The sequence below is a fragment of the Micromys minutus genome (genome assembly GCF_963924665.1).
Source record: "Micromys minutus genome assembly, chromosome: 26".
Classification (NCBI taxonomy): domain Eukaryota; kingdom Metazoa; phylum Chordata; class Mammalia; order Rodentia; family Muridae; genus Micromys; species Micromys minutus.
The window spans coordinates 8,613,206-8,757,384 of record NC_137961.1 but is presented as its reverse complement, the minus strand read 5'-3'; the positions used below and the strand labels follow the sequence as shown (position 1 = coordinate 8,757,384).

At 39.9% G+C, this 144,179-nt stretch overlaps 3 protein-coding genes across 4 annotated transcripts in view; 1 reads left to right on the top strand and 2 right to left on the bottom strand.

Annotated features, from left to right (window-relative positions):
- Positions 1-19,515, bottom strand: part of RGS20 (regulator of G protein signaling 20) — a gene marked incomplete at both ends in the record, with an annotated part of 85,992 nt that extends 66,477 nt beyond the window's left edge. The window contains one exon of the mRNA XM_080938588.1: positions 19,348-19,515. Coding sequence (XP_080794714.1) covers positions 19,348-19,515 — 168 coding nt within the window. The remainder of the gene's footprint in view (positions 1-19,347) is intronic.
- A 6,730-nt stretch (positions 19,516-26,245) lies between these two features.
- Positions 26,246-91,225, top strand: ATP6V1H (ATPase H+ transporting V1 subunit H). Of its 2 annotated transcripts, XM_080938680.1 has the most exons (14): positions 26,246-26,365; positions 27,562-27,706; positions 31,729-31,831; positions 35,920-36,009; positions 39,357-39,470; positions 41,812-41,916; positions 44,669-44,722; positions 55,504-55,601; positions 60,300-60,492; positions 68,944-69,122; positions 71,708-71,833; positions 74,715-74,816; positions 79,221-79,334; positions 90,891-91,225. In XM_080938680.1, the coding sequence occupies exons 2-14, from the start codon at positions 27,594-27,596 to the stop codon at positions 90,949-90,951; spliced, it is 1,452 nt and encodes a 483-aa protein (XP_080794806.1). In that variant the 5' UTR covers positions 26,246-26,365; positions 27,562-27,593; the 3' UTR covers positions 90,952-91,225. The 2 variants fall into 2 exon arrangements, with proteins under 2 accessions (XP_080794806.1, XP_080794807.1); XM_080938681.1 differs by lacking the exon at positions 44,669-44,722.
- A 25,981-nt stretch (positions 91,226-117,206) lies between these two features.
- LOC308437659 (high mobility group protein B1-like) lies at positions 117,207-117,842 on the bottom strand (the record flags this gene model as incomplete). The annotated part of the gene is made up of 1 exon (XM_080938769.1): positions 117,207-117,842. Exon 1 carries the CDS (start codon positions 117,813-117,815, stop codon positions 117,207-117,209), a length of 609 nt encoding a protein of 202 aa, XP_080794895.1. The 5' UTR covers positions 117,816-117,842.
- Between the last annotated feature and the right edge of the window lie 26,337 nt (positions 117,843-144,179).

Genomic DNA, 144,179 nt, shown 5'->3' with positions numbered 1-144,179 from the left:
AAATACTATTTTGTGGTGGCTTAGCTATATTGCATTTTAAAAATGTCTTGCTATTAAAAAAAACATCAACATCATTTTTTTTCTAGGACCCAGGGATCCGGAAGACAGCAACTGAGAAGTAGAAAAGCGGATTTTGCCTGCAGGGATATAAACTGGGCCGATGGGGCGGTGATATCTGAAGGGGAACATGGCTAATAGAACCACAGAGTGTTATTAATTCAAGTACCACCCAGCTATTAATAATATGCTTCTATTTTCACTCACTAAAAGCATTTTCATTCTGGAAGCATCATGATTTGAAGCAATATTTTTAGAGCTCATCATTAGTTCTGACTAATTGTTTAATGACCTTTAACATGTGCTATGCCTAAGACCTGTGTGGAGATGTTGGAGAGACACCGTGCTATGGAAGTAGTGGTGGCAAGGAAGGAGGAGGGACGGAAGTTGGGAGAAGCAACACTCAAAGCTCCTCTTTCCCCATTCTGTCAGAGGTGGCGACCCATCTGTGCCATGAGTTACCAAGTAAAGGGTTCAGGAGTGAAAATGGGTCTTTGCTTGAATATTCACCATATCTGCTATGGCTTCAATGTGTTCTGTGGCAGGATCTTTAGAAAGTGATTTGATCGTGTAGGTTCTGCTATCTTTAGATTGGCTGAGTTACAAGACTGAGTTCTCTCTAGCTTACTTGTTCTGTCTTGTCATGTGATGCATCCAGTTAGGATGCATCAGGGAGGTTCTTATTAGATGCCATGCAAGTGTTGGAACTTCACTTCTGGAGTTTTCAGCTGCCAAAAAAAAAAAAAAAAAGGGGGGGGGGCTATTCATTATTTTGTTATGGAAATCAAAATAGAGCAAGACAAGATCCAAAAGTAAACTCTGGATTTTCCTTTGCAGTTTTTATCAGATCAGTAAATGTCAAGCTGCTTATTAATTTTTTTTGAAGCGGAGTTGAAGTTTATTTAAAGAAGCATTTTTTAACAGACTTAAAACACTTGTGATGAGATCGAGAGGCATTTTACTTCTCGAAGAGTAAGGCAGCCCTGAGAGCGTTGGTGTGCGTTTCCCAAGGAAGAGTCTCTACAACCTGATGATTTTGTTCAACTTTCAGTTCCTCCCTCTGCATCCTAGATGCTGGAAAGTGAGCAAAAGACACAAGACTGCGCCCCTGCCTGCCCCCTGGCTGCTGCTTTTAAAACTCACTGTCTAATAACGCCTTAATATAATAATCTAATAATAATAATAATCTAATAACTCTAATAACTCACAGATCGCCAGCTGTATTAACAGCTGATTTTACCCTTCCCAATTTATATCTGGAAACCTGAACTGAGCACCTCCGGCTATGACCTTGTTTGGAAGCAGACTTGTTGCAAATGTTATTAGTCAAAGTGAGGTCATGCCAGAGCAAGATGGCCTTTCTGCCCAGTGGTTTCTTTACGGGGAAATGTGAACCTACCTTTGCACATGGGAAGAATGTCATGTAGACAAGAAGACAGAGACCAGGATGTTGTGTCTATAGCTGAAGCAAAGCCAGAGATTCTTAGCAAAGCATGAGAGCTCAGAAGAAGAGGCCTAGGACAGGTTCTCCCTCTATAGGAATTTGGCCTCCAGATTGCAACACAGACACCCTGAATGAGTTTGTAGCCTGCGTGTCCTGTCCTGCAGATTTCAGAATTAGCACAGCAGAGTCAGTTCTTGAATTTTGCAAGCTGTTGTCTTGTTTCCCAAACTTTAGACTCTCAACTTCCTGAAGTTAAAATAAAAATTTCCAGCACACACACACACACACACACACACACACACACACACACACACAAAACCCTCACATATATTCAGACATAAATGTTTAGGTATTTGTAAAAGAAGTTAGTATGAACCTTGCCTTATGTTTATTGCCAATCTTGATAATTCTGAAAGCAGTGCTTGACCCTTGAAAAGGGGACCAATAAATAGCAGTCAAATTAGCTACAAATGAAGAAAAGTTATTCACAGAGAGGACACCAGATTGTTACATACACTACCATATAGACAAGTCTTGAACATTTTGTGCTAAGTGACAGAAGCCAGATACAGAAAGACAAACAAATATTGTAAGCATCCATTTGAATGAGGTACCGAGAACAGAGAGGGACAGAAAGTACAACAGAAGTTCCCAGGGGCTGGAGAGAAGGGAGAATGAAGCTAGTGCTGGATGGTCATGAAATTAGTTTCTGTTTGGAAAGAAAAAAAGATCTAGAAGTAGATAATGGTAATATGTGCAAAACATGATAAATGAACCCAATGCTGCTGAATCACACAGCTAAATGGTTAACATGGTGAATTGTGTGTTGTTTCTATTTCATTGCAACGAACAAAATCACCCCTAAACTAGAAGGGGCTGGAGATAAAACTCAATGGCAGAGGACTTGCTAGGATGTGCAAAGCCCTGGTACATTCCTAGACTTGAAAATACAAAGAAGCATGGCAGGAGAAGTCTTGGTCTGGCCAAGGCTTGATGCTGCAGTGTAGGGGAATGTCAGGGTGGGGAGGTGGAAGGGGGTGGGTGGTGAACACCCACATAGAAGCAGCAGGAGGGGTGATGGGATAGGGGATATGGAGCGGAATCTGGGAAAGGGAATAACATTTGAAGGGTAAATAAAATATATCCAATAAAATCAGGGAAAAAAAAAAAAAGAAAATTCAAAGAAGCAAGGGAACAAACACACTCCTGCAGGTATCAGCTTCCTGTCCACTGGGGACAAAGAGAGGGCACAGCAAGATGGCGGCTCCTTCTCTCACCGAGTTTTCACTGGGATTCTCTCAGCTTTGTGTATGTTGTCGCCGTTTAGAGTGTTTGTAAGATACACACTGCCTATCATATGCTCCCTCCTAGTATTTACTGAAAGGTAAATTATGTCGCAAAGAAGCAGAAGAAGCAGGGACGGGGTGAGAAGGGCGGAGGGTGTTTCATGCAACTACATTTACTTTTGAAGTGTCAAGGTGGGATGGTTTGAAGAAGAGTGGCCCCCATAGGTTCATATGTTTGAGTGCTTAGGGAGTGGCACTATTTGAAAGGATTAGGAGATGTGGCCTTGTTGGAGGAAGTGTGTTGGGGTGGGATTTGAGGTTTCAAAAGCTTAAGCCAAGTGTGCCCACTCTTAGGCCTGTGATCCAAATGTAGAGCCCTCATCTCCTTCTCCACGTGTCTCTGCCTGTGCATCCCACCATCCTGAGAGCGAGCTAAACCTCGGAAGTGTAAATGCCTTTCTTTATAATAGTTGCCACTGTCATAGCGTCTCTTCACAGCAATAGAACACTAAGACAGGAGTGGGGATATGGCTGTGACAGGCTTGACCATACTGTGTGTTGACAGGATGTGGACTTTAGGACTCTGATTGGAAAAGCAGTTGAATGAATTAAGAAGGGCTTACTTAATGGGGGTATACAGTAGGAGCATGGAACACAGTGGTGTTGAAAGCAATGTAAAATATGACAGTACAGTCCAAGAGGTTTTAGAGGAGAATATTTGTAAGTGGCCTAGAGACTGTTTATTTGATATTTTGTTGAAGAATGTCGCTACTTTCTGCCTTGGTCTAAGAATTCTGACTGAGGCTAAATTAAGGAGTTGTGGATAATTGGCACTAAGGAGAAGAGATGCCCAGACTGCCTTAGCATCAACTCTGTTACGTGGTTATTAGTAATCACTCTTATACAGATCTATAATGAAAAGGAACAGTCGGAGTAAGGAAAAATACAAAAATGTACAGTCTGAAGATAAAGTGGGACAGCAGAAAGTATAAAGGGGCTAAGCCCAGAGCTCAAGGAGATAAAAAGCTTAAAGAGGGTCCTGATGCTAAGTGGGATAAAGGGACTCAGGGCAGGAGCCCACCCAGCCAAGCTTCACTCAAATAAAGAAAAGGGACTAAAGCAAAGCTTGAGCAGTCTAGGACACCTTTGAAAACCGAGAGCCAGTACAGATGTAACTGAGTGAGGGAGGCTTAACGCTGGCCTACGTGAGAGATGGTGACCTAGGCAGGCAAGGGCAGTAAAAATGTGCAAAAAGGAAATTTGCTACAACTTTTCAAGGTGGACTTAGTATAACTTGGGGCAAATGAAATGAGCAGTTTGCTCAGTGGGAATTGAAGCTGATTTCTAGAGTTTCCGCCCTGAAATCAAGAAATTGAGAATGACAGGTTTTAAAGATGCCTATGAGTCACTCAAAAGGAAATGTCAAGAGGTTTTCCCCAGGAGAGATTTGAGCTCAGAGTAGAACTCTGGGAGTAAGGAAGGAGGTATAAATGTGTCATCAGCACAAAATATTATTGAAAGCCATACACCTTGGTATGCATTAGAAAGAGGCTCCAGTCCTGAAGAGCTAGGCAGTAAGCAGAACTCCATGGCCTCTGCTTCAGTTCCTGTCTCTGGACTGCCTGAGGTAATGCTTTATTGTCCCATATCTTAGTCCATCTTGTGTTTGCTCAGGTACTTTTTAGGCCCTAACCCCATGATCAGTTATATTCATCTTGGCAATATATTTGAGAATTTCCATGGTTCAGATATATAACAAAAAGATATCTGAATATATAGTCCCACCACAAAAACATTGAATTAAAAAACAAAACAGTTACTTTTTGGCGGTTCCTTTATAAACACTTTACCCATGAGCTTTGCAGCTGAGAATTTTTTTGGGACAAGAGCCTGCTCTCAGTGTCTGATTAAATAAGATTCCTATTTGGTTTTATATGCACAGTAACCTGTAACTTTCTCACCTAGACTATCACATTCTAGGTTTGTGCTCTGATTATTTTCCTCATTGGTTGAATGTGATCTGAGATTTTTAAACTGACATGAACCCTTTCCTCTCCACACAGCAACTGAAAGCCTCTCTAAGACAGAGAGAGAGAGAGAGAGAGAGAGAGAGAGAGAGAGAGAGAGAGAGAGAGAGAGAGAGAGAGAGAGAGAGGGAGAGACCTTGGCTTCTTCTTCTGCACTACAAGGCACTTAATGAGCATGACTTCTGGGACTTCCAACCAGCTCACTTTGAGGTTTAACATAACACTCATTTTCTGTCCAGAGCTCTCTCTTTGAATATGCACTCATTATCCTCGCTTTAGAGAAGTAGAAACAGAATTCCCAGAGCCAACCTGCCTCTTCAGGCATGTGCTTCAGAGCATCTCTGCTGGCACCTCTGCCGGCCTAGGCCTCTCTTCTTGTTCCTGCTTCTGGCCAAACAGCATTGCCCATCCACTCTCATCCTTTCCATTCCTTGACTCTTCTTTCTTTCTAGGATGGAGTGACATAAGTTCATATGGCACCAGAGAGCTGTGGTGACTTGGAGATGGACCCATTTTTCTTTTACTGCTCCTGGCATCAATGTGAGAAGAGGCTTTTGTTCCAGGGAGGGCATGTTTTCCCAATGTAGGGGAATGACAAGGCAATGGGGTGGAGAGGGGCATCAGAAGGGAGTGCACCTTTGTGAAGGCAAATGGAGGGGGAGGGGGGATGGGAGCAGGGCGGGGTAAAGGGATAACATCTCAAATGTAAATACAAAGTATCTAATAAAAAAAAAATTTAAAAAAAGCTCCAGAACTCCCTTTTCAGTTTCTAAGTTTCATTTGTTGTCACTTCTGGGAAATGATCATCTGTTCCCTCTCCTGGACCTTTCTCAATCTGCCCCTCTTCCTCTTTTTCTGGGCTAGCTTCTTTGTTCTTCAAGGCACAGCTTAGGTTATTTCCTTGAGGCCAGTGCTCCTCAGCTGGTTAGCTGTCTGCTGGGCTTTCTCGTATCACAGCATTTACTGTGTCTAATCTCTGTAAGCTCTGACGGTGCCAGGGTTTTTGACTTATTAAATCTCTTGTCCTAAAGACATAGGTAACAGCAGCATGAACTATGTATGCATAGAATGTTCATGAACTGATTGAACTTAGAAATATGAAATGGCATTGACTGCTGGTCAGAACAATGAGCTGATATGTTTACATTTTGCTAAAAAAATGTTTGACGCTTCCAGTGTTTGTGTAGATGAACTGAGTAATCACCACATTATTCAGACAAGTCCTGATGCCAAAGGTAGCTCCTCTGTGTTCCCATGATCCTAGGCTGGATCTCCCCGCTAAGTTCTGTGGATCCAGAAAACCAACAAACAAGATGGCAAGGACAAGGGAAGACACTGTGTGCGAAGTGGGCAATTTGCAGCAAGGGCTCAGAAAGGTTGTCTGGGCTTTGTAGCTTTTCCAGCAGTTTCTAATGAAGCGAGCTTTGTGAATGAAGCCTTACTTGGCCATGCAGAGGCTCGCCATTCTCCTGCCTGCTAGAAAAATGTGTAAGCCGTCCTTGATTTCTTTGAGTTGGATGTGACTGAATTAGACCGCTTTGCTTAGCGTTTTGAAAGGGTTGTTTTTCCTGGTGAAGTTGGAGACTACACTGTTTCGAAGTGACACATCTTACAAGCCACTCAGGATTCATAACTTACATTAATTTCTTCTGGGGCACATGAGTGTCTGGAAAAAAAAGATTTTCAACAATTTTTATTTGAAGAAGTGAAAAAACAACACAACAGTGTCTTGTGATAGTGATTAACCCGGGAAAGGATTTTTTTTTAAACTTACTAACATATTGATCAATAAATATTGATTTGGGTTCCTACTATGTGTCTAGAGCCACGGTAGCAATGTCAGCAGCCTCTGGATAGAAACTGCCTATAAACCACACACATCGGCTTCCAGGGGGTCCTAGGAATTCACGGGAACCTGGACACATAGATGTAGATTCTTTACAAACATTAAAATATCCCATTTGAAGAGTCTCTGTCTTTAAAGTATACTACGTTATTTTCTCTCCAATGCTGGCGATTTAATCCAGGGCCATGGCACAATAAACAAACAAGCAACCGAGCCACACCCCTACTCCAACATTTTGACATACTTACATTTGATTCTTTTTCAAAACAACATCTTAAAATCTACATGTGGGAGCTCTTGTTGCCTTAACATTATAGGTGACAAAACCAAGAGTCAGGGAATTGAACCCAAGCTAGACCTGAATGAAAAAAAAATCCAGTTTGCACTTTCAAACACATTATTCCCCATGTAGCTAGCCCTACTTCTTTCTTTGCTACAGTTTGCATCAAGAGGATGCTTATGATACAACTTTTTAGGTGCTTAATAAAAAGGTGTCCTCAAGTAATCAAGCTTTACTGACTTTGGAGTTTGGGGTTTTAGTAGCTGGGAATCACACAATACCTGAACTTCCACCAGGTGTCGCCATTTGCTACGCCCCGCCTCTGACTTTTGTAAAGGGCTGGCGTGACGCTCAGAGCTCACAGCTCAGAGCTGTGTTCCAAAACGCAGCAACTGAGGTTGGATCTGGGTTCGGGGAGAAGGAATTTGAAAATGAGGCGTGGTCTCTGCCCCACTCCCAATTTCCTAACACCCCAAAGCATCCACTTTTAAAATTCCCTTATGTGCAAATATGCGACAGCTAGTTTCTGACAGATGAGCCAGGCAGAGTTGTAACTTGGCTTCTGGCGGAGACGGCTTTGAAAATGAGGACCTTGCAAAATAGGGAGGGGCCACAGGATCACCAAGCTTTGCCTTTGGAAAGAAAAGGTGGCAGATATTATCAATAACGTGCGAAGGCTATGGCGTTCTATAGAAATAGTTACGTAAAATATGACCAGCGAAATAAGACATTGGTTGAAAGAAAGGATCAAGTATTTGACACCAACCTCATAGTTTTTCTGAAAGGTGCAGCTGAGATTTGAGGACAATGGAGTAGGGTTCTGAGGAAGGGTGGCAAATAGCTCCAGGTTGTTCTCCATGTATCTATGTACCTGAGTGCTTGTATACCCTGCTGGATCTACCTGTCATAAGAGAACAACACAGCGTACACAAAAGCCCCATCACCCATCTTATAAGGTAAGGAATACCCTCCTGACCAGCTTTTCTCTCCTGGGAATCTGAGCTGAGAATATGGAGATAAAGAAGTTGGAGCTTTTTTGGTACCTTTTGAGCACCGTCCACATACTCATGAATTCGGGACTGGAGCCATCAGCTTTTTCGTGGCCTTGTTCATAATTTTTATCTCTTAGTCATATGAACATTGCTTTTCGATATAAGGTCTCATTCTGTAGTCCTCACTGGCCTAAAACTTGTTATATAGACCAAAGTTGCCATAAAAGCCTAGCAATCAACTTGCCTAAGCCTCCCAGGAGGCAGGATTGAAGGTGTGCCCCACCTTGCCGTGCCGTTCATATGCATTTAAAATAGGTAACTAAAATATATCCATATTGTACATGTATGATTTAAGTGTATTTGCAGTTTTATTTTGAATAAGTATCCTTAGCCAGATCTGTCACTTGAAAATGAATCCTAAAAATCTTTATTGTTGTAAATTCAAAAATCATATAAGCAAAATATACTTTTATGGAAAAACGTGGTTTGCTATGTAAGCAATGCCGAACTAAAACAATGATACTGCCTATGATTTGAGTTCCATTATGTATATAATTTGACAGCATATTTGCTTCACATTTAAAATTGCTCTTCTAGTTGTTTCAACAAGGCTGCTATACATCACCTCATATACCTGGCATCTCAGAACTTGGGAGACCGAGGGAGGAAGATCAGAAGTTCAAGGCTATTATTAGTGACATGGAGAATTCAAGGCCAACCTGGGCTACAAGACCCTGACTCATTACTCCCCCGAAGTAAACTATACTGTGAAAATTTTAAAAATAAACTCCAGAGTGAATTAAGTTTGATCTGGATTATGCTTATTCACAGACTGAAAGAAAGGGGGTTTCTCTGTGGCCCGTGTCAAATTTGCTCATTAAGTTCCCAGTAAAAATTTATCTGTATCACACAGTGCAGTTTTCTAAGGTTTTTATAATGATTTTGTTGTAAAATCGAGTCTAAAGGCTTCTAGACAAGCGTTCTACCACTGAATTATGTTTTCAGGCTTCTTCGTTTGCGTTCATAGTTATCCAGTGCTGTCTGGTACAGTGGGGAAGGCATGAGGAAGTTGCCCCTACCAGGGCATGAAGCTGCTTGATTTTATATCTGAGTGGGTCAGGATGCAGAAAAGAGAGGGTGCTGGCACTCAGCTGGCCTTTTCTTTTCTTTCTCTTTCTAGTGTATGTGTGTGTGTGTGTGTGTGAGTGTGTGTGTGTGTGTGTATGTGTGTGTGTGTGTGTGTGTGTGTGTGTGTGCTTGGCAACTCAGCCCACAGGATATTATCATACACAAGTCTAGTCAAACTGATAGTGGAGATTAACCATCACAGTGACCCAATTAGAATCTCAAATGGGAATTACAGATATTCTGATTGTGGTTTCCTTGGAGGCTGTGGTGCATGTTTATGTGTATTTTACCAGTCGCTTGGGCTTCTCTGCATTTCCAGGCCCTTCTCCCATTAGACTGGCTACTGGCCTAGTTCTGACCTTGGAGTACATGTTAGTAAAGCCATGAGATTATTCGCCTCCATCTGATAACTTAGGCCTTGGTTGTCATAGTAGCACAATACAGCCTCCCAGGCTGTCTGTGTGTGGCTACACCCTTCCTACACTGCATTTCCTGACCTACTCAGATATAGAAGCAGCCACCACAGAGTACTCTAGACTAGATAATTTAAAAAGAAAAGACATTTATTTGGCTCATGATATCAGGGGCTAGCAAGTTCAAGGACATGGCTCTGGCACCTCCTGTGCTGTGTGTGCTGTGTGTGCTGTGCTGTGCTGTGTGTGCTGTGCTGTGCTGTGTGTGCTGTGCTGTGTGTGCTGTGCTGTGTGTGCTGTGTGTGCTCTGCTGTATGTGCTGTGCTGTGTGTGCTGTGTGTGCTCTGCTGTATGTGCTGTGCTGTGTGTGCTGTGCTGTGCTGTGTGTGCTGTGTGTGCTGTGTGTGCTGTGTGAGCTGTGTGTGCTGTGTGTGCTGTGTGTGCTGTGTGTGCTGTGTGAGCTGTGTGTGCTGTGTGTGCTGTGTGTGCTGTGTGTGCTGTGTGTGCTGTGTGAGCTGTGTGTGCTGTGTGTGCTGTGTGTGCTGTGTGTGCTGTGTGTGCTGTGTGTGCTGTGTGTGCTGTGTGAGCTGTGTGTGCTGTGTGTGCTGTGTGTGCTGTGTGAGCTGTGTGTGCTGTGTGTGCTGTGTGAGCTGTGTGTGCTGTGTGTGCTGTGTGTGCTGTGCTGTATGTGCTGTGCTGTGTGTGCTGTGTGTGCTGTGTGAGCTGTATTATATGCTGCAAAAGGTGGAGAGATGAGAGCAGGGCACACTGACAGGACCGAGGGGAGCCAAAGGCACTATTGTGTCAAACTTCTGTTGTGATAATTATCAACTCACTCCTGTTACAGTTACTTCATGATGGCTATATCCTCACGACCAACCATTTCTTGTTAAGGTCCTTGTCCTAACACTGTCACCCTGGGGATCAAACATGGAGTTTGGGGAACACACCCAAACCATAGCAGCTAGCTAACTTAAAGATTTAACATCTGGGTTGTTTGTCAGTAACGGTGAAATCTCTATTTGATTCATGACAAAACCCCTTGGTAAATGTTAGGAGGCATTGTGGGGTTGTCGTTTTCTCACCGTTTCGTTTACTGCTGCAAAGGCATTGGCCGGTGGTATATTACATACCTCAGCAATGTAAAGACTTGTTTACATGGTTGTGCAGATAGAGTAAGATATATGAGGAATTTTTTTTTTATGACAAACTGAAGTATTATTTGACTTTTCAAAAAATTTTGTCTCATCCTTAGAACTCTGTTTTCTATTTTTATTTAAAATTGAAATGTAGCAATTTTGCGTAATTATGAGGTGATATGGTATGATGCTTTGATACATAAATGCGTGCTAAATAATTAAATCACCAAGCTTACTACCATGCTTCATCTTACCTACTCACGGTCTTTGAACCTTTAAAACTCTTCAGTATCTTTGAAACAAACAATTTATGATTATTAACTGTAGTCACCGATTATGCAACAAGACAAAACCCGCTCCCCTTGTCTAACTAAAGCACAGAGCCTTGGGTCAGCACTTTTTCTCTCCCCAGAGTTATTTGTTCTTCTTGGTTTGTCTTGGGCTCTTCGAGCTAGAAGCTGAATAACTTAACGCCATTCTTTTTTTCCTCAAGCTTTTGTTTTTGCTTCTTATGCGAGGAAAACCAGGTGAACACAGTTTCAGACTGCTCAAGGCCCTGAGTCTGCGGCCCGCTGAACACATTCTTTGCTTCAGCTGGAAAGTTCTGGACTACTTGAAGAGGCCACATCTGGCAGACAGAATCTGACAAAACTCAAAACGAGTCCTTTGCAAATGGGTTCAAGAATGTCAGAAGAGTTAAATTAATTCCTCTGAAGTTATTTTCAGAAGACTTTTAGAAAGAAAAAGCAGAACTTTGTGCTTAGTTTACTCACCCTTTCTCAAGGAGTAGTAGAATGTAGTATTAATCCACTAAGAACACGTTAACTACCGGTGAGTTCCTCAGTACCACAGGGACACTTGCTTTTTTGCTAAGATATTTTTCCTGTCTTCTTTCTTCATTTTTTTTTCCTTACAGAAAGCACTATGCTTTTAGTAGTTGCCTTTAAAGTGTTTGAAATTTATTTTTTTCCACTTACTGCTTAAACATCTCAAAATAAGTGTTTTCTCAACCAGCTCTGAGAAAACTCACACATTGCTCTGAGTGGGAAGCGCAGTCCTGGAAAGGCTTCAGCACTAGAATGAGGTGAAAATTTATGTTAATGAAACAGCTCTTCTGTCTCACCTCTGACATTACTGGGAAGGAATGCATCCACAATGGACATCTATATTCAGATTCTGAAGTCTCACTAGACTCCTACCTTGGAAGACTACTGACCTAGGGGGTGTCTGCCCCACCCCCACCCCATTTATATACTTTGTTATGAAGGGAAACAAAGACACTAATGAAGAAAACAATATGAGGGGGGGAACTATAAAGAAGTGTGTCTGTACACTGGAGGGGTGTTCATTTAGTAGTAAGGTAGTGCCATGTTAGAATATTTGTGATGAATTTGTGGAGAAAGGCTCATTACGAGTGCTGTGTCCAATATGTAGCTTGGTATTCATGCAGGTCCTCCAAGAACAGGAGCATGGGACTGTCCCCAAATCTGTTGCCTGCCTGCCTGCCTTTGGATCCCATTCCCCTAACTGAGTTCTCTGGGCTCACTAGAAGAGGATTTGCCCCCTCCTGAAGTGAGGAGAGTGGGGTGGGGAGTGATGGGAGGAGGGGAGGGAGTTAGTGATACCTAGAGGGGGATCTCTCTTCTCAAAAAAGAAGGGGAGGGAAGAATGGGGGGCGTATCTGCCTGAAGGGGTATTGGGAGGCAGGGGTCTGATATTGGTATGTAAAATGAATCAACAAACAAACAAATAAATTTAATGATAATTAAAAATACGCAAGAAACAAAGAATGTTGTGTTTAAAAATATAAGATCACACTTTTCTTCTGTTGAGACAGGGTTTTGAATTTGCTGTGTAGTGTTAATCCCCTCAGGTAAGAATAAGACTACTGGCTCAATTTTGAGCCAAATTTGAAGCAAGCTTTAATTAGATACTGGCAGGATGATAAATTCTGGCTGGGTGTATTCTGGGTTCCCAGAAAATGGCCACAGGTCACATTTTGCAGAAGCTTAAAAGGAAACCCCATAAGGCCATGCAGTTACATCAGGTCCAATCAGAGCAAACATATATCTTGACATACTTCCTGCCTGCATATCCCCTGCCTACATTCAATCAAGGGCACGCATACATGACAAACTTGTATAGGAGAATGAAAACATGGCTTGTTATTTTTCATAAAACAATAGCCTTCAGCATTTCAGGAAGTATCTGTCTTTGAGCAAGGGGTTTACAAGTTAGAGATATTTTTGCTTCATGTATTTCTTAGGCACAGTAATCAAAACTTGAAATATGACCTTGACTCTCACAGTAGCCAAGGCTGGTCTTGAACTCCTGCCTCCAGCTCTGCCAAGTGCTGGCGTTCAAAGCTACTCTGGTCTACCCAATGACTTTCAGGCCAGCTTTGGCCACACAGTAAGACCTTCTTTAAAGAGGAAGAGGAGGAGGAGGAGGAATAAGAGGAGGAAGAGAAGGAAAAAAAGAAAGAGAAAAAGGAGGAGGAGGAGGAAGATGAGGATGAGGATGAGAAAAAAAGAAAAGCAATAAGAAAGAAAGGGAGAAAGGATGGAAGGGATGGAGGGAGGAAGGGAAGAAGAAAAAAAGAACAAAGAAAGAAAAGAGAAGGACCCTGGAAATTCTGAAGGAAATCTCTTTAATATTCTGAAAGAAGGGCCTATGGTATGTCTCAGCAGCTAAGATCACTGGCTGTTCTTTCGGGGTCTCAAATTCAATTCCAGCCATCACATGAGGGCTCACAACCATCAGTAAGACAGTCTGATGCCCTCTTCTGGCCTACAGATGTCAGAAACACCTGAAATTTCCCCTCCAACCTGTTCAGCTGACTGAAAGTCCTGCAGTAATCTGGAGGGTTTCAGGTTTCATGCGCTGTCATTTATGCTGGAGTGGACTTTTGCTGCAGCTGCTGTGTTGAGTTATTCCTGCTTCTGTATACAACCCTTTATCAATAATTCTGTAAGTAGCCTCAATAAACTCAATGGCCCATCAGACTGAACTTTGGTGAGATCATGACTTTGTTCTGTTTCTTATCTGCAGTAAATAGATATTGGTCTTGCATTTCTCCAGGAATGGTGTCACATAAGAGGTATATAGCATTTTTTCTTTTGTATGTGTTGAATGTGTTTGTGCTGTGTATGGATATATGTGATGAATGCCCATGAGTGAGGCGGTACCTTTGATGTGGAGGCCAGAGGAAGATATCAATTACTTTCTCCTTCATTCTTTTGAGACAGGGTCTGTTAATGAACAGGAAGCTCATCTGTTTCAGCTAGACCGTCTGACCAGTGAGTTTTCAGAATCTACCCTTCTCTGCCATCTAATGATGAGCTCACCGGCACATGGAATCATGTTCTGCTTTTATGTATATGCTAGGTATTCAAATGCAAGCCTTCATTCTTGCACAACAAACACGTTTACTCACTGGCCCATCTTCCCAGCCATAGTCTATTTTCTAAGTTGCTTTTGGCAACTATCAGTTTAGCACAGAGGTTGTCAGAAAACCCAGACTCGTCACCACTCAGGTGATTTCCAACATCCCACATGTACCCAGCAGTATTTCCAAACTTGTTTTTTTGACATCTAAACCTGGTCTGACAGCTTCATTCTACTGACTTAATGAAGGATCACTTGGGCAAGGATCCAAATGAAAGGAACGGGAAGTGCCGTGATAATAAATGCGAGCAATTAGCATGTCAGTAACACCAATCTAACCTGCCTGTGCAATATTTTCACATTTATTCTGCAACCAGTATAAATCCACAGGAAATTGCTAAGAGGAAAAAATAGTGCATTGTGGACATTGAGTTTAGCCTTGTGAAGACTGCATAACCATTAGCTCAGTATCAAAACCAGGAGATCATCACTGGTACAATTCATATGGGTTACTTCGATTTCTCATGTATTACACGAACTTGTGTGTTTGTGAATGTTTGCATGTAGCTACTTGAGATTTTCATCACATGCCTAGATTTGTGGGCCAGCCACTACAGTTGAGATGTGACACTCCTCTTTCTAGCTATACCTACAACTTTCTCCATTTCTAATGGTGGGCAACCACTAATCCATTCTCCATCCCCATGATTTTATTTCAAGAATGGCATGTAAGTAGAATCATACAGTATAATCTTTGGGGATTAGTTTTTTTTGTCACCATTCATTGCCTTGAGGTCTATAAGAGTTGCACATCAACACTTGCTTCCTGCCATTACTTGCCACTGATGGCCTCATGTGCTCACTCCCACTGCAGCCCCACAGAAACACTTCTGCTACCAACCATCCTTTGATCTACTGTCCTGGGTACTGGCTTCTCATCTCATGCAGTCCTATGCCAAAAACATAAAGTTTGCTTCAGACGCTTGAGCCTTAATTCTTCAAGGAGTAGACCTTTCAGCCTATGTTGTAGCTATCATTCAAAGAAAAGGATAATGATTATTGAGTAGAGTTGGGGAAGCCCCACAGTAACAAAAGACGGGGTCACTGTTTCAAGTTAAAGAATTTAAGAACAAACATACAAATGTAGAAGCTAAACTTGTTCAAGATGTTGCCAAGAACACAACTGAATTGGGGATGGTGGTACCATTGCTACTGTTCTGTTATGGTCTATTGCCAAGGAAGACTTTGAGAGGACCAGCAAGTGTTCTAAGCCAATGGAAATCTGGAGAGATGTGATATTGACTCTTGATGCTGCAAATGTGAAACTTTTAAAAAAAAAGTTCTAAACCTGTGACAATTCCTGAAGAAATCATTCAGGTTGCTATGATTTCGGCAAATGGAGACGAAGACATTGCAAACATCATTTGTGTTGCAAAGGGAACGGTTGGAAGAACAAGCACGAAGGATGGAAAAATTCCTGGATGATGAATTAGAGATTATTGAAGGAATGGAATGTGATGGAGGGTGTATTTCCTGATATTTCATTAATACATGAAAAGGTAAAGATGTGAATTCCAACATGCCTGTGGTCTGTTCAAAGAAAAGAAAACCTCTAGAGTCCAGTCTATGCAGAAGTCTACTTGATTCAAGGTGTGGTAGTTGAAAATGTTGGCCCAGGGAGTGGCACTCTTTAGAGGGGTGTCCTTGTTGAAGTAGGTGTGGCCTTGCTGGAGCAAGTATGTCATTGTGGGCATGGCCTTTATGACCCTGGAAGTCAGTCTTCTCCTAGCAGCCTTCAGATGAAGAGGCAGAACTCTTGGCTCCTCCTGCACCATGCCTGCCTGGATGCTGCCAACTGGATACTGACATGCCTCCACCGTGATGATAATGGACTGAACCTCTGAACCTGGAAGCCAGCCCCAATTAAATGTTGTCCTTATAAGAGTTGACTTGGTCATGGTGTCTGTTCACAGCAGTAAAACCCTAACCAAGGCATGCAAGTTTTAATAGATTCAAGGTAGTGGTTTGTGAAATGTTCCCCCAAGGGCTCATGTGTTTGAACACTTGGTCCCCACATGATAAACTTGCTTTGGAAGGTTGCTGAACATTTAAGAGATGAAGGCTTACTAGAAGCAGTGTGGTAATTATGGGTGGGCCTTGAAGGTCTGTAGCTTGTCATCATATCTCGTTTCTGTTCTGCCAAGATGTGAGGATGTCAAAAGTACAGGCTGCACAGACCTGCCACTTTGGAGTTGCCTGCCACAATGTTTGCCTTCCCCTCCAAGGTAGACTGTATCCCCTCCAAGGTAGACTGTATCCCCTCCAAGGTAGACTGTATCCCCTCCAAGGTAGACTGTATCCCCTCCAAAGTAGACTATCCCCTCCAAGGTAGACTGTATCCCCTCCAAGGTAGACTGTATCCCCTCCAAGGTAGACTGTATCCCCTCCAAGGTAGACTGTATCCCCTCCAAGGTAGACTGTATTCCCTTCAAGGTAGACTATCCCCTCCAAGGTAGACTGTATCCCCTCCAAGGTAGACTGTATCCCCTCAAGCTAAGAGACAAAAAAAATCTGTATTAATTGCTTTTGTCATCTTATCATCACAATAATGAAAATTACTAATTCAGGAGGTTTGCAGATTCTTCATGCCATTTTAAAGTTCATCTTTCACACTCTTTTGCAGGGGATTTTGTGGAGCAAGCTTTAAAAGTTCCGATAAGGTACAGCTTACTGACTTTCTTTTTATAAACTGTTTTTGAGGCCTGTGCATTCTCTGCTAAATGCTGTATTTTCTCATATTTTTCTTCTATGTGTATTATATTTTTCTATATAGTTGCTTGTGGTCCATTTTGATCAGTTTTTCTGAGGTGTGGGGCTGAGCTTGAAGAATTTTGAAGGGTTTTGTTGCTGATCCCTTGGCACCGAGCCACATTTTAGCCTATGTTCTCTTTTTCTATTTGTACAAGTTCTTCTTGCCTTTCTACCAATTTTTAGATTACATTTGAATACTTCTTTCTCCTTTCTTTTCTTTCTTTCCTTTCTTCCTTTCCTCCCTCCGTTTCTCCTCCCCCCTTTTCTTTTTGTTTTCTTTCTTAAAACTTTTACAGTCATTTTACCCTGATTGATAGTGCAGTGGATTAAAATAAAATAGCCCTAAAGGTCCATAGGGAGTGACACTATTAGGAGATGTGGCCTTGTTGGAGTGGGTGTGGCCTTGTTGGAGAAAGCAAGTCACTGTGGGGGTGGGCTTTAAGGTCTCATATATACTCAAGTTATACCCAGTATGGCTCACCTTTAATAGCACACACACATGTAAAAAATATATATCTGTATTATACAGTTATATGAAGTCATACATATATCCAACTACCTATATCTGTATTATATGGTTGTAAAAAGTTTTACACATATCCAGCTGCACACACAGTTGGTTTTCTTTATCTAAGGGTTCCATGTCCTCTGGACCTGCATACTTGGATCCAAGCAAGCATACACTGAGAATTATATACGTATGTATTCTATAAATAATATATATTAAATCACATCTATACTGGACATGTACATATTTTTTGTTGTCTAAATAATTAAGAATGATAACTATTTGAGTAATATTTTATTATTTTAACTATAAATTATATAAATTTAATATATTAGAATGCTTTAATAAGTATATTAAATTATTTTATCATAAATAATCTGATAGGATTTTAGATGTTCAGAGGATGTGCATACATTGTGCTACTACTACAGCATTTATATAATGAACTTTGAGCACCTGATGGTTTTCATTTCAGGTGAGTTCTATAACTAAGCTCCTTGAATACACAAGGAAACACACACACACACACACACACACACTTTTGTTGTTGTCTATTTTAAAAGAATATTGCCCAATTTTTAGCATGTAGAAATCTCTTTTGAATATTATTTACTTTTAGATACTTGCTAATAAAGATTTCCTAGTTAGTGGGTTATTAAATAAATACAGGAAAAGGAAGACACCCAACTGGAGCTGGGTGCGGATCTGGGAGGAGTTAAGGGAAGGAGTTGATAATTTAAATATTAAAAATAAACAAGGTTCTCCTAGCCATGATATCTTTCATTTCAGTTTTAATTCAGTGGCTTAATGCTTAGCTGGTTGTGTGGTATACATTTTCAACTACAGTACTCAAGAGACTAAGGCAGGAGGATTTTTGATTTTGAGGCCAGTTTTAGCTACACAGTGAAGCTCTCTGAGGAGTTCAAGAATGAGCATCTAGTCAGATAAAGCCCTGTACTCAGTTGATGACAGTGATCACCAACTAAGATGGAGAGGCAGAAGTCCATGATCTACTCACATCCATCAGAAAACTAAAATGACTTCTATAGAAGACTCACAATACATTTATTTTCATTTCTTCTCACCTGTCTTCTGCTTGTACCAATTAGTTGAAATAACATGGAAGGACAGGTATAGAGAATTAAATGCAGAGTCTACCATGTGATGATCATTATCAGGATATAAGCCATGGCAGAGGACCAACTGTAGTTTCCAGTGCAACTAGCTTTCTTGGACAGGTTTTCTGTGGTCTGGCTTTGCATCATTTATTTCTGAGCCAATTATTTCTTTAACACGGACACAAGCCCATTCCTCTGAATACCGGTAACCTTTTAAGAGATGCTTCTATTAATAGTTAAGAGGATTTGCTGTCTCACACCGTACATTCTGTCAACATACAACACAGAACAGGAGAAATGACTAATGACAGGAACTCACTTTAGGAAGCCACACATTTCAAAACAGCACCTCTTAGGTCTAGAGAAGTTTATAATTATTTCGTAGCAATATTTTTAGAAAGAAGCCTGTATTTTTTCTTTCACAACTATCTAGCATATAATATTTATATTCAAGAAAAACATTCAAGAACCAGTAGCAACAGCTAAAGAAACTAAGTATGTAGGTCTTCTGCTTTTTTTTTTTTTTTTTTTTTTAAAGAAGTATTACCTAAAAACAATCAGCCAAAACTATGGGAATTGAGCTCTATCAGTGATTGAGTGACTGTTTAGCATGCCTAAGGCCAAGACCCAGTCTCAGCACAAAAGCATAACAAATAAACAAACACCCACAAATCACTAAAAACAAAAACACAAACAAACAAACAAACAAAAAACAACGATGAAAGAGAGCTGTTTAGGATGGAGAAAACCAGGTAGTTTTCAAATTTTAAGGTTTTCTGTAAATCATTCCAAATATATTCTCGATAAATCATCAATAGTCCACTGTGATAAAACCGGCTACTGGCTTTATAGTCTTCATGGATTAACCCTTACCCTGCCAAGGACAGTGGGTATCGTGAAGGTCATCTTACCTGGACACCAGTCACAGCCTGAAAGTCCTCTTTACTTTCTGGGTCTTGATGAATACTGGGGTTATAATCTTTCTCTGCTCTGAACAGGGGCAGCAATTGTGCCTGTGCAGCCTGCCTGGAAAGATGCTCCTCCAGGTATCCTTGGTTTTCTTGGGAAAGGCTGGGCATGTTTTCCTAACAGATGCTCTACATTAATCTTGTCATCTGGTTTTACCAACACCGGTGTATCCTCTCTGTTCTTTGTCTGGCTAATGCTGGCCCAAGTCTGAGTCTTCTGGGGACCTTCCTGCAATGTTACTCTAAGCAAAGCAAAAGGCTGATCCCTTCTGTGGATCAGTAGTGGCTTATCCACCTAGCTTAGCTGTCTGTTCCTGCTCACCGAGTGTGTATGCCAAGACTGCCCTCTGTAGGTGAGTACAGGAAGTTTCTTCTTTATAAGCCACTTGGCAATAGTATTCACCGTGTCTCAACAAGCTGTACACATGACAAATGAATGTGTTGTGCAAACCATCCAACGAGACCTTTGAGTCAGCCCACCATCTGTTCACCGTACCCTTCTGATTTTGCTCTATGCCTTTGTGCCTTTATGGAAGCAAAGCCACCCAGAGCTCCATGAAAGCAATGCTGCTGCTGTTCTGTGGTGTCTCAGCCACTATTCTGCGGTTTGTCGGTATAGGGAGGGAACTTCTGGGTGGCTGTGTCCACAGAGAGGGAAGCACTAAAGGTTTAGACTAGGAAGCAACTAGAGTGGCTGACTGTGGATAGTCCTGGAGAACAGCAGGCAGCAAACTGATTGTACCTGCCTGAGTTCAAAGAACTTGGCTGAATAGTAATTAGTCCTTAACTCCTGGCCATGTTACAGTATCAGCCACTTGTAGGATGAGTCTTCCCATTTAAATTAACCCAATTTAGAATGTCTCTCTCAGACATGCCAAGGGGTTCATCTATGTGATTCTAAATGGTGCCAGACTGAGAATGTTACCATTGTACAACTGGTCTTGTACTTTTCTTGACTAAAAAATCTGAGCCACACAGTCCTTTCTTCACAAAACTGCATGTTCTTCATGTCTCTCTGCTCTTCTCATTTTCAGAGGCTGAGGACTTAAAGACTCACAGTGAACAGTAACTCAGGTTTTGCTCATGCAGACAGTGTTATATATATATATATATATATATATATATATATATATATATATATATATATACATGCTTTTATGTGATAGTCATATAACAGGCAAGGCTTGAATTCAAACTGAGTTATGAAAGAAACTTCATGTGGGTGGCACAGGGGAACATTTGGAAATATAAGAACATCTCTTTCAATCTCAGCCTATTTCATATTCAACCCACAGGCCATAACTGCTAAGTTATTATTGGAAGTTGTAGGAAGAAAGGATTTCCATATTTGGTTTTTCAGGTGTTTGCTTCAAGTCTCCATCCTCTCCTCAGACAGTTTTGACATTTCATGATTGAAGGGACCCTTGTACTGTGGGGTGCTCCCCTCTGGACCCTGGGTTAGGCCCAGACCACACACAAACACCAATCTGCAAGCACAAAACAAATGCATAGAGATCCATTATAAAGCAAGACAAAGAGTGGATGCATCTGAATCACATAGAAATAGCAGCAAATAACTTTACAGGTTTTGATTTTGAAGGAGAGGTCTGTGTTAGATGGAGCTAGGACATGTTGGTAAGTTCTGATAGGTTAGTCAAAAGAGTAAATTTTGATTCCTGGAACTTGATGTTTTGATAGTTGGGTCTTGGTGATCAGTCTTATTACCGAGTTAATGGTCAAATAAGGAAATGGGCATTTTGAACTAGCTTTAGGAACGTGAGCTAATGGTTTAAAGTAGAAGGCAAACCTGTCATTGCTGTGGTTGCCATACTCTGGCCTGCTGGAGCTCTTTAATGATTTGCATTAGGATGCTCACATTTTTTGCCACCGGAATCTATTCTTTGTTGTAACAGTACTAAATGGGACTCCTGACAGTTGTAACAGCCAGAGTATTAAAATCTCTGTAGACGAGATCGGTTCTCTAGTTAAGCATAGGGTACGGAAGGCACAGGACAAAGGCAAGAGGCCAATCAAGGACTGCAGGGAATTGTTCTGAGAACAAAGATCCTGAATGTATTTCGATGAAAACCTAATTTGTCAGTTGTCTCTTGGACTGGAAATAAAGCAAGGATTTTTATCTGGCTTCCTTCTTCCTTTCGTCCCTCCCTCCCTCCCTCTCTCTTTCTTGTTTGGGCAAGGTCCCAAAGCCAGGGTGGCCTTGAGTTTACAAGAGTCTTGCCTTTATGTAAACAAAGCTAACTTGGGACTCTGGCCCCTCCTGTTTCCTCATCTGGAGCACCAAGATTACAGGTATGTGCACCTTTTATTTTCTCGACTCCTTAAATCATTAGAATTAACTGTTTTGTTTTTAGTTCATTACTAACACCCAATTACTTTCTGCCTTTCCTACGACCAAACATTCTCCTTAGATTTATTTTCCAAAGAATACTCAGGTTTCTACTTCTGGTCAAGACAGAGTGGTAGTGGTCCAATCCTCTCTCGCCACTCTAGAAGCAAGTAAAAAGCTGGCTTTTTTTCCCCCTTTCTTTTGTGCTTACCTCTAAAATGAAAACGGAACCCAGCTGTTGAGTATCAGCACCAAAGTCATGAAAGACGATACATGGAGGTCCATTTGTATCCTGGCTCCAGACTGGGAGAAAAGTTTTAGACTTGCATTCAGGGGAAGGACTTAAAGCGGAAGGAAAGAGGCGAGCAAGGACTGTTGGTGGACGTCAGGCGCTCAGAAGGCTGCTTGCTGGAAAAGAAGCCATACTCAGAGTGGAAACCCCAAGACCTTCATATAGGTTCCAGTTCATCGATATCAGCGTACTGGTGTGAAGACAGGAGCTGAAGTCAGGTATGGATCCACCCAGAAATGGAGGAAATTGTCTTTAGAACCCAGAAAGCACTGGGGATAGCTCACGGCAGTTCTCCAAGGCCTTATACTTTATAACTCGCTGGCCACTCAAAACTCAGAAGAGTCTTGCCTCATTTTGGGGGAAATTAAACATACACTACACACTGCCCTGGTCTTTCCTAACAAAACTTATGTAAGACACAAAAGATCATACTCTTGGTAACAGAAGTATGTCCTGGAACAAAACTCAGCATTATTTACAGAGATAACAACAGTCATATTCACCAGACGTGCCACGAAGCAGGATGATGTCATAGTCAGAAGTGAGCCATTCAGTGGAGGCACAAACTGCAGTAAAAGCCTGCCGGCTCAACTTGGCCACTTTATTTTCTGAACTATATATAAAATGTCTATTTGCAAGCCTGATTCTACAACTAAACTGCCACCTCTTTAGAAATCTCTTTCTATCCGTATCATTTTACAGAACTAGTCTCCCTTTCTCTTGAGCTCCTCCAAACCCAAGCAGGCTCCTTAACTCTCTTTGGGAGGTGGGGAGGGGGGAGCGAGCTCTCAAAGGTGCAATTGCTTATAAAAGAAGTCTCTAACTCCTTCCCTATACCCTTGGCAGGCTGAACCATGCCACTGTCATGTGGTCATCTGTTGGGGGACTCCATCTTTACGTTGGGACAGCTGACTGTGCCTCAGGTCATACAGCAAAGAACCCAAGACCTCACCCAAGCTACTTGCCTTAAAGTAAGTAGAAAATTTCCACTTCTTAGCATTCTTTCCTATGGAGGCTGTTAGAGGTACCCCCAGACTGCATCTCTTCAGGACACACCTAAAAACCGTATTTAATAAACACAAAACCTATGTAAGCCTTTATGTTTTGCTAACAATTAGGTTCTCTATGTACAACAATATCAAATATCCTGTAACAAATATGACTCAAATTAAAATTCTGGAGATGGAAAAAGTCAGTTGCTGAGCATGCGAGCCAAGCAGTGAATTTGAAGACATGACCAAAGAAACTATCCAAGGCAAAGTATAGAAGTCAAAGGCAATGGAAAGATCAACAGAGCATCAGTGAACTACGGGATCCCTATGCACATCCAGTCAGTCTCTGTGAAGAGGCAGATGGAGTACAGAGAGTATGTGATGAAGGGACCAGTGAGATGGCCCAGCAGACAAAGTTACTTGCAGCCAGTCCTGCAAATGAATTTGATCCCTGGGAACCCATGTGATGGAAGGAGAGAACCGGCTTCCACAAATTGTTTTACCATCACATATGCGCCATGACACACAGGAATAAGTGAAGAAATTAAAAACAGAGTTTAAAAACCTTGAAAAAATAAGGCCCAAATATTTCTATTTTAGACAATCTCAACCAATCTGAAATTTAAGAAACATCAAACGATGATAAGGCATATCCTAAAGCTAATCAAACTGGTGGCAAAGAGGAATCTTCAAAGCTCCCAGAGAAAAGAAGAAAACTAGTAAGAAATGAACTCGCTAGGGGAACCGAGTGGACTGCATACGGGAACAGTGCCAGTGGGAAGACAGCAGGGAACTTAAACAAGAGCAACACAACTTACAGAAAAATCGTCAGTGAGAACTTGTTTCTGTCTGAAAACAATATTAAAAGACAGAGGCAAAATAATAGGGACCATATTACTATCATGAGTGAAAAAGGCAATCTCAGTATCAGATTAATAATAGGTGTCTTAGTTAGGGTTTTATTGCTGTGAACAGACACCATGACCAAGGCAACTCTTATAAGGACAACATTTAATTGGGGCTGGCTTACAGGTTCAGAGTTTGAGTCCATTGTCATCAAGGTGGGAACATGGTGGCATCCAGGCAGGTACGGTACAGGAGGAGCTGAGAGTTCTCCATCTTTACCTGAAGGCTGCTAGCAGAATACTAGCTCCCGAGAAGCTAGGATGAAGGCATTAAAGCTCACACCCACAAAGCTATACCTACTCCAATGAGGCCACCCCTCCCAACAGTGCGCCTTGGCCAAACATATACAAACCATCACAATAGGTAAATATTATGGATCTCTTTGTACTAATAAATTATGTAATTAGATGAAATGGATAAATTCCTCTAAAGATGCAAACTATCGAAGTTTAGTTAAGGGGAAATAAATTACTTTATATCTCTATAAAAATGAAAAACATAAAATATATTCTCATAAAGCAAACTCCTAATATCTTTATCATTGAATCTTAACTTTACTTTTTGACTGTCAGAAGGAACACATGGGGCTGGGGAGATACCCAAGTAAAGAGGCGGTTGTGGTGACACATACATGTAATTCTAGCACTGGGGAAGCAGAGATAGAAGTGCCCTTGAGGCTTTAGCATTATCTGGGAGTCTCAGGTCATAGTGAAAAGAAAAATGTCCAAAGGGAATTTTCTGAGAAATGATGTCCAAGGCTGACCTCTGGCCTCCACATGTACATATATCCATATATACATATGCACATGCTGGTATGTAAGCACACACATACACATATACACACAGCATGTATGATAGTGAATAGTTACCTATACAGGTAACTACTTTTTGATTGGATTTGAGGCTCAACCCTTGGGAGAGAATTTATATGTGACTGGCCAAAAGCCAATGGCTTTGTTAGTCATATAATTTTGCTAAATGGACATGTCAAACTGTCTTCTAAATATTTATGTTTATAAACATAGATTAGGGCTACTCTCAACCTCAGCCAGAGAAGCTCTTGTGGAAGTGTGTTAAAATATATTTATGAAATCCCGGTGTGTTTGCTATCACCTCAATGGTTTATGTTCCCAAATGAGAAGAGACATACACTCAGCCTTTATATTTTAATATTTCTTAAACAGCTAATTGACATGCCATCATTACTCAGCTCTTGTTTAAGCAGCCATATTGCTGAAAGTTTCTGTCTTGCTTCCCTGTCATATCTAGAAATCACAATCTTGTAGCAAACTTTCTGGTCCTCTGACTCTTAAGATCTTTGTGCTGAGATGTTCCTTGAGGGTTTTTTGTTTGTTTGCTTTTGTATCAGCTGGAGGTAGGCTGCCCATGCTGGGCCCGCTGTTCTCTCTACTGAGACAAGTTGTGGCTTTCTGTAAAGATCTCCATATTCTGCAAAAAGAAGTTTCTTGATGAGTAAGAACTGCTTATCTGTGCGTATGAAGGATAAGTATAACACAGTTAAGAATGATACTCGTTTAGGAAAATGACAGAAGTAGGCCCTTCTGTAAGGACCATGAGCTCACTAGCCACAGAACCCACTGAGTTTAATTAGTGTTGCTTGCATGTACGTGTGTGTGTGTGTGTGTGTGTGTGTGTGTATGTGTGTGTGTGTGTGTATGTGTGTGTGTTTATGGATTATAGGCAATTTACCAGTGACTCTACCCATGAAAATAATCACATCACATCCCTAGCTGCCATTAGCTGCCAATAGCTTCTCAGTTAGGGGAGGGGGTTTGGTAGGGGGAGGCTTATGTGTTCATCCCCAAACTATTATATAGATTTTGGTGTAATTTGAAGACAAAGGGCAGCTCAGGGTTTAAGATAGGCTGTGAGATAAACACATAAGCCGAGAGAAAATGAAGGTAGGTAAACAACGAATAACATTCTTCTGAAACATATATTACTGGTTAAGCCTGCAACTGTGGGTCTATGACTCATTTCTCAATCAGATTTTATGCTTAAAGTCTGAGTATAAATTCCTGGTTCGCTGAGATGTTTAATTCAAACAAACCCAAACCACTCAAAAGTCATAAGTCAAACTTCTCCAAAGACTGAAGTCAGGAGATTTGGCTTCTTTGGTAGCGGAAGCCTGCAGGAAGGCGAGCTCATCCAGCTTTAAGTACCCAAAGAGCTGCCCTGGGTATGGCTGCCTAGGGCGCGGCCCCAGTAGTTTTGGGCGCTCTCGGCTTCCGTCCTCCGCGGCGGTCACGTGCCGCTGCTCACGTGCCAGCCGCTGCTGTCACTTTGCAGCTGTTCCGGCTTCCTTAGCGAGAGCCTCTTAACGTCTCCCGCGGCCACCGAGGCTTCGGAGATCAGCCGGCGCCTGCTCGCCTGGTGTGGCCCTCACTCCCCGAGGCTATCCAGGTGAGGCCGCCTGGGGCCCTTCCCTGGCTCGGGAGAGCCGGCTGGGCTGGTTTCCCTGCAGGGTCCGCGGAGCCGCGGGGCCTTCCCCGCCGAGGGAAGCGGAGAGCGCGCGGGGGTGGGCAGGCTTGGGCCGGGGCCTCGGTAGAGCGGCGGGGCCTCGGTAGAGCGGCGGGGCCTCGGTAGAGCGGCGGGGCCTAGGTAGAGCGGCGGGCGGCCGCGCTGTGCCCGCGGGTTCCAGCCTTTCCCGACCGAGCCGGTTCCTCCCGGGACCCGCCGTCTGCGGTGACCTTGCTTGTTTAGACAGCAAGTCCCCCACGGAGAGAAATCAAGTTCCACACTGACTAAGCACCTTGGGAAAGCGGAATAGAATCTAGGTATGGTTTCCCTCCCCTCCTCCTTTTGCTCGTGGGCAAGAACGTAAGTTTGGGGAAGGGAAAGTTAGGATTTTTGCATCGTAGTAAAATAAGGTGTAACCTATCTATTAAGTTGAAGACTGGATTTTTTTTTTTTTTTTTTTTTTTTTTTTTTTTTTGGTAGCTCATTATTGTACATTTGTCTTGTCAGAATAGACCTCCCATTGTTGGCTGGGCCTAAGTTGCTTCAGGAATTTCTTTCAATACCGATTTGAAAATGTTTCGTCAGTTTCTCTTTGAAAAGAAGGCACTGGTTTTGAAAATCTACCACGGCACTTGGTATATTTTATTTGGAATCAGTAATTTTGAAGGAATTAATATAAATGTTTTCACAAATTGAAGCTTAATAGATGCCAAAGAAATACCATAATTGGCCCTTTCCTGTATTTTAGTTTTTTGTAGAAGAGATTTGAACATGATTGAGTAGATTTAAAGTAGTGGACTGTTTTTCTTTTTTTAAAGCATACTCAAAGCACTGGATATGACTGCATTAAAGGTGGTCAGAGAGTTCTGCTTAATATTTTGTTTAGTCCTAATTTTGCTGTCAGACTCTTAAATGGTCATTTTAGAAGCTTCAATGTCTGTTGAGGCTAATAATTAAAAACTTTAAAGCCAATAGAAAGCCCCTTTAAGGGTTGGTAGACAGAATTTGAAGTACATTAATTCTGTTCAGGCCTAGGATATTTAATATTCAAGCTAAGTGAAATTATGGTTGTATTAATACTAGTAGTTCCAAAATTAAAATGCCTGCTATTCTGTTTTTATCTTGACCCTGAATTGAAGGTCTGTGAAACATTCAGAATCATAAAGTTTAGATGACCAAGATGGACATTCGAGGTGCTGTGGATGCTGCTGTCCCGACTAACATCATTGCGGCCAAGGCTGCTGAAGTCCGTGCCAACAAAGTGAACTGGCAGTCCTACCTTCAGTGCGTACTGGTTTGTTGTGAGTCATGAACATCATGTGCTTTTGCATCAGGCTTTTTCATGGTCATGCTCCTATGAGAGAAATACTGGAAAAATACTAATAAATTAGTTCTAACGTTTTCTCTTTAGAGCTAGCTGTCTAGCTGGTATGGTAGGAGCATCCTGGGGAAATAGAACAGTCCATGGTAGTTATTTTACTATGTGTGTATGGCTGCTTTTGCCTGCATTGTACGTATGTGTGCCACATTCAGGCTAGAGACCTCAGACCTTAGGACTGGAGTTACAGGTAGTTGTAATACACCAGGTGTGTGCTACATGCCGTGCCTTTGCAAGTCAGAACAGCCTGTGCAAGAGCTGGCTCTCTGGTACTGGGGATCAGACTGAGGTTGCCAGGCTTGAGTGGCAGGTGTGTTCCCTCCCCTCCTCCCTTTCATCAGCCCTCATTCTTCATGTTTCATCATTTTATTTCATATGGGTTTATTTTGGCATATTTATAATTGAATTACTGAGGTTCAGATCTGAATATGTATGCACGTTGAAAAATCAATTAACAAATCTGTTGCTTATATTTTGTCTTGCTTACACAAAGGTTACATAGAATAGCATTTCAAAGAGAACTCATAGTTTCAAAACAGACCTTTACTTCATTGTTAGCTATGGCGGTAGGAAGATAGGCTTCTGAGTGTGTTAGAAAGGGTAGCTGATTCCACCATCAGAAGTTGCCTGGTGCAGTGATCCTTCAGTTGAGTTTTCAAGGACAACCACTATTTGACCATATGGCAAAAATGAGGATCTGTCCAAGTACAGCAGAGACTGTCACAAAGGGAAGATTGTGCTGGAAGTTTGAAGGCAGGCAGTGGTGAGGGCTGAAACTCACAGCAAGGCAAGCGATGGTTGTGATATCCTGGGTACCCTTGGGAAGAGTTGGGCTGTTGCTGTCACTTGGTGCTTTTCAAGATGATTCTTAAGTTACGAAACCCACAATGTATTTAAAGTCTAAGAAGGTCAACTTGTATACAACACATGAAAGTGACAGTCAGTTAGTTACAGGTGGTAGTTCATGTTATAGAGTGGCCTTTTCAAAACAGTCTGTCCTCATAGGGGAGCATTGAGGAGCCCTGCTGTAGAGTGTTTGTGCAGTGAGTGGGAATGTGGGGTGCCTGTACCACTATAAGAACATGCCCAGTCTCTTGAAAGCCTCCTCTAAGGCCGTTTAGCCTGGAGATGACCCAGTTCACTTCTTAATGGACTGTTTGTATTCAGTATAAGAGGTAGATTTGTGGGAACTAGCTAAGTCATAAGGAGAAGTTGTGGTAGAGTTAAGGTTGTCAGAATACTCAGAACTGGACAGACTTGAGAAAGGTAGTGCTCTGCCTGATGTGCATGGGTGAAAGATATCTTGGATGACATCCACATTTCTGTTTTAAGGACCTGGTATATTGTGGGCTAGCCACTAAAGGAGTGGCAAAGAAAGACGTTCACACAATTTTCCCCATTGGTCAATGTGTAATTATTTAAATCCTCTGAACTCCTTTAGTCTAGAAAGCATTTAGGTTAGAGGACAAGAAGTTCATGCTTGTGGAGCCTGACTGTTTGTGATGTAAACAGAAGTGTGTTGACCATGAGGCACTAGCAGGGCTTGCTTTGGAGTGGATTTCAGTTGTGTATTTTTCCAGTCCCAAGGTTTTGGTGTTCCATACACCTTACCTTCCTTTTTCATAGTTTTGACCTTTATTTTGTTGTCTGAGTTAATGACTCCTTTTATAAGCCCCTTCTGCTCTGCATGTTTATGTGCAAATGTTCCTCAAATATAGCCAAATGCTTGTTCTTGAGCCTTCTGATATGGGGACACTAGTGGGTATGAAATGCCCTGAAAGAGTAACATGCTGGATATGACAAATACAATCAGTGGATCTTATACCGCAACATCTATGGAAGATATAAAACCTATAGTGAGTTATCTTGTGCCCCAGTACAATGTGCTTTTGCTCTCATGAATTAATATGCTATGAAAATACAGTGTACAAAAATGTATTTTGGGCTGGAGAAACGGCTGAGTGGTTAAGAGCACGGATGGCTCTTCCAGAGGTCCTAAATTCATTTCCCAGAAAACACATGGTGGCTCACAGTCATCTGTAATGGGATCTGATGCCCTCTTTTGGTGTGTCTGAAGACAGCAACAATGTACTTACATAAACCAAATAAATCTTAAAATAAGTATTTGTATTTGATTATAAAAATACAAGTGGGGTTGGGTTTGTGTTGGTCAAAACAGGAATCCAGCCCAAGCATATGTTGAGGATACAAGAATCACAGTACACTAACAGATCCTTACAAATTAAATAGTAAACTATAGTAAATAATATACATAGAAAGCAAAAGGAGACCTGTGACAAGGAAGGAGAAGTAGCTGTAGGAGCATTGTGGAAGTCTTCACAGAGCACACGAAGAGCAGAAGGAATGGGGACTGCAGTGCAGGGAGCCCTGGCTACAGAGCTCAGGCTTGAATGTGCAGTGATTGAGGGCTTCAAGAGGCTTAACTGTGGTTCGGTTTCTTTTAGGGGATGTGTGTGTCTTGATGTGAGTCACATGGAGACTTGCAGGGTTGTTCTGCTGTCGTGTTTTATCCAAGGAGGGCCTGGATTTAGACCTTAGTTTTTGGGGGTGGTTTTCGTGACATACCAGAGTCCTTGATGAATAGAGCAGCTTAGAAGGGTTAAGCCATATGGAATTGGAGATGACAGTTTCAGTGGTAATGCTGTTGAATCTGTTTTTACTTGAAGAGATAGCTGGAGATGACTTGGTGGAGAGAGGAAGATTGGATTCTCCTGACTTGAATCTCTAAGAAAGGAGTTCAGAGAGAAAGCAGTTTTAAGAGTTAACAGTTGGGTACAGACTGAAGAACAAAGAGCCAATGGTGAAGAAACTCCACTGGGAGGAAACTGGGATATAGGATGATTTTGGAGAAGACACAGATCAGAATGGAGAGATTATTTCTCCTTTCATTTTTTCTTTCTTCCTTTTTGTTTTTTTTTTTTAAAGACAGGGTCTCACTATGTAGCTCTGGTTATCCTGAAATGTGTTATATAGACCAGGCTGGCTCTGAATCTGCCTCCCAGTGCTGGGTTTAAAGGCATTAGCCACTGTGCCTGGCTCAGGAGAGGTTATTTTTCCAAGAGAAGGACGATGACTGTATTCTCAACTGGAAGAGAAAAAGATTGTCAGGAAATGGCTGTAGAACTTGACTGCAAAGTGGCTTTGGTATAATGAGTTTGAAGGCCAAGTAAATATGTTGGGCTTTTGAATAAAAGAGGTGACATTTTATTGAATCCTTGCAGTGGACCATGTGCTGCATTAGTTGTGTCTTGTTTATGTAGTTCTGGCCTTTAAACAAGCCCTTTAAAAGTCATGTGGTTCTTGTTTTTCTGCTTAGGTAAATTAGACTACACGGAGGTCGTTCAGTCACTAAGTGGTAGAGGTAACCTTTAGGATGATTATGAGGCTCTTAGCACTTGTTCCTTATAACTATCAAAGGACAAATTTCAACAAATTAAAAGATGTTTACTAGTTTCCTTTGTGTTTCTACAGTCAGGGAATACTCCTTAAAATGGAGTGTTTTCTGACTGGCAGAACACAGGAGGCTAGTTTAATGAGCTTGGTGAACATAAAGATTAGAAAGTTCATTCCTCGAATCTAAATTACTGTCCTAAGGTGGGGATGGAGAGCCAGAATAGTAGAGTTGGTTATGGATAGGTTAGTTGGGTATTGTGGTTAGGATTTAAGCACAGGATGCTCCTCACTGTGCCCATCGACAGTACATGGTTTGGAAAATTTGTCTGATACCTTTTCTGGTTATGTTAGACTCTTTAGTTCTGTGGGGGCCAATACAGGAACCTAGTACAAGAAAGTGGCTTCTTGTAATTTTCTAGAACACACCAAGGAGGAAGGAAAAGTATTTCAAATTTCTGTCTCTCTCACAGTGGCTGCTCAGGACTTATTGAACAGAATAATTCATTTTTTCTAGGGGGCAGATGATTTCTGCTGAAGATTGTGAATTTATTCAAAGGTTTGAAATGAAAAGAAGTTCTGAGGAGAAGCAAGAGATGCTTCAAACTGAAGGCAGCCAGGTGATTCTTATTTTATTTTATAACAAGCACTTACTTCCCTATCATTAAAAAGTCTGGAAAGCCTGAGATGTAGCTCAAGTGTAGAGTATCTAGTGAGCATGTACAAGAAAGACCATAGAGTTAATTTCCAGTCTCAAACTGTAACGTGAAAATTAAAATGCTAGAAAACCTTAGATACTATGCAGTTATTATATATAATATATAGTATATATAATGTATGTGTGTATGTTATTAACATTAGTACTAACTACTTTCGCCATGGTAGGGATAAAATCCATTCGTTTTCTGCTTGCTTAGCAAGTGCCTTCCCGTGAGCGATATTCCAGCCTTTATACTTGGGACAGGAGATTCTGTTAAATTGTGCTTAGCTGGCCTCCATTTTGTGCTCCTACAGAACACCTGCAGCTGCAGTCCTATCCATTACAGCAGTCTCTGCAGCACAGTTGTGGGTCTCTTCTTTTCTTTACTGTTTGCAGCACTGAGGATTACGTATGCCCATGCGAGTTTTCTACAGCCACAATATATTCTAGGCTCTTTTTAAACTTAAAAGAAAGATTATTTTATTTTATGTGTATGAGTGTTAGGCCTGCCTGTAAGTACAGCGCAGTGCATGTGTGCCTGGCTCTCATGGAGCCCAGATGAGGATGTTGGATCCCCTGGAGTACAAACAGTTAAGCTGCTATGTGAGCCTCAGGAGTGGAGCCTGGGTCCTCAAGTGCCACAGATGCGCTTTACTTCTGAGCCATCTCTCCAGTCCTGTTTTTCTTCTTCTTTTTTTCTTAAAAATTTTCTTTTTGGAGATAAGACTCTAAGTTGCTGAGGCTAACCGTGAACTCACTCTGTGGTCCAGGATCCTCTTGAATCTACAGTCCTCCGGCTTAGTCTCTGTGTGGCTGGTTATTTGCTTGTGCAACTAAGCACAGAGGAGTACCTTCTGAGTTTGTGGGATGAAGGTCACTCTTTTGAAGTATATGCAGTTTTCAAGCTTGTTAGTTAAATTGTTTTTCACATTACATTATCAGGAATACTTGAAATGCCTCATATAAGTAAGTACTTTGATTATGTAAATGGGACTTACATTTTTTTCTCATTAAGTATAACTGTTCTGAACTTTTTTGAGTCCCCTGTATTTTAATCTAAAACATTTAGGTACTACCCCCTCTTTCTCCCTCTCTTTCATTCTCTCTTCCTATTCTCTCTCTCTTTCTCTCTCTCACACACACACTTAAATTTTCGTGCACACTCAGCTCTTGCTCTGCCTTTGAGCTGCACTCATGGTCCCTCATTCCATCTCTGTAAAGACACAGCCACTGATATTTGCCATATTTATATCAAAGATGGGTTTCTAGTCATTGTTTCTTTTTAATTGTCTTAGACCTTTTCATGTATGATAATTTAAGATATTTACATAGTTCATAGCTTTTGTAATGAATATTGCTAAATAACTATAAGAAAAAAAGCATTATTCAACTGGATAGTTTTTGTTTTCTAGAGACCTCACTTCACTTCAGTATCAAGACATTTTTTCCAGCTTACACTCTTACTAATGGAAATAATGGCTTTTAAAAGTAGTTCTGAGCTGGGCACAGTGACACCTGTCTGTAATGCCAGCACTCAGGAGGCAGTTAGGCAGATCTGAGTCTGAGGCCAGCCTGATGTACACAGTGAGGTCCAGGACAGCCAGAGCTACACAGTGATACTCTGTCTTGAAACAAACAAAAACCTGGAATTATCTATTAAGTGGGTGAATCATAAAATGCTTGAAACCAATACTTTACATACTTTGGTAATTTCTGTTTGTTTTTTTTTCCTGTTACAAGGAGTTTTAACGTGAACAATCTTAATAATTTCCTGATATTAAGTTCCATAAATGTGATTGTTGCTCACATAATTTAAACACGTGTAAGGCTTTTGATAGACATTATAAAGATTCCCTTTTGATTGACGACCATTTTTCATGTCTGCCAGCACTGTGTGGATCACTGTATCACTGTAAGAGTTGGAAAGGCCTTACTATGTGAAGAGCCTCATTAAAGGAGTAAACTAGTTTTTTTTGGATCCAGTATCTGGTGTGGTAGCCATTTTATGTTACTGCCATAAAATTAGCACTTGCTGTTAACCAAACAAAGTGGCAGTATTAAAAATTATATTGAGGATTATATGTGGAATTTATTTTTTGCTAAGAGATTATTTAATGTTTGACTATATAAGTATTTTTACTTTTAACTTTGACAATATCATGAAGGTTATTTTAGAAATGCTATTGTATGCTTAGACTTTTCTAAACCTACTTTTACTTAGGGTTCTAGAACATTTCAACTTCTCTTCTAGCCCACCGACCAGAGGTAGGGGGAAATGAAGGTTTATAGGAAAAGGGGTTGTGGACCTGTTTAGAAGTAGTTCTCTTAGGGCAATTCCACTCTTGATTGTCAGGATACCAGCAGTCTGTCCAGTAGCAAACCCCAATCACATATCAGTAGTGGCAGTTTTATGCAGCCGAAACCACAAGGTTCCACCAAATTGAGACTGTGGAAGTAACAAGAATCAGTTGGAGCACCATGAGAATTTCTTTGGTGCATCTCTCTCTGTGTAATGAAAACCAGTGAAGACCAGCAAAGTGTCGAATAACTATCGAAGACCAGTGAAGTGTTGCAAGGTGTAGCAGGGTAAGAACGTCCTCTCACTGTCTGTGGGGTTATATTTACGTTCTTTCTAAGCATCCGATCCAGCAAAATATGATAGGCTCTCCCACGTGTCTGTTTCAGCAAAATACTTTCTCAGAGACAGCTTCCAGAAAAAACATCATGAGATCTCTCACAAGACAGCTTCCAGGAAAAACATCACATGACACAATTGAGTTTCCAAAGAAACCAGAAATTTCCACTTCATACTATGTAATTTAAAAATTCTGTTCCATATGGCATATGGACTGTCTGCCCATGAAATGAATATATATATATATATTCCAGACACTATGTATGTATGTGTATGTGAATATGTATGTGAATATATATGTATGTATGTGTGTGTATGTATGTATATCTCAGAAACACCACACACACACACACACACACACACACACACACACACACACACACACACACACACACACACATGAGATAAGGTATCATTTCCTTGTTGTTTCCCACATGGAAGATTTACTGAATGAGTGGTTACTGAATAGGCTCTTGCCAATCTATATTGCCTTAGAGTGGGCAAAGATTTTCAAACTGTGACTCCAAACTTGTTACTGAATCTTGTTACTTATGCAAAACCATAGTTTTTGGAATGATGTAATAGACTTATGTGAAGCAGTTTTAATTGTGCTTATTTGACTTACGTGCTGAATTTAGGTCCTGCTACCCAGATAAGATGCTGTTCTACTGTCCAGCACATTTTCTGATGCCCAGTCCAAGTACAGTTCAGACTATTATAAAGGTCTTGGTTATAATATTGGTTAGATATAATGTTTTTGGTTCCAATTTTTATTGAGATCCATATGGTTGATGTGCTGAAGGTTTTAGTAGATCAAGGCTTTCTGATTGTAGTCTCTAGCACTCTTGAGTGTTCTGCTTCCAAGTTAGCCTCACAGATAGTGAATAAATATATTTTAGAATCATGTTTAGTCTTTAATGTTATGCTGTTATGCTGTCCTCAGTAATCAAGAGTGATAATGGCTAGGTGGGTGTATTTAAAAACAGCATCTATTTTAGAGCTTATTACTATAAGCACTCAAAAGTCTGGCACAAGTCATGGTGAAGTCCTCAGGTCTCATTGTAATGTGTGTAAAAAGTACACATTTTTTATAATTGGCTATCTAATAGCATTTCCTTCTTGTTCTATGAAACAGAAATAATATTTTATAGAAGTGCCATTAAAATTGTAAAAAAAAAAAAAGAAAGAAAATAATGTGTGCTCGTGTCGTGGTGCTTTTAATCCCAGTACTTGGGAGGCAAAGGCAAGGGACTCTCTGAGCTTGTGGCTGTCCTAAATAGTGAGGACTAGGACAGCCAGGGCTACAAAGTGAGACTCTGTTTCAAAATTTAAAAAAGAAAGGAATAATGACACATTAATTGGATGTTTTGCAGTGTGCTAAAACGTTTATAAATCTGATGACACACATCTCCAAAGAACAGACAGTGCAGTACATCCTGACCATGGTTGATGATATGCTGCAGGTAAGCTTATTCCTAACGCCCTTGGCGACTTTGCTTTTTATACTTTATAGTAACAGCAGCTCAGAAAGGCTTCATTTTCAGGTACAGTGAGGCAGAGTAACTGTACAAGTGTTCTCTCATTCTCGTTTGTAGTACAGTTTTCAGAAGTCGCATTGCTGGGTAAAGGATGACTGCATTTGTATCTGTGCTAAGAGGTATCAGTGTTCTAGTGAGAATAGTGTTTCTCTGCAGCCTTGCTGACAGAGCACATTATCAGGTGTTTTCATTTTTCTTTATTCGGAATGATACATGAAGTTGAATATTTTTTGATATCTTTAAGGGAACTTTTAAAATTCTATCTTTGAATTATTAACTTTATTTTATATTTCTGTCTGGTTTAGGTCCTATTATTTTATTTTATTTTATTTTATTTTACTTTATGTAATGTATATGGGTGTTTTGCTTACATGACTGCAGAGACCAGAACAGGGTGTTTCAATCAATGGAACTGAAATTGTCCTGTGGATTATTAGCAACCATCTCTCTAGCCCCAAGTGGTTTGCTTGTTCTGTAAATTTGCAGAGTTCGTTATGAACCCATGAGAAGTGCACCTGTGTATGTAGTGCAGCTTTTCCTGTGTGTATTTTAATTTTGTCTGTGCTTATGTTGTTTTTTTTTTGCATGGTGAAAATTATTTTGTAGTCTAATTTTATTGTTATTTTTTGGCTTTTTGAGGCAGGGTTGTTTTGTATCTGTTCTGAGATTTCACGTGTAGTCTTTTATTGCTGGCAGTCAAATTCTAGATGGTTTTGCCTGAATCTGCTGAATTCTGGGAGGAAAAGTGTATGCCATCTTAGCCAGCCTAACATTAGTCTGTCTGTCTCTGTCTTTCTCTTTACTCCTCCTTTCCCACTCCTTTCTCCTTCACTTCTCCATCTCTTCCTCCTTTCTAACTCTCCTCTCCTTCATACGGGGAATTGAACCCAGGGCCCTTAAACATCCTAGACAAGCATCCTATCATGCACTGTCTTCTCACAAGAGACCCTTTACATAACTTTTTGTTTTGAGGTAGAGTCTTATAAAGTTGGTTGGATTGACTTTGAAGTCACCCTGTATTCAGTCAGGCCTTGAAATTGTCACCCTTCAACCTTAGCTTCCCAAGTAGCTACTGAATTTCATGTCTGAGTCACCAGGCCTGGCCTCCTAGCACTTCCTACACGAAGTTGTAAAGCTCATGCTGGTGTTCTTCTAGTACTTCAGGCTTACCTTTCACACTGAGACAGTTGGTTTACTTAGAGTTGGTTCTTGTGGATGCTGTAAGGAATCTGTGTAGTTTTCTGCTTATAAAATGCCTGCACTTGGTACAGCATTATTTGTTGTCAGTCTTTATCGCTGTGGTCAGCATTTGTCCTTACATTTTCCATATACATAGGTGTATTTTTAGGTCTTCTATACAGTTCTCTGGGAATTTCTGTGTGTTCATGTGTAGTACCACCAGTTTTAATTACAGAATAGCTTCCAGGTACTTTTTAAAAATAATTTTTGTCTTTCTTCAGATTTTTTTTTTTTTTGCTGTTGTTCTGTGTGATACTGGTGCATTGCTTGTCTTGATCTGTGGATCTTGTTGGAGATCTCACTGAGGTGCCTTGAATGTATAAATTAGGAAGAACTAGTGCGCTTATCATACTTACTATTTTTTTTTGATAGAAAAATAAAATGTAAGGGATAAAACAAGGGATGTTCTCAGTACAAAGACGTTTGCATATTTAAATTTATTTCTAAACATTTTATCTTCTTTATTGTTGTTATAAACTTTATTTCTGTTCTATCATCCGTTTGTTTATATTTTATTCATTTATTTTATATTTTTGAATGTTAGTGATTTATTTTATTTGAATTAATTTTCTGGTTAAAGTTTTCTTTAGTTTATAAAGGTATACTCTGTCTGTTTAAAATTTTCAGATTGTTTTGGTTAATGTATCCAGTACAATATTAAATAGAAGTTGAGCTAGTAAGAACCCTGCTTTGATTATGATTTTGGTGGAAGTTCTCCATATTTTTTTGGAAGTACAGGTTGCCTCTTAGACTTGCTGTGGTCCATGAGTTGTCCACAAACCATACACACTGATCTCAGACAGGGATGGTTAATTGAACACACCCTGTAATGATCGATCAGAGACATAGTTCAGAATTATCTGAGGCTGTGACACTGAGCATCTTTCTCTCTCAGCTTATAAAGGAAAACCCACAAAAACAACAATGAGCTCATTCGCAGGTTCAGGAAGTGCTGCCTGGTTGTTGGTCTGACCGAAGCCATTTTAGACAAAACAGTTCATATTGACCTTTAATTTGATGGGTCCTACGTAAAGTTTTGTGGAACTTAAGTGACAAAGCTCATATAGAACATAAGGGGATATGTGGTCAGCATGACCTTGCTCTGAGTCCAGTTATTTTTCTGTGTCAGTGACTGGCAGGCGTATTAATTATAGCAACAATATGGAGTAGCCGGCAGGTATGGAACAAAATGGGGGGCAAACCTCAACAATATATGTAATTATCATTCATATGTGTATACGCACACATACAAGTAAATAAAATATTTTATTTTGCTTGCATGTGTGTCTGTGTACTATGTGGTGCCTGTGCCAGTGGAGGCCAGAAGAGAGTATCTCTGGGATGGGTTATGAACTTCCAAGCTAATGCTGGAAATTGAACCCCTGTCCTATGGCACAGTCATACCCATCATATGGCACATGTTAGTCACACTCACCTTATGGCACAGGCTCTTACCCACTGAGCTTGTATGTGTGTATATATGTGTGTGTGTGTGTATATATATATATATATATATATATATATATATATATATATATATATATATATATATATATATATATATATGTGCAGTGTACTTTCTTGATGTTATTTTGATGGTTGCTTTTACATTTTTTTATTATTTATTTATTTAGGATAGTTTTAATAGTCAACATGATACATTCTGTAATCACCTGGGAAGATAGTGTCAATGAGAGATTATTGAGGTCGTTTTGCCTATGGACATGTTTGTGGGGGATTACTTTGGTTATGTAAATTGAGCTGGGAAGACCTGCCCACTGAGGATTGTATCATACCTAGGTATGGAATCCTAAAGAAAGTGAGTTGAATTGTAGCACACATACTTTAATTTATTTTCTTGGCTCTTGATTTTGGATATGTGACTAGTTTTTTTGAAGTTTTTGCCACTGTTATCTAATAATTGCAGAGACAAATTATATATGTACAGTAGAATAAAACCACACATATTAATGAAATATACAGTAAGCAGGTGAGAAGCAGTGTATAATCATTCTGTTCTTGGTTTTCTTTAGGAAAATCACCAGCGAGTCAGCATTTTCTTTGACTATGCAAAACGAAGCAAAAGCACTGCCTGGCCATACTTTCTGCCAATGTTGAATCGCCAGGACCCCTTTACTGTTCATATGGTAAATTCTGAATTGATCACATTCTTTTCCTTTGTTTATTTTATTCTTTTCCTTTTACTGTGACAAAATAACTGAGAAGAAGCAGCAGCAGAGAGAAGAGGTTTATTTCATCTTAGAGTTCTAAGGAATTGGAACCCAGCATAGTGGTCAAGGTAAGTGGTTCTGGGGTAGTAGGAAGAGGAGGCAGGGCCAGGTTGTAAAACTTGAAGTCCTACCCTCAGTGACCTACTTCCTCCAGCGAGACTTCCATTCCTAAAGGGTTTAGAACTTCCCAAAACAGTACATCTAGCTGGACCAGGTGCTCAACACAGGAGCCTGTGGAGGACATTTCATATTCAAACCATACAGATACCATATAAGAAGGGAGTTTATTGTTCTGAACTGGCAAATAGAAACAAACCTGGGTTGGTTGTTACTTGATAACTTACCTGTTCCCAGAGAGCAACTACTTTCTTAATGGTACTGAATAAAAATTGGTCTGATTCAGTTATAAAGTTTAATAGATGAATGCATTAATTATGTCATTGTAATGGTAGTTTACATGTGCAAACAGCTCAAGGTTGCCTATAGCAAGAAAAATCACATTTTACTATGTAGAAATTAATTCAGTTGTAGAGGTTTGTTTGCATTATCTGGTGTGGTTTAAAATAAATGTCCTCATAGCGTTATAATTGATGTAGATGTAGTCAAAGCATCGTTATTAAAAGTGAAGACTTGGCTAGTCCGACTTGTTGGTGCTGTGTTGCTGGAGCCTGTACATGTGTGGCAGGTGCTCTCCACTGACCCCAGATAACCCAGGCTGGCCTCCAATTACCTAGATACCTAAGTGATCTTGAACAACTAACCCTCCTGCCCCATCCCCCCAGACCCCAAGTCTGCTTCTATACCCATTTTATCATGCTAGACCCAGGGCTTCCTGAATGCTAGGCAAATACTCTTCCAACTGAACTATATTTTGTGGGTCCCTAAGTTTAAATTGCTCTTGGTTAAGTTTTCAAATGGAGGGTCAGTCAGTCTGTTGTTGGATTCTTTGTTGTAATTGCCCCCTGCTTATGCTGGAGTATAAATGCCAGGTGTCATTCCTAGTCATTTTCTTTGGCGTGTACATATGCTGCTAATATATGTTCAGCCTGTGGGTTCTGAATAAGAATCCTTTTAAATCACTTGACTCCTACTTTATTTATTGCATGACCCATGTGCCCTAGTGCAAAGGAAGGTCAGAGGATAACTTCTTGCAGTTGTTTTTCTCTTGCCACATGAGTCCTGGAATTGAATTCAGATTTTAAGACTTGTAAGTAAGCACCATTGCCTTCTGACATGTCTTGACAGCCTTTAGCTATGTTTTGAGTAATTTATGTTAGAATTATGATTAATTCCCAATCTTATTATTTCTTTTTCTTTTTATGATAGTTTCTCACTATGTAGCTCATTCTGATCTTAAACACTTGATTCTCCAGTGCAGAAAATCTGGGATTATAGGCACATCTAACTACTATGGCTCTAAGTCTTACTTTGAAATGCAAAATAGTCTAGGAAATGCTATGTAATTTCTTTTTTTATTTTTTTAATTAATTTATTTTATAAAATATTATTATAGTTCACAAAATTTGTTACATAATAATATATGATGAATACACAATTTTTTTTCACTTTTTCTTTTTTTTCTAAGAAGAACTGAAACTTCCCACATTTTGGTCTTCCTTCTTTTTGAGCTTCATAAGGTCTGTGAGTTGTTTCTTGGATATTCAGAGCTTTCTGGGGTTAGTATCCAATTATCAGTGGTCGCATATCATGTGTGTTCTTTTATACTGGGTTACCTCACTCAGGATGAAATTCTCTAGTTCCATCTATTTGCCTAGGAAATTTCATAAGGTCATTGTTTCTAGTAGCTGATTAGTTCTCCATTGTGTAAATATACCACAATTTCTGTATCCATTCATCTACTGAAGGACATCTGGGTTCTTTCCAGCTTCTGGCTATTATAAATAAGGCTGCTATGAACATGGTGGAGCATGTGTCCTTCGTATATGTTGGAACATCTTTGGGGTATATGCCCAGAAGTGGAATAACTGGGTCTTCAGGTGCTATGTAATTTCTTAAAGCAAAGATAATTTTTGTTCATTTTAAAGGAATTATTTGAAAACATAGTTTAAGTGTGTTGTTTTAAAATAGTTTTAAGAAACGAATCATATCCCTCCCATCCTTCCTATCCCCCAACCCCCAGGAATTGAGTGTTATGAAAACCACTTAGCAAAGTGATTTACAAGAGCTGTCTCTTAAGTATAAGATGTGAGGTATAGGATGTGATTGGCATTCAGATGTATTTCTTACTCATTTTCAGGCAGCAAGAATTATTGCCAAGTTAGCAGCTTGGGGGAAGGAACTGATGGAAGGCAGTGACTTAAATTACTATTTCAACTGGATAAAGACTCAGCTGAGTTCACAGGTAACAGAAATTGTCTTTGTATCCGAAAGAAATGTGGTATTAGAATCTGTTTTCATATGTTATTTATGGTAAATATGCTAAATTACAAAAGGTGCATTATTAAAGTAATTCCACTTTGAATTTGTTAAGTAAGTCCATCTACTTACAGTTGGCATGCTTAACTGTTCTTTCACTGGCTACAACTCAAACCTTCTGTCTTCTCCACCACTTGTGGTTTTCTCTCCTTGCTTTTGAGCAGTCAGGGATTTATGTTCCTTCTAGGCAGCTACCAGGATTACACAGTTTACAGAACTGTCAGGACCAACAGGAGGCACTTTATAGTGAGTGCTCACAGAGTTTCCATGTAGGAAAACAAATGGTTCATCAGGAGACCGCATGTGAACAAACTCTGGGGTCAGAGACTTTTAGGTGGAGCATCTGCCTTGGCCTAGGAATTTAAACCACCAACATTAATGGGGAATCTTGGTTTGGGGGAGAGAAATTGTAGAGAGGTTTTTTTATGCCCTATTGATTTTGCTTAGCTAGAGTATCTAGTTTAAGTGGTTACACAATAAACTGGTTTTGTGTGCTGCCAGGGGAGTTTTCAACTGCAGGTAACACATTATAGACCATTAGTCAAACTGCTTGTCCTTGTCCTTACCTTGGTCAAGAGTTTGTACCAGGTTCTAGGTGCCCTTTGGAAAGTCTGGGGCTACCCAATCCAACTGTTGTACAATCCTGTCTTGCACAGTGGCTCATTCCCACAGTATCATATGAAACTGGTGTTAAACACTTAGGTACAATTGGGACATCCTGCTTACTGATCATCTGGGTACCTTCAGGTTTCTCTAGCTCCATCTCCAAGGAGAAGAGAGTTGCTGATGTAATATCTGGGAAAGTGTCAGTTATCTTTGTGTATCTTTAGAATTCGACAAAAACAGGATATTTATGATGGCTCTTTGAGTGTTTCTTTTAGGGTTCCAGTGACAATTAGATGGTCAGTAGGACTGATGTTCATAAAAAGAAAGAAGTAAAGGTTGGCTCGGGAAAGAGTATTCTGGAGAACAAAAGCCAGAACTTGTTGTAAGGGTGGGTAATGTGGAGGAGCTAGACCAGGGAAAATAAGATTGACAGTGACTGTATTGTCAACGCTAGGCTAAAAATAAATGTTACTTGGTAGGTTTTAACTTAAGGCATAAGAGACACCTGATGTGCTGCTTAGAAGATATTTTTTCTTACTGCCTTAGAGAAATGAATTTGTAGTTAGCGATGTTTTGAATGAAATTCCTTACGACATATCAAGCTGTAGGTTTTACTGAGTTTGTAAGATACTTAAAATATATTTAAAACATGAAAATGAGTGTATGAAAATGGAAATTTAAATTTATAAATGTAGATCACTTGGAACCAATGCTGCATTTGGTAGACAGAAAACACTTCCTCTCTCCCTTTAAAAAAACATTTAAAAATTAAGTGACCTTAATAATGTAATATTTATTAAATGAATCTCATTCTGCTTTAATGCTTTCTTGTAAAGATGCAGATGTGCCTGACTTTACAAAGTGAGACATAGAGTGAAAGAACTGCATATTACTGGATACTCCATGGGCAGCTTACCTTTGACATATTTCAGAGGAGGGCCATTATATTGTGCCTCGGAGATGAATTGACACCCTTGAAATGATTAATGCCCATTTGATGCTTACACAGTTGTAAATGTTTCCTGCAGCTTGGGGAGGTCTCCCATCACTGGTGGATGAAATATTTCAGAGGCTAGAACAGTTTTCCTCAGAGTTGTGCTTCTTAGTATTGAGTGGATGTTCTTTAAGATCTTTCTGTATCTTTCCAGTGCTCTGTCTCTGCTATCATCATCTCTTGGCTTTCTGATGTGGCTTGATGCCTATCCTCTGCAAGTCCTTCTGCTATAGGGCACCTACTGAAGGTCCCAAGCTCAGCCTGGCTTTGCTTCTCAGAGTCTGGGCACTGCTTCTGCTTGGTTCTGATCACACTGGCTTTCTTGCTACTGGCAGAAAATTCTTCTATAGCCTTTTATCAGGATTGCATTATAAATGTATTGTTTAAAGAAAGGTAGGATTATTTGAAATTTTATTTGCTAACTTACTCAAATGTTTTTAATAGTATGTGAAAAGTCTTTTTCCTCACCAAAAGTATTTTCTCTTTCATAAAAGGTTCATAATTTCATGATTCTAGTGAAAACAAACTTTGAAATGTCCAAGTCAGTTGCTAGGTTGCAGTTTTTCTTTTTACAATGGCAATTTTTTTTTTGTCTTATACTTAATAGGTATGGATAAGAAAATAGCTCCCCAAAATTCATTATTAGTTTGCTTTTGATTTGTTACATGCCATTCTGTTTGGTAATTTGCTTGTAACATTTGTGTTGTGAATATTGAGATTACTTCATAGCATTGCTTTATCTTCCTATTTATTATTAAGCACCTATTTAAAAAAGTTTTGTCAAAAATGTTGAGAGTGGTAGGGTAGGCAGTCATCTGACTTAAAGCCCCATTCATTTAGTAAATACGAAGCAGACATTTTGCAAGCTTCACCTTTGAAAGTTATCTTGTGTTTAGTAGACTACTGTTTGGCTTGTAGTTGATTATCTGGTGGTGGATAACTTTTATATCATCTTTATGTTTTTTATAAAGTAGGATTAGGGAAACTGATAAAATTCATTCAATTCATTTTGTAAGCTGATAGGTTAGGATAAAATAAAAAAACAAAACTAAGTAATAAGTTATTTATTTTGTAATAGAAACTTCGTGGTAGCGGTGTTGCTGTTGAAACAGGAACAATCTCTTCAAGTGATGTAAGTATGTTCCTTCCAATTGACTGGTTTCTTAACACCTTGAAAATAAATTGTTTTGACTCTCAGGCATTTAAAAACAGGAAGACTTTTACTAGTTTCCCAAATGTAAATCCTTGGATCTGATGTGTCACTTACCACAGTGAAGTTAATTCTGCTGCCTTTTTGTCTGGGAAACACAAATCCTGCCCTTCGCTGTCTTTGCAGGACGTCCTACTTTAGGTGTGCAGATCAGCGCAGGAGTTAGAATGCGGTAGAATTCAGCACACTGCACAAGAGTCTGGTCATGCCGTTTGTGTCACAGCTCAGTAGTTTGGGGACTGCCTGCTGTCTTTCTAACCAGGGTGGAAACCATGCGACAGTTGACTCATGACATAGATCCACTGTTGTGCTCAAGCCTTTGTAGACTGTGGCACAGCATGTGCCTCCTCACCCCTTCTTCAACTGGCCTCTTCCACTTTGAAGTGGTTAAAGGTTAATACTGATCATGGACCACAGATTCTTGGCTAACATCATCTTTCTTATTTGAGAGTGGCTTAACTTTGCTGTATTTGAGTACAAAAATTGACAGATATAGTTGGAGCCAGGGGACAAAAACTTGGGCACAAAGGAGAGAAACAGGAGGTAGATGCAGCTCCATGTGATGGAATACCTATAGGATGGTAGGAGGCCGACAAAGGAAGACGTAAACGAAGCTCTGTCTAAACCATGCAGCAGCTGTATTGATTACTGTAAGTTATGTCATCTGAATGGGATATACCTGCATGTTTGTCTGTGGAAACAGCCTCAGGATCTACACTGAAGGCTAGTAGACAAGCTTCCCTTTGGGTCAGGGGTGGGAAGATGTGATGAATATTGTGTGAAACCAGAAAAGGGCCTTTGAAGTAGAATCAGAACAAGGTACAGAGTTAGATGAACCCACTAGGTCCAGAGTGAGGAGAGAAAGCAGTGAACAGTGAGAAGGTTCAGTTGGTTTCTGTTTGCTCGTTTTGTTCACGACAGTGCTTCTCTGTGTAGTCCTGGCTGACCTGGAACTCACTTTGTAGACCAGGCTGGTCCTGAACTCAGAGAGCCACCTGCCTCTCTGCCTTGAGTGCTGGGACTAGAGGTGAGTGCCACCACCTCCTGAAGTTTTAGTTGTTAACTTAAATATGTAAATTGGCATCTTTATTTCTTTGTAATAAAAATGTTATTTCATTTAACTGTGTGTATGGCAGTTTTGTCTGCTCGTATGTCTATATACCCTATCCACAAAGTGGAGGCTAGAAAAGTCTGGGACTGGACTTACAGACCCTTGTTAGCTGCCACATTGATGTTGGGAATTGTACGCCAATATTCTGGAAGAGTAGCCAATATTCTTAACTCCTGAGTCATTTACCACCCTCCACTGGAATTTTTATTTCTTGTGAGTTCCTATTAGTATGAAATTCAGAAAAGTCGATTATATTGTATTTTAGGATAATTTGTTTTATAAGCTTATTTTAGGGTTTATAATACATTAACCCTATATAAGGAGAGGTAAGCTGAGTTGTGTGACATTCTCAGTTTTCACTTTTTTGTTCATTGTATAAGGTAGAATTGGTTGAGCTGGTATTGGCTTAGTGTAAATGGTTTATGTAGTAGATACACACACACACACACACACAGACACACACACACACACAGACACACACAGACACACACAGACACACACACCCTAAATAGTAATTGTAAGATTTCATACCTTGTCCTTAATTTCCCTCAGTCCTGGGCAGACTCTCTTAATTTCTCTTGAATTCTTTTCTTTTTCAGCTAGGTACTGATTTCAAAAGCAGACCTTAAGTTGAGGATATCGCCAGCCTCTTTTTGGGTCATATTTTAAAGGGCAAATCTTAGCTAGTACTTATTGAATGAGCCCTTACTGTGTAACTACCATGTTACTAATTTTATATTTACATTGTCTTATATTTATATTTTTTTTAGTGTAGGTTATAATGTTAATTACATCTTATGCAAAAACAATGAGGCTGAGCAAGAAAACACATAATATTGCTGAACGTAACATAGCTAATGAGTGTCAGAAACACTAATGCCGTAAGTACATTGCTTATTGAGAAAATTGTTTCTAGAGACATCTGAACTGGAATTGACTATTTAGGCATTGCTCCAGTTCATTGCATACTAAGAATTTTGTTATTTCTGTATTATACCTTTGGATAGCTTTTTTTTTTTTTTTTTTTTAATATACAACCAGAAATTTAATTGATTATAATACAATGACTGGTCAACAAGTTAACACACAGTGACAACTGAGGACTAAAACATCAACAGTCATATTTTTATTAACAGATTTAAATGATGAAGATAACTCTGAAATTACCAAAATTCACATGAAATAAGTTCATTTGTATAAAAGACTAGTTTGGATAGCTTTTAAACCGTTAGTGTGAAGTTTGGTAAGCTGCATTATTCAGTGTTGCCACTTGAGGGCAGTGTAAGGCAGCAGTTGACACTGCAAAGTGATCCATGATCTTATTTTCAGAGGCTTCATCAGTAAGTGAAGGGTTGACTGTTAGAGACATTTTCACTTAGTAATAATTAAGTGAAGTTCACTTAAAATGTGTTGGTATTGTTTTCATGTAGTTACTGGAAGCATCTGATTATGTTTCTTTGCCTTGTCTGTTAAGTTCTTTACTGGCTTTAATGTGAATTACAGACCATGCCTTCTGAGGAGCAGTATTACCTTGGAAATGGACTTCTGGGCTGAGGCCCTGACCAAGCTGTGCTGTGGTCTCTCCAAGTGATGTGATCTCTTTTTCAGGAAGACTGATGACTGGAAATTTCTGTTCACTTCCTTATTATTTTCCTTCTTCCATGTCTTCTTTTCCCTGTTACCTGAGCGCAGGAGGAGATGGCATCTCACATCAGTGTTCGATGTGTCCTGGTCTCTGCTGTCCCCATTAGTTCCAGGATGTTGTTCCATGGCTAGAGTGGCTGGGTTTTCTTTCTTGCTTGTTCTGACTTGCTCCTGAGTGTTCTGAGTGGTTCTGTCTGACAGAGCTTCTTGTGATGGAATCTTCTGTGTATCTGGCGTGTCCGTGGAGGTGGCCCCTCACCACATGTGACTAGTGTGATTGAGGAGACTTCCTGAACTGTATTTCCTGTACTCTGAAACTCCTGCATCTGCAACCCAGGGTTTTATATTCATGGAACTGTGCATCCATCACTACAATCTAAATTTATGGTATTTTCAGCAGTCTACAAACTTAAGAACTACCTTGTATATATGAACTTGATTCTTACTCTTCTTCTAACCCCAGCAGCCACTAATCAAATTTCTGGATCTAGATGCACCTCTTGGGGGTTGTAATGTAAATAAAACTCCGTGCCTTGGTTTTTGTGGGGCCGACTCTCATCATCTAGTATAGTGTGCTTAAGCTTCATTCATAGTAGAGCACGTAGCGTTTTAGAATACGAAACAGAAAAGCCTAGCAAGTCTAGTTTCCTTGTTTGTCAGCCACATTTCTTCAGTGATTTATTTCTATGGCATCTCTGATGTCCTTACTAGTGGGGAATGAGTTTGCTGCTTGGCTTTGTTTTTATTGAATGCTGTGGTCCATTAGTGCTACCTCTGCTGTTCACACTGCACAGGCCTGCTCTTAAGTTGTAGGCTGCCCTGGCTGGAACCCAGAGCAACTTATGGGCAGTAATTATTAAGAGGTGACTGTAGTCTAAACACATTAAATAGAAAATTCAGAAATAAATAATTTATAAGTTTTAAATAACTTCTATTTTATTGTGTTGTTATAGTTGCTCTTTCATTTGTGTTAATTGCTTACTATGCCTGAATGATAAATTAAGTTATCATAGGCATCTGTGAATAGGAGGAAGTAAAACCCATATCCATAGGATTCAGTGCTTTGTAGTCTCGGGATCTGTCAGGGGTCTGGGAAAATGGTGGAATGGGGACTACTATACTTGCCTTACTGTGTAGGCTTAATGGGCATTGTTCTTACCCAGGGCATTGTTAATGGCTTTTTATTCTTTCAAATTCTTATCACAAAGTTAACACTTTTAAGCATTGGAATCATTGAAGTGTGTGTGTGTGTGTGTGTGTGTGTGTGTGTGCGTGTGTGTGTGTGTGTGCGCGTGCGCACATGTGCGCTAAAGTACAGATAAAATACTTAACTTTTTTTTCTGATCAGGATTTTGGAAGGGTTGCCTGGGGTTATATTGTGGCATTTAAGAGAAAATGAAACCAGGTGTTTGAGTAGTACAAGACTTTTTAAAAATGTGTCTTTGAAAGTATAACACCAATAACATTAATAAGGTAACCTACTACTGTGTGCTTTTGGGATTGTATGTAAAATATTGATTTATAAAGCAAATCATGCTTTCTTACTGGTAGCAACATACTTTTTCCTTGTAATAGTTGGAGGCATTAAAATAGTTCGAGGTGAAAAATAGTAAAGCACTGTATTTTGTTTTTGTTTTTTCACACAAAGTTTTTCAGTGTAGCCCTTTTCTGATTTTTGAGACAAAGTTTTTCAGTGGAGCCTTGGCTGTCCTGGAACTCACTTTGTAGACTGGACTACCCTCGGACTCAGATATCTGTCTGCTTCTGCCTCCTAAGTGCTGGGATTAAGTTCAGGCATGTACCACTACCTACACCTGGCTGGAAGTCTGACATTGAGACACTGGCTAAGGAATTTTATTTTATTAACCCTATTTTAAGAAGTTCTTGGCTGTATGCATTTTCGTCTGTGGATATCTACTGACAATAATAGTGTATCTTAAAATAAGTGTTTTATAGAAGCCGATTATAGTGGATAGATTTTTAGCTTTTAATTTTGATCTAGAGGCACTATTTTCCTTTATTGATAATAAAACAATTGAAGAAGTGATTTTCTTAAGATACCAAAATGAAGTTTCTCATTCCTGTTCTAGTATTTACACCCCTGCCCCATCTTGGTGTTGGGGATAGAACTAGAGTCTCCTTTTTGCTAAGCAATTGTAACTACATTGCCACCATTCCTCCCTTGAGATGAGTTTATACATATTGGTTTTTCCTACTAGGGCTTTTTGACTGTCCCTCCTTCACAGGTGATTAATTACTGTGACATCTGTTAGTGTAGATTTGGTCTGGACTGATCTTGAGCTGTATGTAAAGGAATCTGAAATCACTAGCTCAGCATTGATTTATGTTGTATTTATCAATTTGCCCTATATATGCTGTGTAGTGATTGATCATCTTAGTGTCTGTTATTGACAGTTATTGGGTTACTTTAAGGTTTTGATTATTATGACTAATTTGGCTGTGAACAGTCTGTGCATGTTTTTTGATAGATATATGTATTATATCTATTGTACCTATGTAACATTTATTTTTTAAACCTTATTTATCGATAGTCTTTAAACACTTTAAACTCCCTTGTAGCTCACCACCCACCAGAGGTAGCGGGGAAGAAAGGATAGGAAGGAAGTGGACTTGTTTAGAAAGGTTTTTTGGAGGAAGTTCCTGCTGTGTTGTCTGGAAATTGGCAGTTCAGTTCATAGGTCAGCGGGCAGTGGCAGCTTGATCCAGTCTCAGAACCCTCACGGATACAGAGCAGTCCAGTTCAGTAAAGCTGGGTTAGCAACAACAGTGACCTGACCTAACAGAGACAGCCAGGCCTCAGCTTCGGCTTGAGTCAGCAGGAGAGAGCAGACAGGAGAAATTCTCTGTGCTTCTCTCAGGGAAGGAAGACTCACAACCATTCCATGGACTCCTATTTATACCCCCCAGACATCGTGTCTTCCATGTGCCTTGCCTTACCATGTGTTTTGCCACAGAATATGCATCCAATTGGCCTGAGACTGCAGAAGTGGTAAGAGACTGCACCACCAGAAGTGTTTTGGTGCATTTCTCTCTATGGAGTCCTAACAAATGCAGTTCAACTATGCAGTGTAAGGAGGGCCAATACATACCAGTTGTTAGCAGAGAATCCTTCCTCACATGTCCTTTCACCTGCTCGCTTTAGCAGAACATCCTCTCTCCTGTGTCTGCTTCAGCTAAATGTTCCTTCATGAGCTGGCCTTAGCCTTTCACACCTGTGTTCACTTTAATGAAATGTTCCTTCATGTGCTAGCTCCAGGAAAACACCATCTGACCAACTTTCCAAAGAACCCTTAAGTTTCCACTTTGTACCTATGTCCAAAGTAGAATTTTAAGTAATGGGGTTATATAAATTTACCATGAATAGATAGATGTTGCCAGTTAGTTTTCTAAGCCACTTTATGACCCTTCAACAAGGTACAGGAACTCTGTTTGTTCTAGTTTCTTTCTGACAACTACTGGGTCTTGGTTGTTGTTGCTGTTTAGCTTATTATATTTTGTTTTGTGACAGGTTTTGTGCTGGGATAGCAAACATACATGATAACATCTGACTTTTGTGTAATTTTTAAGTGAATGTCTTTGAGAGAAGCTAAGTAAATACATCAGGGATTAATTGCTAGAGTATTTTCACTCTTGTTCAGATGCCTCTCACTTGTCAGGCCGGGGGTGGGGGAGGTTTGGAGCAATAAACTTACTGAACCAGGAGAAGAGAGTCACGCTTGCAGAAGGAAAACTTTTACACAAGCAAATGTGAACACACATAAATTCATAGACACATTCATGCTTATATATTCATACATCTCCATGCAAACCAGTTGGGCCCAGATACATACTTATCTCATGTATATGGAGCAAAAGACCAAGTGCCAGTTGGAAAGAACTCATTCTGGATGAAAAATGAGAGCTCCTATCTTTATTGCATAGGGAGAGAAAAAGCTTCTCCCCTTTTATTGCTAATGAATTAATCCCAAGTCTGAAAAAAGAAAGCTTTGTTCTCTTTAGTAAGACTAAGCCTGCCTTAATGTTAAGAAAAGACCTGTTCTGTCCCATCATAAGAGAAGCCTGTTTGTTCCTTCTGTCTCTCTCTAGCTTTTTTTCTCTATCCTTCCACATTCTGCATATTTCTCTCTTAATTTTTAAGTTGCCTTATAATTCTGTAATTTCACTTTGCATTTTCCTTCTAATCTTGCTCTCTCCTGCTAATGTAACAGTGCCCTTGCTCCCAATGCCTTACTCCTATGCCTTTACTCCAATACTGTGTTCCCAATGCTATACCCGCCAAAGAAATTTTTCCTAGTCTTTTATACCTTTTCTAGGAGAATAGGTCACATTGTTTATTCCAGGCATCCCTTTAAAAAAAAAATTCAAGTTCAGACATAAATTAAAATTATAAATTGAATATAAAGTATACAAAAGAGAATGTTTATATGCATATCCATTAAGAGTAATAATTATCTGGCTAAATATTCTTTATCTGTTACTAGCTCAATAAGCTTATGGAGAGTTAAAAACCATAATGTTTGTGATTATGTTATTAGTGAAGTTTCATATAGATAGACCCAGTCAATATTTTATCTTCTGTCTTTGCACTTATTGTATCCTTACATCCTTAGTTTCCTTTTTATGACCTTTTGTTAATGGTTTTATAAGCTCTTGGAATGTGTTAAGTTGTAGATGCCTGCTTGCTATCTCAGAAGCAATTAACTAATGACACTAAAGACAGGCAGAGTTCTTACTGCATTTTTCATATTAGAACAGACTTAATAGCAGTCTATTATAAAAGAGCTTAATAATTACCAGTACAATAATTCTTATAGGATCGTCATTAAAAATTAAATCATTAGTTTGTCTATATAGCATCACTACAGGGCAATGCGTCTTTGTTCTGCACAGATCTGCTCAAAAGGGTGGGCTAGCTAATACATAGTAATTGTTATATATATTTAATAATAACAGGAAAAGCATATTAATAGCAGGAGTCTTTTCTCAGATGAAACCTTTTTAGCCTTGCCTAGAGAAGCAAATCTGTCATTAACTTTAACAGTTCATGGCAGAACCATCTTAGGAAGATCACCTGCTAAAAGCTCCTTGATGGCTCCCGACAATTAACTATACTTGGCTAGGTGGTGGGGCAGCTTCTACAGCTCCTGATTGGGTGCCCGTGAGGTTGGCTCAGGCTAGGCGGTAGGGCAGCTTCCTGGTTTTCTGCCCGTGAGGGGTGGTTTTCCCCAGAATTGACTTGTTTTGGACTTTTCCAGTTCTGGGAAATACAAACTTTGGCCTAGTCTCCCAAACTGCCAGTTTGCAGCTTGTCATGGATTCGTCCTGGTTCTGGTTCACTCTGTCCTCTCACTTGACTGCATAAAGGGAGAGGCATAGGCCTTTGGCCAGGGTACAGTAAGTGATCACATGCAGAGGCTTAGTTTCCCTGAGCTGCTCACAAAAGTGTAAGGAAGGAGAGGGTAAGCCTGTAGGACAGGACTCTGAGTGGTGGAGTATAATGGTGCAAAAAGTGTGTGTGTGTGTGTGTGTGTGACAGATATCGAGAGACACAGAGATAGAGACAGGTACAGATCTTGCCAAAGCTATGGGCTTTTCTCTTAGCTAAAGGGCTGAGAAGAATGGCTACAGTGTGGATCAGCTTGGGGGTGGTGGTGAGATATTTGAAATGGAATGCTTCTCTTTATGGCTTTTTTTGGTTGTGTGATTTTTCTCTAGTAATATTATTGAATTGCCTTTCTATAGGTTTTGGTTTGGTTTTTGTTTCTTGCGTTTTTTTTTTTTTTTGATAGGCTTTCTCTTTTGTAGCCCTGGCTCTCCTGATACTAGCTTTGTAGATCAGGCTGACCTTGGATTCACAGATCCACCTGTCTGCCTCCTGAGTGCAGGGATTATAGGCATGCACCATCAGTGTCTTTTTGTAGGAATAAAAGTAAGACTGGTTGGATTGAATTAACTAAGGCTTATTATTTTCTTTTAAAAAGTCTTTAAATTATTTATATAAGAAACTGAAAAGCAATCTAATGAAGAGTAAAGGAGCAGATGCTTTTCCTTTTTCTTTTTGGACAGCAAGAGCTCAGCTGGGTGTAGTGGAGCACACCAGCGTTTGGGAAGTAGATTAGGGCCAGCCTACTCCACATAGTGAATTCTAGGATAGCTACATGTAAAGACCCTGTCTCGAAACAAAAGAGTTTGGGCATTTGTATACTGTGTCCTCAGTGGCATGATCTGAGGATTGTGTATGAGAGAGTCCTGTAACCTGTAGGACCAGTGCCTTAATGTGCTCATGCTGTCTGGACAGTAAGTTGTAACTGAGGTTGCTGAGCCCATGCCTTCTGTGTGTGCTGATGTACTGCCTGTTTTAGCACAGCATGATGAGCAGGCACAAAAAAGACTTGGGTGAGCCAAGACATTTTTGTTTTAAGAGAAAACAGTAAAATTAATAGAAGAGTAAAGATACCTTTGTTGCATTTATATCTAGAAATCTGAGATTCTCTCTAAACAAGATGGTATTTGCATTCTTCTGTAGCTTTAACTACTGATGTAATTGGAAAAATTCATATTTTTCCCATTACAGAAAATTTGAGATAAAAATTAATAATTTTGTCATTTGCTTTTGGGACAAGACTCCACTCTGTAGCCCAGGCTGGCCTGGAATGAAGTAAGGACTACTTACAGTGGTCCTCTTGTTTCAGCCTCCCACGTACTGAGCTTATGGACATGGGCTATGATAGTCAGCTCTGTTAATGTTGTATGTTAAATTATATCTGTCTCTGTATTATATGGTCACTACTACTTAGGTAAAAAGAAGTACGGTTCCCTTTTCTTTATCATTATGTTTTGTGTTTGACTGCTGTGAATTTCTTTGGGGTGTTCAGCTCATATGTATTATTTAAATTAGAGCACTAAGCTTAATAGTATCATATTTTAGATTTTTATAAATTTTTGTGATATCTGTGATTCCTTTTAAATTTTTTATTTGTTCATTATGAAAGTTAGAGCTTAAATTTTCTTTTTGTCTCTCCACTTTTTAAAGACATAAATCTCATGTTAAATATTTAGACAAGAGTTTGAAACAGAAATTCTTAGTAGCGGTGGTAAAATGGAAGGGCTTTTGATGTCTGGAAAATATGATCTTTATTTATTTCAAGTTATAGATTTAAACAGTTTATGAAATACAGATATTGAACTAAGTTTTAAAAATATTTGTTGTCTTTTAGCAGTGTTAATCAGATTTTTTTTTTTCCTAAGATGGGTTTCTCTATATATCCCTGGCTGTCCTGTAACTTGCTCTATAGACTAGGCTAGCCTCTGTTTTTGAGTACATCACCATGCCCAGCTTTAATAAGATTTTTTATATTACATCTGAAACCCAGGTTTCTCCCTATTTCTAGTGTGTGCTGAGTGGATGGTGCCTTCAGCCCTGTGGTGTCCACGCAGGTGCTGTCCTCTTGATAGTGTCCTGACAGGAGTGAGGAAACCGAGTCCACAGTAAAGGTTTATATTGCACTGAAAACACTCAAGTACAGGCCTGCCTTTTTGTCATTTTAATTTTATTTTTATATTTGTATAATTTCGTAGAGCAGCATTTTCTGTTTATAGATTCTCCAAGATTTGTTAATGGCAAGGTAAAGTTAGTGCTTATCAAACATTATTAGAGGTAAAGTTAATATGTTTATTTATTAATTTTCCAAAATATATTATGTCATCATGAACGTGGAGATTTAATTTGAGAAACAACACTCATCTTAATTTCTAAGAGGCAAAGATAAAAACAGACACAAGAATTGACCTTTGAAAAGGTATTAGGAGACTTCGGGTGCTCTAAATCTAACAAATTGTAGATTTGCTCTTCCTATAAAGATGTGTGTGCTTGGTATCATGACTTAGAATGCGTTCCGGTCTAACAGTGCACACTTTTCCTGCGTAGAGTTCTCAGTATGTGCAGTGTGTTGCTGGCTGTCTGCAGCTGATGCTCCGGGTCAATGAGTACCGTTTTGCCTGGGTGGAAGCAGACGGGGTGAACTGGTGAGTGAGCGCCCTTTACTTTTATTGTAGCATGACATTTAAAAACATTTCTCCTTGACATTTTAGAAATAAGTTAATATATTTAATCATTTAAAAGAAGCATTTTATTATCTTCATGTCTGTTTATTAACCTTTTTAGAAATCAATATCTATCAAACTGAACATCTCTCCCTATCCCATCCTTGGCCTGTTTTATAAGAGGTTAAGCTAGCCTTTTAAGAACCTAATGCTGGACAAAACAAACTCTGGCATGGAGATTATAAGATAGTTATAAAAGTATTTTGTGACAAATGCAGGCAGAAGTCAATAAGGGAAATAAAATATCCAAACAGTAGGCGTTGTATGTCACCATGGGAAAGCCATTAGTTTCATACTTAATGAGGGTCTAAGTGCTTTAAAACAGGTACTGTTCAGTTAGGAGAGCATTGGTTCTCTTGTAAAATCTCTACAGGATGCTCAGATCAACAGTAGAGTTTGGAGAGGAATTAAAGTAAGAGTTGATTGAATGCTATGTCATCAGACTGTCCTCTAAATCCCCTCAGCAGACAGGTACATGCAGTTTCTTAGAGCATTGCTTTCACAAATTATTCAACCTTTATTGATTGACTTAAGTTAGAATAGTTATTGCTATTTTAATTCACAATTTTTAACCTGTTGCTCCTGCATGGTAGTATACACTGGTCTCAGCATTCAGTAGGCAGAGACAGCAGATCTCTGTGAATTCAAGGCCAGCCACCGATACAGTAGTACCATTTCAATTTTCTTTTTACTATTTATTATTATTTAGCCCTCTGTCTTCTAAGACCAGAGGTGGTGAATAACTAAGGAAACGGCAAGCTTCTAAGCTGAGGGTGAGAGATGGGTTAATGTGTGGGTGTAACGGTGAGTCATCAGCAGTGGTTTAATACTGTGTCCATTTTCCAGAATAATAGTGGTAACTTCTCCCACAGGAACTATGTCTTGTCTAGTCTGATGTTGATGGTAGGTATGGATTTTCTTTTTTGGAGGGGGATTTGAGTAAGCCCAATTAGAAAGTGATTGATTACACCCATGACATTTACTATTGCACTGGTAAGCATATCTTGCAAGGACAGTCACTGTTACGTGGAGGGCTCACAGCTGGCTATGATTGATAACTCTCTATTAGTCAGCATAGTACCTATCAACACAATGAAAACTAGCTAGTGTGGATGCAGCTTCCAGGTCCTTACCAGCTTGATGTTGTTATGTTGTATGACTCAGGTGTGTGGCATCTTCAGCAGTAGGCTTACACTATTAAGTTTTAGAGGGCTACCAAGAGAATTGGCGATAGCCTGTGATGTTTGAGGGTTTTATGGGACCTCACTGGCTAACAACTCCAAACAAAGAAGCCCATTCCAGCCCTGGAATTTTTACTTTTGTGTGTACTAGGGATATTCTTGACCTATTATAGGATAGCTCCATTTTAACATTTTAAATCAGTTCCTTAGTTTGGGACAATATCTACATTTTCATAGTTTTAAGGGTGTGCTTATAAAGCCAGTTCCATCATTGTTAGAGAATAAGATAGTATTACTCTTTGCTTTCTTCTTCTGTTCACTCATTGAAATGCCATCATTTAGTTGCTATTGTGGTTGGACAGTAAAAGAGACTGAGTTCTTAGGTATGGTTATACCGTGTTGGGGATATAGTAGAATGGTATGGGTACTCATAGCTGAGATTTATTATAGGGATTGCTAAAATACACTGTTGGACCATGAAGCACAAAGACATGGCTGAGTTTTGAGGAATCCATGTGTAGTCCTCCTCATGTTCTCTCTCTTCCATGAGACCTCTTGGATTGCCCATCCTCAGCAGTGAACATGTGTGATTCTGTTCAGGAAGATTATTACAAACTAGCTCCTCAGGGTTTCACCAGAGGTTAGTTACATTGGCACTCTGGGCTGATAGCATATTTCTTAGTTACCTTTACAGCCGTGATCAAGGTATCTTATACGAGGAAGGCATATTTGGGCTTATGGTTCAGAGGGATGAATCCATCACCTTCCATGGTAAGCAGCATGATAGTAGTGTAGTAGCAGTTGAGAACACGCACCAGGAACTACAAGCAGGAAGCAGAGGCCCTGGAGATCTTAAGAGGCTTTTAAAACCTTAAAATGTGCTCCAACTGATACACCTCCTCCAACAGGGCCACTCCTCTTAACCCTTCCCAAATAGCCACTAACTGAGAATAAAGTATTCAACCACAACACAGGAAACATTCCAGACTTACCTAAAGCCTTACCTAAATGAAAATGCTGAGGGATAAGTGACTTTCAAACAAGGGAAATTAATTTCACTTATTTCTGGAGACTGGGAAATCTAAGATCCAAGGCTCTGTGAGATTTGGTGTATGGTGGGCTGTAATTTCATATAATGGAAAGGCAGAGGGTCTCTCTTAGGCTTATTTATTTGATACTTATGAAGGCTCTCCCTGTGTGACCTAATTTCCCTAAGGCTCTGTGTCACCATACTGTCAATTTGGGGATGATTTTAATTTATGAACTTGGGAGGGACACAGACTTCCAAACTATAGTTGGAACCATATGGCTTGTGCAAACTGAATAGGTACTGTGAGTTATGTTATCTAAAACTGGCAAGTCTTGAGTGTGATGCTCTTTTCTATACAGAAAGCAAAGATAGATGTTATTTTGTCTTACATTCCTAAAAGATGCTGTAGTATTTGGAGCAGTAAAAATAGAAAAGATAATGATTTTATTACATCATCATTGTAAGGAATTTTGTATGACTGTAGCTTTCACTTTTATAATTGCAAATGAGTTATAATTAATAGGATAATTATATAATTAGTGAAATAATATCTATTAAGATAAAATAGCACAATGTCATCATAATTTCATAGTATGTTATAGACTTATAAAATATCTAGTTAGCCATATGGTTATTGCAAATACAGTGGATTTTATTTTAGTAAGTTTAAAGAAGTTACCCTTACCCCCAAATTAGGGACATGCGAGACTAGCTGTCTGAATGTTAGCACTGATTCTTTTCTATTAATTCTAAGCTCCCTTCAACTCCTAAGAAATTCATCATTGTTGATGTCTAGCTCCTTGGAAACTTTTGTACTTTGGGTTTAGCAGTTGTGTCCTTTCTCTGTGCTCCCATAACTCCTGTGATGACAAATTTTTCTTAGACACTAATTGGGATGTGAAGAATTACTAGATATACGTTTTCTAACTTTTTTTTTTTCCCTGAAAAACTAAAGCAAAAGATGGTACCATCTTTAAGTCTGGGTTTAGGATCACAGATTCACATGCTTGTAAAATTGAATAAAGCTCCTTTGATACTGGTGTCTATAATTTCTGAGGAAGAATCTTATGCAGGGACCCAGTCTTGAGTAGAGGCACAGATGGCTAGTGATGGTGCCTCCAAGTCTGTGCCAGGAGACTAATTCTGTTAGACCTGGAACACTGCATCTGAATTGGGTACTGCCATGGGAAAGATGGGCCATCTTGTGAGCCAGTGTTGGCTAGGGTGATGCTCACTGCGAGTGCCTATGTCTGCCGTTATAATCACCATCTAGCTCCCTTTCCTAGGATCTACTAACCAGCTGGTTCCTAGGGCACCAGGAAAGTAAAATATAGGAAGCTTGACTTAGTTACTAGAAGAGAGCAAAGGAACCAGGCAGGTATCAGGATGTTGATATTATAAAAACAAAAATTTGCAGCAGTTGAAATGCTGATAGTATTTAATATAAGCAAGTTTTTAATGTAACAGACTAAACGGAAAAGAGCTTCTCTAGATAGAAAGAAACAGTACATGGGAAACTTAGGAATAATTCAATAAACTCAGAAGTACATACAAATCACAAAAATAAAGAATTTTCACAGATATATACTGTCAACTAAGTTAATAATTGTTAGATTTTTAAAACTCCAGAATTTTATTAGAACAACTTTAGATTAAGAGAAAATAGTCAAAGTACGAATGACTTCCCCTGCTCACCATTTTCCCCTTTTGACATCTTGGGTTAGTATGATTCATGTTTCAAACTCACAGATCAGTATAGATTTGCCAAAAGCTATAGTTTATATGGGGGCACTGTGATGGAAATTCTATGGATTTTATGCCTCTCTAGTTCCAGTGGTCATTTTATATGTATGTCTTTTCTTTCTTTCTTTTTTCCTTTATATATTCTCTCCTTCATGGTAATGGGACAATCCTTTCATTTCAAGGGAATGCTCTCAGTTTCCTAGTTTTCTATAAGTTTTTGACATTTTTCTGATCCCCCAATGCTTTGGCAGTTACTGCCTTTTTTTTTTTTTTTTTCTTCTGGATTTCTTGACTATTTAAACATTTTCTCTTGGTTGTGTGAACTCAAAACCTTGATATAAAAATCATGTGGAAAATGTGCACTCAGTTTTTCAACACTCCCTTTTGATTATAATTGTAGTATTCCTCGTGCCTTTCTTTCTTCCAATCTTGGTTCTATTTCTCCCTGTAGCAGTCCTTTGTCTTCCCAAGTTCCCATGCCTTCCAGAGAGTGGATTATAATCCTAATGAATTGTAATCTAGCTATGACTTAGCTGAGTGCTATGTAAATGCCATAGGCAGGAAGAAAAGAAATTGAAGACATAGTATAGAGACTTGCTCTTTTAATACACTCTCATTTTGTGTTGTTATGCTGTTGTGTGAAATGTTTTTGTTGTTCTTTTTCAGTATAATGGGCGTTTTGAGTAACAAGTGTGGTTTTCAACTTCAATATCAAATGATTTTTTCAATATGGCTCCTGGCATTCAGTCCTCAAATGTGTGAACACCTTCGTCGCTATAATATCATTCCTGTTCTATCAGACATCCTTCAAGAGTCTGTCAAAGAGAAAGTGACAAGAATCATTCTTGCAGCATTCCGTGTAAGTACTCAGTGAAGGAGGTTGTTATTGTTGTTGCTGGTGTGTGTGTATGTGTAGGAGTTTTTGCTGTGTTTATCTTTGAAAGGTGGGAAATATTGTAAGGGAATGGGATGTGTGAATTGTAGTATACTTGTAAAGAAATGGACTTTGGTTATATGAAGAAAATCCCTCTTTGTTACAGCGCCTGCCACAGAACTGTTATTATTAGGGTTTTTCTCTCAGGACCCATATTTTAGTTTGGAGTTTTGTTTGAGATCCTGCATCTCAAATTATTATAAACATTACAATTATGTTGTTAGGATATTAGAATTCTGTCAATTACAAAAATGAGCAAAAGATGATGAAGCATGAGGACAAGAAAGGAGCTTTGTTATATCACGTAAGGTATTGTTAAGTGTTTCTCCAAAGCCATTGTGTTCTGTGAATCAGCTGTTTGCTTAGTCATGTTGTTGGTTGCGTTAGGATTCAGATGGGTTTCTGGGAGATATCTACCCAGGGGGTATCACTGAACATGTCTCACTTGCTGTTTATTACTCTGTGGCAGCCAGAGGTCTTACTTGTTAGCTAGTACTTACCAGAGCCCTATTATAAAGTTACTGTTAATATATGAGAACGTTGGTATTGGTATTTGGTTAGTCTTCGCTTTGCAAATGGGAATGCTAGATGGATGTGGCATTCCCCATTGGCATGCAGAATCTTTGCTTTGAGCCATTTGTTTTTGTGTTTACTTGAAATAAAAAGCAAGAAGTCAAAAACAAAATGAGGTATTGTGTTTTAAAATTTTAAGCAGTATTGCCATCAGATTTGTCAAATAATAGTCACTAATATCTTTTAAACATTTCTAGTCATGTAGCGTAAATACATGAATGAGTGTGTGATTTCGATTTATACTTAAACATAAAGATGGCACATTATGGGGCTATGCGATCTTTTTAAAATGAAAAAAATATTATGTGCATATGTGAGAGGGGTTGTGCATATATAGGTGGCCAGAAGTGTACATTGGATCCCTTGGGGCCAGAGTTACAGGCTGTTAGCTGTCTAGTGTCAGTGCTGGGAACTCTTCCTGGGCCTGTCCTCTAGAAAAGCAGAAAGTGCTCTTAACCTCTGAGCCATATTTTCAGACTCTACAGCCTTATTCTTAACACTGTGTAATATGTATGCTTTAATTTCTTTCTGTGTAGTGCTTCATTATTCCTTTAGTCATGTTATATTCTGTCTACTGTGTTGCTGTGTTAACCATTGCTCTATTGACGGAGGCATGAGGTATTCACAGTTTAACATTTCCATGAATAATTTTGTATATGGTTCTGCTGAGTCAAATGAATGTGCTTTCTTTTAAAAACTTTTTTTAAAATAGATAATACCAAATGATCTTTCAAAAGTTTGCCAGCTTATGTTTGCATTTGCTGTGCTTTAAATTTGCTGTTCTTTTGTCTTACTAATGCTTAACATCACTCTGGATTTTTATAAAATATTGGATGAATAGTGAAACCATTATTTAAAATTTTCTTTTTATTAGTAATACAGCGAAACATCTTTTTTATTTATTTTCTTTTGTTTTTAGAGAATTACATGTACGTGTTTTTGGTCATTTTTACCCTCCTTCAACTCTTTTCAGATCCACTTCTTCCCTTTCCGCACAACTTTGTGTTCTTTTTGGGTTTTTTTTTTTTTTTTTTTCCCATCAAGGCCAATTTGTGTTGATGTTCTTAGGTATGTGGCTTTCTACTCGAGCATGGTTGACTTATCAGGAGCTATACTGCTGAGAAAACTGACCCTGTCTCTTCCCAGCAGCTCAAAGTTGCCAATAATTTCTCAGCTACTGGGATTTTATCTTTTTTCCAAAATGATCTGTAAGCTTTTTGAAGAGGGAACATAGTATATATGTTTCATTTAGGGTTAAACATTCTGAAGTGTCTTATTTCTGTACCTTGGCTACTTGTCTCTATGTTGATTGTCATGTACTGTAAGCAGAGGGTAGAGAGATGCCACAATCTATAGGTATAATGGTAGGTCATTAGGAGTTGGTTTGATACTATGTCCATTTAGCAGAATAATAGTAGTATGTTCTCCTCTAAGATCTATGTTCTGTCTAGCCAGAGGTTCTTGGCCTGTTGTTGGTGCCAAGTACAGGTTTCATGTTGAGGAGTGGGTATAGAGTCAAATCAGAAAGTGATTGGTTACTCTGATGGCATTTAAACCACTGTTGTACCTGTGAGCTTCCTTGGCAGGGTGATTGTTATTGTAGCTCATAGGGCTCCTACCTGGGTAAGACTGGTACTTATTTTCTCTTCTAATAGCCTACACAGCACCGTCCAGTACTACGAAAGTTAGCCAGTAGGGATAAAACTTCAGGTCTGTACCAGCAGCTTATGTTCAGCAATAGGGTCTTATTGCCAAGTTCTAGAGGACTAGAGTTTAGTTTTTGGGCAGTTCAGTGTTAAAGTTGGGATGGAGTATCAAGAATTCCTGGCTCAGCTTATGGGAAGTGAGGTTTCTAATCCCAATAGAAGATCTTTTCTAAGATTAGAAGATTCTCACAACCAATTTTCAGGAAAGGGGGGAATGTACACCATGTACTAATAGTATTGGTGATATGAGTCTAGGAACCTTCCCTTGAAGAGGGGTTGGAGTGGGGGCAGAAGGCGGGTACCTGGGATTTTGGGGGCCTGTGGAGGTACAGTTGTGGGTCTAGGCCTAGTGTCCCTCTTTATAGTGGAGTGGTCCTTAAGACAGGCATAGTTTGTAAAGCCAGTGTAGTATTTCTAATCGGAGAAGGGTGCAAGGGAGGGATGGGTGGGGTTGGTGGGGTAAATGTATGCTCCACTTCCTGCATAGAGATGGGGATGGCAAGGGCACGAGTGTGGATGAATAAGGTTAGGTAAATCAAGGTTGGTTTCCTACCTTAGGGGAAGGTTCAGAAGGGGTGCAGGAAGGTAGCCACTGGACACATGGTCTTCAGGTAGGTGGTCAGAGTACAGGAAGGAAAAAGGCTGACTGTCTGTTAATATTCACTGTCTGTCTGTCTGTCTATCTAATATTATATATTTATAGCATTTTTTTTCAGTCTTAAAATTTTAAAGCTTGGTTTAGGAATTTCTTTCCTAGAAGTCTAGAGTTAATAATAGTTATACTGTATTTTAGAATTTATTCTGTATCAGGTACTGACCTAATCACTTTAACAATATCACATGTATGGACTTTATTGTAAGTTAATTGATTTGGCAAAGTACCCTGAAGCAGAGAGCAGGGGTTCAATTTAGTATGATTCATATACTTAACTGCTATGCCAAGCCTAGTATTTTTTATTTTGAGTCATTTCCATGTGTCAGTCCCCACCATTACTTACTTAAAAAAAATAGTTTGTCATAAATTTTACTTAAGGTATGTCTTTATGTTTATATAAAACCTTCTAAATCCTCTCTCTCTCTCTCTCTCTCTCTCTCTCTCTCTCTCTCTCTCTCTCTCTCTCTCATCTTTTGGTATTTTCAACATGAAAGGACAACTTCTATTATGCACACTAGCGGTGTTAAATCTAGTGCTTTTCCAAGCTGTCTAAGGAAAATTGAGGGCATGCAGGGAGAGGCTTCTACTGTGGTATTTACTATTGGAGAGATGGACAGTGAAACCTAATGGTGACCTTCTGAAGATCTGTGATGTTAATAACTTTTGGCCAAATGTTCTGAGCGTTATATTTGCTTTGTTTTGTGGTTACAAAAAGTTATACCGTTTTAAATATAAGAATTGTCCTGTTATCATCTTTAAGTCGTTTCCTCTGAAATTTAGGCAAACAGGCTGGTGAGATGGCTCAGTGGGTAAAGGTGTCTGGACATGGTCTGACTTTGATCACCACCACTTCTTTCAAGTTGTTCTGTGATTGTCTCACACATACCGTGATGCCAGTGCAGCATATATGTCCCAAAGTACACACACAGTCATGAATGCAGAGCAGTAATTAATAAAACAAAATAAAATGTAAAAGCAATTAAGCAAACTTTACCCTTTCACTCATTCACAGGGTAGCTAACATTTGTGTTATTCTTTGTACAGGAGTTGTCAAGGCACAGGTGTGGTCCAGATAATTTTTAAACTCAAGTTGTATTTGTAAGACTCGAAGTGAGTCTTAACTACAGGAGACCCCCCCTCCCCCAAGTGAGACATGAGAATGGAGTTCAGTGCAAATGCAAGAGGTTTATTTTCCGGTGCATCGGGATTGACCCTCAATCAGTTCCTCGTGGCAAGTGACTGGAATGTGACCCCGAATGGCTATAGCATGCAGTTTTTGTACTTTTTAGGGGTGCAGGTTACACCAGCAAGGTTACAGTTTAAACTTAGTGGCTAAGTATATTGACCTTTGACTCTATTGGCTAGCGAGCATATGGCACCTATTCGAACTCTATCTGGGACCAGAGGGTCAGGTGACTCTCACTCAGTACATTCTGCTGGGTTTTTTTTTCCCCAAGAATGTTCCTGCTTCTCTAAGGGTGGAACTTGGCCTAGCCTTGACCCGAGGCAGGAGGCTGGTACTTGGTCCAGTCTTGACCAGAGGCGGTGGGTGTGAGGATGGCAAAAGCCTCTAGGGTCCTTCATATTAATGAGGCCTTACTTTGAAATAATTCAAGAACTGATGTTATTGTTTTTCTTTTATGAGTTCATTTTCTACATTCTTATTGTTTAGAAAAGATGAAAAATTCCTGAAGTAGTCTTCTTTAGTCTCCTTTATCTTAAATTATGACTTTATTTGAGTTGCTTTTGTGTTAGACACTTTGATAATTGTTAATTTCAATAATTGAAGATGTAGTTTGCCATTGAAGGTCTTAATAGTTACATAGTCTGAAGACAGATGATGTAAATAAATATTGGTGTCGTACAGTGATAAGTAGTATGCAAAAGCGAAAGTTACAGAAAAAATGGAGGATTCAAAGACTTTTGAAGGATAGATAATTGTCGAGAAGTTAAAAACTTAGGAGAGGATGCTAAATATTAAGAAAGAACCTCCTGCAGTTGCTGGCGATTTGTTCTTATAGGAGGACTTATCTTTGTTAATGTTCCTACTACTGTGGAAGCACAATGACCAAAAGCAGTGTAGAGACAAAAAGGTTTGTTTTGGCTTAAAACTGTCAGGTCACCCCTATCACTAAGAGAAGTCAGGGCTTGAGCCAACACAGGAACCTGGAGGCAGGAACTGAAGCGCAGAGGGCATGGAAGAGTGCTGCTAACTGGCTTGCTCCTGGCTTTCTCAACTTGTTTATTTTAGGGGGCAAGTTGAGATAGGGTCTCTCTGTTGCTCTGGCTGATCTATAATTTACAAAAATCTACCTTCCCCTGCCTCTCAAGTGCTGAGATTAAAGGTGTGTACTACCTTGCTAGGCTTAGCTTGCTTTTTTATACTACTCAGGACTACCTGCCCAGGGATGGTACCACTCACAGTCAGTGGGGCCCTCCTATAGCAATCTTTAATCAAGAAAATGGCCTACAGATTTGCCTATAGGCTAGTCTTATGGGTCCATTTTCTCAGTTAGGATTTCTTTTCCCACAAATGTCTAGGTTTGAGTAAAATTATCAAAAACAGCAGGTACAGTTTATTTATGCCAGTACTAACCACTTAAAATATGTCATGATTGTGTTAAGACTGATTGTCTTGGACCTGAAGGTACAGCTCCAGCCAGGGCTGTTAGAAGCATTTTGTACTGTGTACCCATCAGCCCAGATGAACTGTTTTCTGTCTTGGCTAGAATGGGAACAATTCTGGTTGGAGGGACTACTGTGATTGATGCTGGGAAGCAAGGTTGTGATTGCCCACGCAAGTGACAGTCCAAGTTAGTGACTGTGTCTAGTGCAGAGAAGACTGCACCAATCTTTGTGATTTGATGATTGGTTAGAGTACCCCTTCTAGAACTAAATAAGCAGACTGTCTGGGCTCAGTGAGAGGGCTGGCCTACAACTCCTGTGGTACCTCTGATGCATTATAGCCACAGGTTCATTAAAGGCTGTCCTACCTGAATGATTTTTTTTTTTTTTTTTTGGGTCCACTTTAAGTAGTTTAGATCAAATTGGTAATACCAAGAAAGAAACCACAGAAATAACACAGCAGTGGCAGGATGTGAGGATGAAGAGGATGGATGGCAAGAACTAAAAAATGCTTATTAGGAGTCAAAGAAGAGAAACCAAAGGCCATGGTCACCAAAGAAATTCCTAGGAGTTGTCAAAACATTAAGGGCCAAGATAGACCAGACTGAGAGATGTTAGACTGGCCATTGTTGAGGTCCAAGAGTCCTAAGACCTAAGGTCCCCATGGGAACTGAATGCAGATGGTTGTAAAAAGCTCAGGCAAAAACAGTACCAGTATTGGTTTCGAAGATATAAAGGCTGCCTCTGGAGGTGTGACTCACCCAGGAAGCCTTCATGTTTGTTTATGCTCATAATGCCATTAACATTCCAAAGAGGTGTCCTTTGGAATCATCCTAACTTCTGTGGGTACATGCAAGTATATATGTAGTGCCCTTACGAGTAAATCTATGTCAGAACAAGTGCGAAGGGCTGGAATGGTAGTCCTTCCAGCACCTTTTTGCTCAGGAGTTTGGCTATTGTGGTTCCATATGAGTTTTAGGATAGGTTTTTTTTTTTTTCTTTTCTTTTCTATTTCTATGAAGAATGAGTTGGAATTTTTTATTTTAAATTGGGATTGCATTAAATCTGTAAATAGCTTTTGGAGAACAGTCATTTTCACAGTTTTTTGAGTGTGTTCACCAGGGACAGTGGCCTGTAGTTTCTTTTTGTTGTTGTTGTGTCTTTCCCTGATTTGGTTGTTAGAATAATGCTGACTTTGTAGAACGAGTTTGGGCAATGCTTTTTCTGTTGTTGTTTTGTTTTCTTTTGAATAGATTAAGAAGGATTTATTGTAGCTCTTCTTTGAATGGTCGATAGAAGTTTGCTATGAATTCATTTAACTCTGGACATTGTTTTTTTAAAGCTAGAAGGGGCTTTTATTTTTATTTTAGTCTCTCATGTGTTATGGGTCTGTTTAAGTTGTTAATTTGTACTTAGTTTAATTTTATCATTTCTTTTAGATTTATGCTACTGACTTGATTTTTTCCCCCTCACTTATGTCTATAACTAAGAGGTTTGCTTTTTTTCCCCCTGGTGTCCCACTATTTCTATCTGTACTTTCCTGTGTTTATAGATTTTTTTAAATATCTCTGATTTGTTTACTCTAAATTTCTTCTTTTTTCTTTTAGTCCTGATCCTCTATCTTCTGTTTGATTCATTTTACTTATAAGGCTTTCTGTTGAGCTTCCTAGTTAAACTGTTGGGTTTTCAGTTCCATCTTGATTTCAGCTTTAGCCATCTTCAGTGTTTTTATCTCCTGATTGGATCCAGTTCTCAAGTCTGTGATTACTCTTTTCTAACTCTCAAACTTATGTCTGTGTTTTCTTGGGCATCAGTCAGGTGTTTATTCTCAAGTTCTTTCTCCTTGGTTCATTGAACTGAATTCTTTGAGGAGGTTTATGATCTTTTAATTCTGTGTCCTGGAGTTTACCTAGGTAATTTTTATTGATAAACATTTCTACAGAACTGGTAGGTTTTAGAGAGAAGATATTTGCTTGCTGTTTCAGATTTCTGGTACTTTTAGAATTGACTCTAGGCACATGAACCTCTTTTGTTAGTTCTGAGTTTCTTATGGAGAAAGCAGGTTGTGGGTGGAAGAGTGGATATTCTGGTGGGTTGTGTCTGGAGGGTAGAAATGAATTGCATGGAATGAAGTCAGTTGACAAAGGATATTGGTGTGGTGTACAGGATATGTTCCTTGTTTGAAGTTTCAAGTGTGGAGAGGTAGATCTTGCTGGATAGAAATGTTGGCTGTGATTTGGAAGAGTTCTGTGTCTTGGGAATTAGGTAGAAAGGATCCTGGATGAAGCCTAAAACTCCTTTGTTGTTCAGGCAAGGGAGGTGAATGAGAGGACGTGAGACGTCTAGATCCTGGGCTAGGTGGTATAAGTAGATACAGGTAGGGTGCATCCTGGAGGAAGCCTGCAGGTTGCCTGTGGCATAGGCTGGGGACATCAGACTAGCCTGGCACACAGGTTGTTGGACTTGGGTATCTCTAGCTTATTGCGGGAAAGACATGTATGAGGAGGACAAGGGAACTCACCGGGATAACCTGGAAGAGCTTGGGGAGACTTCTTCAGGGAGATTGCGTCTCTTAATGATTCTACCATGTCACAGAAACACTATAGGCTGGCAGCTAAATTTTTAAAATAGTGATCTTTGGAGAATATTTCAGATTTAAACAAAAGGTATTTCATACTCGGAGGTAGGCTTCTGATTATATGATTATATAGTTACCTTTTAAAAGTACTGGTTGAGTTGGAAACTCAGAGGAAGATGTAAAGAAGTATGGATGGCTGTAAACATCATATACTGTCTTCATGTCTCTGTCTAACTCAGAATTTCTTAGAAAAGTCAACGGAAAGAGAAACTCGCCAAGAGTATGCTCTGGCCATGATTCAGTGCAAAGTCCTGAAACAGTTGGAGAATTTGGAGCAGCAGAAGTATGATGATGAAGATATCAGTGAAGACATCAAATTTCTTTTGGAAAAACTTGGTGAGAGTGTCCAGGACCTTAGGTGTGTTATCATCTTTGTCACTGTCACATAATTACTTGAGATAAGGTCTCACAATGTACCCCTGGCTGTCCTGGAACTTCTGTATAGACCAGACTGACCTGGAACTCAGAAATGTGCCACCTCTGTGGGGCTAAAGGTGTGATCCACCTGTCCTGGCATTGACATGCTTTTTAAAATTGCCATACACTAAATCTGTTGAGGCTTGTTGACCTTGAACTCCTGGAGAGAAGTGATCCTGCCTCAGTCTCCTGAGTGGTTGGACCCTATTGGTGTGCATGGTGGACTATATAACTTTTAAAGAAAATTCGAATTAATTCCAAGGTATGAGAATCATATACAATATGCTATGTTTTCTGCTGAAACAGTCTACACTGTTAACTGTAGCTTAGAGCATTTGGCTATTTTTGTTTGAATCTTGAGAGATTCCCATTTTTTTTTATACAGAACTCTAGTTGAGTGATATGTATAGTTGGCCTATATCTGTTTTTATTATTAGGCTTAGGATATGCTTATTTAGGAACACTAGTTTACTTATACCTACTTGTCTACATTAAGTAACTATTCAAACAGGACATACTTGTCAGTGTTCCTTCTCCGTCCTGGTTATGCTGAATTGTCAGTCAACATTAGTGGATTCATCTTTTAAAACTGTACTTGAAAGTAAGCTTAAACACGTCTTGTGACAGTCTGTTTAGTGGCTCTATTAGCCATTTTCCTCATTCTGTTAATCACAATGATGAGAGTAGTGTTAATCCCACCAAATAAGAGTGAAGACCATTACTCTAAATCTTTGGTTAAATTAAGCAAACCTTATTTTCTGTCAGACATGGCTAACTCCCTAAAGCTGGGTTTGAAAAAATAGCATTTAACATAGGAATAGTAGGCTTTATATAGTCCGGAAAGCTACAAGGCTAGGGAATTTTCAGGGGTTGAGAGATTTCCAGAGGGATTTTGTTACACTGGAGCTTGGCTGTACAAATTCAAAATAATTTGGCAGAACATCTTATCATTTGGGTACAGTCAAGGTATGAATCAAACTCCAGAAGGTGGAAATCATGTCCGATTTCAGCAACAGGATAAAGCACAGTCAACTTGAATTTTGCAGTACATAGAAACAAAGTTATTCTAATCTTACAACAAAAGTGGCACCCATCCTTAAGATGGAGTCAGGCTGGTCTATCAATTCCTGTAATACAGTTCCCTGACAAAGGAGAAAGGTTTGTTTCTTTTGACTCAGTTCCAGAGTGTGTGACTTGTTTTCTGGTGTAGAAGTCATGGTGGCAGGATCATATTTTATCTGCAGTCAGGACATAGGAAGGGATGAATGGTTTGCTCAGGCCACTTTCTCCTTTTTATGCATTCCAGGACCAGCATAGGGATTAGTGACTTCAAAAAATGCACAAGTCTTTGTGCCTTGTCTTCATTGCTTTCTTGTTGTTGTGATAAAGTGATAAAATACCCTGACAAAAGCAATTTAAGAGAGAAAGTATTTATGTTAGCTTACCATTGTCAAAGGACAGGAAAGTCAGTAATGAGAAAGGCGTGGGAAGGCACAGTGACAGCAGCAGCAGTCTGGCTGATCCCCTGACATCTGCATTCAGAAAGTCTCAAGGTCCATCCTCAGTTACCTACTTCTTCCAAGACTCCACCTCTAGAGATCACAGCCCATCTCCAAGGCACCTCCACCTAGGGACCAAGTGTTAAAGATGAGACTAAAGGGGCCATTTCACATTCAAACCAGAAACTTCAATTAACCCAGTCAAGAAAAGCCCCACAGCTGTGGCCAAAGGTATGTCTCAGTGTATTCTAGATCTCATGAAGTTGACAAATCAACTCACGGTAACTAAACCACACTTAAAAACAACTAAGTTTCTATATATTTAGTTGCTAATTTTTGAATTACAGTGCATAGAGTTTGTTAACATAGATTTCTTGCTTTTAATTTTGAAAGATTATTTCAAGAAATCATGTTTATATTATTAGCAGTTATACTTAGTATATATATGAATACATGTGTGATATTGTTTTTGTGATACAGTAATGTATTTTAACATTTATTTTAAGATTATCTGATTTTTACATATATTCACAATAATATATCTACTGACTTGGCAAAAACACTGCTTTTACTCTCAGTAGAAATGATCATTTTCACTAATACATATTTATATATTTATTGAGAATAAAAATTTTTCGGAGCAAGTAATGATTTTAATATTTCACACCAAACATTCAATTTTAGCAATGTTGGACCTTAGTTTCTATGATTTGTTGGTGATTAAATTGTTCAAGTTCATAGTAGTGATTAATATTTAGAGGGCAGTGAGTCTTTGCAGCTGTTATTCTTGTTATATTTTTTTAAGACACGGTCTGACTGTGTAGCCTTGTCTGGCCTAGAACTGGATATATAGATCAGGCTGGCCTTGAACTAACAGAGGTCAGCCTGCCTCTGCTTCTTGAGTGCTGGGATTTAAAGTGTGTATAAAGCCCAGACTCAGTCTTTGTAACCAAGTCATATTTTAATTTGCTTAATTTTGTAGTAGCTCTTTCATTCTTATAACTGGAATTTTAAAATAATTTTATAGCTCATTTGATGAATACAGTTCAGAACTTAAATCTGGAAGGTTGGAATGGAGTCCCGTACACAAGTCTGAGAAATTTTGGAGAGAAAATGCTGTGAGGTTAAATGAGAAGAACTATGAACTCTTGAAGTAAGTTTGGATTTCATGCTCTGCTCTATAATGATCCAGATCCTCATCAACATTTAGCTTTGTTATTTGGTGCTCTGTAGTTTTCATTTATGTTTCCTTGCTAAGTAATGTGTTGAATGCTTTTTATGCTTTTGGTCAGTTAGGTGTTATCTTCTCCAAGAGAAGTGCCTGCCAATTGAATAAGTTTTTAAAAATGGGAATTTGATATCCTGAACATGATTTTTGTCATGTATTCATTAAGACTATTTTACCTTTTGTTTCTTGCCATTTTACTATTTAACTCTAACCTTAAGAAACACAAGCTATTAATTTTAAGAGATTCAGTCTCCTACTATTTCTGTTTGTGGCTAGGGCTTTTTTGTGTCTTGCTTAATGTATTGCTTACCAAGGGCTCAGAGATACCCTTGTGTTTTTACTTTGATCTTGTTTCTGTGGTACTGGGACTAACTCTAGGACCTAGAGCAATGCCAGGGAAGTTCTCTGCTCACTAGCTATATTCTCTTCTTTTTTCTTTTATCTTCTTCCTCAGTGTTAACTTCTGTCCTGTAGCCTAGGCCTGAGCTGGAACTCATGACAATCCTCCTGACTCAGCCTCCCATGTGCTGAGATTCCAGCTGTGTGTTACTGATCTCCGCTTGCTTGTTCTTCCTTTCTTTTCTGTTTTGGAAGATTCCTACTAAATAGTATTTCCAAGGTTTGCTACAGCAGTAAATAGATCTCAACTATTTAAAAGTTTCCACATTAAAACAGCCTATTTATTGTTATTTACACTATGAAGATATCTTTTTATGCTATTTTATTTATAGAAGGTTTGTTGTTTGACCTTATATTTTGATCTTCAATCTATCCAGAGTTATGGTTATGAATTATGGTTGTGAAGTAGGAGTCAGAATTTACCCTTTTCATACTATCTGATTGAAAATCGTATTACCTAGGTTGGGGATGTGACTCAGTGGCTAAGAGTGGAGCTTGCTGCACAGTCACAGGATACCTACCACATACATAAGAAGCTGGTCTCATGCACCTGTAGCCCCCACTGTGGTGTGGTCAGGGGTGGCAGAGTGGACAGAGACAGGAAGATGCCCAGAACTTAATTACTATCACACTCATTTTACTCCCCCACCCCCCATGATTTGGGAATCCAGATTTCTCAGTTAATCCAGAAGATAGAAGGTGTGTAATTACTTTATAACCAAACGATCCTCTATTGACAGTGTCGTCATTTGTACTCCTGTCACTTGCTGGTTTCAGGGAGATGACACGCAGAGATGGTCGCAGAGCTTTTGCGGGTAGACTTTTAAGTATTAGTATTAGCAAATGTAGATTTGAACATGTTTGGGGTTATTTTTGTTTTTTTTGACACAGGCTGACTTAGAACTCTTGGATTCTGAGTCTTGGCTTCTTCCTTCCAGTAACAGGATTATAGAGATGGAGCATTACATCCAGTTTAGAGTAACAGAGAATATCAGAAAACTTAGTGTTTTATTACAAGTAAACGTTTATTTTAATTTTGGTAACATAAGCAAAGATAATGTGATTTAAGTTGTTTCCTAGTAAAACCATTTTAGAAGGCTCATATGTTGTGAACAGGTGGTTTATATGCAAACAACTAAATGGTTTTAATTGTTTTCTATTTAATATTTATTTCATTTGTGTATTTGTGTGCTAAGTGTGCCCACATGTTTGTGTAGCCATGTGCATGCAGAAGCCTGTGGAGGTTAGGTGTCAGATCCCCTGAAACTAGAGTTTCAGACAGTTGTGAGCCACTATGTGAGTGGATGCTAGGAACTAAAGCCCAGTCCTCGGCAGAAGCAGTAAGTGCTCTCAGATACTGAGCCATCTCCTAAAAAACAAAACAAAACCAAGCACTTGTTTTTGAGGTTATAATTACATCTCCCTACTCCTTCCTCCACAACCTCCCCAATACGTCTGCCTGCTCTCCTTCAAATTCATAGCTTCTTTTTTACTAATTTGCTGTGCATGCACATGTATATAGATAAATAGTCCTAAATACAGTCTCTTCATAATGTTACTTGCAAGTTTGTTTGCAGAGCTAATTCAGTCATCTCTTGAGCTCTCTTTAAGTAGCAATTTTTAAGGAACAGTAATACCGGAGCATTTTAGATGACCTTTAAAAATGTGTGTGTGTGTGTGTGTCTGTCTGTCTGTCTGTCTGTCTATCTTAGTTAGGTTTCTATTCCTGTGATAAAGACCATGACCTAAAACATGTTGGGAGTCGATTTTTACCTTTGCTAGCAGATATTAATTAAAAATAGCTTTCTGACTAGGGATGGGACCCTGTGTCTGCTTCCAACTCTCATTGCTGTCACCTGGCTGGCTTGAATCTGTGCAGGTGTTACGTTTGTTGCTACAGTCCCTGTCACCTCATATGTACATTAGTCCTGCTGTATCTAAAAGATGCTGTTTTCCTCAGCACCTCTGTTTCTTTCAGTGTTTCTGCCTCTTCTTTCTCATAGATCCCTGAGCCTTAAGGAAAGAAGTTTGGTGAAGACATACCACTTAGGATTTAGTGCATCAAAGTCTCTCACCCGTTGTACATTGTCCAGTTATAGGTCTATTCATTTCCATCTACTGTTGAAAGAAGTTTCTCGGGTGTGATTTGGGCAAGGCCCTAATTTATAAATATTTATGTTACTGGGAGTCATTTTATTGCCATATATATATCTTTAGCAGAATAATAGAAGTAGGTTTTCTCCTATAAATGTAACTGCTTATAAAGCTGGGGTTACCCGTATATATGTACAGAGGTTTGACAAGTACTAACATGGATATAATGGTCAAATCCTTAAAAACATCTACTTTGAGTCAGACGTCTATATTATACCTATACTAATAATGCTCTGGATTAAATTTATTTCAGAATCTTGACAAAACTGCTGGAGGTATCAGATGATCCACAAGTCTTAGCTGTTGCTGCTCATGATGTTGGAGAATACGTCCGGCATTATCCCCGGGGCAAACGGTAAAAGACAAAGACAAACCTATGTTTCATTTTGGCTTCTTATAACAATCCAAAGTAATGTTCTTTTCTAAATCAAAGTAATTCAGTAGAGAAGCTAATGAAAGAAAATGAACTCAGTTAAAATTAGTACTATAAAAATATAAATGCACTGGCATCAGTACTTTTGTGCAACGAATTGTTAGAAGGTTCTCATTAAAAGTTTTCTTTGTTGGCAAACTTTAGTTCCATAGTCATTTTGTGCACAGTGTTTTCATCTACTACTCATAGTTATGGACATGAAAGAGATCATTCCTGACTGCAGTTAAAAACTGTAGAGTTAAATACAGTCTGTAAGGAAAAGTTATAGTAGATGCATAGTAATGTAGTCATGCATTTCAAAATATTGAGGTGTGGCTATTATAATTAAATGTATTTAGATACACTGGCAACAGAACAATGATATATTTATTTGGCAAAGTAGAATTTGAAGGCTTTCAGAACCTTACTAGGCACACAGTTGACTAGCATGTTCCCAACAGAAGCAGAAACGAGGAATGTCCCTTGATGTAGAATGTCAGCAGAAAGTTGTCTAGCTTTCTGTTTTTATTCAGCAGCACAAGCAATTGCCTTTTGTCAAATGCAGTCCACCCCCCTTTTTGTTGTTCTCATTCCTTTCTTCACAAAGTATCTTCTGTGATGTGGGATAATCCCTCATGCTATATCCATTTCACTGTAGTCTTAGAAAATTGCTTTGGTTTCTCACATTGATGATGATATTTGGATGATAGGCTTAGCTTATTAAAGTAATCATAGCTGCTGAGATATGTCATCATAAGATGGCAGGATTCATTTAAGAGTCACTACCAAAAAATTGTTGTCTCATTTATCAGATACCTATAAAAAACAAGCAGTGACATTTTCTTCTGGTTCAGTGAAAAGAATCCCAGCAAAAACCTTGCATTTTTGAGGGATCAAATTCAGAAGAAATAAAAGGAAGCAGAGAGGGGGAGTCAGTCTGATTGGAAAGGCCCAGTTTCATACCTCCAACCCTTTCACAGCGTTCACTGCTTCTAACAGGTGCCTACGTGGATTGCTGTTTATTCCTGATTTATATGTTTATTTGTCTATTTTATTTTCATGTTTTCTTTTTATTGAAAGTAGATTTTTTTCTCATGTAGTATGTTGTGATTACAATTCCTCTCACTCTCTTCTTCCCAGTTGTTCTTCACCTCCCTTCCCATCCACAGCCACTCTGTTTCTCCATCAGAAGAGCACAGGCTGCTGAGGGATAAAAATAAATACAGACTAACACATTGTAACTGGGCAGAACAAGCAAAAAGAAAAAGAAAAGAACCCAAGAGAATGTACAGAAACAGAGATCCACTCATTGGCACACTTAGGAATCCTGTAAAAAGCTAAGCTGGAAGCCATAGAATACACAAACGACCTGGTGCAGGACCCCACAGGCCATTTGCATGGTGCCTTAGTCTCTGTGAGTTTATATGAGCTATGATTGTGTTGATTTAGAGGACCATGTTTTCTTGGTGTTCTTGGTATTTTACATGTTATTTTCATAGTTGCTTTTGTGGTTAGAAGGTACACTTTTGAATGAGTGGCCTGAATTCAGATGGTAAACATAACAGGTAGTTATCAATCCCAAATTACAAATTTAGTAATTGTCAGTGGGCTGTGGGGTTTAGTGATAGAGCATGTGTGTAACAAGGTTTTCATCTCTAGCATCCACTCCCTACAAAATGTCCTCAAAAAATTAAAATAGTAGATTGGTAATATTTGTACTTGTGACAGTTTCAATACTAGGAACCCCTTTGTCCACATAGCATTAATTGCTGGACATAACAAGTCCTCTGCTCATGTCTTGCAAAGTTAGTATTTTCTATTCAATACAATAGTGTGCCAGCAATTCGAATACCCTTTCAAGCTATTTACAGTGGGCTAGTGTAGCTGCAAAACCTGGAATGCCATAATGGGCTTTATAGATTTTTCTTCAAACAATTCAGTAGTGTCAAAACTCATCTTCCTAGAGTTGAAGAAACCACTTTAAAAAGTTTATGTTCTGCACCCACACTGTAGGTGGTCAAGATGGCAGTGACTCCCTTTCCCAAATCCATAAACTTAGACACACTCCCATGGCCCGAGCTCATCAAGGTAGATGTTCCTGCTCAAGTCTTCCATAGGGATGGGTAGGGAAGGCTTGAGGGTCAGGTCTGGGCATGGACAGACTAGAACAACACTTGCATCATGGCTGCCTGAATTACCAGCTTAATCTTGACAGCTTTTAAAGATGCTTCTCCAGCTTCTAAACTGCTCCTGTCCTTCTCTCAGTTCTTTGGCTGCTCAAGTTTCTGTAAGTTGTGAGTAGAAAACTAGTTATTTAAGTTTTATATAACTAGTGTTATATATATTATATATTATATAATATATAATCACATAATAATATATATCAATTAAATATATATAAAACACTAGTTAGATAGCTATGTAAGATTATTTATAAAAATCTGATAAATCACTATATATTGTCTTAAAACTAAAACACTAATGTTCAAGTCTTTGTTATATTTCATTATTATGTAACAGTGATTACCTGGTTCTGTTTTTTCTTAAAATTAGACTGTAAACTCCTGAATGATTATCTGATAAGAAAAAACTCAGCAGGGCATAATCAGTCTGGAGAGAGTTATCCAGAGAACTCATACCTGCTCTCTTAAGATATAATTTTTTATATTAGTACATAGGTCTTCAGGATGCAAAGCCTAGCATAGCACATGCAAATATATTATTTGTATAATGGCACACACTTTTTTTATAGCAAACCTAAAAGCTTTAGTTCTGGCCATTACAGATACTAATTATAGGAAGTGTGATGAGAAACAGGACCTTCAGCACCACAGTCAAAGACAGCAACTTGTCCTTTGGAAGCTGGCACATCATAGTTCAACCTTTGTCACTTTGTTTTACATTTAGAATAAACACTATGAAAGCTTGCTGTTTGTATTATGTCAAACATTACAATTATTATGTTAAATTGTACATACATTAAATTACCCTTTATGCTTTTTATCAAACATTAGTGAAAATTAGTGAAATATGGGTACTCGAGTGTTGGTTTCGTTCTGAGCTCTGAGCCTTGCTTCATGGAGCGCTTCACACTAACCTATATGAAGTGCTTTCTTCTACGTTGGCAGTCAGCACAGTGTATTATCCTTGTTATGCTCATAACTATACATGGAATATGACAGCCTTCTGAAGTATATTGCTGAGTTTTATTTTCATGGATCCCAAGCTAGTGAATCTGCTTACTTGCTAAAATTAAATCAGTTTAAAGCTCATGTAAATATGTCACTTCTGCAGTCATTCATGAACACGTGTAGAGCCATGGAAAACATTGCTCCCAGATGGACCCGTCCCAGCTGAGGTAGAACAAGGCTGAGCTCTGCTTTCTTGTGTTCCCTCTTTTATCACAAACAAGTGCTGTTAACATGCTCTGTCTCTTGCCACACTTGAATCTTCTGTCTGCTTTTTTGTTTTTGAATTTTGCTGTTTAAAGTCACTCATGAGTATGGTGCTGAAGTACTGTGTAGTTTCCAAGTTCAAGAGGGTTTGCATGTATGAGGTACACTGCTTTAAGGACAGAGGAATAGTACTTCCCATTGGTTATGGGGTAGGAGGCCCTTTTCTCTGAGGCTGACAAGGAGCTCAAAGAATGTGATAAAGCTGTGTTATGGGTTTTTGCTAAAGAGCAGAGTCATTGAACTTTAAATGGGGAAAATGATATTCAAGGTTTTGCAAAGACTGCTTTGATGAGAGGGTGGAGAGTGGATTGAGCAGGAACAACCCCTACTATTATTAGCCAAGCAACAGGGCTTGCCACACTAAAGAACATGGGCTGTGTATCTTTGGATCATCACCAGTGACGCTGTAATGGATTTATACATGCTCTTTGTATTTGGCAATTACTGTAAATTATCTACTTAATGTGATACATCTGACTGATGGCTGAGCTGAACCAAGCTGACACAACTGATAACATTTCAAGTTGCAGTGGCTGACATACTGTTTGTGCTGTGCTTTCACCTGTCCATTCAGAGCTGGAGGCGGAGAGAGAACATGGTGGGAATGACACATCTCCTGAAACCTTAATCCTGCCCCTAGAGAAACATTTTCTAATCTTTCCCAAATCGTCTCATCAGCTGTGGATTCATGAACTTGTGTAGTCTATTCTCACTTAACCACCACAGTCTGCAGTTCATTGAGAGTGATGTAAGATGTAACGCTAGCTTACTCCAGTTAGTTGTAACTTTTGTTTTAGAAATCCTTTGGGCATTTGGTACTTGAACTTTTCACTTGTAACCAACATCAATGTGAAGGAAATAACATCTTCACCAAGTCTTATGTGTTCTGCAGGGTCATTGAGCAGCTCGGTGGGAAGCAGCTGGTGATGAACCACATGCACCATGAAGACCAGCAGGTCCGCTACAATGCTCTTCTGGCTGTGCAGAAGCTCATGGTGCACAACTGGTATGTCTTGGTGTCTGTCTCACCTGCTCATTGCTTGTGAACGCTGACATGCTTATTTTATGAGCTCTTATGGAAATAAGTACTTCAGTGACTTATTGGTGATTCTAACAATATACATTGTTAATATAGAGCAAAGACTTAATTTTAAAGAGATGAGCTGCATTAATAGTCTTAGGAAAGGTATAGACTTCCGGTATCAAAACTTATTTCAGCTGTAATTGAAAAGGCCCCTGTGACAAAACTCTAGGTCTGCAGGGTGTTTAAAGTTATGGTACCAGTTCACAGGAAAACACTGGAAGCTTGTTAATTGACTCAAATTCCATGGTCATGCTTCATTAGTTACAATGTTTTGTTTTTGATGTAGCCAGAGTCATACTTTTTTCCTATTCTTTTACTTTTTAAAATTCAAATTATTGATCTTTTTGTATTCCTTTTAAAGACTAAACATAGTGGTAAGGCCTTGGTGCACTGTATAGAACAAGTAATGATTCCCCTTTGGAACAGCAAGTTTCAGCTGTGGGTTGGTTGTTCAGCATTTGGAACTGATCACATGGTTGTACTATACTGAAAAGTGTTATGGCTTGAGGCTATTTTTGTTAACGTACAAGGAATAAATATATAACATTTATAACTGACAGAAATGTCATCAGTATTTTCAAAGGAAAAAAATTAATGGTACTTTAGAATGGGTCAGTCAAATACAGTACAGGATAATGTCTAGTTGTGCTGCTGTTACCTTGTGTGTAAAATGTTACAGTTCGGCCAGTAAGCATTTTTCCCATAAACACTGACATTATACAGCCACACAACAGTGTCTTTGAGTGTTTACATAGTTTCTGTTCAGTGCTGGGCTGAAGATAGAATAGAAGTGGTTGCAAGTTTATAGAGGTAAATCAGGCTTCTCTGAATAGGCCGCACCAGATCCGTTGAGGTGACAGTGGTAAGGAGCCAGCTCTGCAGCCCGATTATTGGGGTAATTAGTAACTTAGATGTAAGGAGTGAGAGCGGCAGTGCTTGTTTAAGGGAGTGCATGGAGGAAAGTTTCAGTGCCTGGATGGACCGAGATGTCACAAGGAGATACTGGTGCTGGAAATACTCTCCAGGGCACGGACAGCTCCTGCAGTGGGAAACTGGTACTCTACGTGTCTATTAAGGAAACATTTTGTTGAGGAAATGACGGAAGGTACAGAGGAAGCACCAGTGAGGAGGCTGTTTAGAGGAGGCCGTTGTATACTGTGTGCTGTGGTTTGAGTAGATGAATTTAAACAATTGAAAAGATTTTTGTTGTTGTTTAAAGATGTAATCATTTTTACTTTATGTGTATGAGTGTGTTGTCAGAGTAAATATGTGCCTGCAGAGGCCAGAACAGGGTGTTCGAGGGAACTGGAGCTTCAGAAGGTTGTGGGTCTTGGGAACGTAGCCTGGGTTCTCTGGAAGAGGAGCCATTGCTCTTTCACTGGGGAGCCATTTCTCCTGTTTGTTTGTTTGTTTGGTTTGTTTGTTTTTCTTTGGTTTTGATTTTTTTTTGTTTTTTTTGTTTTTTTTTTGTTTTTATGAGACAAGGCTTCATTAAGTATCCTTGGCTGGCCTGGAACTCATTTTGTAAATCTGACTGACTTTGAATTTACAGAGATCTACCTGCCTTTGATTTACAAGTGCTGGGATTAAAAACATGTGCTACCACACTTGAGTTCATTGAAAGTTTCTTTAATTGGAGAACAGCAAGATTGAGTTATTTTGTACCTTCTTTATACATAGATTTTTATAGAAAGATTAGAATTCAGTTGTGACTTTTACATTTTGATGCAGCTGCTTTTTTTTGTTTGTTTGTTTGTTTTTTTTTTTTTTTTTTTTTTTTACATTTTCATGGGTGCTTGTACCAGAGAATAAAAATTACTCACATAATGGCAATTTATTTCTATGTCAGATTAATGTAGACTAGAGTGTCATATGTGACATCAGCCTTCTGCAAAGTCTCTCCAGTGGAAGGGCAGTCTGGATACAGATCTTGGTCTGGTGTCATTTTCAACATGGTTACAACTGCTGGTACAGTCTGCCTTTCTGTTTGCCTAGGATCGCACAGTGGGGTTTTGCTTTGGTTCACTTGGTTGGTTTTTTGAGACAGGATTTCACTCTGTAATCTAGGGTAGTCTGGAATTTAAAATAGGCTCTGATGTTTCTAGATTATCTTTCAGTCTTTTCTCAAGCAGAATAAATTCTGAGTGTTTTCCTTTTTAGATTTTTTTATATATGTAGGACAATTAATATCACAAAAATTCACCACTCCAAGGGCCTTGTTCTCCTAAGATTATGTATACCATAAAGACAGTGATTACAATGGTTATGTGTGAATTGAAGAAGAAAAAGTTCTTAGATATTTGAATACTAATAATCATGTTACCAAAGGACATAGGATAGTTTTAAAAATACATTTTTGTTTTTTCTTTGAAAGTTTTATATATGTGTGTGTATTGTCATCATATTCATCCTTGCATTCATCTTCCTTCTTCTTCTGGGACCTTTCTCCTTCCCAAAACATCCATGTGACTTGTATTAAACATACTGAAACACTTCTAGTTTTAACATTTTTTTAAAAGAATTAATTTAGAAACTATGGTCTCTGTTTTAGGTACCTAGAGAAAGTTATCTTTATGCCATATTCAGTGGTGGACTCTCTGAAATGTCTTTGCTATCATATATATATATATATATAATGACTTAAAAAATAGACCTATATTTAAGATAAACATAGGACTAGAGAGATGACCCACCACTTGCTTGCCACATAAACATAAGGACCTAAGTTTAGATTCCCAGAACTCATGTGAAACCTGGGACTGGCCACCTGTAATTTCAGTGCTGAGGTGGTGGGTCCTGGGATTGGCCAGCCAGCCAAAGTGGTGACTTCCAGGTTCAATGAAAGATCTTGCTGTAAAAAACTGAGCTGGGGAAGTGGTTAAAGAGGACATTAACCTCTTGCCTCTACTTGTATGTGCACTTATGTGGTCGCACAACTACAGGTAAACACACACACATAGACAGTTTACTGCTCCAGGTGGCAGCATCAGCCTGGAGAGTGTGTCCTAAAAATGAGGCAGAATAGAGTCTCATGCAAGCCCAAGGCACATGTGACAAAAACAGGTTTTTCCATAGAGACATATGAATAACAAAAGCTAAAGTAAATTCACTCTTATCTTCTATATCTTGGAGTATCATGAAAACACAGTTCAAGAACAATTCTGTGTTTTGAATAAATTGAGGTTTCTGGTCTTGTTTCCTTGGAGTTTTCTCACAATCATTCAGAATTCTCACACAACTTCATTCTTGACTTTGTTCTGGCAATGGACCATTCTCTCTCTCATACACACACACACACACACACACACACACACACACACACACACACACACACACACAGAGTGAAGGAAAATAAATGAGGACTGGTGAGGTAACTCAGCAGTAGTGTTGAGCGTGCACAAGGTCCTGAGTTTGATTCTCAGCACTGCTATGGGAATAATGAAACCATTTGCAGGTAACCAGAGATTCTTTAGAGTTGTTTCTATCACAGTCAAATCTTGTAAAAATAAGCTGTGTTCTATAGTTTCTCCAACATTGTGTATGACAAATTACAATTCATTTAGTAGTGCCAGCATAACTTTACTATCATTTATTATTATTATTATTTTATTGCAAAATACCAGCTCCTATGGCAGAAGAAATAATTAAGGAGTATTGTGACAGATACAAGTCCTAAAAGATGAGAGCCTCTGCATTTTATACTTAAACACAAATTTGAATACATATGACTTCTTGCAGCTAAAGAGGATGATCTGACTTATATTTTGGTTTTGATTAAGATCAGCTTCTTAGCCAGTGGAGTTTAGATCTGTATTTTGAAGAATCTGTAAATCTTTGAAGAAAAGGCTTACCTAGTGGTAACTTAGCATAGTTCTTTAATGGACTTCGTTATGTTGTATATACATGCATGCTTAAATAATCTCCAGTTGAAGAATGTGCTAAAATTAGCTAAACAGCCAACTTAGAGTTGTTTTCCTATGCAGATGTTACACAGATACTACATCTTGAGTGGTTAAAAGACAGCATGAATAACAGAAACGAATTGGCTTTTTGCTACTATTTAAAATCTGAATTGGCCAAAAACTAGGTAAAAATGAGTCATCATAAGAAAGGTACTTTTTGTTGAAAGTATTTAATTGACTTTTAAAAATTATATTTTAAAGAAATTATACAGTGATATGCTTGCTTATTTAGTATCTCAAAAATCTCCCCATTTACTTAATTGAAATAGTTGAATATCTGCCCTTATTTGAAAAGATGAATTTAGTAAAATGATGTACATGCTACCATAAGGGCCAGAACTTTTTGTGAAAGATAGGTTTGTCTCACTCGGATCATATGAGCTTTGCTAGAGGCAGGGATGTAGCACAGGAGCAGAGCATGCATTGCATGTGAACAAAGTCCTGGGCTCCATACCCAGCACTGGAAAAAGAAATAAGCTTGCTGGGCAGCTGCCTGCATTTCCTGCCACTGGAAATCATACTAGTCTTATTCAGTTTCTTTACAGGCATAAATAGAGAAGGTGCCTATCAGAAATGCCAACTGTTGAATGAGGTCATTGCCTGACTCCTCACCTCTCACTTTGCTAATATCCCATGAATGACTTATAAGACAATATGTTAATGTTTAGTTTGTATGCCATCTTGTTCATTTGTTTCAGTTCCTTTCTCAGTTAAAGAACTGAGGGAGAAATGCACGTTTGTCTCTGGTTCTTTATTTTAGACATGGGCAGAAATGCTTGTTAGATAATGCAGCATATGCAGAGAAATAAGAGTTAAAACATAGAGGCACACCAGCCAGGGCCACAACTGCAGTGGTGGGTCAGTGTGTCCACAGGAGCATTGAAACAGTGCTGGAGGAGGCAGTGCTTTGTCCAAGTCCTGTGGGTCAGGGCATGAGATGGGAGCGGTGAGGGGAATAGAGGAATGATATTTGAGCCTTTGTACAGGAAAGTCACAGGAGTGTAACCAAGGCAAAATCCAGAGAATCAGAGGAGCTGAGCTCCCAAAGAGCCACATTTGACATCACATACATTGTCTTAGGTCAGAAAGATTAAATGTAATTACAGCCATCTGAACTGTCACTGTATTTTTAGGACATTTTTAATAAGTGAGAGATTTCTCTTTTTCATGTGATGAATTTGGTATGTCAAGTCTTGAGCTCTTAGAGTTCAGTGAGCTTTTGACAGAACCAGGATCCTTCACCTGCTGCTCTCAGATGCAAGGTGCAGCTTTCATGCTTCTGATTACAATGGCAAGGGAAGTATGAAAGAGAAGTTTTCTTATGAATTTTGTCTTCTTAGCTAGAAATAATTTCAGCTGCAGAAGAGATGCAGGAATAGTCTAATGAACTGAAACACCATTCATCTAGAATCACTAATTGTTGCCATTTGACTATATTTGGGTGTCCTCTTTCTGAACTGTTTGAGGGTAGCACACAGTATGCTCTGCCAACCCTAGTCATCTAAGCTGAAACGTTCAGATATTCTTTCTTACTGTGAGATGGTGACTTAACATGTCGATTATATTCAAGTTCTCTTGGTTACTGTATGCTGGCTGGTATATTTTATGTAGATCAGAATCTTACATTGCATTTTATTGTCATGTTAATTTCTTGGTTTGTTGGTTTCCTTCATTTCTTCTTGTTTTTCTTTGTGTTTTGAGACAGAATCTCTGGTATCTCAGAATGGCCTTGGGCTTAATTATATTTCAAGGATGGCTTTGAACTCCTGATCCTTCTGCCTCTGATACCCAGATGTTGGGATTATAGGAGTGTACTTTAGCTCTGGCATTGAAACTAGGACTTCATGTATCTAAGGCTAGTCCTTAATAACAGAACTGTATCCGTAGCCTAAGTTCTTAGGCTTTCTCTGCATTGAAGCAAATACTAGAGAGCTGCTTTGTTGAAGGCTCCCAGTGTGAATTCTTAAGTGTTTCTTTCCTACTAGATTCTGGTTAGGACCTTTTAGCATGACCCCCATTGGAAGGGTATGGAGTTCTTTCAGCTGTTTGAAGGAAGAAATTTCTGTCACTTTACCCTGTTGCTGGAGATGTTTACTTTAGTCATGTGTTAAAATGGTGGTATCTGTTAGATTTGTCCTCTTGTAACGAGGAAGTGACCTTTTAGAAGCTGCTTTAAGATTGACAGCAATGGGCTGTTGCTTATTTATTTTGGCATGCATTTTTTTATTTTTATCTGAGTGAATTTTTTTCTTTAAAGGTTGCAAAATATCCATTGGGATTTTAATTTTTACTTGTATAATGCCTTTTGAATCAGCAGTTTGTATTCAGCACACAGGACACTGAATTCTAGCCTGAAACAGTGTGATGGCTCAGTAAAGAATCTTATCTGGGAAGGAAGCAAGAATGGCCAGGCAGCTGACATTCATAGCCAAATCATAGCCAAAGGAGAATTTTATTTCCATTTCTATTTGCCCAGTAAACGGAGTATCCATCAGGTGTCTCCTCCCCCCACCCCATTCCTGGAGGGGATCTTTCAATTCAGAGGAAACTGCTTCATAATAGAAGGGAATATGGGAAGAGGTAAGAGTAGTATGGTGGAGAGCCTTTCTTGGCACTTTTATTCTGATAACTTTACACAAATATAAAGAGTGTCAGAAAAGTCTGCATTGCCTCTGCTTTTTTATATAACCCAGGACCATCTATCTGCCTATGGTGTACCACCCACAGTGGTCTGGGCTCCCACAGTCTTTGAAAACATTGTAAAACTTAAAATTTTAAATATTTAGTTTTTTTAACTGTGGGCTCCTGTAAAATAAATAGTTACATACTTACTCCAAGAAGGAAGAATTGGGGTATAGTCTCAGGATTGAAAACAAAGTCCAAAACTGTAAAAGCTCAGTATCAGATCTCTCTGACTCATGATCTTCTTGGGTTCCAAAAGACTTGCAGATCCACCTCACTGGCTGTGTCGTAAATGGCACACATAGTGTGTGTAATAGGCTTAGGTTGGCTCCACTCCAGTCCATAGCTGCTGCTGTTCTTGGTGATCATCCTACAGTGCTGGTATTTCCAACTAGGTCTTCACTGCAACTGGGCTGTACTTTTAGCCAGTATCCTCTTCTTTGCTCTCTTCAGAGACCCTCATTCTGCCATATGGTGCCAAGTCTCATCCTCTCTCCATGAAGTCTTTAGTCCTGGGGCTTCACTAATAGCTTCTCTTGGCTTTCTCATAGTGTCAACGCTTCGTCTGCTCTCCATGAGTGCTCTATATGTCTTCAAAACCACCTGGGAGACTCTTACAAATGACCAAATTTGGTTCCTAGTACAAAGATCACTGTCGGCCCCTTCTGGACCACAGTTTCTGTGTGTTGATCTTGGGAAACACTTCCCAGTTTTTACCTTATTAGCACTTGCCTACTCTTGATCACAGCTAAGCTTCAACACTAGCTAACCAGATCGATTAGTCCATTAAAGCTTGGTTGTGATTTTTTGTTAATCACAGCTGCATTTTCAGCCCTAGCTGACCTGAGCCACAATTTATTTTAAAATGTTGAACAGCTCCAGGACTATCAAACTTCCCCCAAAACTTCACAAGGTAGGCCTCCATTGTCTGCACTGCTCTCAGCAGTATAATCCCAAATTCTCTCAACAGCTCATTAAGCTCTAAACACTCAGTTCGTGTTTGTTTGTTTTTTTTGGGGGGGGGTCAAAGTTTTAACATCTTTTAACTATCCTCTCCACAAACAACATGGTCAGGTCTATCATAGTGGTTCCCCACTCTGATACCAATTCTTGTTTTAGTTAACTCTCAGGTCCTTTATACTCCATGACTGAAGGACATCAGGAAAGGAATCAGAAGGCAGGAACTAAACCAGAGGTCACAAGGAAGGCTGCTTACTGGCTTGTTCTTTGGGGCTTGCTTCTTCTTCTTCTTCTTTTTTTTTTAAGATGGCAAATATTTTTATTTTATAAATATACTGTAAGAAAGAACCTTTTCCCCAAGTACATGTTTTTGTCAATAGTTTGAAAAATGACTATAGTTTTAAAGGTGGGGATATTAGGTATAAAGAAACAATGGATTGGACTATTAATCTGAAGAGATGTCAATTAATCTCATTGCTTTTCCAAGGCAATAATAATCTTAATTAATAAGCTATAAAAATAGAAAACTGATTTGGTGACCTTGGGAAAGCAGATACATACATATTACTCATACACACAACAAATGATTTTAAAAGAGAAAGAAAGTGATTGGGATGGACATGGGGCCAATTATGATCCCAGGACCTGTGAGGTAAAGGCAGGGGGATGGCAAGTTTGATGGCAACCCAAGTGACAAGAGTGACAAATTCTTGACTGGAGGAAAAAAAGAAAAAGAAAGGAGAAAAAAGTAAAGAGCGTTTTGTTAAAGGTAGCACGTACACAATTTAAATGACTCTTAACACAGAATGAAAATCAGGCCTTCCATCTCAAAGTCCTTCCAGATACATCATTGAAGACTTATCACAATCAGTAACTAAAATGCCAGGAATACCATTCTTCATCCTTTTGATTTATTTTGAGAAAGAGTCTTATGTGTCTGGGCAGTGATACGTAGTGATGCATAGTTTGATATGCAGTGATACATCATATGTATCAAGTTCACTAAGTAGCTTACTGCTTTCTTAACACAACTGAGGACTACCTGCCCAGGGGAGGTACCACCCATAGTAGGCTGGGTCTTCCCATGTCAAGAAATTTCCCCTACAGATTTGTGCATAGGTCAGTCTTACCGAGGCATTTTCTCAATTGAGGTTCCTTTTCTGAGATAAATTTGCCTTGTGCCAAGTTGGCAAACCAACTAGGACAGTATTGCATAGGAAGACCAGTGAACTCTAAAGAAGTGTCAGGAAATTTGGAGTAAAACCAGTACCATGGCATTAGAGAAGAAAGAGAAAAAGTATATTTGAAGAAAGACTTGCCGAGGAGACAGGGAGGCCTGTGGAAGCACGAATGCTGCTAGACCAGGGCTCTTGGCAACCATGATTGCAGTATGTTTGAGATTGTATCAAAGTCAAGTCAAATCATTCATGGTGGGTATCTGTGATGGTTTGGATGTGATTAGAGATTAGACCTATTACCATTCCCTTGTGCAAGGTAGAGTGTTGGACATGGCTCAGGAGGCTTAGAAACCTCTATGAGATCTGCATATGTCCTAATCCTTCTCCAACTCCTAAACAACAAAAGCTCAGCAGTCACGAGAGGAAGCATCACTGGCTCTCAATCTTTCTTTTGAGAAAATGTTTCTCTATGTAGCATTGGTCAGCATTGAATTCACTATGTAGATTAGGCTTGCCTCAAACTCTGGGATACCTGTCTCTGCTTCCTAAGTGCTGGGGTTGAAGTCATGCATTACCATGCTCAAAGAGTTGATCTCTGTCAGACTCACAAGTCATGAACTGGGTGATTCTCAGCCATCTTATACGTTGGGAAAATATGAAAAAAAATTAGAATTAGAAATGGATTAGCTTTCCTGACAACAGATGGTCACAGGAAAGGAGCAAAGAGAAGGCTGTGTATGAACTTGTCAGATGTCAGAGCAATTTGCCTTTGCTGTACTTTAGTACTCTCTTAACTTCGTTATAAACTGGATGGGGTCTTCATGGGCACAGGGGGCAGGCGAGAACAAGCTTTTGTCACCCCTGGTTTCTGACAGCAGTTGGTGGCAACTGAAAATAGCTGTTAGCAGAAGCACATGACACTGAGTGCTGCAGGTTTGAATTGGGCTGTGGGAACCAAGGTGGTGTTAAACTCTTGTGCAGGCCAAGGAACTGGGAGTCCTTAGCCCCTGACAATGAATAGTGGGCCTTGACTTTGTTCTTGGGCCATGAGTCTGAAATCCTTGACCTTTAATGCACAGCAGCCTCTAAAACTCTTTTATTTCTTGTCCTTTAGCATCAGCTCTCAACCTTCTGTTGCCTTCTCTTACTTCTGCTTTCCTTAGTTGTTTCTGCCATTGTTAGACAACTGCCTGGTTATGTCACAGAATTTTCCAGCTACTCCTGCTGCTGTAGCACTCTTCGTTCATATCAGATCAGCTGCTAAGCTCAGAGAGAATATTAGTGAGCCTATTGTATTGTACCACCAGTGTAGCTCAGGTAGGTGTCACTCCCAAAGTGATCAAATAGCCACCTTATATAGCTAGAAAAGAGTGTTATGTATCAATCAGATAAGACCTTTGAGCAAATAAACAAAAGGCTCCTCACTTTTTATGCTGTTGTCCTTTGTGTGTACCAAATCCCAGTAGACCCCCACTGGGCTGTCCAGGCATGTGCTTCCCCTCTGACCTGGGTGGACCCGAGTACACGTGAGGGTGGCATTGACATTGGTGGCCATTCCTGTGACTACCTTTATTTACATTAGTAGTACATGACTACCTTCTGTTGGAAATAATAACCTCACTGTATACATGCGTCAGAGTATCTCTTCAGACCACAAGAATAATACATGTCCTAACACCCAAAGCCACTTTTAAGAACATTCAGCTGGGGACAAAAAAATGATAATGAATAAAGCACTATTTTGGTGACACCCAAAGATTGTTTTCTGGTGGTGCTCACCCAAGTAGTGTGCAGTGGAGCCTGGGAAGATGTCCCTGTCCTGGGTGTGCTGCTCCCTCGTCAGGCCCCGTGCTCACACGGTGTCTGCCCTAGCTAGTCCTTGCAGGAAGACACACCCTTCAGTCTCAGATGCTGCAGTAGGAGGGAGCTTGAGTAGAGCAGACTCAGCTCCTGATTCCAAACTAACACTTTCTCTTTTTTCCTGGAGGGAGTGACAGTTTAGGAATCTTTAAAAATAATTTCTTTTTCTTATTTGTTGATTGTAAAAAAAGGGAGGGGAATTCATGGGGTGGGGCCAGGAAGAGTAAAGAGCACATCCATCCCTTCTGTCTCAGTGGTTCCTATTTGTGATTTACGCTACAGTACACATTACAGCACGCAGATTGTAGATACACGCTTAATTTTTATCACATGTAACCTAAAACCAGTACTTGACTACATAGCTTTGAATTCAGTCTTCTGCCTCTGCCTACTGAGTGTTGTGACTATAGGGTTCTACCTCTATGACCAGTGGCCATTTATTTCCTGAAGAGGCCTGAGAGTTTGGAGACGATCACTTTCCTTCACTTCCCCCATATGTAATAAATGAGAAAGCTCCTTCACCTCTGGCAGTCGTGCATGCAATACTGTGCCTGAATTATAAGTTGGTTGCTGGACTCAGACTGCAGATGTAGTAAGGCCTTTGTGTAAACAGGGACGTCAGCTCCCCAGATGGCGTTGCATGAAGACCTACCATCTATGTGGGCCACGGCTGGTGTGCCTGTGGGAATAGGTACCATCCCTACAGCCTGGGAGCTTTTGAAAGCTGGAAATGTGTAGTTTCCAGGGGTCATTTTTGTTAATGAATTTTGAGTCTTGACAGTGACTCTCTGTATTGAAGTCCTGATTTGCCATGTAACCATGTTCTTGTTCTCTAGGGAATATCTTGGTAAACAGCTACAGTCAGAGCAGCCTCAGACTGCTGCTGCCCGGAGCTGAGCTGACCTCTTCAGCCTCTCTGCACTTCTGATGGACCACTGGAGTGAGAGCCTCAGTCCTTAAGGTCAACATAGTTTTTAATTTAATAGTTACTTCTTTTCTGTTGTATAGCTTTTCCCAATGGCAATTCCTGGGGGAATAAAAATATTTGCTTGTTGTATAAAAGTAGGTGCTGTCTGTATCTAGAGAAATATTACTGTTACTTACATTCTTTATGATTTTTGTATTTATTGTTCTCTGGAAATGAATATAATTAAAGAATTCTCACTCCAAACATGTTCCTTCATTTTGCTTATTCCTAATGTGGACTTTGAGTAAACATCATTTATTACACTATTTCAAATAAAAATTGGGAGAATTATTCCCAGGTGATGATGGGAAGTGAATGTTTTGCAGTGATCATTGTTTGTGTTCTCCCTCTGTTTCTCTCTCACACACACTCATATAGACACAAACGTGTGCACACACATACATCCTACACCTTTATGACAGTACATTACTTAATAACAGGTACGTCCTGAGAAATACATCTGTGTACAATTTAGTCACTTTGCAGACATTACAGAACCTGCTCCTGATTTGGCCTTTTGCTGCAGTGAAGAAAGCAAAATGAAAGGTGGATGAAGATACTGCTGGCAGAATATGGGAGACTACGTCACAGTAAACTTTTTCACAAGTAGAAATGCACTTTAATTTAGTAACAGTGGTAAGCATATGGACACCGTCGTTGGTTATTACACTGCCCAGTGTGGTGTACTGGACACAGTTCTGTGTTGTAGTTTTACCTGCGAAGAGTCAGCGCTTCACTCTCGTTATCAGCAGCACCACTCGTGAGCATCTCAGTATCAGGACATCTACAGCATTGCTATGTTTAGGGCATTTTACACCATTGTGATTTTTATGCATTATCATGGTATATGTTTTGTGTCATAAATGAATGACTATGAAATTAAAAAAATTAAACCTTGAATGGATTTTTTTACACTTTGTATATTTTATTTTAGACTTTAAAAAGATCTATTTTGTGATACTGAAGTTTAATAATATAAAGCAAAACCCATCACACTAAAACTAAAAGGAGGAAAAGAGCCCCACTTTTTCGTACACTCGGGACTCCCATCAAAACACGAAACTGGAAGCTGCAATACACTCGGAGGGCCTGAGCTGACAGTGCAGCCTGTGCTGTGCTGCTCTCTGAGTTCCTATGACCTGTGCCGTGCTGATTTGGAAACCCTTCTTCTGGTGTGCTACCATTACCCTGGCTTATTTTGTAGGCGGAACAGCATAGTAGGTCAAAGCTGTAGACTTCTGCTGGGCTGGGGTATGTTTCTCTTTGAGTAGCCTTCCCGTATCAAAGACACTGCACAGAGGGGTGAAGGTTCTATGTAGGCACCAGACATCCAGTGAGTTGAATGAGTATAGTTTTCGGCAATGTCAGTTTGCAGAGAGCAAACTATTATCTTAATAACAGCCTGGGTTGTTTCTGGGTTTCCGTTGCACCCTTTGGCCAATAACTAAGTTGTATGTAACCCAGTCCTGGTATTGGAAGCTTTCTTTGGTGATAAGAGATAGCCAGCTGGGACCCTGTCTCCTAAATTTTTTAACATTTTCATTAGGATCACTGCCCTCAGTTTCCAAACCACCCCTCAGTTCTAGCTGTTTTCCCTGCATTTCCTCCCCCTGCACACCAGACCCTCCAGTTCTCCCAGTTTCTCCTGCCCCCGGTCTACCCATAAGCTATTTTCCCCTTGGGAGGTATATAATTCGTCCCAGTGCCTCTGTACCTATCCTCTCTGGGTCTGTGTTTTGTAGCTTGGTTATCGTTTGCTTACTGGGTAATGTTGAGTATGTATCAGTTCGTTCTGGGTGTGGGATACTGCGCTCGGGATGGAGAACTCCAGCACTCCTATCTGCCTGCAAGTTTTCATGATACCATTTTTTTTTTTTTAAAGCTGAAATGTACCACATTGTTTTTTATTCTGTTGAGGGATAACTATTTCTAATTTCTGGCTATTATGAGTCGAGTAGCAAAGAACATGAGCAAGTGTTCTTGTAGGATGGAGCATCCTTTAGGCATAAGCCCAAGAGTAGATAGCTAGATCTTGAGGTAGATTGAACTCCAACTTTATGAACCACTACACAGATTTCCATAGAGGCTGTACAAGTTTTTACTTCTACTAACAATAAAGGAGTGTTCTTCGTATTCCACATCTTTTCCATCATGAGCTGTCATGTGTATTATTTGGTCTCAGGCACTCTGACAGGTGTAAGATGAAACTTCAAAATAGTTTTGATTTTCATTTCCCTGATGGCTTAGGAACATTAATGTTTCTCAGCCATTTGAATTTCCTCTATAGGGAATTCTGTTTATATCCGTACCCCACGTTTTAATTGGATTATTTAGTTATTCAAGTTCTTTAGATATTTTAAATATTAATTCACTATCAGATATGGTATGGGTAAAAACCTATTCCCATTTCTGTAGGCTGCTGCTTTGTCCAAGTGATAGTGTCTGTCTTAGTTAGTTAGGGTTTTACTGCTGTGAACAGACACCATGACCAAGGCAAGTCTTACAAAGGACATTTAATTGAGGCTGGCTTACAGGTTCAGAGGTTCAGTTCATTACTATCAAGGTGGGAGCATGGCAGCACCCAAGCAGGCAGGATGTGGGAGGAGCTGAGAGTTCTACATTTTGTTCTGAAGACAAACAGAAGACTGGTTCCAGAGTGCCTAGGTGAAGGGTCTCCAAGCCACACTTCCTCTAGCAAGGCTACACCTAATAGTGCCATTCCCTAGGCCAAACATACACCACCCCAAACAAGGGGTGTTTCTAGCCTGGCAGGCATTTAGTGGGGGCGCTACTGTGGCCTTTAGCATAATTGGCTGGTGCTGGGAGCTAAACCATAAACTGATTTTAAGCTTTGCTCTTAACTGATAATTGTTAGGCAGGGGCAGGCTTATAACCTGGAGGTGCATACTTTTGAGGATTAATCTGGAAACCAGTGCTAGAACCTGGATTTGTTAGGGGAGAATAACCTGGAGATGCAGGTCTTGTTATGGGTAGCCTGGAAACTGGAGCTAAGCTCAGGTTTTGTTGGGGGATAATCTGGAAACTGTTAGTTTATTTGAGTTTCAACCTAAGTCGGTTTTTAAAAATTCATTTAATCTTTTTTTTTTTTAACACTCCAGATTTTATCCCCCTCCCAGTCTATCCTCTGACTGTTCCACATCTATGACTCTTCCCCTCTCCACCCCTCCATGAGGATGTCCCCACCCTCCAACCTCCACGTTACCAGACTTCCCCACTCCCTGGGGCTTCCAGTCCCTTGAGGGTTAGGGGCATCTTCTCTGATTGAACCTCGACCTGGCAGTCCTCTGCTGTATAAGTGTTGGAGGCCTCATGTCAGCTGGTGTGTGCTGCCTGGTTGTTGGTCCAGTGTCTGAGAGATGTCACAGACCCAGGTTAATTGATACTGCTGGTCCTTCTACAGGATCACCCTCCTCCTCAGCTTCCTCCAGCTTTTCCCTAATTCAACCACAGGGGTCAGCAGCTTCTGTCCATTGGTTGGGTGCAAGTACCTGCATCTGACTCGGCTGTTTGTTGGGTCTTTCAGAGGGCAGTCATGATAGGCCCCTTTTTGTAAGCTCTCCATAGCCTCAGTAATAGTGTCAGGTCTTGATCTGGATCCCACTTTGGGTCTGCCACTGGTCCTCCTTTCCCTCAGGCTCTTCTCCGTTTTTGTCCCTGCAGTCTTTCAGACAGGCGCAATTATGAGACAGAATTTTGACTGTGAGATGGTAACCCCATTCCTTACTTGATACCCTGTCTTTCTGCTGCATGTGGGCTCTACAGTTCCCTCTCCCCACTGTAGGGCATTTCATCTAAGGTCACTCTCTGTGAGTCCTGAGACTCTCTCACCTTCCAGGTCTCTGGTACATTCTGGAGGTAGGTCTTCCCTACCTCCTACCTCCTGAGGTTGCCTGTTTCCATTCTTTATCTGGCCTGCAAGGCTTCAGTCCTTTCTCCCCACCCAATACCTGATCATGTTACCTCCCTATCCCCTCTTCACCTCCCACCCAGGTCCCCCACTTTCCCCCTCCTGTGATTACTTTCTTCCTTCCAATTGGGATTGAGGCTTCCTCTCTTGGGCCCTTTAGCTTGTTAACCTTTTCAAGTTCTGGGGACTGTATCCTGGGTTTCTGTACTTTTTTTGGGGGGCTAACATCCACTTATTAGTGGGTACATACAATGCATGTCCTTTTGGGTCTCAGTTGCCTCACTCAGGATGATATTTTCTAGTTTTTTAATTTGCCTCTTATGTATCAGTGTGGTTCTGGCAGAGCCTCTGAGGAGGCATCCATATCAGATTCCTGCCAGTAAGCACTACTTGGCATCAGCAATAGTGCTTGGGTTTAGTAGCTGCATATGGGATGGATCCCCTGGTGAGACAATCTTTGGATGATCTTTTCTCCAATCCCTGCTCCTCTATTTGCCCCTTTATTTCCTCCATTGAGTGTTTTGTTCTCCCTTCTAAGAAGGGCTAGGGTGTCAGCATTATGGCCTTCCTTCTCTTTGAGCTTCATAAGTTGTGTGAATTGTTTCTTGGGTATTCTAGCTTTTTGTATTAGTATCTGCTTATAAGTGAGTATATACCATGAGTGTTCTTTTGTGACTGGGTTATCTTACTCAGGATGATAGCTTCAAGTTCCATTTGCCTAGGAATTTCATGAACTCATTGTTTTTAATAGCTGAGTAGTACTCCATTGTATATATGTACCACAATTTCTGTGTCACAGGGAAATTTCCTAAACAGAACTCCAACAGCTCTGGCTCTAAGATCAAGAACTGATAGATAGAACTTCATGAAACTGAAAAGCTTTTGTAAGGCAAAGGACATAGTCAATAGAACAAATCAGCAACCTACAGATAGGGAAATAATCTTCACTAACCCCACATCTAATAGAGGGCTAATGACCAAAATATATAAAGAACTCAAGAAGCTAACTATCCAAAAAACAAACAAACAAACAACCCAATCCAAAAATGGGATTAAACAGAACTAAACAGAGAATTCACAACAGAGGAATCTCAAATGTCTAAGAAGTGCTTAAAGAAATGTTCAAAGTCCTTAGTCATCAGAGAAATGTAAATCAAAATGACCTGGACATTCCACTTTACACCAGTTAGAATGGCTAAGTTCAAAACCTCAGGTGACAGCACATGCTGCCGAGGATGTGGAGAAAGAGGAAAACTCCTCCATTGCTGGTGGGACTGCAAACTGGTACAATCACTCTGGAAATAAATCTGGAGATCTCTCAGATAATTGGATCTACCTGAAGACTCAGCTATACTACTCTTGGGCGTATATACCCAAAGATGCCCCACCATGCTACAGGGGCATGTGCTCCACTATGTTCATAGTGGCCTTGTTTGTGATAGCCAGAAGCTAGGAACAACCCAGATGTTCCATAGCAGAAAAAGGATGCAGAAAATGTGGTTCACTTACACATTTATTGAAGATGCTTTCTTTGTTCCATTGTATATTTTTGGCATCTTTGTCAAAGGTCAAGTATCCATAAATGTGTGGTTTTATTTCTGGATCTTCAGTTTTATTCCATTGAATAAACTTACTATATAACCTATTTGTCTCTGTACCAGAACCATACAGTTTTTATCACTATTGCTTTGTAGTATAACTTGAGATCAGGAATGGTGATTCCCCCAGAGGTTGTTAAAAAAAGTTTTTGCTATTCTATTTTTTTTTTTTTTTTTTGTTTTTGTTAGTTTATTTGTTTGACTTTCTAGATGAATTTGAGAATTGCTCTTTCCATGACTTTGAAGAATTGTGTTGAGATTTTGATGGGAATTGCATTGAATCTGTAGATTGCCTTTGATAGCATGGCCAAGTTTACTATGTTAATTCTGCAGATCCATGACCATGGGAGATCTTCGAATTCTTCCTTGAGAGACCTGAGGTTATTGTCATATAGATCTTTCACTTGTTTGGTTAGAGTTATCTCAAGATATTTCATATTATTTGTGGCTATTGTGAAGGGAGTTGTTTCCCTAATTTTTTCTCTGCCTGTTTATCATTTGCATAAAGGAAGGTTATTGATTTATTTGAGTTAATTTTATATACAGCCACTTTGCTGAAGTTGTTTATCAGCTGTAGAAATTCCCTGGTAGAAATTTGGGGTTGCTTATGTATACAATCATATCATCTGCAAATAGTGATACCTTTATTTCTTCTTTGCCAATTTGTATCTTTTTGATCACTTTTTGTTGTCTTATTGTTCTAGCTAGAAATTCGAGTAATATTTTGGATAAATATGGGGAAAGTGGGCATCTTGGTCTTTTCCTGCTTTTAGTGTATTCCTTGAAGTGTCTCTCCATTTAATTTGGTATTGGCTATTAGTTTGCAGTAAATTGCTTTTATTATGTTTAGGTATGGGCCTTGAATTCCTGATCTCTCTGATACTTTTAACATGAAGGGGTGTTGTGTTTTGTCAAATGTTTTTTCTGTATCTAAGGAGATGATCATTTAATTTTTTTAAGTTTGTTTATATAGTGGATGACGCTAATAGATTTTCATATATTGAACCAACATTGCATCTCTGAGGTGAAGGCTACTTGATCTTTGTGAATGATGGTTTTGATATGTTCTTAGATTTGGTTTGCAAGAATTTTATTGAATATTTTGAAATTGGTCTGAAGGTTTGTGTGTGTGTGTGTGTGTGTGTGTGTGTGTGTGTGTGTGTCCTTGTGTAGTTTAGGTATCAGAGTAATTGTGGCTTTTGATAATAAATTAGGTAGTGTTCCTTCTGTTTCTACTCTATGGAATAGTTTGAGGAATATTGGTATTAGGTCTTCTTTGAATTTCTGGTAGAGTTCTGCACTAAAGCAGTCTGGCCCTGGAGTTTTGGTTTTGGGCCTGTTTAGATAGTTTACTTGCTCTTGATTTAACTTTGGAATGTGGTATCTGTCTAGAAAACTATCAATTTCATCTAGATTTTTTTAGTTTTGTTGAGTATAGGCTTTTGTAGTAGGATTTGACATTTTAATTTCTTCCATTTTTGTTATGTCTCACTTTTCATTTCTGATTTTGTTAATTTGGATACTGTCTATGGGTCTTTTACTTAGTTTGGCTAGGGGTTTAATCTATCTTTCTGTTTCTCTCAAACAACCAGATTTTGGTTTTGTTGATTTGTTGTGTGTTTTCTTTGTTTCTATTTGGTTGATTTCAGCCCTGAGTTCGACTATTTCCTGCCTTCTACGCCTCTAGGCGTGTTTGCTTCTTTTTGTTCTAGAGCTCTCAGGTGTGCTATAGTGAGATCTCTCCAATTTCTTTACCAGGACACTTAGTGCTATGAATTTTCCTCTTAGCACTGCTTTCATTGTGTCCCGTAAGTTTGGGTGTGTTGTGTCATAGTTAATTGAAACACTTAATTGCTTCTTTCCCATAGCTCAAGGGAGCCTTATCACTTCAAGGACCCTAACCCGAGCCTCCTTCAAAGGCAGGAGACATCTGCACCAGGGAAGTGCTGGCGGTTGGATTTATACCTTGGAAGGGAGTGCACGTTTCAGTGTCTTGGGCAAATGCTGAGAGGCTAGATAAGAGTATGTGGAGGTAAAGGCCCATCCAAGATGAGGGAGTAATGGCTTGTGAGGACCTAGTAAAGGAAAGAAAGATGTGCAACTCCAGCATGTCAGAGACTAAAGAAGAAACACTGTGCTTTACAAATATTTGAGACATGTAATTATGAGAATAAAGAAATCTTTCTGTACAATATGCAACAACAACAACAGATTGTAGGGAGGCTAGAAGCACCCAGAACCAGGCCTAGCTTAGCAGAGGAGAGCAGTGAGCCTTTGAGATGAGAATTGTATTAGGTGAACACAAGTTACTTTTACCTCAAACTGGGCCCCCTATTTCATTTCCTGTTAGCAAGAAATTGCCTCGGATGTCCCTCTAAAACCATTGGTACAATAATATCTCTTGCCACACGATCTGCAAATCCTGGGAAGCCTACATAATTCTTTTTGAAAACCCATTGCGGTCAGAAAGGGCTTGTTCCTGTCTCTGGCACAAAGTACCGGATTTCTCGGAGTTCACACAGCCTTTCTCAGTTGTTGTATTGTGCATTTTGACACCTGAAGCTGTTAGCAGCCTACCCAGAATCTCTTTGTGTATGGCCCAATTCACTGCAATTAAAACACCAAGCATTTTGGATATCAAAGACCTTGTGCACATACTGGGAATGCTAATGGTGGAAACCTTGTAACTCCAAGCTGCCCCTTGGGCAGTACAGCTGAGAAACCAGATCTTTGGGGTTCAGATTCCATCTTAGATAACCTGACGTAAGGTTGAACTCGAGTTAACAAACCGGCACCTTGCACCTCTTTCCTGGTTACTCCCCAATGAGCCAAAGTCTCCCACCAGTATCCGGGTCATTCTCCAACAAATCTGCACCTTCAGGTCACAAGCCTGTCCCTGACACTTCACTTCCTAACAGCTACCCATCAGGAGGAAAACAGAAGTTACATTTATAGTTTGGTCCCCAGCATCAGCCAGTTATGTTAAAGGCCATAATAGTCCCCCAATCAGGCTAGACACCCCTTCTTGCCTCTATAAATATCTACTTAAGATTAGACTTGGGGGTGTGTGTAGGGGGATTTGTACCCTCCTTTTCTGAGATGGTGGTGTGACCCAAGCTCAAGCTTGGATGAGGAGACCCCAGCGTCACGCATTGGAATTGGTTCCTTCGTGGTCTTTTGGGGTTCACTAGTACTTCAATTGGTTCTTTCTCTCAAAACAGGCTGTTTCAGCTTCTCTTTGAGCCTGTTACCTAACATGCCCACTTCCACCCTTCCACCCTAGCCGCACACCTTAGGCTAAAACAGGGTCCGAGCCTGTTTGTTCTCCCGGTTCTGGCACTATTTGCTTTCCAAGCACGTCTTCCTCTACCAGCAACCTCTCCAGCTGCACAGCCAACTGTAAGCCTTTCAAACACAAGAGAATAGAGCGGCCCTTCTGTTTTCCCATTTCAGCCCTTTATTTCTTTGTTTCTCAGATTCCCCCCATACCCGTTTGCAACTTTTCCAATTGCTCAGCCATTCTCCCAACCTTTTTTTTTTTTTTTTTTTTTTAACCTTTCTTTTTGTGACTGAGTATAAGAAGATGAAGGAGAAGGAGGAAAAGAAATAGAAAATCCCCTCTGGGAGCAAAGTGGGAGCAGTGTGTGTGCAGCCCTAATAAACTTTTTGCTAACATCCTGAGACAGAGTATTCATTCCTGTTCCCTTACCACTTCCTCTACAGTATTAGAAACCAGGCTTCCATTCTGACAAGCCCTCATCTGGGGGCCACTTGTAAGTAGATTTTTTGGCCACTTTACTGGTTTATTTTACCTACCACCCTTCTGTGCCCCATTCCCTTCCAACCCCCCAACACTAGGGAGGTGAGAGAGAAGTTTAGAGGGGAAAAGGGGAATACATATCTTTACACTGCTTCCTTCCTAATCATCATGATTAGAAGCTCTCTGTCCGGCTGTCCAGCAGACAGCCACCAGAAACAAGAGCAGCAGCAGCACAGGGAGCAGTAGCCACAGCCTCTCTTCTCTCAGGGCTCTAGTCTTTCATACCCTCTGAAGAGCCACCGGAATTCCAAACAGAAGCTAGCTTCAGCTGGCAGAATCACACCCCTGCCAGAGCACTAGAAAAATCATACTTAGCTCCTGTGGCTAATCTGAAGCAGACTCATATTTCACACTTGGGATTAAAACAAAAACATATTTATATAACATAACTAGATTTTTATAAAAAATTAATTAAGTATTTATGTATTCACTTTACATCCTGCACACTGCCCTGTCATCCTCTCCTACAATCCTTCGCCCTTCTCCCTTCCCCTTCTCCTCTGAGTGGGTTGGGGTCCCCCAGTTCTCCTCTTGCCCACACACACTTCAAGTCTATGCGAGGCTAGGTACACCCTCTCCCACTGGGACCAGACAAGGCAGCCCAGCTAGAAGAACACATCCCATATACAGGCAACAGCTTTAGGAATAGCCCCCCTCTCCAACGTCCAGGACCACATACAGACAAAGCTGCACATCTGTTTACATATGTGTGGGCAGCCGAGGTCCAGCCTGTGTAGATAACTGGATTTTTAAAGAAATCAAAATTCTCACTATACTGGATGTGTTTTTGATTGGGAGACTTTTAATGACTGTGTTTCACCCCGGGTTATATGTCTGTTTAAACTGTTTATCTGATCTTGATTTAAGTTTAGTAAGTGGTGCGTAATGAGGAAATGATCCATCTCTCTTATATTTCCCAATGTGTTGGAGTATAGGTTATTTACATCCTAATTCCAATCAATGAAAAATTTAGATATAATGAGGAGCTATTTTATTTTGCCCCTCTCCTTTATTTCTGGAGCTACATCTCTAGCTGTATATAAGTCTCAGAGGTATATTCTTCCCCCTAAAATCTGAACCTTTTTTCTTTATATGAGACAGGGTCCTACTGTGTGGTTCTGGTTGGTCTGGAAGGTTCTGTACGGATAAGGTTGGCTTCAAACCCACAGAAATCCAGTGCCTCAGATGTACCTCAGCTTGCTCTGCTCTGAACCGTTCGGCTTTTGTGCTCACCATAGATCACTGGATCTCACTAGGAGTGCATATGTTTTGAATTCATCTTTTTTCCCTCAGCATGTTGTGTAAAGTGTGACGTGGTGCAGTGGGTCACCTCAGTGAGCCCATGCCGAGGCATCCTCCCTACTGAGGCACCAGCCATAGAATGAAGTTTATTTGGGGACATGGGAAGGGGGCTGGAGAAGTGAGTAGAAGTGGAGGGTGGGATGCGAAGGGAACAGAGGACAGAGAGAGACAGAGAGACAGAGAGACAGAGAGACAGAGACCAAGCAGCCCCTTTTATAGCAAGGCAGTCCTATCTGGCTGTTGCTAGGTAACTGCTGGGCAGAGCCCAGAAGGAATGCTAGCATCTAACAGTTGAGAATATTGCTGAGGCTAATAAATGTTCTTATAGCTCAATTTTGTCTTCTATAGAAGGACACTCATTAGCGTCTCCTGCTTAAGAATCATTTCTTCATTCTCAACACAAAGGTTCTGTGTGTTTATGTCATTTCATGATTTATCTTAAAGGGCTTTATATTTGCTAGAAGACCAGTGTTCTCATCGAACCAATATGTTTAAAAACTTAAAACTATTCCAATTACTTAGGTTCAGATAGTTTTTTTTTTAATGAAATTATACTGTAGGTACCACTGTTTTGACTGTCCTTTATTATTCTGAGTAGAGATTTTTTTAAAGATTTATTTATTTTAGTTATAACAGTACACTTCAGACACACAAGAAGAGGGCATCGGATCCCATCACAGATGGTTGTGAGCCACCATGTGGTTGCTGGGAATTGAACTCAGGACCTCTAGAGGAGAAGTCAGTGCTCTTAACCACTGCGCCATCTCTCCAGCCCCGGTTCAGATAGTTTTAATATGGCAGTTTTTCTCAGCAAGATCCGGTTGTGCACAGCACTGGGTCAGTTTTCATGCTGAAGCATCAATAGGTTTCTAATACTCCATGTCTCTCAGGAGAACCGCTGCAGGCTGTGGGATATCAGAGTCTACTGAGGCTTTGGGATTTTAGTATTTTTTGAAATTATAGTATAATGTCTCCCTTCTCTCTCTCCAAATTCTTCCAAATAATCATTCCTTGCTCTTTTTCAGATTCATGGCCTATCTTTCGTTCACTGTAATCACACACAGATATAATGTGCTGTCTGTACAATGTTACTTGTATGTTTGTTCTGAGGGGTCATTAGACAGCAGTGACTAACTAGCTGGTGTGCTCTTCCCTGAAGACTACCCAGCCTTCCACTCACAGCATTCCTTAGCTGCTTGTTCTCGCTTTTGGGTTGAGGTCTCTTGGTCTTTCTGTACCCATTTGAGCATGTCTAGGGTGTTTCTTACTCCTCACGCTCAGGCAGCTGTGTTGGTGGGACTGTATGAGTGAAGCGTCTGCAGTTTCCTTCTGCACAACCTAGAGCTCTGAATTTGAAATGGTGGAGATCATTTGAACTGTAACCGAGAACCAGTACCTCTGTGCCACCATGCTTTAATTGTCCTAAAGATTAAAATCAACTCTCACAAGGCACATCCCTTACCCACTTCTTCTGACCTCTACACTTTTATTTTTCCTTGTTTAATGTTTTGATAATGAGTGATTAGATCCACAAAAATGTAATACTTACATGTTCAGTTGAACTTGGGTATATTGCACTTACTGTGTGCTTGTAAGCCTAATTAGGTGCTGGAGTAGCAGAGAAAATTCTATCTAACACGATGGAACTGGTTGTTTCACCGGGAGTGAAACAATTCAGTAATGTTTGTTCTGTATAACTTGTGTGTATACCAGTGAGAGCAACATTTATGAATATTGGATGATCAACCATGTTATCTGCGTCATCTGGGATCGGTCGAAGCCAGTGACTTAATCCCTTAATGTCTCGCTGACACATTACTGGTAACTAAGTATACACTTACACTCTATGAGGGATATGTGTCTGTCCTAGTAAATCTTTCTCGTCTCATTTACAAACTCTAAGAGTCAATCCTCAGGTTCTCCATATTGCTTCTTAGACCTCTCTTTATGCCTTTACTGTGCTCATAAATTTTACATTTAACCATCAGATCATGGATATAGAAGAGTCATTTAAGATGGCAGTTATGCATTTGCTTAGTTTTGTAAAAGCCGATAACACTGAAAATCTAAGGAAAGCAAGCTTGATTGTTATATTGTTATTGTAAAGGTAGGTTCACCAAACAGTTTAAGAACACAGTAGTGTTGCAATCTTAGATGTATTTATTAACTCCGACTGTGAGGTCCAGGAAAAGTTCCAGTCTCTTAGAAAGGAAGAGATGCTTTCATAAATATTGCATTACCGCATACTCCTGCTCCAGAGCCTTGTCATTACACACACAGGGGCACATTCCCAGGTACACCACTGTAGATCATGCTGTTTGATTGCAAGTTCAGGAATGATAGGCTTGAACTCTCCTGGGGAGAGGATGGCTCAGCAGTTAAGCGAACTTGATGTTTTTCCAGAGGAACCAAGTTGGGGGTCCCAGCACTTTTTTTCAAGATGGCGCAACCGCCTGTTTCTTCAGGTTGGCATTGTACACATATACACGTAAATAAAAATAAAATATTTGCCAAAATGCCTCTAGGATAAGAATTTAGCATTACAACAAGTAGGGTCTGAGTAGCTTTGTCTAGTTTAAACTGGTTCTTTCTGGTCCGTTTTGGAGAGCCTCTTTGAAATTACTAAACGTTGACCTTGAAGGTCTGTAGCAGCTTTTTACCTCCCAAGCAAGAGTGTTTTATTCTATCTGTCTCTGTGGAGCAGCACCTTCATTTCTGTGTCTCCAATTTATTTCATGAACATGCATCCAACCAGAAGAATCAGGCCCCTAATATTTTAGGTTAGCTTAAGTCTTTGAGAATCATAAGACAAGTTAAGTGTCTGAGGCCGATCTCCGTGTGTAAACCATAAACATAGACTCAGAAGTCTTGGGATGGCTATGACAATCCAACCACGGGCCTTCCTGTGGTTTGTAAATTGAGATTTGTATTTTTATTTTGAATATATTTTTATTTTAACCTTTGAGAATTTGGTATACGGAGACAATATATTTTGATCACATTTGCGAGGTTTCACACCGGGCACAAATTGCTGAAGTTCCTATTTAACATATCAGAGTGGACCCAGCCACTGTGCTTTCCTGGGATCCCTCAGTTACAGGAACCTTCTTGCCAGCATACCCCGCCTCTACCCTGAACTCTCGCACTCAGGAGCTGGGCTGCCTTTCCCTGTATAATCCAACCATTTTGGTTACCTGCTGTCCTTCTTGTGGCTGCTGCACTGGTTCCCCTCTTCTCCTCTCTGTTTCCCCCTTCTCCCAATACAACACAGCTCCTTCTGTGCAGGTCCACTCTGGACTCATGCAGATGTGTCTGCTTCTGTCTGTGCCTTCCCACCTATCTTTCAGACTGAACTCGGGAACCCCATTGAAAGAGCTAGAGAAAGGACTGAAATAGCTGAAGGGTTTGCACCCTCATGGGAAGAACAACATCAGCAGCAGCCAAGGCACTGAGGTGGAGAGGGAGATTGGGAGAGGGAGCACCTTCATGGAAGCAGGTTGAGGGGGAGGAGGGGAGGGAGTGGGGGGCAAGGTATAACATCTGAAATGTAAATACAGAGAATATCCAATAAAATTAAAAAAAGGAAAAGAAAATAAACTTTTTTCTTCACCATACCATGCCACGTGTATTCTCGTTCCATTTCCTTTTCTTTTTCTTCTTCTTCTTCTTCTTCTTCTTCTTCTTCTTCTTCTTCTTCTTCTTCTTCTTCTTCTTCTTCTTCTTCTTCTTCTTCTTCTTCTTCTTCTTCTTCTCCTCCTCCTCCTCCTCCTCCTCCTCCTCCTCCTCCTCCTCCTCCCTCCTCCTCCTCCTCCTCCTCCTCCTCCTCCTTCTTCTTCTTCTTTTTCTTTTTGATTCATATGGTGCAGAATTGTTGTTTAACAAAATGAATATATTTTAAATATTTAAATAGCAGCCATTTGGCTTTCCTCTATCTTGACATGTAATCTCATTAAGCCACAAGCAACTGCATGGCTACTAGCCATCTTTAATAAAGTTGAAGGGCCCATGCCATGCGACTCCACTGTCTTGGTACGTCTATGCGGTGTAAAGCAGCAGGTACGCACTGCTCAGACCTGCTCAGTCCTGCTCAGTCCTGCTCAGTCCTGCTCAGTCCTGCTCAGTCCTGCTCAGTCCTGCTCCGGTGCTCAGCACCGCGTCTCCTTTTAAATTAAGGAAACAACAACGGCGCGGTAAAGTATTTTGGTTGTTATGGATTTTTGTATTATGATAACATTTTAAGGTTATAAAATTCCACTTTATTAACAAAAACTGACTTAGAGGTTTACACCGAACTAATGTCTTTTCTGACTATTCAACACCAAGCCTCTAGAAAATATAGGTAACAACCCATGTTTAATAAGTAAGGTAGGTTTCATAATCAAGGTTTATAAATATCCAAGGTTCACTCAGGTTCACAGTCATATTTGTCTAGTTCTTCTTTGTCTTTGTTCACTTTTTAAAGCTTTAGCTAGTTGGATAAATTAAATCATACAATAAACTGTCATATGCTATTTTGATAATAAAGGTAATTCAATTAAATCTTTAACTCTAATTTTTAAGGCTCAAACATAACTGGGATAAAGCTCTAAAATCCTAATGTCATTTAAACTCCTAACTTACAAACTATTCATTTAGTAACAGGCTCTATTTAGATTCCTGAATGTGTTTTCAAGGTTTAGCCTAAAATCAGATATATTTAATAGGTAAGTGGTACTCAAACTCTTCAGAGATCTGCTGAACATGGCAAAATGTTTGAGCTTCCCATAATAGATATGCCACTTCTTAATGTGAACCCGAAGATCTCCAAAAGTCACAATGGGGACACTATGACTCCACCTGGATTGTGATAATTCTAACCACTGGGCAAGCTGCCTCACACCTCACGGAGGGTTTGCACAATCTGCACACTTTGGGTTGATTGGTCTACTTTTCCCAGTCACAGTAAGGCCCATCTTTCCAAAGTTCCTCTACAGGAAGAATATCTCAGACCTGGGCCTAACAGCCAAAGGCCTGCTGCTCTGAGTGGCTACAGAAGATAAAATGCCGTGCTATGTGACAGCTGATAACCTAGGACTACTGCCCCCAATAGACCTATGGAGCCCATCGGAGCATCAGGTAGTGAGTCTCGGTCGTTCTAACTGACACATAGACTGTTAGGATTACACTACCAGCTGTAACCAGAGCTCTGATGATGCTAACTAACTGCAGCCTTAGCAACAGCAAGCATCCTTCTTTCCTGAGGCCCCTCCCACATTCTCTCTATATGTAGATATCAGGTCTTTCTTTATCTTGTTACCAGACTCTAGAAGGAGAGAAACTCACAAAATAGGTTTCAAAGAAACCTTTCCCTTTATTTAAAGGAACTTGCTTTTAAAGTACTCTCCATTATAAACCCCCTGAGCCTCATGGTAAATAATTGGGTAAGAAAAAGTTTAATGCTTACACAAGTTGTGATGATTTGACTGAGGATGTGAAAGTTTAGGTTTTTAGGGTCCAAGAAAGTGCTTAAGATGTGTGAGTGTAGTTTGTGATAGTGTAAGGAAGTGATTGAAGATGTATAAAAAATTTCAGATTTTTCTCTCTCTCTATAGTATTGTTATACTACGAGTTCAAAAGTTCAGAATTTTGGCATTGATCAATGTTAATTTGCTCTGTGAAGCCCTGACAACTGTTATAAACACAAACTAAACATTTTAAATGTTCTTTTATGTCTTCAAGTGTAGACTTAAAAACACTTTTTGTGCTAAAAATATCTCCGTCTAATCGATCTAGCCCTCTGCAGCATGTGTTAATACTTTTTAGCCCCAAATCAGTTTGGGGTCTTTCAGCTTCTACTATGACCCAAAGGCGGAGTCTACTGCCTTTCCTGTAATGCGGGTTTTAGTGCAGACTATGGCACTGATAATGCCAACAAATCCAAAACTTTTGTCTCTTTTGGTAAACTTAAAAAAAAATTGTAAGCTTCAGGCAGTTGACTTGGATTCACCTCTCACAGGCCGAACAGACTCTAAGTCTTAAATTGTTGTACACTTGGGACTAAGTTGATTGTTATGGGAATACGTTGTTTTGTTTTTTTTTTTTAATTATTCTTCCTGTACTTCAGTCTGGCTTATAGAAAAATGACCTGGGCCAGACTCTAGAAGTCTTGGTCTAGTACCAGTTACAATAAAATCCACCCGAGTTTCATTCTTGCCTCTTTATGCAACAGTTTTCTTCCCTGACTGTTGTGAAGTCTGTAGAGAATCACCATACCCTACCCTGAACTCTCCAGCCAAGAAGGCTGGACTGCTCTTCCCTATATAATTGGACCATTTTGGTACCATATTGTATCCTTGGTCCTCCCGGCTGCTGCATCTGGCCCTTCCCTTCCTCCTTGTCCTACACAGCACAGCTCAGAATGATCACATCTACTCTGGACTCTCCCAGACATGTCTGCCTCTGACTATGCTCTCCCACACATCGCTAATAAACTTTCCCATTCACCATGCCTAGGAGTAGTCAAGTCCTTATCTATTCCTTTTGATTTCTTTATTTCATTTAATATTTGTTTTCCAAACCTTTCTCCCTCCAACTTCTGGATTCTGCCTTCTAAGCCACCCCAACTCTTTTAAACAAACAAACAAACAAACTGTTGTGCTTAATAGAAAGATAAGGAGAGAAGGAATATGTTTTGGGGGATTTGCAGTCAGGTGTGGGTGAAGGGGGTGCCTCTGCGGGCTCATGCTGAGGCATCCCTTCCTCCCGAGGGACCAGCCATATGATGGTATGGTATAGAATAGAGTTTATTCAGGGCACGGGGAGGGGAGTTGAGGGAGTAGAGACAGAGAAAGGCAAAGAGAGTAGAGGAGAGGCGGGCCATGAGTGGAGCAAGGGGGGAGAGGAACGGGGAGAGGTAGTAGGAGCAAGGGGACAGAGCATAGAAAGAAAGCAAGAGTGGGGGGGGGGGTAAGCAGCCCTTTTATAGTGAGTCAGGCACACACAGCCGTTGCCAGGTAACACAAACAAACAAACAACAGCAACAAAAACCAGTCCGGCTAATGTACCCATCTGTACACAATGTGGAGCTATATACTGGAGTATGGTCGGTTCTGCCTGGGCTCCATCTTAAAGAACACTGACTCTCCTCTAGTGGCCATCATCTAGTGCCACTAGTTGCTCATCTATGGCAGGGGACTTATGTGTCCCCACCCCCATCGAATGTCGATCGGCTTGGTTGTGTGCAGCCCTCCACAGCTGCTGTGAGTTTATGAGTGTAACAGTCTGGTTATGTCCAGAAGGCACTTTATTTGCCTCAGAGCTTTCCAATTTCTGGCTTTGTAGTTGGGTTATAATCAGAACCTAAGTCCCCCTTCCCCCTGCAATCTAGTGTTTCATGAGATTTTTCAGGAAATTGAACACCATCCCTCTCTGTGATGCTTTTGCCCTGGGTTAGGTATCGTATGCTTTCCTTACTCAGAGACATGCTCCCCACTTTGTATCTTAAAATTCTTTAGTGTTTTTCACCACCAGTCTTAATTGGAAACAATAGAACAAACAAAACCAACCAACCAACTAACAAACAAAAACAAGTATAGAATTTGGTATTTGGTGACTGGACAGATGGTTGAGTGGGTAAAGTACTTTCTTTGCTGAAGGGCTTGAGTTTCTGTCTCCAACATCTATGTAGAAATGGTGATTACTTGGCCTATGTAATCCCAGGAACTTTGGGAGGAAGGTTGGGGCGACAAGGGGAGTGGTTGGTTTCTGAACTTGTTGGCCACCAAGTTGAAAAAGTGAGTTTCATGTTATGTAGAGAGAGACCCTCATAAAAATCACCTAGAGATCATTTCAATAAAACGATGTAAAAATAAGGTGGACTGTGATGGAAGAAGACATGTTAAGTCATCGGCCTTTGCCCACGTACTCCACATACGGATGTGACTTTAGGCATCTTACTGTTTCCTGTTGAAGGCATAAATGGGTTCTCTAAAGTCTGACAGGAAACCCAAGAAAAGCCGGGTTTTAAATGTCACCAGTCAGTTATAATGACATTTTCCTGAGCAAGGATTCACAGTTATTTTCCAGAAAGACAATTTTGGAATTTAAATTTTAAGAGACAAACATTCACATAGGAGGTGAAGTAAATCAAGTCTTGCTTCCTTAGCCCTGCTGGGTCTTCTTGACTTTTCTATGCGGTGGTCTTTCCACCCCCACGTTGTACCTGGCTGTGATGAATATCAGATTACAAAGGGTCTCCACTTAAAATCATCTCCTTTTCTTCCTATTTATCTACTTTTGTGTTATTGGTGTTAACTCTCATATAATTAAATTTTCAATAATTTTGTAACCTCCAGCTGTCAAATTTTGGAAAGCACAGTACCAATTATTAATGCTTTTGATCTGCGTGAAAATTACTTAAATTTTTCTCTGTTCTCATTACTTGCCTTTGATGATGGAGACTATTTGAGACTAAAATTTGAAATCACTATTAGTAGGTGGCAAAGTTGCTTGAACTCTGTGCTATAATCTTTTCAGGTTGAAATTTCCCCCATTTTGCTGCATGGGATGTTCTGTTCTGATTAAGAAGTCTTCTTTAACTTCCCAAACTAGCTGCCCCTGGCAAAGTCAAGTTGGAAAGATGAAAGAGCTATGAATACTTTTGTGTTTCTTAACATTGTATGCAAATATTGTAAGAGGTACACATTGTTTTCCAGCACTTCAAAGGATGTTGATTATTCTTTCAAAGACAGGATAAAAGTGGGTGTTAGGTTTCAGGTATACATAGAAATGAGCTCAAGCTGGTCTATAGGAGAATTTCTGGCAGTTAGATAAAGTCAGCATTGTTAGGAAAAAGATAAAGTGTGTGTGTGTGTGTGTGTGTGTGTGTGTGTGTGTGTGTGTGTGTGTGTATGTGTGTATGTATGTTCTATGGAGGTGTGGTAAGGGGGCAAAAGGGATGCCTCTGGTGGACCCATGTTGGGAATCCCTTCCCCTTGAGGGACCAGCCACAGGGCGGTATAGTATAGAGTTTATTCAGAGTATGGGGAGGGAAGTTAAGAGGGTAGTATGGATGGGGGGGTGGAGGGGAGGTAAGAGGAGTAGAGAAGTAGAGGCTGGTCATGAACACATGGAGAGAGAGAGGGGGAAAGGGAATGGGGAGCGGAGGGACAAAGGAGCAAGAGGGGAGAGCAAGGGAGTTAAGAGTGGGCAAGCAGTCCCTTTTATAGCCCAGTGACTGTGGGGTGGGGTTTAGAAGAATCCTAACAAGCATTCCTCAGGAACTTGTGAAAGTGATTTCCATCTGCTAAAAAGAGTCATTTCCTTTGCCTCTGGAAGAAGGAACATGTGGGATGTGCATGGGCCCCTCTCAGCAGAACAAAGTCCATGGCAGGCCTCCAGGCTCCCACAGTCCCTGTTCACAAGTACTTAGTCCTCCTTCCCTCCCCAGCTACTCTTCCTCCATAGAACCTAGGCCCCTGTTTTTTACAGCAAGGATGGAGATAGCTACTTCCATGAGTCTCTCTGGCTCTCACTGTTCCCTAGCTCTAGCCATATCCAACCCACTTTTCTTCTCTTTCTCTACCGGACTCTTCCAGATGCCTTTGGGTATTTTCTCTCCCTTATTCATAATAAAAACCTTCCCCCTAATACTGGAGTGTTTTTTCCCCTGTACCCTATCACATACAGTGAGGAGAAAAATCCCTTCTTGGATGGAAGCAATAACTGTCCAAAGTGTTGTACTTTATAGTCATGTTTTCTAAGGAAGAAGGGATGTCCAGTCACTTATTTGAGTGAATCAGTTTACAAGGAGCACTGAACAACAACGGAACTTGCAGAATTAATATATCTGCAGCATGATACCAAGATGGAAGAGGAGGTGGGGTGGTCTATGGCCTTTTTTTCTCATATATTACATATCAAGTTTTTAAATATAAAAAAGGGAAAAAAACCCATGGTTTGGATATTCAGTGAAAGGAAGGTGTCTCATAATAACCCACAGGAATTAGGTTTATTAGAAGAAAGGCTTTTAGATAACAAAGTCTAAAGGGAAGTAGAGGCTTCTCTTAAAAACTTGGAGAGGACACTCATTAAGAGTAAGAATAAAACGACCCCCAAAATTCTACCAGAGAACTCTGATAGCTGATAACATTAACAATATACAAAATTTACTCAAACAAATCAATAGCCCTTTATAGAAATGATAAATAGGATGAGAAAAAAATTAGGGAATCAATACCCTTCACAATAGCCACAAATAGTATAAAATCTCTTGGTGTAACTCTAACTAAGCAAGTGAGAGATCTGAATGTCATGAACTTCAAGCCCCTGAAGAAAGAAATGGAAGAAGACCTCAGAAGATGGAAAAATATCCCATGCTCATGGATTGGTAGGATTTACAGTGAAAACTTCCATCTTACCAAAAGCAATCTACAGATTTAATTCAATTCCCATCAAAATTTCAACACAATTTACAGGCATTGAAAGAACAATTCTCAACTTCATAAACATAAAATCCAGAATAGTAAAATAATTCTGAACAACAAAAGAATTTCTGGAGGAGTCACCATCCCTTACCTAAGGCTGTATTACAGAGCAATAGTGATAAAAACTGCATGGTATTGGTACAGAGACAGGCAGGTCCATCAATAGAATGGAATCAAAGACCCAGAAATAGACTCTCACAGCTATGGGCACTTGATTTTTGACAAAGAAGCTAAAACCAGCCAGTGGAAAAAAGACAACATTTTCAACAAATGGTGCTGGTTCAACTAGTGGTCAGCATGTAGAAGAAATTGATTCATTTTTATCTCCTTGCACAAAACTCAGGTCCAAGTGGATCAAGGATATCCACATAAAACCAGATACACTGAATCCAATAGAAGAGAAAGTGGGGAAGAGCCAAGAACACCTGGGCACAGAGACAATTTCCTGAACAGAACAACAACGGCCCAGACTCTTAAGATTAACAATTGATAAATGGGACCTCTTAAAACTGAAAAGCTTTTGTAAGGCAAAGGACACTGTACAACCTACAGATTGGGAAAAGATTTTCATTAGCCCTACATCTGATAGAGGGCTAATATGCAAAATTAAAAAAAAAAAACCCAAGAAATGAGTCTCCAAAACACCAAATAACCCAATTAAAATATGGAGTACAGAGCTAAACAGAGAACTCTCAACAGAGGACTCTCGATTGGCTGAGTACTACCAGACATTCTTAGTCATAAGGTAAATGTAAATCAAAACCACCCTGAGACTCTACACCAATCAGAATGACTAAGATCAAAAACTCAAGTGACAAAACAAACTGTCAAGGATGTGGAGAAAGGGGAAACACTCCTGTTACCAGTGGGATTGCAAACTTCTACAACCAATCTGGCGGTTCCTCAGGAAATTAAAAATAGTTCTACATGAAGATCCAGCTATACTGGTCCTGAAAATATACCCAAAAGATGATCCCTCATATTACAAGGACATGAGCTCTCTATGTTCATACAGGCCTTATTCATAATAGCCAGAATCTGGAAGCAACCCAGACAGATGATCCTCCACTGAAGAATGGATAAAGAAAATGTGTTTCACTTACACAGTTGAATATTATTCAGCTATTAAATCAAGGACATCATGAATTTTGCAGGCAAATGGATGGAACTAGAAAATATCCTGAGTTAGGTAACCCAAAGGTTACCCAATAGGGCCCGAAAGGACACACATGGTATATACTCACTGATAAGTGGATATTAACCACAAGAGTACAGAAACCCATGATACACCCTACAGACTCTAAGAAACTAAACAAGAAGCAAGGAACAAGTGAAGATGCTTCAATCCCACTGAGAAGGGGGAACGAAATAATCATGGAAGGAAGAGGGAGCTGGGGACCTGGGTGGGAGAGGGGAGGGAAGGGGAAGGGGGTAGATCAGGTATAGGATGAGACATGAGGGAAGCCAGGAGGGCCATGGAATGAGTGGAAATATTCAGCTGCAGGGGGTGGGGAATGGGGACATGGCAGGGATGGAAAACCTCTAGAAAGTCCCAGAGACCTGGGATGTGAGGGGCTCCCAGGACTCAGTATGGGTGACTTTAGCTGAAATGCCAAACAGTGGGAATATGGAAGCTGAGGAGACCACCTCCAGTGGTCACACAGGACCCCCAGTGGAGGGATGAGGACACCAACCCACCCATAAAACCGATGTTCTGCCGGAAGTGGTGTAACACTAGAAGATAGTAGACTGTGGTGAGTTCAGGGTGCATACTTGATTAGGAAACCCATCCTTAGCATAACGAACTTGAACCCGGAAGCCTCTAGTAGTGACCAAGAGGAATACTAAAACTACTTAAGGCTAAGACTAGAAACGAGGAGACATAAATGAGACCAAGAACTGAGTGTAGACCTATCTCCCTCAATAACAGTAGTGACAATGTTGGGGCTGCAGCTCAGGGGCAGAGCACTTGCCCAGAAGGCACAAGGCGCTGGGTTCAATCCCCAGTACTGGAAAAAAGGAAAGAGAAAACAAGGGTGGCAGCAGCTTGTGGGCTCCAGGTCTTATCCCACACCCGGGACTGGCTGTGTCATTGCAGCCACCTCCAAATCTCATCCCCTCCAGCTCCCAAGACTTGGGATTGCCATGGTTCTAGAGTGCTGAGTTATTAAACCCTCACCTGCTTCCTTGCAGTCTCCTAAAAGAGTGAAAAGGCAGAAAGCTGTCTGTCATGTGTGCATTGACTCGGGCTGATAGCACATGCAGTCACTTCCGCAGTCTTTGTTTTTGTGCTTATTATTTTGTGTCTACTCTTTGAACTCCTTCTAGTTTTCCCAGTGGAATCTTAGAGGAGTGGAAACAGGCCTGTGTGTTCAGTTCATGCTCCTGCTTCTCCTTTCTCTCTCTGCCTTTCTCTGTTCCTCTACTCCCTCCTCAAATTCCCTCCCCATGCCCCAAATAATATCCTGACTCTTTATTTTTTATAAAACACAACAAACTATATTTCAGAAAGGACCATTTGGTCAGACCATACTACACACAAAATATTCTTCACAGAGAGATGCTCTTCTCACAGCATGACTGAAAGTGGCCTCCACTACTACAGATTGGTAAGTAGAGCTGTGGTGAGTCTAAGTAACGCTTATCAACTAACTTAGACCCCACACATGTCTCTTGATAGCATTGCCAGAATGTGCTGCCCTAGTTCAGGTGGCCACATGTCATGTCATTCCTTCACAAATGTACCTTTTTCATCTAAAGATTATTAAAACATCATGCCCCAGCCAGTTCTCAGACTTCACTCTAGGGAAGAAAGGTTTTTTTTTTTTTTTTTTTTTTGTTTTTTGTTTTGTTTTTTTTTGTTTTAGTTGTGTTTCTATTTCTGTGTAAAAAGCTTGAAGAGAAAATGTTTTTTTTTTTTCAATTTATAGTTGTAGTCTATCGTGAGGAGAAGTTGGGGAAAAAGCTCAAGGCAGGAATCTGGAGGAAGGAACTTAAGTAGAGACCGTAAAGGAATGACACTTACTGGCTTGCTTCTCATAGCTTGCTCAGTCTGCTTTCTTATACAACCCAGGACCACCTACTCAGGCAACTGCCAAGTGATCGGAACCTTCTTCATCCATCCCTAATCAAGAAATGCCCCACAGGCTTGCCTCCAGGTCAATCTGGTGGAGGGCATTTCTCAACGGAGATTTTTCTTTCTAGATAAACTCTAGCATGTATTAAGTTGACACGGGCCAGGTCTGGCAGGGGAGTCCCTACATGGAGGCTCAGAGAGACCATTTCATGAAGTTGTGTGAATGAAGTCTGGACTATGTTAGGACACCCCAGTATATAAATCAAAGTTTTCACTTCAGTGATGCTGTTCTATTGCTAATCATGGTTGATTCTTCAACCTCATGCAACCAAGACCACAAATTCTTAATTCAAAATATTGCTCAGGCCCTGGAAGAGTCTTCGCTTCCCTCTAAAAATTTCCCAGCCTCGATCACCTGCACTGCCTTCAGCATCATCTTTAAAGCTCTCCTGATAGGAATCACTGGAGCACTTAATGGCTCTTTCAGTCCAAATCCCCAAAACCCTTCACAATCATACCATTGCAACATGGTCAAGTCTGTCTACTCTCTGCTACCAATTCTGCTAAGTTATGTTTCTATTGCTGTGATAAACACCATTACCAAAAACTACACTTAGAGGAAAAAGTTCATTTCAGCTTACAGTTACAAAGAGAAGTTAGGACATGAAGCCGGAACTGGAAGGCAGGAACTATGCAGAGACCATGGACTTACTTACTGGCTTGCTCAGCTTGCTTTCTGGTCTTAAGCCAGGACCACCTGTTCAGGTGAGACACCTCTTACAGTGAGCCGGGCCTTCCCACATCAATCACTAGTCAAGAAAATGCTCCCTAGGCTTGCCTATGGGCCAATGTGATGGGGAAATTTTCTTCATTGAGGTTGATCTTCCAAGATAACTCTAACTTGTATCAAGTTAGCAACAACGAAATCAAAACCAAGCAGGCAGACACATGTACATGTAAATTAATAAACCTTTTGTGGTCTTCTTTTTGTGTGTACTAAGATCCTTGATCTAGCTAAAGAGCCTACATAAGGACTAACGGGGACAGAAGCTCTCTTATTCCCATATATTCCCATTCTGTTTGGGGTGGTGAATTTTGATTATCAACTTGATAGGACATAGATTCTCCATGGAGATGATCTTCTGGTTAACCGAGATACGAAAACACACCCAAGTATGGGTGACAGCATTGTAGGAGGTGGGAATTGAAGGCTGCATAACAAAGTAGAAAGCTAGCTGCTGGTTCCTTCCCAACAGTGGACACGGTGTGATCAGTTACCTCCTATTCCCACTGCTGGGAGGCAGCGTATCTCCTGGGTCTGAGAGTAAGCCAGACTCATCCTTTCTTGAGCTGCTTTTTAGGTATTTTGTCACAATGAAGAGACAAGTAACTAAGACAACCCTCAAATGTAATGTCTCTCCCGTTAGCTGTTGGAGCTTCGGTACAGAGATTCTATACATTTTTTTTAATAAAAAAATTGTATTTACTTAGAAGCATTCAGAATGTCAACAGAACAACCGCAATTTTTTTTTTTTTTTTTTTTTTTTTTTGCAATTACAGAGTGGTATTCAGTTAACAGAACAATTATCTTCTTATAAGCTGCATCAGAGACAACTGAAGATGAAAAAAAAAAAAAAACCCAAAATAAAACCAAAAGAAAAAAAAACCAGAAAAAAAAAAAAACAAATAAACTATTGTCCCCATATATAACTAATTTGTGCTGTGCACTAACAAGAACCTGCTTTAAATTTCCATGCCAATTTACAACCCCCAGACTGTACCAGGCAAGGTTAGTGGCTATTGAAAATACCACCAGGACAGGGCTATCTAAAGACACATTCGGTAGTGTGTTAACTATCCAAAACAAGACACTGTACAATTTAAAAACAAATCTTACACAGCCTTACATTTCTGTTTTTTTTTCTTTAAAAGGAGTGAGCTGTGTACAGGGGGGTTAAATGCTTTATAGACAAGAAAAAAAACTGCGCTAGAACCAACTTATTCATCATCATCATCTTCTTCATCTTCATCTTCCTCTTCTTCCTCCTCTTCCTCATCCTCTTCATCCTCCTCCTCATCTTCTTCTTCCATCTTTTTCTTTCTCTTTTTAGTCTTGACCACCCCCTTTTTCGATGCATCAGGTTTTCCTTTAGCTCTGTAGGCAGCAATATCCTTCTCGTACTTCTCCTTCAGCTTGGCGGCTTTCATCTCTTGGGGCTGCTTGTCATCTGCGGCAGTGTTGTTCCACATCTCCCCTAGTTTCTTTGCGACATCACCAATGGATAAGCCAGGATGCTCACCTTTGATTTTTAGGTGGTACTCAGAACAGAACAAGAAGAAGGCCGAAGGAGGCCTCTTGGGAGCATTGGGGTCCTTGAACTTCTTTTTGGTCTCCCCTTTTGGGGGGATGTAGGTTTTCATTTCTCTTTCATAACGAGCCTTGTCAGCCTTTGCCATATCTTCAAATTTCCCCTTTTCTTTAGCAGACATGGTCTCCCACCTCTCTGAGCACTTCTTGGAGAACTCTGAGAAGTTGACAGAAGCATCCGGGTGCTTCTTCTTGTGCTCCTCCCAGCGGGTTTGCACAAAGAATGCATATGAGGACATCTTGCCTCTCGGCTTCTTAGGATCTCCTTTGCCCTTGTTTAGTTGATTTTCCTACAGTGCCCGTCCGGCTCTCGCTTGCCCCGGCGCTGTCTCTATGGAGCTCAATGTACTGTAATGGCTGTGAGAGCAGGAGCCGATTCTATACATTTTTGCTAAAGTGATTCCTGTTTTGAAAACTTGGCTGTGAAAATGGTCTTCTGATCTACTTTTTAGAACCATAAGTGGATAACCACTGGGATCTAATCATTTTTCCACATGCGCATTGTCTTGAACAGATTTTTGATCTCTTCCTTGAAATACAATCACATACCCTTAAAGTGATGACACTTCCATTTCCTTCCTCCCAACAGATTTGGGTTTTTGAGTTGTTAATGGAGAAATCCAGGTTATCTCTAAACTCTGCCTTATTTTACCAGTCACTACCAATTTCTTGGGACTTCAGCTCCATTGTTTATAAAATGAAAACAAGATACAACCCCCAGAGATATGAATAAACATTCAAGGTGCTCCTTACTAAGCCTGTTGGTCAGAACCCATGGAACTTTGCTCTTTAGTAGGATGTTCTTTGGTCCCCGGAGCTACGTTCTTTGTGTAAGACAAAGGCTGTTGTCCCATGAAGAAGAGCAGAACAGCTCATGGTTTATTCTATGTATCTCCCCAGTGAGTAACGGGTAAGTTTTCAGGGCCCTGAAAACATCTTTGGAATTATACCAAAGAAGTTAATTTTTGAGCCATTTCTCTGATCTCCTAAGGTGAATTCAAATTAATCTGCATATTTCCTAATGCTACTATGACTTTGTGGTTTTCAGGATAGGATCACATAGGATCATAGAAAATTCTCTAGAACCCCATTGGCCTTGGGTTGTTTGGTACTTCCTGTTGTTCTTTTCTGCCTAGAGACCAGCTATATATATATAGCTCACATATCCAGTCCCGAAAGAGGTCCTGAGTATAATAATTACAATGTCCTAAGCATTTCTAATGCAACACTCTAGTCCTCAGACAAGCCAGGCAGACCCTAGAAGTCAGTGCCCAAGGGCCTTGCTCTTCCTCTTCTTGCCTCTGAACAGTAGAGCAGAATTTTAGCTGATGGCTGTACCTGGCATGAATCTGGAGGGATGGTGCCTAAGCTGTGAAGTAGCCTTTTGTCAGTGATTTCTATCTCACATTTTATAGGGCTATTTCTTTGAAGTTTTTGCAGAGCCTTTGCGTATCTTAGTCTGGAGACAGGCCTGATGAACCAGGAAGTCACCTGTGGCTGAGAATTACTTAGGCGATTGGTCTTTCAAGATTTAGTCCCTTGATCAGATAAGACATTTTGGTTTGCTGGAGTTGACATGACAAAGGTGCCTTTTGTGTGACAGTAAAAAGAGCTACAAGGAGGCTGTCCCGGTTCAGTCCCACCAAAGCTGATCTCCCTGCTGCTAAGAAACCTGGATTCACCGCATAGAGGCTCTCTTTTTTCCATTGATCATCTGGTGTATCCCACTAACAGGGACAGCACAGTGCGTGGCATCCTCTTACTGCTGCTGAGAAGACAGGGCAGAACAGGGTGCTGTGTGCTTTCACGGCTGGAGCTATGCATAGGTCAAATTATTTTTAGCTTCTAAATCCTTTTATGCAGGCAGTACTCATATTCAGGGAAGTCTATTCTGGGAAGGAACTCCATGGTGCGTTTCAGGGTAGGAGGGTATAATTCATACATGTTAAGATATTTCCCTGGACTTGGGTTCTTAACATCTTCAAATGCAGAAAGCACACGTAATGTTCTTGGTGAGTACAATTTTGACTTTTTTTGGTCATTTTCAAAATCATCCCTTCTTCATCAGTCTGGGCCCTACATCTGAAAGGTCTTTGAGCCACTGTGAGTCCAGATGGGGAAGGGGACAGCAGATGGGACAAGAGTGGCTGTGTCCTCATAAGTTCAGGTGCTGTGGTCTTTTATATCAGATCATATTCATGGAACACAGTCTTAACACAGTCTCAAAATATAGGTCTATATTCAAATAATAAAAATTGTTCTTTGTAAGAGGAAGATGGCTGAAATTACCCTACCTATTAAAATTACTCCATTAACTCTGTAGCTTTTCTCAAAGAGTATTGTCATTCCCCCACACGTACAGTATAGGAGGATGGTCACAAGGGTATCTCTCATGAGTACCAGCTGCCATTAGATGGCTTCCTGCCAGAGCTACTTTGTTAAGTTCATGGAGTTGCATAGTGCTGACTTCTGGAACAAAGATAGGGGAGTTGAGTCTGGGGCTGGCCTATACCAGTTGCCTGTAGATGAGATGGGAATGAGCCTAGAGAACAGCTTCTGACTGCTGTTTCTCTTTGATATTTGAGACTAGCTTCCTCATTAGTGGTTCCTAAAAATTCTGTCTTAGCATAAAAAACAAAAAAACAAAACAAAAAGCAAACAAAACAAAAACCCCCACAACATTTTATTGTGTCAAAAAGAAGAGCAAGAAGAAATTTACAAAGCACAGTTGACATTCCTAAGAGAACTATAAGCCCCTTTGACAGTAGGAAGGAAAATAGTGGCAGGAGCTGAGACAATGGTCACATCTACAATCAGGAGCATGGAGAGAAATGCTGATGCTCAACTCTGCTCTTTTCCTTTATTTAAAGTTCAGTCCTGGATCTCATTCCATGGGATGGGGTTACCTACATTTATGTTGGGTCTTCCCTGCTCATTTAAAACTCCCAGGAAATAGTCTCACAGATATACCCAGATTGATGTTTCCTTAGTGATTATAAATTTATCAAGTTGCCAATCAAGGTTTATCATCACATTTTGTAACTCTTTTTTTTTATATATATAAGCCTATACATAAAACTGTTTATCTCATTTTATAGATGGGAAAGTCAGTCACTTAAATTCCTTGCTCACTGTCTTGCCCTTAGTAAGCAGATAAGTTTAGACCAGTGGGTCTCTCTACCTTACCAGTACTGTTATCCTTAATAGAGTCATGTGTGGTGACCCAAACCATGAAGTTATTTTGTTATTTCATAACTATTATTCTTCTACTGTTGAGAATTGTAATATAAATATCTGTTTTTTCCAATGGTCTTGGGTGACCCCTGTGAAAGGGTCATTCAACCTCTGAAGGGATCATGACCCACAGGTTGAGAACCACTGCTTTAAATAAATTCAGAGAGGTAAGCAATCAGCCAGGCTTCTCTTTTCCCTTTGCTGCATTGAGAAAGCGAGGGGATGTCCTACATTCATAGAGGCTCCTCCAGTTTGAGGGGGTACTGGCTGGTATTCTAACATCCCAGCCCAGAATGTAGCATAAGACTCAGAGTGACCAGTATACTTCAGTCTACACCCAGGGACACCATTGTTTATTTTCAGAGTAATGAGGGGGTTCTTTTATTTAGTGCCTATAAGTAGACCATGTTGGGAAACCCTGCTACTTAATGTCAAAGTCTACCACATCAGGATAGCTCCTTTGAGTTCAGTACAAAATGGAGGACTCCCTTTTTCCAGTAGAGCTTCCCCTTCTCTGATCTTATCTGGGGAGCCCAACCTTCACAGCCTCTACTTAAGGAAGGTCAAGTAGCCCTTGGCAAGCTTGCAAGTTCAATTTCCTCTTTCCCCGATAAGAACCTGCCCAGCAAGTACTTCAATGCTGCTCCATAGAAACACATACACTAAATACTGCATCATTTAGTCCAAGTTGCAGTTTAAGTTCAGAGTGAGGTGCTTTCCTCATGAGGCTGTGCTTAGTGACAAGGGCCATAGGCATTTTGCCACAGAATAGGATGTGAGCGCTTCTTGCCTCTTTCTCTTATCTGGGTACTTAACCCTGGTTCCCTTGAGTTGCTAAATGGGAATTAGTAGCTATCTTAGTTAGGGTTTTATAACTGTGAAGAGACACCATGACCAAGGCAACTCTTTTTTTTTTTGTTTTGTTTTTTATATTTCATAACAATAAAAATGTGTAATATCAGGAATGTATAATGCTATAATGATTATAAATGTAAAGTCATCTAGCAATGAAAATTTATACATTAAACAAAATCTGACAATCGAAGAAAAAGAAAATTTAAATTTTAACCTTAACCTAAATACTCCAGTTACTCTCAGTAAATGATTAAAACTCTGAGCACAAAGTCAGAAAGTCTCTGGAAAACCCTCTTTGCAATCATCCTAACTGACAGATGCTAACCACTGAATCTGTGTTTTCAGGTACATAAGAAACATTTTTTATCAGTTGGCTGGGCATGATGGTACATGCCTTTAATCCCAGCACTTGGGAGACAGAGGCAAGCAGATTTCTGAGTTTGAGGCCAGCCTGGTTTCCAGGAGAAACTCTGTCTTTTCTTTCTTTCTTTTTTTTAAAGAGGGATACATTTACAGATTTTTAAAGGCATTTTGGCATAACATAATATGAATAATTTTGTCAGTATTTAATTCTTTTAGAGGTTTAATAGCATGTGTAGAAATCCCATGAATTACCATAAGCATGAAGTACATGTAGGACAGAACATAACATGGAAACAGATTTCTTGTTGGGTATAGATTAAGCATTATGATCCGTGAATACCAAAAATTGCCACAAGGCTATATTCGTAGCTCTTGGATTATTAATGATTTGAGGTCCAGGTGTACCACACTCTGAGAGGGTGCTATACATTGTTTTCCCTAAGAAGGACTGGGGCTTTCTTTTTCTTTTCTTTTCTTTCTTTTTTTCTTTTTTTTTTTTTTTTGGCCTTTGTTTTTTCTTGAACTTCATATAGTCTGTGAGTTGTTTCTGGGGTGTTCAGAGCTTTCTGGAGTTAGTATCCAATTATCAGTGACTGCATATTATGTCTGTTCTTTTGTGACTGGGTTACCTCACTCAGGATGATAGTTTCTAGATGCATCCATTTTCTTAGGAATTTCATAAAGACATTGTTTCTGATAGTTGATTAGTACTCCATTGTGTAAATATACCACAATTTTTGTATCCAATCATCTACTGAAGGACATCTGGGTTCTTTCCAGCTTCTGGCTATTATAAATAGGGCTGCTATGAACATTGTGGTGCATGTGTCTTTGTTGTATTTTAGAGCTTCTCTGGGGTATATGCCCAGAAGTGGAATAAGTGGGTCTTCAGGTAGTACTATGTCCAATTTTCTGAGGAACTGCCAGACTGATTTTCAGAGTGGTCGTACCAGTTTACAACCCCACTAACAGTGGAGGAGTGTTCCTCTTTCTCCACATCCTCGCCAGCATCTGCTGTCATCTGAATTTTTGATCTTAGCCATTCTGGTTGGTGTGAGGTGGAATCTCAGGGTTGTTTTGATTTGCATTTCCCTGATGGCTAAGGATGTCAAGCACTTCCTTAGATGCTTCTCAGCATTCGATATTCCTCAATTGAGAATTGTTTGTTTAGCTCTGTACCCCATTTTTAAAATAGGGCTGTTTGAGTCTCTGGTGTCTAACTTCTTGAGTTCTTTGTATACCTTGGATATTAGGCCTCTATCAGATGTGGTGTTGGTAAAGATCTTTTTCCACCCTGTTGGCTGCCGTTTTGTTTTCTTGACAGTGTCCTTAGCCTTACAGAAACTTTGCAATCTCATTAAGTCCTATTTGTCAGTCTTTGACTTTAGAGCATGAGCCATTGGTGTTCTATTCAGGAAAATTTCCCCTGTGCCTATGTGTTCTAAGGTTTTCCCTACTTTCTCTTCTAATAGTTTCAGTGTACCTAGTTTAATGTGGAGATCTTTGATCTACTTGCACTTGAACTTTGTACAAGGAGATAAGAAAGGGTCTATTTTCATTCTTCTGCATGGTGAGTGCCAGTTGGACCAACACCATTTGTTGAAGAGGCTGTCCTTTTTCTATTGAATGTTTACAGCTGCTTTGTCAAAAATCAGGTGACCATATATGTGAGGGATCATTTCTAGATCTTCTATTCTATTCCATTGATCCACGTGCCTATCTCTGTACCAGTACCATGCAGTTTTTAACACAATTGCAAGGCAAGTCTTATAACGGGCATTTCATTGAGTCTGGCTCACAGGTTCAGAGGTTCAGTTCATTATTATCAAGGCTAGGAGCATGGCAGCATCCAGCCAGATATGGTGCTGGAGAAGAAGCTGAGAGTTCTACTTCTTGATCCAACGGAGAACAGAAGACTGACTGCTCTATGGCTGGGAGGATGGTCTCAAAGGTCACCTCCACAGTGACACACTTACTCCCACAAGGCCACACCTCCTAATAGCACCACTCCCTGGGCCAAGCATAAAACTGATGCTTACTTTTCTCCTTTGCATAGCAGTTTCCAAAAATATAAAAGCTAGCTAGTGAGGATGAAGCGTTCAGGTCACTTCGATCCCAATTGCTCCATGTTCTGAGACTCAGTATGTAATGTTTTGGGCAGTGGGGTCTTATTGTCACATTTTTCAGGGTAAGTAGGATTAATGGCAATATCCTGTGATGTTTGGGGTCTTTGGGACCTCACTGGCCCAAAACTCCAGTCAAGATAATTTATCCCTGACATTAGGACTTCTTATTTGATAACCTCTGGTATGTCTAGTAGGGGCATCGTTACTCCATTATTACTCCAGCATTTTAACTATTTTTTATATATGTACATGTTTATTTTTTAGAAAACTTCCAAAGTAGTAGTTTCTCATATGACTTTTGCAGAAGGCCCCTAGTGTTACTCATCTCTCTTGCAAATACTGCCCAAAGCTTAACCATGCTTTGTTTGACTGTCACTGGGTCTTTTCACTTTCGCTGAGCTCTCCTCTTCCTGTTTGCCATGTAGCTGTTTGAAAGTTTCCACTGCTGACCTTGCTGGCTTTATTGGAACCTGACCCTAGAAGACATAACTTTCTCTCTTCTCTCCATCTCTTCTACCCAGAAGCTAACTGAGATTCAGAGCTTTTCTGCCCTATTGATTTTCTTTCAAACTCTAATAACATTGTCCTCCAGCTTCCTTCTGAATCTATTTAATTAATTTTTTTTTTTACTGGTTTAAGAAACCAGAGAGGAAATCCTAATTCCTCATTTCTTGGAAATATCAAGGCAAGTATGCAGAAAGTAGGAACTTTGGAAACAACACCCTTCAAGTAATATAAAATATCTTGGTATAAGTCTAACCAAGCAAGTGAAAGATCTATATGATAAGAACTTCAAGTCTCTGAAGAAAGAAATTTTTTTAATGATTTATTAAAATTTTATTTCATGTAATAAATTATACAATTTTTTATTTTTAAACAGTTTATACCAAAAATATTTCTGGAATTGTTTTTCCATTTTGGTAATATACAAGTCAGAAGGTTGATGACAGCCTAAACCCCCACCCCAGTTACACACTTAAACTTAGCCTTCCTTCACCTTTTCCCCAAAAGCTCCTATTGGCATTATTTGATTTAAAAAAAAATGATATAAAGACAATCAAATTGAAGATCCCAGAAGATGGAAAGATCTCCCATGTTCGTGGATAGGCAGGATTACTATAGTAAAAATGGCCATCTTGTTAAAAGCAATCTACAGATTCAATGCAATCCCCATCAAAATTCCAACTCATTATAGAGCTAGAAAGCAATTTGCGAATTCATTTGGAATAACCAAAAACCCAGGATAGCGAAAACTATTCTGAACAATAAAAGAACTTCTGGGGGAATCACTGTTCCTGATCTCAAGCTGTATTACAAAGAAATTGTGATTAAAAACTGCATGATATTGGTACAGAGACAGGCAGGTAGGTCAATGTAATAGAATTAAAAACCTAGAAATAAATCCACACACCTATGGTCACTCGATCTTTGACAAAGGAACTAAAACTATCCAGTGGAAAAAAAAGACAGTGTATTCAAGAAATGGTGCTGTTTCTGTAAGACTTGAAGTGAGTTTTAACTACTGGGAGACCCCCCCTAAGTGAGACACAAGAATAGAGTTTGATGCAAACGCAAGAGGTTTATTTTTCGGCACATAGCGGTCCACCCTCAATCAGTCCCTCTGGCAAGTGACTAGAAGGTGACCCCCAAATGGTTATAACAAGCAGTTTTTAATACTTTTTAGGGGTATAGGTTACATAAACTTAATGGTTAAGCATATTGACCTTTGAACCTGTTGGCTAGCAAACATATGAGATGCATTCAAACTCTATCTGGGACCAGAGGGTCAGTATATTCTGTTTTTTGTTTTTTGTTTTTTGTTTTTTTTTTTTCTTTCAAGAATGTTCCTACTCCTCCTGAGAACTGTGGGTGGAGAATGAAACTTGGTCTACTCTTGACCCAAGGCAGAAAGCTGGTACCTGGCCTAGTCTTGACCTGAGGCTGTGGATGTAAGGCTGGTGAAAGTCCCTAGGGTCCTTCAGTTCAACATGAAGATGAATGCAAATCAATCCATTTTTATATCCTTGTACAAAGCTCAAGTCCTAGTGGATCAAGGACCTTCACATAAAACCAGATACATTGAATCTAATAGAATAAAATGTGGGGAAGAGCCTCAAATGCATGGGCATTGGGGAAATTTTCCTGAACACAACACCAATAGCTTATGCTCTAAGATCAAGAATAGACAAATGGGACCTCATAAAACTGCAAGCCTTCTGTAAGGCAAAGGACACTGTCAACAGGATAAAACGGCAACCAACAGATTGGGAAAAGATCTTTACCAATCCTACATCTGTTATAGGGCTAGTATACAAAATATATGAAGAGTTCAAGAAGTTAGATTCCAGATAACCAAATAACCCTATTAAAAAATGAGGAAGAGAACTAAATAAAGAATTCTAAACCGAGGAATACCAAAGGCTGAGAAGCACCTAAAGAAATGCTCATCATTAGCCATCAGGGAAATGCAAATCAAAACAACCCTGAGATTCCACCTCACATAGTCAGAATGGCTAAGATCAAAAACTCAGGTGACAGCAGATGCTGGCGATGATGTGGAGAAATAGGAACACTCCTCCACTGTTGGTGGGTTATAAACTGGTACAGTAACTGTGGAAATCAGTTCCTCAGAAAATTGGACACAGTACTTCCTGAGGCCCCAGCTGTACCATTCCTGGGTATATGCCCAAATGATGCTCCAACATCCAACAAGGATACATGGTCTACTATGTTCATGACAGCCTTATTTATAATAGCCAGAAGCTGGAAACAACCCAGATATTTCTCAACAGAGGAATGGATGCAGAAAATGTGTTACATTTACATAATGGAGTACTGCTCAGCTATTAAAAACAATGACTTCATGAAATTTGCAGGCAAATGGATGCAACTAGAAAATATCATCCTGAGTGAGGTAACCCAGTCACAAAAGAACACTTGTGGTATACACTCATTTATAAGTTAATATTAGACAAAAAGCTCAGAATACCCAAGGTATAATTCACAGACCACACACATAAAGCTCAAGAAGAAAAAAGACCAAAGTGTGGATGCTTCAGATCTTCTTAGAAGGGGGAACAAAATACTCACAGGAGGTAGAGAGTGGAAGGGACTTGGGAGGAAGACAGGAGGAGGAGGGGAAAATGGGAGGCAAGATCAGGTACGGAAGGAGATGAGGATGATATACAAATGGTCAGGAAATTGACCAGAGGTGTCCAACAATGGGAGAACAGGAGGTAGCCATCATAAAGTCCCAGAGGCCAGGAAAGCAAGAGGCTCCCAGGACCTAGGAGGAAAGAGATTAGCTGAAATGCTCAACAAAGGGGAAGGAGAACCTGTAGAGACCATATCCAGAGGTTAGGCAAGGCCCCTGGGTGGGGGATGGGGCTACCCACTCAACTCCAATATTTAACCCAGAATTGCTCTTGTCTAAAGGAAACAAGGATACAAAGTATGGAGGAGATACTGTAGGAAAGGCCATCCAGAGAACGCCCCACCTGGGGATCCATCCCATATACAGTCAGCAAACTCAGACACTATTGTGGATGCCAAGAAGTGCTTGCAGACAGGAGCCTGATATAGCTGTCTTCTGAGAGGCTCTGCCAGAGCCTGACAAATACAGATGTGGATGCTCACACTGAGCATGGGGACCCCAATGGGGGAATTAGGGAAAGGACTGAAGGAGCTGAAGGGGTTTGTAACCCACAGGAAGAACAACAATATCAACCAACCAGACCCCACAGAGCTCCCAGGGACTAAACCAGCAATCAAGAGTACACATGGATGGACCCATGGCTCCAGACGCATATGTAGCAGAGGATGGCGTTATTTGGCATCAATGGGATGACAGGCCCTTTCTTGGTCCTGTTAAGGCTTGATGCCCATGTGTAGGGGGAGGCCAGGGCTGTGAGGTGGGTGGGTGATGGAGCACCCTCATAAAAGCAGGTAGGAGAAGGATGGGAATAAGGGGTTTGTGGAGGGAAACAGGGAAAAGGGCTAACATTTGAAATGTAACAAATAAAATAGCCAAAAAAGATTACATTACGTGCTTTTCAGGATTAGCTTGGTAATGAGTTAATATTAGCCCCTCTCAGTCTGGGAAAGCAGTGGATGCTCTGAATAATCCTGACACCCACTGTGGAAACTGATGCTGATTACTGAAGATTCTAGTGTTTCATACTCTTTCCTTCCAGCCTTTCCTTCTCTAAAGGGTCCTGAATATTCCTAGTGCTGCCTTTGCATTTAAATCACAAAGGCTGAGACACAGGCTTTAGTTTTAACCTCATTACTGGCCCAGAAAGGGCAGCATTTAATAAGAATTTAGCCAAAGGGAAAAAAAGAAGCCACAACAAAGGGAACAGTGATGTAGAGTCAATGTGAACCTGTTCATGGAATTCAACTTGCTGGAAACAAAACAAATGAGAAACCCCAAGGCTCAAGACCAAACGAATATAAAAACAAACCTTTAGCAGGTAAAATCATAGATCTGGGAGGAGAACCCACAGCCATCACTTTACTAACCAGCATAATTCCTAACCACATCCTAAACACCTGTCTTTGTCCACAGGTGAGTGTAGTCTGCATCCTTCGTGAAGAAAATGTCTCTTTGCTATAGGGACCTTTAAAGATAATAATAACCACAGGCACACAGGTTCTACAACCACCTTTTAATAAGTGTTCAACCTTAGAAATTATTAAGCCAAATAAAAAATTTCCTCTTTACAAACTGATTATCTCAGGCATTTGTTGTGAATCGGAAGCTAACAAAATGGTCTCTCCGTATGTTCCTGTGTCGTTCAGCAGCTGCTGCTGAGGCTGCATTTCATGTCACTGTGCAGAGCTTTGGGCTGCCTTACGTGTATGCTTGGTAATAAATTGCTGTGGAAAGCTCTGCCAGAGACCAGCTCTTACCCCCTCTGATGATAAAGGGGATGCCAGTGCTGAACAGCTCAGAATTCTCAGCTCTGACTCATTTGCTGTCTTTTGCCTCTAGATCTCTATGTCCTACTTTCTCCCAGTAAACTTCAGTCCCAGTTAACTTCTCAGGCATGGTAATTTAATAATTTTACTAACATATAAGTACAAAAGTGCAAACCCCATTACTTTTGTCACTGTCTTTGGTCTACATTGGACAATGATTAAGGCATTAGCAGGATTGGAGTCCATTGAGAATAGAGCCTTGCCTCATTATCAGTTTTGTTCTTTATTAGATTTAAAACACCATATAAAAAGGTGAGGATCTGAGGGCTTTGTTTAGACCCATTAAGAGAGATATACTTTCTTCCCATCAAAACAATAGAATCTGCATCTTGCCACTGACCTGGCTGAATGAACATTAGAAGGGACCTTCTAAATGGTCTAAATGAGTATATTATTATCCTTTCCCAGGAAATTTGTCCAACTAGGTTTGTCAGTCACATGGCCAGGAGACTACCTAGAAGTAAAGCCTCTTATCCTGAATTTACAATGAGAGGCTGAACCGTCTCCTTAGTGAGACAGTGTGCTTACAGCTTCTAGAAGCTTCTCCCTCACAGTTGCTTGCAGATCTTCACTGGTAGAGCTGACTATTTTTCTGACTTCTAACTCAAACTTAGTAACTGTTTATCTTTCTTCTTTCTGTTTCCTCCTTGGATACGGGTCCAAAATCTAATCATGCTAACCTTGGGGCTTTAGACATTCCCCTTTTCCTCCAAAGTTCCTCCTTTCCTTCCCAGTGAAGCTGCTTGTCAACCTCCTTTCCTGAAGCTGTGTCCTTTCTTGGACTCAAAACACATGGTTATGTCTCTTCCTGTAATCTGTCTTCCCGCCCAGAAGATGCTGAGATTTACAAATTGCTTACTCTGTTGTTTTTCTCTGGGGGACCTCAAGTTTCTTTCTAATACTGCTTTTTAAATTATTCTACTAACAAAACTAAGAATTCACAAAAAGGAATCTTGATTCCCCAGTAACAGTAAAGATGTGCTGTATGGCTTCTTGAAGATTTGTACCCAACTTACTCAGGAAACAAAATTGAGTATTTATTTCCCCAGTGGTACATTTCTAGGGGCCCATGGAAACCATGGATTAAAAAAAATTAAAGGACATTGGTTTTGTCTTTTTTTTTTTTAATGAACAGCAGGGTTCTTCTCTGATAGGAACTTCAGGAAACAATCTTGCTCTGGTTTAACTACTTGGAAGATGAATCACAGTAGGCAGGTAAAGCACAGTTCTTCACTGCCTATGAAGACTGTGAAGGAAGGTGGCCATGCTGCCGTTATATTTGTTTCTCTGGCGCTCATATGTTTGCCTTTGTCCATGCTTCCCAGCGTCTGGGTCTTCTCATCAGTGGAGACTGGAACACTGAACTCCTTTACACTGAAGGAGTTGTAAGTAAGGCCAAGGTGTATAAGCTGTCTACCTTGCTAGACAGGATTCTGTGAAACAAAGTGAAACGGTGGAAGAGGTCTAGACTTGTTCTCAAACTCAGAGAGCAGGGATTGGGGGTTACAGTGATTATTGGGCAAGGAGGAAGTGGAAGTAGGGGTTCTCCCTCGGGGTAAGGACCTGTGAACCAGACGAAGGTGAGACTTAAGAGTTTCAGGTTTGCTGGAGACAGCACCACTATGAAGAATACTGGTGAACATATCTGAGACATTTTGCAGGATGCTGAGGGGTTGCTGGGAGACAGCACCAGTATGAAGAACGCAAGTGAACATATCTGAGACATTTTGCAGGATGCTGAGGGGTTGCTGGCACAGCTAAACAGGCATCAGAGCTTGCGGGGCACTGCTTGTGCGTGCTTAGAATGTAGTTGCTAGTGGGTTTTACAAAGGATAGCCAACCAATTTCAGACAGCTATAATTAATAAAAACGCAGCCGTGGTTTCACACTCACAATGTCCTTGCCTCTTTAATAGTTTGGCAGTTACACTGAAGATGAGCAGAAGCTTCCTTCTCTAGCAGCCAGGGGATGGGATGCTCGCATTAGAGGAAGAGCAGCTCTTAGCACTTATGCCTTTGCAGTACAATAGCTCTCACCTTTGTACTGCTTTTGCAGTAAGATGTTTAAAATATTCTCTTTTAGAAATCCTGAAATATGTGACACTCTAGTATTGACTGAGGTCATCATGCTCCTCATCAGACTATAGGAACTTCTCTAAGTAAAGCTTCGCACCAGAGAATAAATTTAGTTGACCATGAGGTTGACGGGTGAATAAATAACTTTATTTTAAATAAATAACTACAATGAACAGAAAATTAGACAATAACTGTACGAAGGACATGCACATGTGAAGAACTTGGAACCTATTAGAGCAAATTAAATGGGGAATAAGTATGAGTTGCTCTATGGAACCTTATCTTTTCTGCTTCCTGAGGCAGAAACTCCCTATCAAATCACAAGTCACACCCAATAGCTTCCCACCTTATCCTCACCTCCCCCATCCTTTCCTCATGGCCATACCCCAGCCACAAACTTGGAAGGACACTCCCTGCTGGATGACAAACCACAAGGGCCACCAGGACTTCAACCTCTAATCTGGGTGGAGACTTCCTGCTGGAACAGAAGCCAGAGACCCTCTACTTTATGCCAGCCACCGGAAGTCTACTCCCAAGGTTAGTGTAGACGATCTGCTCAGTTACAGGCCACATGAGCCAAAATTCTGGAAAGGAAACAGAAACCAACAAGCAAAATGTCCCCACCCCCCCAAAAAAAAAGACAAACTCAGAAATTGACCCCAAGATATATTATCACCACGGACCTAGAGGCCTAGATGCTAGCCTAAGAACATAATGCCCCTCCCCTGGGTTCCACATCTGGGCCCAAGACAATGGCAGAAGATTCCAACTCTACCAGAGGCCGAGCTTGTACTAAGAACCCCAGAAGTTCCCAAAAGCATCTCCTCTCTTGGGCTTCAAACCCTGGCCTACAACCCCAACAGAAAACTGCTTTACCTGAGGCCATGCATTTGTGCTCAGATCCCCAGAAGACTCCTCCTTTCCTGGATGCAGTACACTAGTTTCCACACTAGTACTGAGAACCCCAGGAAACCCAGGTGCCTAGAACTGCAGAGCCACAGTAATATACAGAACCCCAGAGGCCATATGACCACCAAAACCCTGAGAGGTTCTTTAGGCTACCAAAACCCCAGTGGAGACACTACTGGACCGGAAGATTTACTGGTCACCAGAACCATAAGCTTCCCAGGTGAGAAGATTAGAGAGGAAACAGAAAGCAAGGGAGAAAATATCCAGCTAAGAATCTAACCAGCAACAGCCAGGGCAATATGGCAGCATCAAACCCCAGCAACCCTACCACAAGCCCTGGATATTCCAACACAGTTGAAGCGCAAGAAAATGATCTTAAATCCACTCTTATGAAGATGATAGAGGTCTTTAAAGAGGAAATGAACCAATTCCTTAAAGAAATCCATGAAAACAAAAAAAAAAAAAAAAACAAGTGAAGGAAACAAATAAAACTATTCAAGACTCGAAAATGGAAATAAAAGCAATAGAGAAAACACAAATAGAAAGAACTGTAGAGATAAAAATCTAGGTAACCAAACAGGAATTACATACACAGGCATCACTAAGAGAATACAGTAGATGGAAGAGTGAACCTCAGGCACTGAAGATATGATAGAAGAAATAGATACAACCAACAAAGAAAATGTTAAACCTAAAAGTTCCTGAAACCAAACATTCAGTTAACCTGGGACACAATGAAAAGATCAAATATAGAAGAAGAAGATTACCAGTTCAAAATCCCAGAATATATTTTCAACAAAATCACAGAAGAAAATTTTCCTAACTTAAAGAAAGAGATGCTTATAAAAGTACAAGAAGCTTACAGAACACCAAATAGAGTGGACCAGAAAAGAAAGTTACCCCTCCAAACCTAGGAAAGAGGTTAGGAATTACAGATGTAAGTGTCACCAACAGAATACAAGAGATAAAGGACAGAATCCCAGGTGTATAAGATATCTTAGAAGAGATAGACACAACTGTCAAAGAAAATTCAAAACATAAAAAAACCCAAAATATCTAGGAAATTCAAGACACAATGAAAAGACCAAATCTAAGAATAATTGGACTAAACAAGAATGAAGATTTCCAGCTCAAAGGACCCAAAAATGTCTTCAACAAAATTACAGATGAAAACTTCCCCAACATAAATAAAGAGATGGCCATTAAGGTACAAGAAGCCAATAGAACATCAAACAAATGGAATCAGAAAAGGAAATCTTTTTGTCACATAATCATCAAAATACCAAACCTACAGAACAAAGAAAAAATATTGAAAGCTGCGAGAGAAAAGGGCCAAGTAGCATACAAAGGTAGGTAGGTAGATCTATTAGAATTACATGATACTTCTTAATAGAGACTATGAAAGCCAGAAGAGCCTGGTCACAGGTCATGCAGACTCTAAGGAAACACAAATGCCTACCCAGGCTACTATACCCAGCAAAAATCTTAATCAACATAGATGGAGAAACCAAAATATTCCAGGACAAAACCAAATTTAAATAGTATCTATCTACAAACCCAGCCCTACATAGAATCATAGAAGGAAAACTCCAACACAAGGAAGGTACCTACAACAAAGATATTAAGTATCTCACAACAAAGCCAAAAGGAAAAAACCACAAGCACATAAAGCAACCTACAAAAACAAATATAACAGAAACTAACAGCCACCTGTATTTAATATCTCTCCATACCAATGGATTCAACTTACCTATAAAAAGACATAAGCTAACAGATTGGGTACTCAAACAAGATTCAGCATTTTGCTGCATACAAGAAACATACTTCAATAACAAAGACAGACATTATCTCAGAGCAAAAGGATAGAAAAAGGTATTCCTAAGAAACAAGCTGGAGTTGCCATCCGAATATCCAATATAATAAACTTTCAATCAAAAGTTATTAAGCATTATGAGAAAGGACACTTTATATTTATCAAAGGGAAAAATCCACCAAGTGAAAAATATCAATTCTGAACATATATGCCACAAATTTAAGGATACCCACATTAATAAAAGAAACTTTACTAAAGTTCAAAATACACATTGAACCCCACACAATAATAGTGGGAGACTTCAACACCCCACTTTCACCAATGGACAGGTCATTGAAACAGAAACTAAACAGAGACACAGTGAAACAAATAGAGGTTAGACACAGTGAAACAAATAGTTGGATTTACAGATAAATACAGAACATTTCATTCTAAAACATAAGCATACACCTTCTTCTCAGCACCTCATGGTATTTTCTCCAAAATTGACCATATAATCGGTCACAAAACAACCCTCAACCGATACAAGAAGATCAAAATAAACCCAATGCACCCTAACAGACCACTATGGACTAAGGCTGGTCTTCAATAACAGTAAAACAAAAGGATGCCCACATACACATGGAAATTGAACAACTTTCTACTCAATGATAACTTGGTCAGAGAAGAAATAAAGAAATAAAGATTTCCTGGAATTTAATAAAAATGTAGACATATCATACAAATTTATGGGTCACAGTGAAAGCAGTGCTAAGAGGAAAATTTATAGCACTAAGTGCCCTGATAAAGAAATGAGAGATCTTACACTAGCAACTTAACAGCACACCCGAGAGTTGTAGAATAAAAAGAAGCAGATACACCCAAGAGGAGTAAAAGGCAGAAAATAGTCAAACTCAGGGCTGAAAACCAAATAGAAACAAAGAGACCAATACAAAGAATGAACAGAACCAAAAGCTGGTTCCTTGAGAGAATCAACAAGATAGATAAACCCTTAGCCAAACTAACTAAAGAACCCAGAGGCAGTATTCAAATTCACAAAATCAGAAATGAAAAGGGAGATATAACAACTTAAACTGAAAAAATTCAAGAAATCATCAGATCCTACTCCAAAAGCCTATACTCAACAAAACTGGAAAATTTGGATGAAATGAATGGTTTTCTAAACAGATACCACATACCAAAATTAAATCAAGAGCAGGTAAGCTATCTAACAGGCGCATGTCCCCCCAAAACCCCCCAACCAAAACAACTAACCAATCAAACAAAAACAAAACAAAACTCAGGGCCAAATGGATTTAGTTCAGAATTCTACCAGACCTTCAAAGAAGACCTGATACCAGTATTCCTCAAACTATTTCATAAGGTAGAAACAAAAGGAACATTACCTAATTCATTCTATGAAGCTACAATTACTCTGGTACTTAAACCACACAAGGACCCAACCAAAAAAGAGAACTTCCGACCAATCTCACATATAAATATCAATGCTAAAATACTCAATAAAATTCTTGTTAACTGAATCTAAGAACACGACAAAACCACAATCATGTATGCTTCATACTAGGGATGCAAATTTGGGTCAATATATGGAAATCCATCAATGCAATTCACTATATAAACAAACTCAAATTAAAAAAATCAAGTGATCGTCTCCTTAGATGCAGAAAAAGCATTTGACAAACAGCGCTTCATGTTAAAAGTATTGGAGAGATCAGGAATTCAAGACCCATACCTAAACATAATAGAGTCAATTTACTGCAAACCACCACTCAATATAAAATTAAATGGAGAGATACTTGAAGCAATCCCATTAAAATCAGGGACAAGACAAGGATGCCCATTCTCCTTATATCTATACAAGATAGTACTTGGAGTGCTAGCTAGAACAGTAAGACAACAATAAGAGATCAAGAAGATACAAACTGGCAAAGAAGGAATAAAGGTAGCACTATTTGCAGACGATATGATAGTATACATAAGTGTCACCAAAATTTCTGTCAGAGAACTTCTCTAGCTATAAACAACTCCAGCTAAGTGGTCTGATATAAAATTAAATAAACAATAGGCTTCCTTTATACAAATGATAAACAGGCTGAGAAAGAAATTAGGGAAACAACTCCCTTCACAATAGCCACAAATAAGATTAAAAATCTTGGGGTAGCATTGCTCCAACAAGTAAAGATCTGTATGACAATAATTTTAAGCCTCTCAAGAAAAAAATTGAACACAATGTCAGAAAATGGAAACACCTCCCATATTTGTGGATTGGCAGAATTTACATAATAAAAATGGCTATCCTACCAAAGGCAAGCTACAGCGTCAATGGAATCCCCATCAAAATCTCAATACAATTTTTCAATGACATGGAAAAAGCAATTCTCAAATTCATCTGGAAAGGCAAAAAAATTCAAAATAGCAAAAACAATTCTCAATAAAACAACAGCTTGGGGAATCACCATCCCTGACTCAAGCTCCCATACAGAGCAATAGTGATAAAAACTGCATGGTATTGATATAGAGACAGACAGGTTGATTAATAGAATAGAATTGAAGACCCAGAAATAAAGCGGCACATTTATGCACACTTGATCTTTGATAAAGAAGCCAAAAATATACAATGGAAAAAAGAAAGCATCTTCAATTAATGGTGCTGGTCTGACTGGCTATCTCTATGTAGAAAAATGAAAATAGACCTGTATTTGTCACCTTGCACAAAGCTCAAGTTCAGGTTTATCAAGGACTTAAAACCAGACACGCTGAATCTAATAGAAGAGAAAGTGGGAAAGAGCCTTGAACTTATTGGTACAGGAGGAAAATTTTTAAACAGGACTCTCATGACTTACACTCTAAGCTCAAGAATAGATAAATGAGATCTTATGAAACTGGAAAGCTTCTGTAAGGCAAAGGACATAGTCAATAAGACAAATCAGCAACCTACAGATAGGAAAAAAAATTTTTTCACTAACCCCACATCTGATATAGGGCTAATGACCAAAATATATAAAGAACCCAAGAAGCTAGCTACCAAAATACCAAACAACCCAGCAAAAAATGGGGTATAGAACTAAACAGATAATTCACAACACAGGAATCTCGAATGACTGAGAAGCATCAAAGTCCTTAGTGATCATAGAAATGCAAATCAAAAATGACCCTGAGATTCTATCTTACACCAATCAGAATGGCTAAGATAAAAAACTCAGGTGCTAGCACATATTGGCTAGGATGTGGAGAAGTTTGGCTTCTAGATGTTTGGCAGGAATTTGACATTGCCTAGGATGAGAAAGTAGGCTCAAGATCTTGGTCATCTTAATAAATGCCTGAATCCCACAGGACTTTGTTTATTACCTTATCTGTTCCTTGACCTAGAACTGACCATATTCTTTGTATTTACCAACAGTGATATAAAAGCAGACTGGAAAAAATAAACCCACTTCAGCCTCAGCACTGGCTGGAGTCATGTTCTAATGTTGTTTAACTGTCTTTTTATTTTCAATCCTCCCTCCCTCCCTTGAGACCCTGTTGACTGACTGAGCTGGCTTGGTCATATACGTATATACCAGTTGTCACCAAACAGCCAGATGATGTGCTTTTCCCTGAGGAAGACAACCTTTACTCATTTGCCAATAGTTCTTTGTGTAAGGTGGAGGACTGGTTGTCTTTTCTCTGTTGAGTTTAACACGTCCATCGGTGTCATCCTTGCTCAGCTCATGTTTGGGCAGTTGTTTTGGTGAGACTTTATAGATGTAGCTTCTGCCGATACCAGGAGATACACTCTCTCAGCATCCTCCCTGATCATCTGGCTCTTCTGCTTGCCTTCATCATTCTTCCCCCTCTGCTGCAATGATCCCTGAGCCTTTTTGTAGATGTTCCCACTGGAACTGACGTAACTCTACATTCTGATGGGTTGTGGTCTTCTGTCATTGTCTCTGTATGTTGCTAAGGGAAGTTTTCTTGATGAGCAGTGAAGACTATACTTAGATCAGAAGATTTTGAGCCCGGAGCCTCCAATGAAAGAGAAAATGCAGTTAATCTATGTCTTCCTGGGGCTGGGTCACCTCACTAAATAGGATTTTTTCATTCAGTCCATTTGCTGAAAAAATTCACTATTTATTCTTTATAGTTGAATAGCATTCCATAGTGTATTTATATGTATAAATAATGTTTTCAGAGGCCAGTCATCGGTTAGGTCCTTTAGGCTGCTTTTGTTTCCTAGTTATGTTGAGTAGAGCAGCAGTGGGCATGGATGAGCACGTATCTGAACAGCACGCTGAGTCCTTCGGGCACATGCTAAAGAGTGGTATAGCTTGGTCATATAGTGGGTTTATTTTTAGTTTGCGGAGAATGTTCCACACTGATTTCTATGGTGGCTACCCGTTTGCAATCCTACTAACAGTGAACGAGGGCTCCCTTTTCCCAGCATCCCCTCTGCCATTTGCTGTCAGCATTCTGACTGGAGTAAGAGGAAATTTAAAGCTTGTTTTGATTCCACTTCCTCTTCTGGACACATGTCATCATATTTTTGAGAGAGAAGATTTATTCTGGTTCACAGTTCACCCTGGTGGGCAAGTCAGAAGCAGCAGGATCATGAGACAGCCCCTTCCATTCACTGTTAGAGACAGAGTATGCTGAACCCATGCAGCTGCTCTTTCTTCATCTCTCCAGTCCAGCATGCAAATGAGGAAGAGTGGGCAGGTCTTCCATCTCAACTAAACAGGTCAGGCTTTGGGCCAAGACTACTGAAAGTCCCGATAGATTGATACCCAGGTGATTCCATCCAGTTCTCAGGAGAAGCTGGAACTAAAACTCCACAAAGCAGTATGTATAATCAGTCTTCTGTTCTCAACTGGCTTGTCTGTTAGCTTAATGAAGGCTTCATTTCTATTTGGTCATCAGGGTTAATATGTCATGATTTTTAAGGCTTAAATATAATATGTGTTCCATGTGATCAGGGCTATTCTCATATAAACATACAACAATGATCAAGATGGTACGTGTTCATTTCCTTTTGTCTGATTATTGTACACATTCATTTTTTTCAAGTCGATTCAATTTCCTTTATTAACAATGCCTTTAGGTCTTCCTTTCAGTATTGTTTAGATTAAACCCAGACATTTCATATAGTTTTCATGTCACTATATCATAAAAGATTTTGTAGAGGAAGCCAGGTATGTGTTCTTTTAACTTATACATTGAATTAATTTTAATCTAAGTCTAGGGTACAGAATTTTTATCTAAAGGGATTAAAATCACAGAAAACGTATTAAGATGCGATGGAAATACAGCAAGATCAAGTCTTCGTGCCTTGAGGGATATCACTGTTGTTTCTGAAAGATTCTCTGTGATCCTTAAAGTACAGCAACCTTGCAGCTATTCTCAGAAAGCCATTCTTAGTAGACCCAGCGATAAGGCCAGGAATTGTTGCTCATCTGGTAGCAGGAACTGAGGGCTCTTTCTGCTCATGTGTGCTTTGTTCATTCTCAGTCCCTCAGTTTATCTCAGAGCCGGTGCTGCTGAGCTCACTGCTAACTTCCCCTTTGGAGACTTAGGGAATAGTGAGTAAACAGGACAAAAGAGCCATGGGCCTCTCAAGTCTTGGACACTGGAAGGCAAGATGGCCTAGAAGCATGTTTATTTGTAGTACTTTCAGTAGTCTTGGCTCAAAGTCCTTCCATTAGTAATTTCTTGTCCTTTAACAGAGTGTTGAAAAGTCACGGATGTTGAACATCCCTGTGGAGCTGGTGACCTTCTTGCTCTTCCCAATGAGCCAACTTAGGTTTTGGGAATCTATGTTGTTTTTAAATACTCTGACCTTTGTGCTTTGAGTCTGATGGCTCAATATCTAGTTTGTTTTCTATCCCAACCGTGCCCAGTCCGCTAAGGTGAAAACTTAGATCGCTTAATGAGTGAGTTAGGCTTTTTAATATATGTCTTCAAAGCTATAAATTATTCAGTGAACACTGTGCTTGTGTTCAGTAAGCTTACTCAAGTATTTGTGCATTTTTTAAGTCTTCTCTATGTTTTTTTTTAATTTTTATATTTATTTGTTCCCCACTGTGTGTGTGTGTGTGTGTTTGTGTGTGTGCACACACACATGTGTTATGGGTGTGTGCTACTGCTTTAACACATGTGCAAAGGTCAGAGGACAATTTGAGAGACTGCTTTTTCTCCTTCTGTTATGTGGGCTCTGAGGCTTGTACTCCTGTGTTAAGCTTAGAGACATGAACCGTAATCTGCTGTCAACTAACCAGCCTCTAAGAATTTTTTAAAATCCCTTGTGATTTCTTCTTTGATCATTGATTTAAGACTGTGTTGTTTAATTTTCACATATCTATATAATTTTCAGTTTCCTTCTGTTATTTTCCGCTTTAATAAATTATGGCCAGAAAAAAAAATGCTTGCCTGATCTTGGTCTTTTAAAATGAACTCTTCTTGGACGCACTCCCTGTGTGTTTTAGAGGACTGTTTATTCTGCTTTTGTTAGTTGGAGTGCCATACAGAGGTCTGATAAGCCTGGCAGGTTTGTGCCATTGTTCAAATTCGCTATTTCCTAAGTGGCCTTCTGTGTAGACATTCTGTTCAGTTATTGAAAGTGAAGCACTAAAGTCTGAAATTATTATGTTAGAACAATTTATTCTTTCTGTGGCAGTTTGAATGAAAATGGCCCCATTTGCTCATAGGGAGTGGCACTATTAGGAGGTGTGTCCTTGATGGAAGAAGTTTGTCACTAGGGGTGGGCTTTGAAGTTTCAAATGGTCAAGCTTCCAAATGTGCCTAAGGATCTGGATGTAGATCTTGGCTCCTTTTCCAGAACCATGTCTTCCTGCTTGCCTCCACACTCTCCTCCATGATAACGGACCAAACCCCTGAAACTGATAATCAGCCACACTTAAATGCTTTCCTTTACAAGAGGTGCCATGATCATGGTGACTCATCACAGCATAAACACCCTGGCTAAGACATCTTCCTTCAGTTTTGCTAAGGGTCACTTCATGTACTTGTGGATCTGCTGTTTGACACGCATGTGTTTGCAATTACCCATGTATCTTGTCCTGTTTTGTAACAACTTGTGACTTTTAGACTGGAGTGTAACATTAACATGGCCATGCCCACTCTATGGCTTATACTGTTTGCTTGATGAGACGTTCTAGCCTTTGCATTTCAACTGACCTCTTGGAGTTGAATTTTTTTTTTTAGCTGTTCCGGCGCACATTTATTTAAATGGAAGAGTCTGAAAGTGGAGTTAGACTGACTTTTAACTGTTTATTAAATAGCCCTTCTGCTATTTCCTCCTACTCTTCTGCCTCACATCTTTTCTGCTCCTCAGCTTCTCCCTACGGCTTCCATCTGGGTTTGAATTCTTTTTAGACTGCTGTTTCCATTCTTTCTTCATTATCTTTTATGTATATTTTTAGTTCTTTTTTTTTTTTTTTTTTTGGTGTGTGTAGTTATCCTAGGAATAGCAGTTAATAACTGAAATTTATGGCCCCCTAGTTTGAATTAATACTCATTTTTAACGGCATTAAAGATACTCACACAGCTTCACAGTCCCTTCTGTACATTTCTGTTGTCACAATTAGTTCATGTAGGTTGTGTGTTGATGCCATATGTATTGTGTTTATAACAAGGTAAAGAGAGAAAGAATAGTTTTCTGTGGGTGTGTAGAGAAGTGGCTGCCTCCAAGGGTCCATGCTGAGGCGTCCCTTTCCCCAAGGGACCAGCCACAGGACAGTATAGTATAGACCAGAGTTTATTCAGGGCATGTGGAGGGGAGTTGAGAGGGTAGTAGAGACAAAGAAAGGCAGAGAGAGAGAGAGAGAGAAAGAGAGAGAGAGAGAGAGAGAGAGAGAGAGAGAGAGAGAGAGAGAGAGAGAGAGAAAGAGATGTTGGCCATGAGCGCATGGAGGGAGAAAGAGGAAGGGAATGAGGAGAGATGGGGGAAGGGGCAAGAGGACAGAGCAGGAGCAAGAAGAGAAGAGCAAGAGAGAGATTGAAGTGGGCAAGCAGCCACTTTTATAGTGACTCAGGCATACCTGGCTGTTGCCAGGTAACTGTGGGGCAGAGCTTAGACAAAAATGCTAACAATATGTACATATATATGCATGTATATTTTCAGTTCTGGCAACAGGGCATGGGGCCTGTGCATTTTAGGCAAGCACTGTATCAAACTAACGTAATTACAATTATTTCTTTATAATTTTTGTTTCAAATAATTTACAAAATAAATGTTCAAATAAAAAAATGTAATAAAATTGTCCTCCTTGCTTCTTGACAGAGCCTCACTGTGTTTCCATGGATCGCCTAGAACTTCCTATTTAGATTAGGCTAGCCTCTCGTTTACAGTAATTCATCTGTCTTTGCTTCCCTATCTCTGGGTTTAAAGGCATTCCCCACCACGCCTGGCTAGTATTAGTTCTGTCTTTGCCTACATAGGAATGCTTTTACAGCTGTGCTTTACTTATTTCTTTTTGTCATATGGAGTCAGGCAAGTGCATATTGTCATATCATTGCATTCTTAAGGGAAAATATTAATTTCTTTCTGTTGCTGTGATAAAGCACCATGGGCAAAGTGACACTGAATAATTTATTTCCATTTATTGTTCCAGAGCAGAGTCTGTAATGGTAAGGGAAACATGGCAGTAAAGAGCCAAAGCAGGAAGCGGAGAGGTCACACCTGCAAACAGGAAGCAGGAAGCAAACTAGGGGTGGGCCAAGGCTTGCTCTGGTGATGTGCTTCTTCCAGGCATGTTGTACCTCTTAAAAGTTCCATAATCTCCCCAGACAGTACCGGCAACTGGGGACCAAGTGTTCAAATGTAAGAACATGTTGAAGGCATTTTTTATTCAAACCACCACAGGAACAGGTTAATGTTGTTTGCGGATATTTCTAATAACGTCCATTTGTTTGGTTAATAAATCTTTTAATTTTATACCTGAATCTTGCTACATAGCTTGGCTGGCCAATTCTCCTGCCTTAGACTCTTTAATGAAAGTATTGCATGATTTTCCCACCATGTCCAGCTTATCTCTCAGCTTTAAAGGCAAACTTGACCTGATTCAGAATTTCTAGTTGACAGCCTTCTCCCCCAACATTTCACACATCAGTTTAGATAGACTCTGTATCCCTGGTTTCTGAAGAGAAATTCCCCATAATTTCATCAAGCTGCTATACAAGAACAGCAGGTACTCTTAAGTACTCAGTCATCTCTCCTGACTGTGGATAGGTCTTTCTGCATCACCAGTCTGGTTTTTTTTTAAAGTTACTATCTCATAGTTCCTTTAACTTTTTGAGCATATTTTAAAAAGTTGATTCAAATCTTCCTACTTTGGATAGGCCTAGGTCCATCAAACTTATGCTGGATTAGTTACCTAGGCAACCCTGACACACCTTCACATAGTAAGGTCACTTAACACTTGCTAACTTGGTATGTCTAAGTCAATGAATTTAGATTTAATTCTAATCATCGGTTTTCCTCCCTGTCCACTCTATGACAATGATCCACAGCCTTGGGGTGCAGTTTATTCGAATGAGGAGCTTTAGAAAAGCTGGGTGTTCAAGACTCAGACCAAGCAGTAAGAGTGGGTAGGGAGCTGAAGAGACTCTGGAGATAAAGAAACTTCACATTCGTGGGAAAGTGGAGACCTAGGGTTCACAAGGTCACCTTCCCAATGGTGAGAAAACCTTAGCCAACTGCTGGGAGGAGACTGTCTGAGACCTGCCCGTCTGCTGCAAGTTGTACAGAGGCTCCCAGGGCTGTAGCTTTCCTGAGTTGTCATCTTCATTTCCAATCGTATAGCTGTTATTTTAAAGATTTGTTTATTTACTTAACTGTTTATGTACGTATGTATGCATGTATCTATGTTCATGCTTGTGCTGGACTGTGTGTTTGTGCAGCACATGCATGTAAATGCCTGAAGAAGCCAGATCCCTTGGAGCTGGAGCTACAAGTCGTTATGGGATATGGATACTGGGAACTCATCTGGAATACTCTGCTAAAGAAGCAAGCCTTCCTCTTCACTCAGCCGCACCTATAGCTTGAAGAAACTGCTTCTGAGTAACCCCTGCTCCTGTAAGTAACCACACTCATACGCTTGTTAGCAACCCCAATAGCAAAGACCAAGTTGGACTTTGGTACAATTGTTTCTTCTGCTGTCATGAATTCCCTACTGTGGGTCAGTTGAAGTGTGTGTGTGTGTGTGTGTGTGTGTGTGTGTGTGTGTGTGTGTGTTGTATCCCTAGGAAAAGTCT

Excerpts from the sequence above, each read along its gene's own strand:
- ATP6V1H (XM_080938680.1), top strand. The coding sequence starts at position 27,594 with ATGACCAAGATGGACATTCGAGGTGCTGTGGATGCTGCTGTCCCGACT. Across the intron at positions 36,010-39,356 it reads TGGTTGATGATATGCTGCAG|GAAAATCACCAGCGAGTCAG; the intron begins GTAAGCTTATTC and ends GGTTTTCTTTAG. Across the intron at positions 41,917-44,668 it reads AGACTCAGCTGAGTTCACAG|AAACTTCGTGGTAGCGGTGT; the intron begins GTAACAGAAATT and ends ATTTTGTAATAG.